The sequence below is a fragment of the Pinus tabuliformis genome, chromosome 9 (assembly GCF_031772625.1).
Source record: "Pinus tabuliformis cultivar Carrire ecotype Pingquan chromosome 9, CPIR1, whole genome shotgun sequence".
In the NCBI taxonomy this organism is placed as follows: Eukaryota; Viridiplantae; Streptophyta; class Pinopsida; order Pinales; family Pinaceae; genus Pinus; species Pinus tabuliformis.
The window spans coordinates 1576515441-1576659619 of record NC_142307.1 but is presented as its reverse complement, the minus strand read 5'-3'; the positions used below and the strand labels follow the sequence as shown (position 1 = coordinate 1576659619).

At 40.1% G+C, this 144179-nt stretch overlaps 1 protein-coding gene across 1 annotated transcript; it reads left to right on the top strand.

Moving 5' to 3' along the window:
- The first annotated feature begins 76417 nt into the window (after positions 1-76417).
- LOC149154709 (uncharacterized) lies at positions 76418-77538 on the top strand. Its single transcript, XM_089439871.1, has 3 exons — positions 76418-76623; positions 76725-76807; positions 77169-77538. Exons 2-3 carry the CDS (start codon positions 76733-76735, stop codon positions 77463-77465), a joined length of 372 nt encoding a protein of 123 aa, XP_089295997.1. The 5' UTR covers positions 76418-76623; positions 76725-76732; the 3' UTR covers positions 77466-77538.
- The last annotated feature ends 66641 nt before the right edge of the window (positions 77539-144179 follow it).

Below are 144179 nucleotides of genomic sequence, written 5' to 3'. Positions count from 1 at the left end.
TAGATTACATAATAATTGTTTAATTACTATTATGACATAATATTTATTATTACATTATGATAATAATGTTGAAATATGTATCTAGGTTTGGTCTTCATAATGACATATGTAATCAAGATTTTATGTATTTGATGTAAAGAGAAAATAATTTTATTATTATTATTCTTGAGGCATGGGTTTCATGCTAAAGGAAAATTATTCTTAGGTCAAGCTCCCATTGAGTGCTTCCAAGGCTTGTCATTTAGTTTATAAGTCAATTGAGTGATTGTCATGTATTGAAGAACATTTTGGGCATGTTACATACTGTAAGGAAAATTTATTTGAGTCAAAAATAGAGTTAAAGACCCTCCAAGACCTTGTCAAACAAGAAGAAACAAGTCGGTCTACATGAAGGGAAAAGTCGCCCTAAAGATAGAAATTTGTATTCCTCAAAAGCCTATATATAAGAAGGAACTCGATCTCATTTGGACACACTCTCAAGCAAGTTCGATTTCCTTAAGATAGAAGTTGGAAAAGGAAAAAAAATAAGAAGAAGAGGAAGATCGAAGTTTTTGGGCCTCTCTCTCTCTTGTGTTAGGGTTTTGTTGTTGCTACTACAACACCCTCCAATTTTTTTTCCTACACCCAATCAGAGCCTACCTTGATCTTGTATAATGTCATTGCAAACATGAACACTTATTGCATGTCTTTTCTCTAAGTGTTTTGGCCAATTTGCAAGAAAGTCAAAGTGTCGTCTTTTCGTATGTTAAGTGTAGCATGATACATACACAAGATTGTTTTGGTGGTTTCAAGGGGTAATATTTGTGTAAATGAGTTGGTCTTACCATTTAAAAATGTGTCACACTCATTTACAAAGTTTTAAGCACTGTCGCACAAGTGTTGTCACAATCGTTGTAAAGTGTATCTTTCGTGTCACACTTGTTGTCGCAAATTTGTCGCACTGAGGGAAGTTTGTTGTTCATGTGTTCTGGATGATATATGTCGTGTTGTCAAGTGTTTTAAGTGTGTGATCAGAATCAATTCTTGTCACTGTCACATCAATCTCATGACTCCTACACTTAGTAAAATTCAAAGAACTTTCCAACCAAGCAGCTTAGTCTCATCCGACACTCCTGAACTGCGCATTGCACAGTATCATCCCTTAAGCAACAACCCTGCCTCTTGGAACTGTGCAATGCATAGTTCCTTCCTCCTAGGAATGTGCACTATGCAGTCTCAGTGCTCAAGCCCGACCCTGAGCACTAAAACTACACAATCCTTCCCTCTAGCTAGGCCTAAAATGCGCATTGCGCAGTCTCAGTCGTTAAGCCTAGCCCTTGAGCTCCTGAACTATGCAATCATCTAGCCTCCTTGTCCTTCCAGCAATGTGTAGTGGGAAAATTTAGTCATAAAGCCCTCAACCTAGCTCCTTGATCTCCCCAACTGTGCAATCATCATGCTCAGTCCATCTTGAACTGCGTATTGCACAATCTCAAGGCTCAAGCCTAACCCATTATTTCCTAAGCTGTGTAATTGTGGAGTTATTGAGCCTCTCCCTCAACCTGCCACCTCTCTCCGGCTTAGTCAGTGAATCATCGTGAAACATCTTAGACTAGGGGTTTATCGAACTCATGTAGTCTTTTCAAGAGTAAATTGCAGATGCATGAAATCTATCATGCTATGACATGATGATGAAGAAGGAGATGGAAAATGAGAACATGCTAGAATACACCTCTGTAGTTGGAGATGCAAGTTGATCAATTAAGAGAATGCAAAGGGACATCATTTTGTGACTGCAACTCAAGACATGATAGCACTACAGACTTCTCATGCCTAAGCCATTTGGAGGTGGATGGAAGATCATTCTCAAGAAGACATATAGCAAGAAGCAACAAGAATGACTTCACATTTCCATGTCATCATGCAGTCCATGTAATCAATGTCATGTCATGTCATGTAATGAGTCATCATATACCACATCTTTTTTGTGGATTATGTCAATTCTTATTCAAAAATCTATTGTAAAGTGGAAGTCCAAAGGACATGTACAAAATATGAAGAGTCATAGGGAAATCAAACAATCATAAGGGTAGTTAAAGAGTCATAAGGGAGGTGAAGGATCACCTCATTGGTTATATATACACCCTCATTGTACACGTGTCGGCTTGTATGGGCCTAACCCAGGTTCAAAGGTGATTTAGCCAAGAAAATCCTGGTACTACTGGCCCTTTTGGCAACAGTTCATGGAGCGCGGACTAAGGTATCACACGAAGTAGTATGGGAGGGTGCTAGAACTAGGTTTCCGCACCCTTGGGATGTCTGATGGGCTTCTGGAGGTCCGTGGTCTAACCCGTCGCTATGCGCACTTGCGATCCCTTCGCAACCTGCGGTGCTGCTTCTGCGCAGCCCTAGTCGGGGCGCAACCCGTATAATACCCAAGTTCCTTGCTATTTAATCTGTGATTATCTGATTACTTAACTTGTTCATGTAAGACTAATGATTATTACAACATATTCATCAATCATATCAGTGTGCATGATAAATAAACCAATATAAACGTAAAGAAGGCAAGGTACAACAAATACACAGAAATAAGAATCAACTTCTCTTTATTAATCTTCAATCCCGATTACAGACTCGACACCGCCCTGTGCACTCAGTTGTAGGGGTCCACGCACTCATTTGTGGACTCTACTAGGCCTCTGTGCACTCAGCTGCAGAGCCTCTTCCTACCACTATGATCCAAGACACTTAGAATCCTACTCTAAGCTCGAACCATTCACATTCTTCTCTCTTAGCTACTTCTCCCTTTACAACTTGGAGCCTCGCTTTATTTATACAATCCCATGGTCCGCAGACCACGGGTAGGCCGACATGACTTTACATTACATTACATTACTTTAGGGTGGACATCCTTATGACTTGACCTCTACTTCGCGCTCCGCGCCCGCAATTCGCGGAGTCTTACAAAACCTTTGACCAAGAATTGGGCTTTGAGCCCCAAAACATGCTGTGGGGGGATTCCATGCCCAACAGGCCCCCAACATAATCGTCGTGACTCGTCCCGAGTCACTCTGATGGTGCAGCGATCTTGGCACGAAGCCCCTCCAACTGTTCCCGTACTGCCTGGAGGTTTGTGGCGCATTGTTCTATGGTTTTCTGGACTTGTTGCATGCTTGATTTTGAATCATTCGTGTCTAAATTGTGTCCTTTATTTGGTACCGGCTTCTGGTGCATGTGTTTATAGTCCTGCGCGCTTGTCCGGCTCCTAGGGTTGTGAAGACTGTGCTGCGGCCAATTAGTCAGAGAGTCGACCCACCCATGTCGAGTTTCAAGCGGTTGTCGTTTACTTTGCCTGGGAAGGGTTCTCCATTGAGTTTGACTAGCTGGACCACGCCTCCGTCTGTAACCTCCTTTACCGCATATGGTCCCAGCTAGTGCATTCTGAATTTTCCTGGAAATTTTTCAAACTTGCTGTCGTACAGTAGCACTAAGTCATTTACCTTGAATTTTCCCAGAAATTTTTCAAACTTGCTGTCATACAGTAGAACTAAGTCTGTCTTCCAGAGCTTCGCGGTCCATCATGCCTGTGAGCGCTGCTATTCACAGACTAGGTATGATATATTCCATCGGCATGACTGCTTCCATACCATAGACCAATCGGAAGGGTGTTTGTCCCGTCAATTTCTTGCACGTTGTCCTGTACGCCCATAACAAAGCAGGTACGCATAGGTACCAGTTGTTCCACTGCACGTTACATACTTTGGTCAATGCAGTTTCCAGTATTTTATTGAATGCCTTTACTATTCCATTGGCCTGTGGGCGGTACGGTGTACTTTTCTAATGCTACACCTAGAACTCTTCTGTGAGCACGTTGATGGTTTCATTCAAGAAATGTGTTTCACAATCGCTCATTAAGATTTCCGGACAACCAAATCGTGTCAACGCGTTTTTGAACAAAAACTTTGTAGCTGTAGCGGCCATGCAGTCCTTGACTGGCTACACTTCCACTCATCGTGTCAGGGACTCCGTCCCGGTGATGATGTAGCATGCACCTGTCTTTCCCTGAGGTTTGATCGGGCCCACAAAGTCGATCACCCATTTCTCAAATGGTTGCAGTGTCATTTGGGGATTTAATGGCATCTCATCCGTTCGTGATGGTATTCCCGTTCTTTGACATATATCACAAACCTTACAGTGCACTTTCGAATCCTGGTGCAGGGTCGGCCACCATAACCCTGCGCGAAGAATCTTCTGTGCAGTCGCATGTCCTGCATAGTGTCCTCCTGTAGTGCCCCCATGTGCTTCTGCGAGGATCTGACCTCGTTCAAATTCAAGTACGTATCTTCGCAATATCTCATCATTGCCCATCTTGTAGAGGTGCCCCGCGATGACATAAAAGTTTGCCGTGCGCACCACTAATTCCTTCTTCTATTGGATTGAGTACTCCTTCGGTGCAATCCATGTTGTTAGAAAATGGATTATATCTTTTAAGTGTTCGTCCGCGACACGTACTGCAAAGAGTTGTGCATCAAGTTATCCCTCCTCCAAATTTGTTGGTTCCTCGCCCGTCTCAATTCGTGACAAGTGGTCTGGTCCTATGTTTAAGCGTCCTAGTTTGACTATAACCTCAAAATCATATTCTTGAAATTGTAAAATCGATCTGCATATTCACCCCCCCAACACAGGCTTGTTCACTAGGTATTTCAATGCGGAATAGTCGGTATACATCTTGAAATGTCCTCCAAGTAAATAGTGTCAGTATTTTTAGAGCGCATACACCATTGCTAACCCCTCACGCTCGGTGGTAGAGTAGTTCTTTTCTGCTTTGGACAATCTTCGACTTGCAAACGCGATCGGGTGATCTACACCCTTCGTGCCTTCCTATGTGAGTACAGCTCCCAATGCGATACACGACACATCAACATGTACATGAAATTCCACATCTCATTTCGGGAATACCAAGATTGGCGCGAAGGACAGTTTCCCTTTCAGGACATCCAAACTCCTCATGTAATCACCATTACAGCAATATGTAACATCTTTTTTCAATAACTTTTCCATCGGCGCGGTTTTTCGGGCATAACTTTTGATGAACTTCCTATAGTATCCAGTGTTTCCCAAGGTAGCGCGCAGTTGTTTAACACTTCGTGGTGCTTCCAAATTAAGGATAACGACAATCTTCGCAGGGTCCACCATCAATCCTTGTTTGCAGACCACATGTCCCAGCAAGTTTCCAAAGGGAACGAGGAATGTGCACTTCTTTAAGTTCAACACAATCTGGTGTCGGCGGCAAGTATCCAACATCAAACGTAAGCTCGCTACGTGGTGCTTAACTAATCCAAAAACAGTCCAATCATCGAGATATACCTCCAAAAACTTGTGGATGTATTCTTTGAATGCGAATACCACGATGCGCGAAAATATAGTTGGTGTGTTCTTCAGTCTAAATAACATTACGGTGTATTGAAAGCATCCCCATTTTGTTGCAATGGTCATCTTGCTCCTATCTTCTGGCATGATCTTGATCTGATGGTATCTTGAGAAACCATCCGTGAATGAGTATGCTTCCTGACCGCCAACATTCTCTAGTACTTCATCTGTGAATGGTGTTGGGAATGGATCATGTACACATGCATTGTTTAGCTTCGTGAGGTCTACGCATATTCTTATTTCACCCTTATGTTTTCTCTTGTACTACCATAGGACTCACCTAATCGGATTCTTCCACTGGTTCAATAATTCCAGCTGTGAGAATTTTGTGTAATTCGTCGCGGATCTTTTCTTTATACTTTGGATTCAAGCGGTAAGGCCGCTGCTTAACTGGCTTCACGTCGGGTTTCAGGGTGATCTTCATCATCCCTAAATCGCCAACGATCCCTTTTAAGTCCATAATTTTGGTCGGGAACAAGTCTTGGTATTCACAGAGTAACTCAACGACCTTATCGACTGTGGGACCGTCCCAATAGTCCCCAAGTGTTGCGTACTTTGGTTCTGCCTCCGTTCCAATGTTGACCTGCTTCGTCTTTAGTAGCGCGATGATGTTGGGGTCTTCAAGTGATGGTTCGTGAATCTCATGAGAGCCTTCCGTTTACGAAATGTTAATGTTCCATGGGTCCTCATCATACTCCTCAACATTCATGTTATAACACTCCAGTGCGCTGCTTAACTGTGTCGCCTATTCTCGCTGAAGTACGCCCATTAGATACTGTGGTATTTTGAAGATAATGACTTTTACTACTTGTAGCACATTGTCAACAATATTTGACCAATGATCTTCAAATGTGAACGTTAACAAGAATCCCTCATGCAAGAAATCCCATTCGCTTGTACCATGGTGGAGCTCCGTCTCCGTACCAATTCATGGGTATGACATCCAGGGTATGGTAGAATAAATGTACCCATTCAGGCTCTGGCTCTTCCCCATAGATCTTGGTCCATTTTGCAAGGTGCGTGCGTGGATCATCTCATCTGTCATATTTGTCTACTAGTTGTATTTGTGGTTTTCCAAAATGTAGGCGCATCATCCTTCTGCATCGTGCCAATCCTCAAAATTTCCTTGATGCGTACCCCACCATTGTGCGGGTGTTGCGTGCAGTGCCCACTTCAGTGCATCGAACCGCTGCTGTTCTGGTACTGCGCTTTCAAATTTGCTCAGAAATTCATCTACCACTGACAATCCATCATATGTTGGTAGCTCCCTTGCCTCTATTGTCACGCAACAAAATGACCCGATCATCATGTTGCAGTTCAGCGTTGTTACTTCGTGCAGCCAATTCTACCATCGCTCTATCTCTTCATCTGAATCCGAAGTGCAGGATCTTTCGCGCTCCCACGAAATCCTTCCATCTGCAGTTGGATTCACCCAATCCCCTCCCCGCGTAGCTATCTTGTAGACACAATCGAGATCATCATCACTATCATCACCGTGCAACGGTTTAGTGTATCGCGCTCCTTCAGCTAGATCTAGTGGTACTACCACGCGTAGTGACTTTTTCTCAAATATCATTTTGCGCTTTTTCAGATTTATGACTCCATTCATATTGGTGGCCTAGTCTATTCCTAGTAGCATGGGATAGGGATTACTATCATCGACAATCTCTATCACTTCAAAATCCGCCTGTGCGCTCGCACCTTCAATGTCAACTGTTACCCCTTGCAATCTTCCCATGGGCAGAATCTTCTGTTGGTTCACCATTTGTAACTGAATAGGGGACCATTGTAATGCAGGTCTGCCCATGTTTTCCCATGTTTGCTTTGGTAGTATGTTCGCGTCCGAACCTAGATATAGGATTACATGATCCATTTCATACTCACCTATTTGCGCAGTCAACCTCATTTCCCTCCTTGTGTGCAATGCATGCTTCCCAAGTTTCCAGACCACGTGCAGTTATCCTGACCTTGTGAATCTAGTGATAAGTTCCTGTAGTCCTTTGACTACCTTGCTGTCACGCAGTAGTTTCATGCATGTCTCTAGAAAGGTAGTGAGCATTGAAGGATCCATCCTTGGTTCTAGTTGATCCTTACTACCTGAAGTGGAGGCCTCTGTGAAGCTCTTCTTAGCTTCCATGAATGTCTCCTTCGTGTGCTCTAAATCAAACTCAAGTTCCTTTGTAGGAGCCTTGCTAACCCACGCACTTTCTTCTGGTTGCTTTCCTTCATCATCTCTCGTGGCCATACCACTCCTGAGCATCATGTTTACATTTGGGTCTTCTTCGCGTGGTTCATACCTCATCATTTGTAAATTCTGAGTCGGAGGGGGTTGGATACCCACTTTTCATGCATCCTCACTATCAGCAAACGGAAATATTCTGGCTTATGATAAAACTGAGTATAGTACCGACATGATATTCTTGTCGGGTTTGCACAATCATGGGCATAGTGCCCTGGCCCTTCGCAATTGTAACAAATTATTTGTCTGTGACCCCTTCCTGGTCCCATTCCACCTCGACCTCAACTACGCCCCTGAAACCCAGCTTGCGCCATCCCCGCATTTGGGTCGAGGGCTCGTGTTTCGGTTTGCACCCTGTAGGCAGGAGTATGATCCATCATTAGTTCATAGCTTCAACAGGTGCATTCATCATGGCCTACCGACCTGTAGAAATTACAAAACAACTGCTGGGACATATGTGTATACTTCTGCAACAGATGACAAGTGTCTGTAGTGCGTTTTCCTCCTATTTGGCAGATCGCACAGCATAATGCAGACATCATGCTCGGCCTTGCCTGCGCCTTTGGTCTTAGCAACATTGGCTCTCCTCCTGCCAAGTAATTCACGAATATTGGACAGTGGTCCTTGTCATGTCCTTGGCCTTTGCATTTTATGCACCATACTTCCTCACGCACCTCCGACCGAGTTGTTCTGTCCTGTTTCAGACTTTGCATTTCTAGACACAAATTTTGCAGTTGCACGTGGATTTGTTGGACTCCCAACCCAAGGTCTTGTATAGGGGTCTCATGCAATCTCATTTCCATCTCCAATGCTTCGGCCTGGGTGGAAAGTTTTTGCTGTGATAGCACCATCCTTAAGTGTGGCGTAAATGAGGCCACAAATCATGCACGATGTTGTGCATCTGTCAATGTCATATTGGCTTCGCAGATTGTGCACTTTAGCCTTTGGTCCAGATCCCAGGGGGTCTTGCCTGGGAGCATCGCGATCTCCTTAAACCCGATGATTGATTGTGTTTCTGATTTTGGCCTGCTAAATTCCCTGTTCAGCGTGGCTTGGATCTATGCGATTCCTACATTCGGGTGGTCATTAGAATGCTTGATATACCATGTTAAGGCGTGATCCCGCAACGCGCTCACCAACGTAGCCTTTTTAATATTATCATCCACGACGCCCTGTGTGTTAGGCCCCTATACTACTAGTGTAACCCCTTATTGTTATTAGTACAACCCCCTTATTATATTGTTGTACCCATGTAGTCCCCATATTGTTACTATTGTGCCCCATAGAAGACCACGATTGTTATTATTATGTCCTTACATTATTATTGTTATGTCGGCTCTGATTATATTATGACCCCTTAGACTCCTATATATAGAAAGGAGGTATTTTCATTTGTATCATCCAAAAATTGTTCTTTTGTGTAATGTAAAGGAGGTTTCCCCCTCGAAGAGGCTGAATTCTAAGGCGTTCAACTATCTTTTCTATCTTTTTGTGAGCTGGTTTCATAACACTGTGCTTTCCACACTACTCTGACCACGAACCATAATTGGTCCGGATCTTCATTCCCTACTCCTCTGAACACTGGTAGTTTGATCGCACTCGCCATACTGAACTGTGGTGGTGGCGGAGGTGGAGTGGGTGGAGACAGAGGTGAGGGGGGTGAAGCGGGTGGCGGTGTGGGTGGAGGTGGTAAACGCGGAATTCATTGTCTTATCAAATTGATAGCGCTTCTTGGAGAAACCTTCGTGAGATCTTCCTCACTCTCCCGCAAGGGTGAAATTAAGGGACTGGTTTCTAGCTCTTCGCTACTTCTGCTTCTATAGATCTTCCCACTTCGTGTAGTCCCAAACATTAATTTATTTGCAAAACCCGCTTTTCACACAATAGCATCTTAATCCAAGTGTTCAAGGATTTAATATACTTACCTCGCAGTCCCTTGAGAAAACGTCGCTCCGACTCACTGTAGCTGATAGTTGTTTCTACCGCGAACTCAGTGATGAATCCTCCTATTATCCGGTCCAGCCAAAGGTCCACAACTCACACTATCTTATCTTCTGATGCTTCTAGTTTGCACACTAATTCCGGAGTCCACACTATTGGTTTGTCAAGCCTACACCTTCCCAGGTTGTTCGCTAACTTCGCGATCCACTCATACAACTCAGAAGGAAAGGATGCAAAGAAAATTTCGTGGATTTCTGTATACAAGTAGTGCTCCAACCACTGTTCCTTAGATACTCACGGATTTCTATTCTCCTATGTCGCGAACTTGTGAATCTTCTTGTCCAACGACTCTTCAATTTCTTTCTTTGTTGGATTCTAGTGGCACGACATTAGGCATCCTTTATGCAGATCCCGGTCCTGGCAACGGAACCATTTGTTGGCTTGTATGGGCCTGACCCAGGATCAGAGGTGATTTAGCCAAGCAAATCCTAGTACTACTGGCCCTTTTGACAACAGTATGCGGAGTGTGGATTGAGGTCTCACTTGAAGTAGTATGGGAGGGTGCTATAACCAAGTTTCCATACCCTTGGGATGTTTGATGGGCTTCTGGAGGTCCGCGGTTTGACCCGTCGCTATGCGCACTTTCGATCCCTTCGCAACCTGTGGTGCTGCTTCTACGCAACCCTAGTTGGGGCGCAACCCGTAAAATACCCAAGTTCCTTGCAATTTTAATCTGTGATTATCTGATTACTTAACTTTTTCCTTTATGACTAATGATTATTACAACATATTCATCAATCATATCAGTGCTTGCGGTAAATAAACCAATATAAAAGTAAAGAAGGCAAGGTAAAACAAATACACAGAAATAAGAATCAACTTCTCTTTATTAATCTTCAATCCTGATTACAGACTCGGCACCACCCTGCGCACTCAGCTACAGGGGTCCGTGCACTCAACTATGGACTCTACTAGGCCTCTGCGCACTCAGTTGCAGAGCCTCTTCCTACCACTACGACCCAAGACACTTAGAATCCTACTCTAAGCTTGAACCATTCACATTCTTCTCTCTTAGCTACTTTTCCCTTTACAACTTAGAGCCTCGCTCTATTTATACAATCCCATGGTCCACAGACCATGGGTAGGCCGACATGACTTTACATTACATTACTTTAGGGCAGACAACCCGATGACTTGACCTCTACTTCGCACACTGTGCTCGCAATTCGTGGAGTCTTACAAAACCTTTGACCAAAACTTGGGCTTTGAGCCCCAAAACATGCTGTGGGGGGATTCCATGCCCAACAACAAGCGAATGAATTTTCACCTTGGCTCCTCCCATAAGGAATTAGATAGACAAGCTAGTTCTTTGGGAGCAAGTAGTGGCTCCAAGGCTCCACTATTGGAGCTAGTGGTGTTTGTTGTATAGATGTGCCTTGGGATGTCTATTTAATATATGAATCTTGATGGCCAACATGTTCTTCATGTATGTATTATTAATATTTGTAAGGATGTTATGTGAATGTTTATTATTCATGTTTGTTTCACTTCTACTAAAGTAGTTGAACTATTTCAGTTATTTTAGTGCTTACCATATTGAGGATGTTCTATAACGGTTGCAATGACTGTCACATCTTTGTGGACTATTTTTTTGGTTTTTAGACAGGTCTCTCTTGTGTGTGTGTTTCTACCAGAGTGGTACTACTACCTCTCTCTTAAAGGCTCACCTTCTTTTCTCCTATACAATAGAAGAACCTCGATACACCTACAACTGAACACTCATTGGGCACACTCACTTGCTTTTCGATGGCACATATGCATTCATCTCTATTTTTGATGGTTGGGGCCAAGTAAAACGTTGTGAGGTCTAATTGGGACCATATATTGGGGATACCCCCTTGAATGTTCTCACCACCCTTGAAGAGTTAGAAGCGACTACAGAGAACACAAAAAAATCATAGCAACCTCCATCTTCTAACACTGGTGATGGAGACGACATTGTACTCTTAGATGACACTTTTGGTAGGTGAGGCGGTTACGAAGAAGAGGAGGAAAATCCCTCATATTCTAAAGAAGCGGACGAGCACATAGATGAAGACATAGCAGACCAAGTTCTGGATTTAATGACTTAGGGTTCACTTTCTATACCAGGTTTTTTACATAAGATGTTGAGGCACCTAGAGAACCTTCTAACAAAGTATGCCCCTTGTTAGCGCTTGAAATTTCACCTCAGGCTGAGAAAGGTAAACATCAAGGCTACATCAAACCATTTAGCCTCGTAGCTAGCCCTACGGAGCAGGAGAAGGCTCTCTCCGGTCAATCTCGGCAGATCTTCAATGGGATGAGATGACCAACAAGGTAACACTGATATTAGGCTAGTAAACTGATTAAAAAGTTGATTTGGGGTTTTTTGGGTTTTTGGTGGCAAATTGAGGAGATGGCAATTTTGGGTGCGGGGATTGGACACAGTTTCTACAGGGGGTTCCTTGGGGCGAGGTAGGAGACAGTGTTGATGCCTTTAACTGAGGTGGATGGTCAGGAAAGAAAGATGAAGAGCTAAAGAGAGCAAACAATCACTTTGAATTCTCTTTAGACAGTAGAAAACATTGAAATTAAACAAACTTAAAAGCAGAGCATGGCAGGCATGAATTCTTACTTTAACACTTCATTTGTTTAATGTGTAGAAGTAAAAGAAAGGAAATGAATCACATAACAAGCTTACAAGTACATTGAGAAGCACACCATCAACACATGAGTCCACAAGAATCCCAAAGAGGATGCAAAACCCTGGTCTTCCTTAGCCAAAAATTGCAGAGATACAATGAATAATACAATGATAGCTTCTCCCTCAAGAGTCCAACCTTTCAACCCTTGAAAATGATTAAGAAAATACATAATATAGGCAAGCCAACCTCTTCCCTTGCCTCTAGGGGTCGAGCTCATCCTTCTAGGAGCTGTTTCAACTAATTCTAAACTGAGCACTAAAATCTAGGTAGTCAAAACAACTTGCCTCTATAAGCTAGGAAACCAATTCATTCATTTAATATTTACCCTTTTCATGAATGAATCTTCTAGAAGTGTTAAACAAGAGTAAAAGTGTCTTAGAGTTACAAAAATTATATCAAAGATAATCATCTTCAACCCCAAAAATTCAAACTGAGTCAAATCTGCATTTTCTGGGCTGTACAGTGCAATCTGGCAAAAAACTGCCTGATAGGTCGTGCCCCCTTGCCTGACGGGTCACGCCCCTTTGGAGCTCTGTTTGAGGCACTTGCAGGTGGCCAAATTGATCAAGAGTGGGCTTGTTGGAAAGTTCTGTGAGTCTACTTTCCAACCCAACTGGAATTTTTGAATTTGGAGTTCATTTGCCCTGTCAAAAACCAATTCTCCCAAGACAGCTTTCTGCAGTTCAAAAAAGTGGCAGAAAGTCAAATTTTTCATGTATTTTGACCTTCTGGAGGCCCAAAACTCCATAAAAACTCAAGTCCATCCATAGGCATATGTAATTTTGCATGAAAAATCTAGAAATGCTGAGTTTTTTCAAAAAGGAGTTGCCATGACAAAGGGTCTCACCGGGGGTGAGACCCGTTGAGGAGCCAAAACCTGTAAATTTCCAAAAATTGCCAAAATTACCCAAAATTTTCAGAATTTTTTGGGATTTGGGCTGTGGCTAGGCTAATGAGTGCCATGATCCTTGAGTGAAGCCTCAGCCAAGATACGGAGGGGATTTGGCTTCTTTCTCCGTTTTTGAGCCTCGGTCAACCTCCTTTGAAACACTTTCATTTTGGCTTTGCATACATGCATTCTTGCCCAGTAATGGTTTTTCATGTTCCTCAGCAACTTTTTATCTTGGTTGGCCTTAGCCAACAGCCTCTCCAAGTGTGCGTTCTCCTGAATGAGCATAGACTCTCGGTTAGCAGGCAATGGGTCACCGGGTCTTCTACGGTTCAAGGTTCAGTCACTACGAATCCTCCATAACTCATCAAGTGCTTTCTCCTCCTCCAACTGTTTGTTGTGCTGCTCAAGGTAGGTGATGGTCCATTGTGCACCCTCTAGTCTCCTCTGTACCTCAACCTCTGACACTGATGCTTGGTCATCACTCTGCTCATATGTTTTGGTTTCTGACATGTTTGAGGAGCAGAGTGGACAAAATGTACTGCTGTTTCTGCTTGTAAAAGTGCTCAACTCTATGCTGTTTCAAGGGGACAATGACATGAGGGAAATGTTAGGGGAGGGACCTCTTGCACAAGGAATTGGGAATATATGAATAATAGGGAATTTATGGAATACATTTCAAACAAATATTTGCATATATACAGGCATACATGTACATAACAAGGATATAGGGAATCATTTACAAAATCACTGCATATAGGAATACATGTATAAACAATGAACATAAGGGAATACATGTATGTAACAAGGGGACATTTGGAAACTTATTTACAAAACCTTTCACATATTCGCCAAGAAATTTTTATGTTTATAACATGCATATGGTGAAGCAAGAGTAGGGTTTGAGTTTTTGATGCTTTAGGAGTGGGAAAGGGTTTGCAATTATTTACAACATAGCATGGGGAAAATAGATATGAATGCAAATATGAGTAAAAAGGGAAGGAGGGAAACAATTTACCAAGGGGAATACCTTGAAACAACACAAAACCTAGCACATTTACACATTAACAATGCAACCATATAGTGTCTTTTCACTTGCATGATTTGAGGTTAAAACACAAGCATGAGGGCTTACATTCATAACCAACCACCAAAATGATGTGTAAAGAGCCTACCTTGAACAAATTTAACAACTTGTGGTTCCTTGGCAGCTCACTGGCAAAGTTCTGTGGAGAAATCCCCAACGGGTTGTGCGCCCCTGACGGGTCGCGCGCCTTTCAGGAGGCTTTTGGAGGCCTTCCTAGTGTCAGAATCTAGTGAAGGATAGCTCGTTGGAAAGGTCATTGAGTCTACTTTCCAACCCAACTGGAATTTTTGAATTTGGAGTTGATTTGACCTGTCAAAAATCAAATCTCCCAAGACTGGTCAAAAAGTGCCAAATCTGCCAAGACTGGTCAACTTTTGAATGCCTTCCTCAACCCCAAATTGAGCTCATGATAGCTCATTGGAAAGCTATTTGTGTCTAGTTATCATTTTACCCATCAAGAAAATCATTTGACCAACCAAGCTAGGAGAAATCTTGATTTTCCCAAGGTCACTTCAGAGGTGTCTTTGATTCTCCTGAGGCAACGATATTCTTGACATTTCTCTCAAACCATGACACCTGTGTAAAAAGTGAAGGAGGTTTTTCTTCCTTGGCATGTTTTGAGAAAAAACCTATCTCATTTTTGAAAAATTCATCTTTGATTGCTCTGAAACATTGTTTGAGTGAAACTTATCCCGATGTGTGGAACAAGGGATTTTGTCGAAATGGAGCGAAATGAAGGGGATAGGGGGCTTCTAAATTCTTGGGGAAATTTTTGGAAGTAGGGAGGGATGTTAGGAAGTAGGGGAAAGTGGAATCTCAAAGATTGAGTGAGGGGAAGGGGTCCAAAAGGGAAAAACACAGGCCCAACCTAGAAAATTGCCAGGTTGTAGCTAGAAACTAGGGTTTGTGCAAAAATGAGGAATTTAGCGGATCTAAGGGATGGGGAGTGTTTTATAAGGTACTTTAAGGATAGGGGAAGGTGTATGAACATCAGGAAACAAGTTTTGCCGATGATTTGACCGTCCAAGAGAAATTGGCTTCAAAACCCTAGGAGAGGGAAATGACCTTGCCTAGGCACAACTGAAGCATGAACAAGATGTAAAATGACTCATTAGACACTGACATGATAATGACAACCCTATGAATGATGATAGACTCAGCTGAATGATGACATGGACTGACATTTGGGCAAACCCTAGATCTAATGCCTAGTGACCAAATTTTGCTTGAAGACTCACTGAAATGACAAAATTTGACCTTGACACTCTGAGAACACTTTGTAAGAGCATATTTGATCACTGTAGGAAATCTGGAAAGACTGACACTAACACCCCTGACAAAGCAGTCAAAGCGAAGGACCATTTGGACAAATTCTACCTACAACTGCAAATTCTTGAGGTACGTTACGATGATGTTGCTTGTATACTTTTCCCTTGTACCTTAGATGGTAGAGAAGTTGTATGGTAGCATAGTCTCCCTCTGAAATCAATCCAAAATTGGAAGGGTTTAAAAATTTGTTCCTTGAAAATTTCTCTGATGACAAAACCCTAGCCATGTTATTAAAAGAACTCAAAAATATGAAGATGGAGTAGAAAGAGAAAGTTAAATATTTTAATTAGAGGTTCGATCGCATATTGAACTGATTTCCTATGGATATGAAACCTCATGACTCCATCACTATTTATTATTACACTTCTGCCTTCTCGAAAAGCATAGCGTAATTCGTTAAGAGAATCGTGAAAGGAACTTTGGTCGAAAATTAGGAAGAGGCCATTGCAGTTGAAAAGGACTTGTGCACAATTGGAGTCATCGTTGATGATGAACTATAAAAAGAATCCAAGGACATGGGTAAAGGGTCTCATGCATCCTCAAGTAAGGCCAAGAATAAATAAGTTATTGATCTTGAGAGCTTGACCCGAACCATCAAGTCTCTATCCAACAAGTTGGCAGAGTTAAAACAGAGGTCAAGCGATACCACCGTCAGCAACAAGCCCCTAAAATTAAACTTCTTGAGAAGGGCTGCCAACTCCAATAGTAGTAGTAATCAACCAACCAATTTTTCACAAATATCGAATGTCGTGTTGAATGTTGAAAGCCTGGGCATGGACCAATATTGTTATTTTCATCAATAATATCATTAAGAAAAGACATGCCTGTAATGGAATCACAAGATGAATGATCTGGCTGTGCATATCATTGCCACTGTACATTCAGATGAGCAGAATAAGCCAACAAAATAGAAGGAATAATTTGATGTGACTGAAGGAACTATGAGTGTTGGAGACAGAGTGAATGCTTTCAATTGTGTATTCGCAGTTGAAAAGAAAAATGTCGAAGAACTGCCACTGAGTGAGGACCCAACTCAAAATCAAAATAGTCGATATAAGTTGAGAAGTCAAGGGTTGGTTTCTGAACAAGAGTTGACAAGGAAAAAATTGAAAGAGCACTTGTTAAGGAAGATCACACCGCTTGTCAACTCAACACAGAAAACTCAGAACAAGTATGGAAATACTAATACAATGAAAAATATTTTTGCCAATGGTAAAAGCAAGTCCATCATGCCAGAGGTATAAGATAGAGTCACTCCTCCAAACACTTCGACAATGTCCATTGCACTTGATTATAACATAGTCGAAGACATGAAGAAATCTCACGCTAATATCTCACTCTTCACACTTACCAAGATCACAAGCTAGCAGGAACTGCTTGTTCGAGCTCTTGAACAATATTCCTCAGGTAATAATGCTTCTTCGCAGAAGGGATATGGTAAGTCTTCTCGTCCCCTGGAGTTTGTTCTTAATCAATTAACACTAGAAGAAAATACACTCTTCCCTTATTGATATTTAAAATTCCTAAATACAATGTACACAGTTTCTTAGTTGATTCTGATGCATCTGTAAATGTAATGCCATTATCCGTAGTTAAGAAAATCAATGCGAAATGGGATAAGACAGATGCACAAATCTTTCAACTGGAAAAGACTCTTGTCTATTCTATTGGTTAAATTAGAAATGTGCTTATTCGCCTATTATTTGATCAACGAGTTCACCAGTGTATAAACATAGTAATTGTGGACATCTCGGAAGCATACAATGTATTACTGAGTAGGGACTGGTCCAACAAATTACAAGGGTATTTTGCTACCGACTGGTCACATCTATGGCTTCCATATAAGGGCAGGAATAACCAAATCTAGGTAGACTCAAAACCTTACATGAAGCACACTCTCAAACACGTCGAGGGAAATAATGAACTAGTTGATTTCACATATATGATATTTGGTAATTGCTTCTTGGAGACTGAACTAGTGTGCTATCATGCTCAACCTTCCCTAGTCCCACCAGACAAACTGTTGGAACTCCTTCCTAGTCCAACTAGCTTAAATGACCTATGTACAGTAAATAGTAGTAGTGTTAGTGTAAGACATAGTTCTTGTACATATGATGTTTGGATTTTTTTTGAAACTTTCAAGACATAGGAGGGATCTGGAGTTGGTTGTGTTTGAGTAGACCCACAATAGAGGAAACACTTGATCTAAAGTTGCATGGAATTTGAGTGTAATAACAACAACACGGAATATGAAGCACTCATCCTAGGCTTATTTAAGGCCATTGAACTCAATGTTGGAGTTCTTAAAGCAGTAGGTGACTCTAAGATCATCGTACGACATGTATGAAATACTATACACTGTGTGTCACCAAATTTGAAAAGTTATCAACAAGAGGTATGGTGTTTAATTTCTCAATTCCAAGCTTCTTACATTGCATATGTTCCTAGAATGTGTAGCGCAATTGCAGATGCATTAAGAAATGATGCTCCTAAGCTGCCACTGCTTACAGATGATTTTTTTATTAAAATTATTTATAAACCATTCGCCCATGATAATATCACTAATTTACATGTTTTTATGATGACCAACAAATACTGAATTTTATGGTGAAAGCTAATGTATTCAAAGATGCAACTATTGACAGAGGCAATCGTGATCAAGAGTTGCAAGATGCATCTTAGGAAAGCAAGGAGAATCCCATGGCGAAGGGCATGGTATCATTAGAAAATATGTATGAGTTGCATAATCACTTTAGAGGACTAGTCAATGCCAAAACCCACAGTTCAACGTTGTCGCAGGAGCATATCAATCTTGGAATAGAAAATGATCCGAAGTTTATTAATCTTGGTACTCGCTGCACACCACAAGAGCAATAAGATTTCATCCGCTTATTCAAGCAGTACTGAGATGTTTTTGCGTGGACATATGATGAGATCAAAACTTATGACACATGAATAATCCAACATGTTATCCTAATAAAGGAAGAGGCCAAGCCTTTTCAGTAGAAGTTGCAAAAGGTACATCCAACACTTGAGCCCATGATTTATAAGGAGTTGAGGAAGATGCTGGATGATCGGATCATCTACAAAGTGTAACATTCAACATGGGTGTCAAATATGGTCCCGGTAAGGAGGAAGTATGGGGAAATACACTTGTGCGTGGATTTCCAAGATCTTAACCACACCTTAGACATGGAAAATTACCCTATGCCATCAATGGATCAGATATTACATACAATATTGGAGTCGGAAATGTTTTCTTTGCTTGATGGATATTTTGGATACAACTAGGTTTTGGTCTCAGAGCCTGACAGACTTAAGACTACCCTTTGTATGAAGTGGGGCACATTTGCATTTAGAGAATTCCATTTAAGCTAGTTAATGTTGATGCGACATTTCAATGTGCAATGGACATCACATTTTGTGGACTAATCAGTCAAAGCATAGTGGTGTATCTTGACAATGTCACAATTTATTCAAAGAAGAGGTCCGACCACTTATGCCACTTCAAGAAAATCTTCGAGTGGTGTCAAAAATACAAGATATCTCTTAATCCCAAGAAGATAATTTTTGTATTGTCCGAGGGAAACCTCTTAGGACATATCATAGAGATGAGTGGGATTAAATTGGACCTTGAAAGGGTTAGATCTAATATGCAGGTTCCCTTCCTAGTGAAAAAGAAAGCTATGCAGTCCTTCTTGGGGAATATAAACTTTCTCCGCAAATTCATCTCTGATTACACTCAAATTGTGAAACCTATGTAGGAGATGGTACAAAAGGATGCAATTAACAAGTGGGAAAAAAGGGAAAAGGATTCATTTTCTCATATTAAGCAAGCTATTGCAGAAGCACCAACCTTATAAAACCCAAATTTCAACAAAGATTTTCTACTCTACACCTTTGCTTCTGATACTTCTCTTGTAATTGTGCTTACATAAAAGGATGACAAGAAAAATGAGTGATCGATATCTTTAATGAGTGTTAGACTACAAGGACCTGAACTTAACTATCTCACCATTGATAAATAGGCATACACAATCTATAAGGGGGTAAAGCACTTCAGGCCCTATCTTGTGAAAAGTCATTGTATTATTTTTTTCCGCACCTAGCAGTCAAATCATTGTTTGTACAACAAGAGTTGGGAGAGAGAAGAGTGAATTGGATGACTGGCTTGCAAGAGTATGATTTAGAATTCAAGATAGTTCATTCTATTAAGGGATATGGTAATTTTTTTATGTAGTAGAAGCGGTGAACGCAAAAGAAGATGATCCATCTGGGTGGGAGTAGGAAACCGACATGTACAATGTTGAGCAAGCTACGCCCACTATGTTGGGTCCCTATAATACTAGTAACTACCCGATTGCTATTGTAGTTCATCCCTTATTAATATTGTTGTGACCCTATTATCCCCATATTGTTATTACTGTGCCCCATAGAATCCCTCTATTGTTATTTTTGTGGCTTTATATTATTATTGTTAGGTCGACTGGGTTATATTGTGACTCCTTAGACTCCTATATATAGAACATAGGTTTTGTCATTTGAATCATCCAAGAATTGTTCATTTATGTAATGTAAAGGAGGTTGCCCCCTCAAAGAGGCTAAATTCTAAGGCCTTGATCAATCTTTTCTATCTTTTCTTGAGCTGGTTTCATAACATTTGGTATCAAAGCTTTGGATTCTAGGGTTTCGTTGCTCCAAACAGGTCATCGTGGAATTTTCGCTCTAACGTTTTTTCTGCGACGTTTCAGAAGTTGCAAAAAAAACCCATTTGAGAAGAAATCACGTTGAACCTGCGATCCAAATTTCAGATCTTTTCGTGCTATATTTGCGGAGATATGATCTGAGGAGGTTGGTATTTTTGCAGACTCCTGAATTAAATTCCAAACAGGTGACCTGGGGAAAATCGTCATAAGTTTCTCTTTGGGGATCAGATTGAAATTTCGTAAGAAGGTACAGAAAGAGGACGGACTGTAGTTTCTTGTATGCATTTTCAGATCCAAAGGTAGAAACAGTGACGCGTGGCACGTCGTGCAAGTTCGCTCTACTGAACTAGTCTATAATCAAGTCACTGTGGGAGATTTCGCATAACTCTTCATTGGAGAATCCAATTTGGGTCAGAATTGTGGCATTGGAAAGAGGACACAGAGGGCTACTGCAGGTCACAAATTTAGAACTAGATGATCGGAAAGTACAGAGATACATCAGAGACAATATCGAGCTCCTACAAAGTGAAAAAAGGTGTGTAGATTTTCTTAAATTTTTGCTTAAGCTTGGTTTGAAAATTTATTTTGAAGGAATTCAAAGGGCATAGTGGAGCATTATTATTGGTAACTAATGCCCTGAGGAAAGAAAATGCAAACACCTAGTAAGGAACCTGAAAGCTCTAGCATGACTCATGAAGAAGAGGAAGAAATGCTACATGATATATCAAAAGTACAAGAACAAGTGCAACAAATGTCACTGTCACAAAAGCTAACAGAAGCTAAGATAAATGGTGTGGAAGCTAAGATGAATGGCATGGAAGCTAAGATGGACAACTTGAAGATAGATTTGTGCAAAAATTTGAAGACAGACATGGCAGATTTGAAGACAGATTTGACAAATTTTCTACAAGAAATACTTACCAATGGTGAAAAGGTAGTAAATGAAACCCATGATGTGAACAAAAGAAATGTTAATCATGATTTCTTAGACTCTAATGTGGGATCGAAAACCCACCATATTCCAAAAATCGATATGAGGAAGTTTGATGGCAAGGATCTCGCAACATGGATATTACAAATGGAGCAATTGTTCGATCTCAATAATGTGCAAAATACACAAAAGGTACGTATTGCAACTTTATATTTGGAACCAAATCAGTTTGTATGGTATCAATGGCTTTGCTCTTGTAAACAAATTATCACTTGGGCAATTTTTACGGAAGAATTGATAGCACATTATGAGGATACAAAAAGCAACACTTTTTTTAGCCAATTGATAAGTCTCAAACAAAAGGGTTCAATAATGGAGCAGATTGAGGAGTTCCAAAAATTGAACATAAGGGCAAAAGATATTCCAGAGGAGCATAGGATTGATGTCTTCATAGGAACTTTAAAAGATAATATCCAACATGATGTTCGCCTTTGGGAACTTGATTCATTAGAGAAGGCATTCAGGTTAGCAAGAAAAATGGAAAGCAAAATTATGGCAACCAGGAAGCATACCACTCACAACTATAAAGATGGAAGTGTGGTTGCTCCTAGTCTTCCACAACCTGTAAGGTTGACACCACAACAATTGGAAGAAAAAAGAGAAAAAGGGCTTTGTTACAGTTGTGATAGAAAATACACTAAAGGTCATAAGTGTGTTGAGAAGAAATTATTCTACATAGATTGTGAAGAGGAAGAAGAAAAGGAGCAAGAAAGGTCAAAAGAAGAGGATATACTCCAGGAACAAAGCCTAGATAAAGAAGAAATGAATCCGACCATATGTTGTAATGCATTGGCGGGAATTACCACTCCTCAAACCATCAAGATAGAAGGGAAAATCAAGACGAAAAAGGTACTAGTGTTGATTGATTCAGGAAGTACCCACAATTTTATTCATTGTAAGGTAGCAAAAGAATTGAATTGCTTCTTATACCCAGCACCAGAGTGTCAAGTGATGGTTGCAAATGGAGGAACAATAAATTGCTCTGGAAAGTGCCATAATATCAAGTTATCGATGGGAGAATATGTATTGACTAGCCCAATGCTTTCCATTCCAATGGGAGGTGCTGATGTTGTACTAGGAGTACAATGGCTACAATCCCTGGGTACAATAGCTTTCAATTTTCAAGAACTCTTCATGAAATTTTCCGTGGAAGGAAAGGAATTTGAATTAAGGGGTATTGCGGGGAAACTAGGAAAGATAATTAGCTCTAATGATATGGCAAAGCTTCTAAAAAAGGAACAAAGGGGTGTAATTGCACAATTATGTTCGCTAGATGTTTCCACATTGCAATCATCTATTTCTCCAGATCTTCAAAAAGTCTTGGACAATCATTCCAAGGTATTTGAGACTCCCAAAGGTCTCCCACCTATTAGCGATCATGATCATGCTATTCATTTGATTCCAGGAAGTGTTCCTCCAAACATCAGGCCGTACAGATATCTCTATGCCCAAAAGACTGAAATTGAACTTATGGTTGCAGAAATGCTAGAGGTTGGTATAATTCAACCGAGTCAAAGTTCTTTCTCTACTTCAGTAGTATTAGTAGATGGATCATGGCACATGTGTTCGGATTATAGGGAGCTCAACAAGCTCACTATTAAAGATAAGTTTCCCATTCCCGTCATTGATGAATTACTGGATGAATTGCATGGATCAATTTACTTCACCAAGTTGGATCTTCATTCAGGATATCATCAAATCAGAATGAAGACTGAAGACATTCCGAAAACAACATTTAGAACTCATGAGGGTCATTATGAATTTTTGGTCATGCCTTTTGGCCTTACCAATGCACCTTCAACATTTCAAGGTTTGATGAATTCCATTTTCAAACCATTCCTTAGAAAATTTGTGTTAGTATTTTTTGATGATATACTAATCTACAACAAGTCTTGGAAGGATCATGTTGAACATGTTGATAGGGTGCTACAAATATTGGAGGAGAAACAATTATATGCAAAAAGATCCAAATGTTTCTTTGGAGTACAAGAGGTGGAATATCTGGGTCATATTGTATCTCATGAAGGAGTTGAGGTAGACCCTAGCAAAATTGAAGCCATTAAGGAATGGAAAATCCCCACATCCATACAGCATCTGTAAGGATTTCTCGGGTTGACAAGGAATTATCGCAAGTTTGTTAAGAATTATGGGAGAATAGCAACACCTCTAACAACATTATTGAAGAAAGATGCATTTTCATCGACTCCAGAAGCAACAAAGGCCTTCGAACATCTTAAGGAGGCAATGTGCCAAGCATCGGTCTTAGCTACACCGGACTTCACAAAAACCATTGTGGAATGCGATGCTTCAGGAAATGGAATTGGTGCTATTTTAATGCAAGATGAAAGACCAATTTCTTTTGAAAGTTGTCCAATCAAGGGAAAGTTTTTATACAAAGCTATTTATGAGAAGGAAATGTTGGCAATACTCCATGCACTTAAGAAATGGCGACCCTACCTAATGGGAAGACACTTCAAGGTAAAAACGGATCATGATAGCCTTAAATACTTTTTAGAACAAAGATTATCCTCTGAAGAGCAACAAAATTGGGTCACAAAGATGTTGGGTTATGACTTTGAAATCATCTACAAAAAAGGGAAGCAAAATGTGGTGGCAGATGCACTCTCAAGAAAGGATGAGGATGTGGAAGCATTGTTGTGCGCCATTTCTATTATCCAACCAGATTGGATAAACGAAGCAAGGGAGGAATGGAAGAATGACGAAGAAGTATGGGCACTTATTCGAAAGTTACAACAAGATTCCAGTACGTCTGATACATTTAGCTGGGAAAATGATTCTTTATGGTACAAAGATTGCTTATACCTCTGTAAGAATTCCCAACTAAAACAAAAGATTCTTATGGAATTGCACACTTCTCCCTGAGGAGGGCACTCTGGATTTTTAAAAACTTACCACAGGGTTAAGAAGGAATTTTTTTGGTATGGCCTTAAATCGGATATTAAAAAATTTGTGGCAAAATTTTTGGTTTTCCAACAAAATAAAGTTGAAACAATTAAGACACCGGGTCTATTACAACCTTTATCCATTCCAAGCCAACTTTGGGAGGAGGTTTCAATGGATTTTATCACAGGTTTACCCAAGTCTGAGGGAAAGAGTGTCATCATGGTGGTAATTGACAGACTTACCAAGTATGCACACTTTTGTGCATTATCACATCCATTTAAAGCTAGTATGGTTTCTATTGCATTTATGGAAACAATTCAAAAGCTACATGGAAACCCAAATATTATTGTAAGTGACAGAGATCCCATTTTCACTCGAAATTTTTGGACATAATTATTTTCTTGTCTTGGTACTCAGTTAGCTCATAGCTCATCTTATCATCCTCAATCTGATGGGCGAACTGAGATAGTAAACAAATGTTTGGAAGGATATCTTCGTTGCTTTGTATCTGATAAACAGACACAATGGGTCAAATGGTTGCCTCTGGCTGAATGGTGGTATAACACTTCCTTCCATACAACAACAAAAATGACCCCATTTATGGCACTTTATGGATATCAGACACCATCCATCACATCATATTTAAGAGAAAATTCTAAGGTTCAAGCAGTGGAACATCACATCAAACATCAACAACAAGTCCTCCAACTCTTAAAGGATAACCTCGTGTTGGCACAGAATAGAATGGAACAACAGGCAGATCAACATCGCAACGAAATAAGTTTAGATGTAGGTGATTGGGTATTCCTACGACTACAACCATATAAGCAAATGTCCCTCAAGCAAGCTAAGAAGGATAATAAATTATCACCAAAGTATTATGGTCCGTACAAGGTGTTGCAAAAGATTGGTACTATGGCATACAAATTGGAGCTTCCTGCAGCTTCTCGATTGCACCAGTTTTCCATGTTTCATGTTTAAAGAAGGTTATAGGCGACAAGCTCCCAGTTCAAACAATATTGCCAGAACTTGACGAGGAAAGAAAAATTATATTGGAACCGGAAGCAGTCACAGAAACAAGAACTCGACAGCTACGAAATCGATCAGTTTCAGAGTATCTTATCAAGTGGAAGAACTTATCCGCTGAAGATTCCACATGGGAGGATGAGAATTTTATACAGAAGCATCCATAACTACTCAAGTGTTGAGGACAACACTTTTTTTGAAGGAGAGGGGCATGTTGGGTCCCTATAATACTAGTAATTACCCCATTACTATTATAGTTGCATCCCTTATTAATATTGGTGTGCCCCTATTATCCCCATATTGTTATTACTGTGCCCCATAGAATCCCTCTATTGTTATTTTTGTGGATTTATATTATTATTGTTAGGTCGGCTGGGTTATATTGTGACTCCTTAGACTCCTATATATAGAAAGGAGGTTTTGTCATTTGAATCATCCAAGAATTGTTCATTTATGTAATGTAAAGGAGGTCGCCCCCTCGAAGAGGCTAAATTCTAAGGCATTGATCTATCTTTTCTTGAGCTGGTTTCATAACACACTACTATCTCAAACTCTTGGTACACAGACATGTGCCAGTATCTTGAGCATGGAAATTTTCCCTCTCACTTATCCGCACGACAAAAGAGGGCAGTTAGATTGAAAGAATTATCTTACCAGTTAGTGCATTGGGTGCTTTTTATAAATCACCATAATGGAGTATTAGTCAAGTTCTTGGAAGCACATGATTAAGATAAAGTGCTGCATGATCTCCATGATGGACCAGCCAGAGGACACTTTGCGGGAGACACTAAAATGCACAAATTTACGTGGGTCGGTTTTTATTGGCCCACATTATTCAAATATGCCCATGCATATGCCTGCAAGTGCCCAGTCTGTCAGAAGTGTGTTGGTCGAGGAAAGTATTCAGCTGCCTTGTTACAACCTATCGTTGTTAAATAACCATTTCAACTATGGGGCCTGGATGTCATCAGTGAGATTTTTCCACACTCATCGAAGCAACACCGCTATATCCTCACTGCCACAAATTACTTTACGCGGTGGATAGAAGTAGTTCCACTCAAGCAAGTGAATGATTAGGAAGTCATCAACTTCCTCAAACGTAATATCATTTCTAGGTTTGGCAATCCGACTTCACTTTTTGTTGACATTGCAATGTACTTTTTATTGTTAATATTATATGATTTTTCATTGGAAAATGGTATTGTATTGAAACATTATGCTAATTACTATCTGCAGGGAAATGGTCTTGCTAAGTCTGCCAATAAGAACTTTTTTCTGCATCATTGAGAAGATTGTTTTCTATGAACAGAGGAACTGGCACTCCGCTTTGGTGAATGCCCTATGGGCTGACCAAGTCACACTCTGAATACGTCTCCCTACTTCATTGTGTATGGAAGAGAAGCCATCCTACCCCTAAACATCCATTTTCCTGCCCTTAAACTTTCACAAGAGTCCCAGGGTAAGCCATTCTTATTGGTTCAGAGTAGGATAGACACCCTTTGCAAGCTGTAGGAAGAAAGAAAAAAAGATTTTTTTTTTTTTTTTCTCTCTTCATCAGAATCGTATCAAGAGGTGGTTTGACAAGAAGTTTGCAAGGAAAAATGAATTCAATGTGGGTGACCTAGTCTTGAAGTGGGACAAAGCCCATGAGGACAAAGGAAAACATACTAAGTTCCAATCCCTGTGGATCATACCGTTCACTGTGCATGAGAAGTTTGGCCAACACACATATCATCTTCAATATTTAGATAAGAAGATTGACTCTCTTCCTATTAATGGCCAAGAATCAATATTTTCAATTATGGTCTAGGGTTGTGCCCTTCCCTATATACATAGTTGTTTTATTGTTTCTTTGTTTGTTTGGTGTTGCGTTTTGTTTTAATTCATGTCAATAAGTGCCATGTGAATGTCATTTATAGCTTCTTTGCGTGTGGCTGAGTTGAAGAGATTATTGTGACACTACAACATTTGGCTAACCTCCGATCCTCCTTTGTTTTGGTTACGTATTTTGGTTGATGATGTTTCGACGGAAAATACGATCCTTCCGCAAGAAGAGTTTTATGTTGAACCATGATACCTATGTCTATTATGGAACCCTTATGATCGTACTCAATTATTTATGTTTTAATTTTTTCACACTTATCTAATCAAGTAGAAGAGGAAAAGGGAAAAATTTAAACGAGAAAGCCTAAATCAAAGGTCTTTATATGCTTCTATGAAGGAACAAACTCTCCTACTCTCAATAAGTTGGGATCCCTCTTCCACCCATGAAATGAATAAGTGCCTATGCACAGTCCTATATAAATATATAAATAAAGGTGAAAGAAGAGAAAGGATTCCTACGTAGAGAGGTGAAGCAAGCAGCTCCATCGGGGTACTATCCAAGCTCGTTGGTAGCGGAGAAATGTTTGTGTTCCTATAGTGACTCTGCCGAGGTACTGTCCAGGCCTATTGGCATCAGAGCAACAATAGAGATGAAAAACCATACTCTGAAAATCTAAATCTCGCAAACTATACTACCCTTTCCTGATTCGAAACATTGCGATATTGTTGATATTATGTCTATGTTCAACCGAGAAGGGATAGAAGGGACTATGTTTATTTGTGGGGTAAGTGGGGAAACCTAAGTGATAGGCATGATGAATCAATACTCCCTGAGGAACTAGACCCTACATAAAGTATTCAACTTAGACAGAGAAGCTGAAATTATACTAGTGTGTCGCCAAGTGTTTTCGCTGCTATAAAAACCTCCAAAATTTTGGCCTACACCCAAATATCGAAGCTTAGCTTGATCTTGTATATTGTCATCACAAACATTAAGAATTATCGCATTTATTTTCTCTAAGTGTTTTGGTCCCATTTGCAAGAAATGTTGGGTGTGTGTTATATTATTTCCACGATTATCCCCAGGCGCAAAGCCAGGGGGTTAGAGGGGGGAAGACCAACCCCCCCCCCCCCTTCGTTGAGTCAGACACACCAGGGGGGGTCACAGGAGGGGTTTGACAGGGGGGTTTGCAGGGGTGTGGTAGCCCCCTACACGGGGTCCAGGGCAGTGCTCCGAGAACTTTTATTTGGACCTTATATTAGGTGGGCAGTCCTACCTATGGTTTTGTGCATGGATTTCGCACATGGTTTTGGGCATGATGGTTTTCTGCCCATGGTATTTTGTAGATCCGGTCAAGGGAACTATAGTTATGTTCTAATCTAGGGTTAATGGATTGGGGCTTATGGATTTTTCCCCATGTATATATATGTATTGTAACAGTGAAAGGAATGTGATGAAAAATCAATCTGGTAGTCGCAGTTTTGGTATCCAGGGGAAAATATTTGTGTCTATCTGTTTTATATTTTATGCTCTCGCCATTGTTTATTTTCTGTTTTTGAGAATTCATTTGCTGGTAATTTATGTACATGGTTAAGACCTACATTTGGTATCAGAGTTGTTTCGTCTTCAAGGGGACACCTTTACTGCTGAGGGGTTTTGCTTGGGCATGTGGTAGACCCTGTTCAGTGGGAGATATACATGATCGATTCTTGCGGTGAAATAATATGTCTAGTAGTGGAAAGATAGAGATCGAGAAATTTAATGCTTAGAGTCTTGAGTTGTGGAAACTCAAGATGGAGGATCTGCAAGTGGATAATGATCAGTGGATCACGATAGATCTATGTACTAAACCAACATAAATGTATGATTAAGACTAGAAGAAGTTGGATCAGAAAGAAAAGAGAATAATACAGTCATGTATCTCAGATTCATTATTGTTGAATGTATCAGAGGAAGCTTCAATGAAGGCTTTGTGGGACAAGTTAGGGACTTTGTATCAATATAAGTCTCTGGTGAATAAATTGTTCCTACAGAAAAAAAATGTATAACTTCAGGATGAAGGATGGGGACTCGGTGATAGGGAATATGGACGCCTTTAATACCGTGATAAGATATTTGTTATCTGTTGATATTAAAATTTCAAATGAAGATAAGTGCATCAGTTTGTTGTGTTCTCTACCAGATTTGTGGGATAGTCTGGTTGTTGCAATATGCAGTAATACAACTACCTTGCAGTTTGATGAAATAGTCTCATCCTTGCTGTCGGAGGAGATGGGATGAAGAAATATGGAGGGACAGAATGGTGATGCCTTGTATGTACAAGGACAGTCGCAAAACATAAACAATAATAAGTTCTCAAGTGGGAGATTTAAATCTCCAGGAAAACTTGTAAAGGTGTGTTAGAAATGTGGAGAGGAAGGGAACTTCAAAAAGGATTGTAGATCTAAAGCTCCTGAGAAAGGAAAGGGATCTGATAATGCTCCTTCTGTAGAGGTGAAAACCACCTCAGATGAAGGTGGGGATGTGTACTTGGCTTCTTCTTCAAGTACACATGTCGATCATGAGGCATGGTTGTTTGACTTAGGTGCATCCTTTCACTTCACTCCCCATAGGGAGTGGTTCTACGAGTATGAGAAATATGGTGGTGTTGATGTCTTCTTAGGGGATGACAGGAAGGATAGAATCGTCGAATGCGGAAAAGTCAATCTGAAGTTTCAAGGTGGAAGGATTAGAACACTTCCAGTTGTTCTGCATATTCCTACATTAGCCAGAAATCTGATTTCTGTAAGCAAGCTAGATGATGCAGGTGTAAAAACAGTGTTCGAGAAAGATACAAGCAAGATGGTTCGGGGAGAAATGGTATTGATGTGGGGAGTTCAAATTGGAACTCTGTAAAAGCTTCAAGATAGCACTGTTATTGATGGGTGCAACAGTTCTGTGGTTCCTAAAAGTGGAGCAGAAAATCTAGTGGTCTAGGGAGAAAATACCTTGCTATGGCATCAAAGGCTTGGACATATTGGAGAGAAGGTCCTTCGAATACTTCATGGTAAAGGTATGACTAATAGCTCTCTATGTTTTGAATTATATGAAAATTGTGTATATGGGAAGCAGAATAGAGTGAGTTTCCCCTCTGGTGGTAAGAGGGTGAAATAAATATTAGAGCTCGTGCACAATGATTTGTTTGGACCTGTGAAGGTTCCATCACTGGGTAAGTATGTGTACTGTGTATCATTTATAGACAACTTATCCAGGAATACATGGATATATTTCCTCAGGAAGAAACCTAAAGTCTTTAACAAGTTTAAAGAATTTAAGGCTTTGGTGGAAAACCAGACAGAGAAGAAGATAAAGGTGCTGAGGACAAATAATGGTGGAGAGTTCTACAAGAAGGAATTTGAAGAGTTATGTAAAAAGTGTGGTATAGTAGGACAAAAGACTACTCCATATACACCTCAGAAAAATGAAGTTGTAGAAAGAATGAACAATATGTTGAAGGAAAAGGCAAGAAGCATGCTTAGTGGTGTTGGGCAGGGAAAATTTTAAGAAACCCCCCTAAATTTATAAATATAATAAATGGGTGAATCTCCATGGTATATAGGAAAAATGGAAGGCGATTTTATCAATAATATAATATGTATATATAATTTTTTGGCAAATCTCTCAACAGGCATGGCGAATATTTTACTCAATTATAAAATCTTGTAAGATCTTGGCCAGTCTTTCACTAAATAATAAAACTTTGTAAAGTCCTAGTGAATCTTAGCATAGGCTACATGCTGGTTTAATTCCCCCATTTAAATAGGCTACATTCCAGGTGAATACCATGGGTCAATACCATGTGCCATTTTGGTGAATACCATGGGTCGATACCATGTGCCATTTTTATTTTTATTAATTCTAATATTAGGGTTAATAATGGTTTTTTGCGTGGTATTAATAACAATCTAGTCCATGGTATTTGTCCCATAGTATTTTGGCCATAGGTTTCACCTAAATATAACCCATTTTTGAGTGTTCGTAAATATAAGGTGACTTATGGAGTAAATATAAAAAAATGTTTTATTTGTTTACCATACCTCCCGTTTATTTATATTTTTATTAATTTACCATACCTCTTTTACAAATATGGTATTTGGCCCATAGGATTCACTTAAATAAAACCTCTTTCTTGAGCCTTCATAAATAGAAGGAGGGTTATGGACTAAATATAAAAAGAGGTTTTATTTATTTACGATAAGTCTAGTTTATTTATATTTTTATTTATTTACCATACCTTTTGAGTAAGTATAAAAAGACATTTTATTTATTTACCATACCTCCACTTTACCTATATTTTTATTTGTTTACACCCTTACATGTATATAAAATGACTTATGGAGTAAATATAAAAAATGTTTTATTTATTTACCATACCTCTCATTTATTTATATTTTTATTAATTTACCATACCTTTTTTATAAATATGGTATTTGGCCCATAGGATTCACTTAAATAAAACCTATTCTTGAAAATGGGCGAATGGATTCACTTAAATAAAACCTATTCTTGAAAATGGGCGAATGGAAGGTTGTAAGTCCTAATTTCAAGGGTTAAATTTACCTTTTTTACCCTCTCCCTTAAAATAAGGTGTGCTATTTGAGGTGATTTTTAAAAATGTACTATGATACAAAATATTCGCCCACTAAAAATTAAAACCCCTTAATTTCGCCAAAGGGCGAACATTCGCCCCTAAAATTATCCTTGGTGTTGGGTTAGGTCATGAATTCTAGGCAGAAGTGGTCGAGACTGCATGTTACTTGGTCAATAGATTACCTTCATTAGCATTGGAGATAAGTCTTCACAATAGGTACGGAATGGTAAGAAACCCCCTCTTTCACATCTGAGGTTATTTGGTTATGATGCATATGTACATGTTCCAAAGGATAAAAGAACCAAGTTGGAAAGTAAATATGAAAGGTGCATCTTTATTGGGTATAAGGATGGTTTGAAAGGTTATAAGCTTTGGAACCAAGAAACAAGGAAGGTTGTGTGGTGTTTAGAGAGGTGAAAGATGTTATTAAACAAGAATTCCTACCAAATGAACTTGAGAAGATAGAATTTTAGCTAAAGGAGGAAGAAGCAGACTTTATAACAGAAGAGGAATCAAAAGATGAAGAGCCAAAATATCCAGCTGTGAGAAGATTAGTTTGAGAAAGAAGGTAGCCAAAAAGGTATAGTCCATCTTCTTTTTGTTCAAATTTTTCTTTATCTATTACTGATGATGATCTGAAAACTGTGATGGAGGCAGTAGATTCAGAGGATGAAAAATATGGAAAGAGGCCATGGTTGATGAAATGGCATCTTTGGACAAAAATGAGGCTCGGGATCTGGTGGAGTTTCTGGCTAGAAGGAAACCCATTGGAAGAAAATGGGTGTTTAAGAAGAGATGAATGCATAAGACAAGGTGGAGAAATACAAATCTCGATTGGTAGAAAACAATTATTCCCACGTGTCGGGAATTGGTTTTGGTGATATTTTTTCTCGAGTATCCAAGGTAGCTTCTATTAGATTACTTTTATCTATTCTTGTTTCTTTTGATTTTGAGGTGGAACAGATGGATGTGAAGACAAAATTTCTTCATGGGGATCTGGAAGAAGAGATCTACATGAAGCAAGCTGAAGGCTTTGCGGCGAAGGGTAAGAAAAAACTGGTATGCATGTTAAAAAGGTCTCTGTATGGGTTAAAACAGTCACCAAGAATGTGGTATCAAAAATTTGATACATTTATACGGGGACTTGGCTTCACCAGAAGAAAAGCATATCACTGTGTGTATTTTAAATTAATTGGTGGTCATGTTATTTATTTGGTCTTGTATGTGGATGATATGTTGCTGATTGGAAATAACAAAAAAATTATCTAGGATTTGAAGACCGAATTGTCCTCAAAATTCGACATGAAAAATCCTGGTGCTGCAAACTATATTTTGGGAATGGAAATTAAATGAGATCGGGCAAAGAGGAAGCTCTGGTTAAACCATAGGAAGTATGTTGAGACAATATTGTAGAGGTTTAATATGCAAGATAGTAAACCGATGAAGGTTCCTATTCTTGTAGGTGTAAAGTTATATGTTGAACAATGTCCTAAGACACAAGAAGAGGAAGAGGACATGTCTCGTGTTCCATACACAAGTGCAGTCGGTAGCCTGATGTATGCCATGGTCTGTTCTAGACCAGACATTGTACATGCAGTGGGAGTATTGAGCATGTTTATGTCAAAACTAGGGAAGGATCATTGGACAACAGTGAAGCAGGTCTTTAGGTATTTGAGTGGCACTAGTGATTATGGTCTGTGCTACCAAGGAAGACCAGGATTGGATAGAGTTTTGAACATCCATGGCTTTGTTGATGCAGACTGGGCTGGAGATCTGGATTAGAGAAGATCTACAAGTGGTTATGTGTTTAACCTATTTGGAGGTGCAATCAGTTGGATTAGTAAGAGACAGTTTATAGTGGCACTTTCAACTACAAAGGCAGAATACATAGTAGCCACTCATTCAAGAAAGGAAGAAATTTGGTTCATTAGAGGAAATTTCAACCTAAAAGTGTCTTCCTAAGGAAAAATAATAAAATAATAGCTAAAATAATAAAATAAGAGTTATGAATTTTGAAGGGAAAGGAAGAAAACTACTCTTTTTACTTGTATATTTGACTTATCTCCTTATACGTTTACTCAAATTTCAAGTGTAGACACTCATTGGATGCATAATTTAAATTCCACATCCAACAAGTACACATTATGCATACTTTTGAGAATACCCACATTGATAAAAAGTGAAGATACATTAAAAAAGCGTGTTGAGCACACTTTTTTAATGTATATTCAATTTTTGTCAATGCGCGCCTTCTAAAAAGTATGCATAATAGGTACTCATTAGATGTTTAATTTAATTTCACATCCAACAAGTTTCTACACTTGAAATTTGAGTAAACCTATAAGAAGATAAGCCAAAAATACAATTAAAAAAAAGTAGTGTTTCTTCTTTTCCTTCCAAATTATTTATGTGTACCTCTTTTTAGATTTAAAGGATTTTGATTGGCTTACATATTATGAGATAGAAATTACGTGAAAATTTCATGTTCACTTTTAGGCTGAAATTTCCTCTAATGGTAGAGATTGTGTTCAAGTATGGGGTTAGTACAACGAGCTATAATGATAGACCATAACCACCAAAGTGCAATTTTCTTGGCAAAGAACCCTGCCTATCATTAAAATACAAAGCATATTGATGTTTAGTATCAATTTGTAAGGGATATGGTTGAGGACAAAAAGGTGTTGCTCGTAAAGGTTGACACTTTGAAGAATACTGTAGATGCATTGACAAAGTCTGTGAGCACTTAGAAGTTCTCTCGGTGTAGAAAAACAATGGGCATTGCAGGGCTCGACCAATGACTAAAATCTCACGTGGAAAGAAAACAACAAGTTGGACAATGTTTTCCGCCCCCCCTCGTTGCGTCGGGCACAATTGGTGGGTCACAGGGGGGTGACAATGCCTTGGGAAATGTTTTTTGGACCCTATATTAGGTGGGAAAACCTACCTATGGTTTTGTGCATGGATTTCACACATGGTTTTGGGCATGATGGTTTTCTACTGATGGTATTTTGTAGATCTAGTCAAGGGAACTATGGTTATATTCTAATCCAGGGTTAATGGATTGAGGTTTATGGATGCTTCTGCATGTATATATATGTATTGTAACATTGAAAGGAATATAATGAAAAATTAACCTGATGGTCCCAGTTTTGGGATCTAGGGAAAAATCTCTGTGTATATCTATTTTATGTTTTATTCTCTCACCATTGCTTATTTTATGTTTTTAAGAATTCGTTTGCAGGTAATTTTTGTACAGGGTTAAAACCTACAAGAAAATCAAAGTGTCGTCTTTTCGCATGTTAAGTGTAGCACAATGTACAAAAGCTTGTTTTGGTGGTTTCAAGGGGTAATCTTTATGTAAATGAGTTGGTCTTACCATGTAAACATGTGTCACACACATTTCCAAATTTTTAAGCATTGTCACATAAGTGTCGTCATGGTCATCAAAAAGTGTATCTTTGGCGTCACACTCGTCGTCACAAATTTGTCGCACTGAGGGAAGTTTGTTGTTCATGTGTTCTATATGATATTTGTTGTGTCATCAAGTGTTCTAAGTGTGTGATCACAATCAAGTTTTGTCACTATCACATCAGCCTTAGGACTCCCACACTTAGTCAAATTCAGAAAAATTCTCAACCAAGCAACTTAGCCTCATCCAACCCTCCTTAACTATGCATTGTTCAGTCTCAGCCCTCAAGCAACTACCCTACCTCTTGGAACTATGAAATGCATAGTTCCTTCTTCCCATAACTATGCACTGTGCAACCTCAGTGCTCAAGCCCTACCCTTGAGCTCCAAAACAGCACAATATTTCCTTCCAGTCAGGCCTAAACTGGGCATTGCATAGTCTTAGTCCTCGAGCCCAGTCCATGAGCTCCTGAATGATGCAATTGCAAAATCACCTGGCCTCCTTGTCCTCCCAGCACTGTGCAATGGGAAACTTCAGTCATTAAGCACTCATCTTGTCTCCTTGAGCTCCCTAATTGCACAATCATCATGCTCAGTCCATCCCGAATTGTTCAATTCATAGTCTCAAGGCTCAAGCCTGACCCCTGACTACTTGAGGTTCGCAATTGCACAATTATTGAGCCTCTCCCTCAACCTGCCACCTGGTTCCAGCTCAGTTAGTGGATCATAATGCAACATCTTAGACTAGGGATTTATCAGATTGATGTCGAATTGTCATGAGTGAATTGCAGATGCAGGAACTATATCATGATATGACACGATGATGTAGAAGGATATGGCGAAGGAGAACATGCTAGAAGACACCTTTCTAGCTGGGGATGAAAGTTGATCAATTAGGAGAATAATAAGGGATATTAGTTTGCGACCGCAACTCAAGACCTAATAACACTAAAGACTCCTCATCCCTAAGCCATTTGGAGGTGGATATAATATCATGCTCAAGAAGACACATAGCAAGAAGTAACAAGAATGACTTGAAATTGCCATGTCAGCAGTGTCATGTCATGAGTCATCATATACCACATTATTTTTGTGGATTATGTAAATTCTTATTTGAAAATGTATTGTAAAGTATAATTCCAAAGGACATGTACAAAATATGAACAGTCATAGGGAAGTCAAACAATCATGAGGGTAGTCAAAGAGTCACAAGGGAGGTGAAGGATCTCTGTAACAACCCCAGGTTAAAAGTTTATGTAATAAAGTTAATAAAGGAAAAATAAGACCACGGTTAAGGGACACTTATTCCAAGTTTAATGTTGGGAAAATATCCTAGTGGGCATCACTTGATGTGTTTATGGCTAAGGGGAAATTGTAAAAGGAAATGGCTAAGGATTTAAAAAGGCCAAAAGGTATTTTTAGCATTTTATTTAGGAAAACACCAACATGCACATACCATGCATGTCGAAACTAGCTAGGAAATCATACATGCAACTTGTTACCTGCAAGAATTCCTACTGAAGCTGCTTGATCCAACTTTTCCTTTGATTTCCTTGTCCTTCTTTTGATTTTCTTGTACTTCATTTTCTTACTTTCTTTCCTTCTCCTCTTGGCGCTCTTATCCTCTCTGAGACTAATTCCAAAACTGATTCCATTATTTTCCTTCATTTTCCTCCTCACATGAAACCTGTGTGATCTAGATTTAATCAGGAATGCATCAAATTACAGATATAACCATAAATACAGAGAGGCAGCAAAAATAACACTTCATTTCATTAATATCAAATATTGAAACATGCTTACAAACAGAATGGAAATAAGACTAGCTTGGGCAATGGCAGCTTATCTTTAAGAAGAGATGTGGCGACTACATGCCTCTGAATTGAGTTGCAATGAGGCTCAAGGACCTTTTTATTATTGAACAATAAGATAAAACCCTAAACAACTAAAACCCTAACTCGAGGAGATGTAGCACCAAGAGTTTATGGGCCCGTTGGGGTTAGTTGGGTAGCCAACTTCCTGAGGTCATAACTTGGTCATATTATCTCCGTTTGATGCATATGATACCTCATTGGAAAGATCTCTCTGAGGAATACAACTACTAACATGATTTCCATAGAAATATCCAAATATTTCTATGGAAATTGTGTCAGAAAATTTAGTCCTCAGAGATATCTTTCCAACGAGGTATCATATGCGTCAAATGAAGATAATATGACCAAGTTACGACCCTGAAAAGTTGGCTTCCCAACTATCCCCAGCGGGGCCCATAAAGTATTGGTGTTACATATCCTTGGGTTAGGGTTTTGGTTGTTTAGGGCTTTCTCATATTTTTCAATAATAAAAAGGCCCTTGAGCCTCATTGTAACTCAATTATGGTTATATCTATAATTCGTTCTTTTCCTGTTTAAATTTGGATCAGTGGTATCAGAGTGGTATGCTATTTCTCTGTTTTTCTTTGCATGTCCCCAACGAGGTCGGGATATAAGGAGTTATGCCTCGATCTGGTTGAACCTTTGCAACATTAGCCTCAGAAATCCTGATGATGTCCATGGGGGAAGAAAAGAAAGATGAGGGAGTAGTAGATCCTATCAAAATATTACTCGAGGAGGCCCTCGAGAAACAAAGGAACGCGATGATGGATAACTTTTCCCAGATCCTTCAACGGCTGCCCACCGACGGTGCATCCACATCCAGCAACCACTCTGGAGGCTCCACACCTTTTAAGGTGCAAGTAAACTTTGACATTCCCATATTTGATGGCCAAATAGATGCAGACACCATAGGTAAATGGTTAAATCTACTAGAAGGATATTTTTCTATTCATGATTTTTCCAGCCAGGAAAAGCTTACTTTTTCTCTTCTCAAAGCCGCCCCCCACTTCAAGGACTGGTGGGAAACCTACTGTGATTATAAGGATGAAAATATGACCTCATTGTTTTCAGTCGCTCCCACTTGGAATTTGTTTCGAGATGCCAATAAGGAGTAGTTTTACCATGTCGGGAACTATGAGGACAAATACATAAAGTGGACCACGCTGCACTAAGGAAGGGACCAAGATGTGTTGGAGTTTACCAATGTTTTTGATAGCCTTCACATGAAGTTGGGTAACAAGGATTATGAGAAACATTTGGTACTCAAGCACCGCAACTTCCTACACAGATACATCCAGGACGAGATGGAGTTCCTGGACATCTCCTTGCTCGGCACGGCGTACCGATAAACCATCAAGATCGAGCAAAAGTTTAAACAGAAGAAGTGAGACTTCGGATCTGTGAATCCGAAAGTAAGGGAAAGGTGCCCCCAAATTGTAGAACAAAGGACAAAGCCAAGGTGGGATGGCCCAGGACAACTCGCCAAAGCCACAAGGAAAGGACAACACTACATAGCAGAAGAAGACATGGGAAAGTGGCGTGAGTTCCACAAGAGCTCCACTCACAACACAAGTGAGTGTTAGGCTAAGCATTCACTAGCGGCCGAGCCAAAGGCTTCAGAATCAGATGCATGTTCTGACTCTGAGTCAGAACACAAAAAGGGGAATGAAAAAGGGAACCTGATTATTGATGCGGAGCCCAACACCACTGCTGCCACCACAAAGATACAGAAGGAAGAACCTGAAGATCCAGAGGAGGAGGAGTGTCTCTTCCACTCCCAAATGTGAGTAAAGCGTTCCCCGCTATAATTCGTTGTCGACAACAGGATCCAAAAGAACCTCATTGTAGCAGAGGTCATAAAGCAGCTGGGCTTACCGACCAAAACACACCCACAACCATACACCATCAGGTGGCTTCACCAAGGACGAGATCTTCGCGTGAGCCAATAGTTTCGCCTTCCATATAACATCAAGTCCTTCACAGATGAGATATGTGACGTTTCTCCTCTTGATGTTTGTGATGTATTATTAGGCCAACCATATTTATGGAAACGACATGCTGTGTATGAGTCAAGGCCTCACGTTGTTATTGTTACCTTGGGAAATAAGTTTTACAGGATACTTGAGGTAGCACCGCCTACCGCCACCTCTCTGTTTACTGCAAAACAATATAATAAGCTCATTTCCAAAACTAGGAATCTTTTTTCTTTATGATATGCCCTAAAGGAATGAAGAAGATGGTGGCCACAACCTCCAGACAGGGCCCATTCACATGAAAAAAACATATGGACAAGGTCGTGGAGGAGTACAAGGAAACCTTCACCTCCCCCGCAGGGGTGCTTCTACACTGTCAAGTCAAGCACTCCATCGATATGACCCCAGGTGCGTCATTGCCCAATGGACCAATATGTCAGCGCTCCGTTTCAGTGAATGATGAAATCAAGAGGCAAATTCAGGAGCTACCACAGAAAGGTCACATCTGGCCGAGTTCATCACCCTGTGGGAGCACTCTCGTGTTGGTATAGAAGAAGGATGGGAATTGGAGACTTTATATTAACTATCGGGCACTGAAAAAGATCACTGTCCAAAATAGGTACTCGATCCCATGGATTGATGACCTTCTGGACCAAATCAAGGGGGAAAAATATTTCAGAAAGATCGACTTGAAGTCCAAATATCACCAGGTACCAATCGAACCCTCCAATGTGTGGAAGACTGCCTTCAAAGCCAAGGAGGGCCTTTTCAAATGGTTGGTTATGCCTTTCGAGTTGACGAATGCTCCTGCAACCTTCATGAGGATGATGGGTGACATATTGTGGCCATTTACCAACTCATTTGTAGTGGTATACTTGGATGACATCCTGATCTTCAGCTAGAGTTGGGAAAAGCACCTCCACCACATCCGACAGGTTCTCCAAACACTGCAGCAACACAAGTTGTGTGCCAATTTGGAGAAATGAACTTTTGGCATGACTTAGGTTCAATATTTGGGATACATTATTGATGAATGGGGGTGCATGTGGATCAAACCAAGATCCAAGTCATTTGGGATTGGCCAACGCAAACCACTCTGACAGAGCTCCACAACTTTTTGGGTCTTGCCAATTTCTACTGCAAGTTCATGTTGGTGTTCTATCATATCACTTCGCCCTTGAGTCAAGTCACCAGGGGAGGAGCGAAAGAAAAATTCTTTTGGTCTAAATCTCAACAAAAGGCATTCAACAATGTAAACTATGAAACGGGAACTGATACTGTTACCCGTTTCGTAGAGATAGCTAAAAAGTGACCTGATTTTGAAAATGGGTGATGCAGAACGCACATGTTTTTTCTAGAGCATAGTTTTTGGCACTTTAGTTTTTTTTATGTACATCACGTTTTAGAATGGTAGTGATTTTCATGCTGATTTTAAAAAGTGAGCATTCTGCATCACACTCCTTTCTTAAAAGCCCTGTTTTTTGGCTTTAAATTTTTTAATGTATAAAATGTAAATAATTATTTAGTAAATTTGATAATTTTTGAAGTGGTCGTTTTCTTCACATTTCCTTGTTTTTTATTATAATTTAAATTTTTTTTTTCGTGAGGTTTTTACTGTTTTGCATTTTTAAATTAGAAGGTCGATATTTAGACTTTTCGATATTCTACATATTTATACATCCTTAATTAATTTTTCAATCGACATGAAATAATTGTTTCTAAAAAACAATATTTTTTAACAATGGACATAAAAATAACCATTTTTAACATAAATATAACTAAAAAACTACACGTTTTGATAATTTTTTGTTAGAATTGACATGTCAAAATCACAATTTTTATACGATAATTTTAACTAAAAATGGTTAAATAATAGTTTTTTCTATGAATTTCATGTCAAAAAAATAATAAAAATCACTTTTTTTTTTCAAAAAATAATGATTAACTTAAAAATCAATGCAAAAATCACATATTACCAATATTGAACGTATAACAACCATAATTGAGTGTTTATTCTTCTCATAAAATGTCAAAGTCAAAACATTGCAAAGCTTGATTTACAAGCATAACTTAAATTTAATCAACAATGTCACGTAATCCAAACTCTTCGTCCTCTAGAGTTTCATCATTGTCCTCTTCCACAATATTTTCTGTTTCATTTTGCTCATTTTGCTCTTCTAATGGGTCTTTGATGTCTGCGAAACTCCCAATGTATGTCTTTCCAAACATTCCATGTAATGGTGGTTGGGGTTCCTTTGCCTTTTTTGCCACACATGATTCACAAGGCGGGGGCGCGGGCTACCCGGGTGGCGCGGCCGAGGCAGGCGCCACCCGGGCGGCCCGCGCCCCCGCTCGACAGGCAGCAGGGCGATTACCAGAATCGCCTTGCCGCTTGTCAAGCCGGGGCGGGGGCCGCCCGGGTGGCGCGGAAGAGGCAGGGTGGGTGAGGGCGCCCCGGGGGGGGGGAGGGTGGGTCAGGGCGCCCGGGCAGGGGGGCGGGCGGGTCAGGGCACCGAGCGGGTGAGGTGGGTGAGGCCGCCGGGCGAGCGGGCAGCCGGGTGAGGGCGCCGGGGCGGGCGGGCGGGGGCGCCCGGGCGGGTGAGGCGGGTGAGGGCGTCGGGCGGGGCGGGTGAGGCGGGTGAGGGCGTCGGGCGGGCGAGCGAGGGCGCTTGGGCAGGTGAGGGCGCGGGGCGGGCAGGTGAGGCGGGTGAGGGTGCCGGGCGGGCGGGGGCGCCCGGGAGGGTGAGGCGGGTGAGGGTGTCGGGCGTGCAAGGGCGCCGGACGGGCGGGCAGACGAGGGCGCCTGGGGGGGCAAGGCGGGTGAGGGTGCCAGGCGGGCGGGCGGGTGAGGGCTACCCGGGCGATTGCCGGAATCGCCTTGCCGCCTGCCGGGGAGGGGGGTGCGGCCGAGGCAGGGTGGGTGAGGGTGGCCAGGGGGGCCGGCGGGTCAGGGCGCCCGAGCGGGGGGGCGGGCGGGTCAGGGCACCTGGCGGGCAAGCGGGTGAGGGCGCCGGGCGGGCGGGTAAGGGCGTCGGGGCGGGCGGGCGAGGCTGGTGAGGGCGCCGGGCGGGCGGGTGTGGCGAGTAACGACGGCGGGCGGGCGAGGGTGGGTGAGGGCGGGCGGGCGAGGGCGCCGGGCAGGCGAGGGCGGGCGGGCGGGCGAGGGCACACGGGCGGGTGAGGGTGCCGGGCGGGCGGGCGAGGGCAGGTGAGGAGGGTGAGGGCGCCGAGCGGGCGGGCGGGCGAGGGCGCCTGGGCGAGTGAGGTGGGTGAGGGTGCCGGGCGGGCAGGCGGGTGAGGGCGCCCGGGCGATTCCCGGAATCGCCCAGGCGCCCTCACCCGCCCGCCCGCCCGTGCCCTCGCCCCCCCGGCGCCCTCACCCACCTCACCCGCCCGTGCCCTCGCCTGCCCGGCGGGTGCGGCGGGTGAGGGCGCCGGGCGGGCGGGCGGGTGAGGGCGCCGGGCGGGCGGGCGGGGGAGGGCGCCCTCACCTCCCCCGCCCGCCCGCCCTCCCCCGCCCGCCCGCCCGGCGCCCTCACCCGCCCGCCCGCCCGGCGCCCTCGCCCGCCCGGCGCCCTCACCCGCCTCACCCGCCGGGCGTGCGAGGGCACGGGCGGGCGCCCTCACCCGCCCGCCCGCCCATGCCCTTGTCCGCCCGGCGCCCTCACTTGCCTCACCCGCCGGGAATCGCCCGGGCGCCCTCACCCGCCCACACGCCCGTGCCCTCGTCCGCCCGGCGCCCTCACCCGCCTCACCCGCCCGGCGGGCGGGTAGGTGAGGCGCCGGGCGGGCGAGGGCGCCGGGCGGGCGGGCGGGCGAGGGCGCTCGGGCGATTCTGGGAATCGCCCTACGGCCCGAGCGATTCCCGGAATCGCCCGGGCGCCCTCACCCGCCCGCCCGCCCGTGCCCTCGTCCGCCCGGCGCCCTCACCCGCCTCACCCGCCCGGCGGGCGGGCGGGTGAGGGCGCCAGGCGGGCGAGGGCGCCGGGCCGGCGGGCGGGTGAGGGCGCCAGGCGGGCGAGGGCGCCGGGCCGGCGGGCGGGTGAGGGCGCCCGAGCGATTCCCGGAATCGCTCGGGCGCCCTCACTCGCCCGCCTGCCTGCGCCCTCGCCCCCCCTGGCGCCCTCACACGCCTCACCCGCCCGTGCCCTCGCCCGCCCGGCGGGTGAGGCGGGTGAGGGCGCCGGGCGGGCGAGGGCGCCGGGCGGGCGGGCGGGTGAGGGTGACGGGCGGGCGAGGGCGCCGGGCGGGCGGGCGGGTAAGGGCGCCCGGGCGATTCTCGGAATCGCCCGGGCGCCCTCACCTGCCCGTCCGCCCGGCGCCCTCACCCGCCTCACCCGCCGGGCGGGCGAGGGCACGGGCAGGTGAGGCGGGCGAGGGCGCCGGGCGGGCGAGGGCACGGGCGGGCGGGCGGGTGAGGGCGTCGGGCGGGCGAGGGCGCCGGGCGGGTGAGGGCGCCCGGGCGATTCCCGGAATCGCCCTGGCGCCCTCACCGGCCCGTCTACGCGGCGTCCTCACCCGCCTCACCCGCCGGGCGAGCGAGGGCACAGGTGGGTGAGGCGGGTGAGGGCGCCGGGCGGGCGAGGGCACGGGCGGGCGGGCGGGTGAGGGCGACCGGGCGATTCCCCGGAATCGCCCGGTCGCCCTCACCCCCCCGCCCGCTGGGCGGGTGAGGCGGGTGAGGGCGCCAGGCGGACGAGGGCACGGGCGGGCGGGCGGGTGAGGGCGCCCGGGCGATTCCCGGAATCACCCGAGCGCCTTCACCCACCCGCCTGCCCGTGCCCTCGTCCGTCCGGCGCCCTCACCAGCCCGGCGGGCGGTCGGGCGAGGGCGGCGGGCGGGCGGGCGAGGGCGGCGGGCGGGCGAGGGCGGCGGGCGGGCGGGCGGGTGAGGGCGCCCGCGCGACTCCCGGAATCGCCCGGGCGCCCTCACCGGCCCGCCCGCCCGCCGCCCTCACCTGCCTCACCCGCCGGGCGGGCGAGGGCACGGGAGGGCGGGCGGGTGAGGGCGCCCGGGCGATTCCGGGAATCGCCCGGGTGGCAAGGCGATTCCAGGAATCGCTTGGGCGCCCTCACCCGCCCGCACGCCGGGCGGGCGCCCGGGCGATTCCCGCCTCACCCGCCCGCCCGTGAGGGCGCCGGTCGGGCGGGCGGGTGAGGACGCCCGGGCGATTCCAGGAATCGCCTTGCCCCCTGGGCGATTCCGGGAATCGCCTGGGCGGCAGGGCGATTCCGGGAATCGCCCGGGCGCCGTCACCCGCCTGCCCTCCCGGCGCCCTCGCCCGCCCGGCGGGTGAGGGCGCCGGGCGGGCGGGCGGGTGAGGTGGGTGAGGGTGCCGGGCGGGCGGGCGAGGGCGCCCGGGCGGGTGAGGCGGGTGAGGGCGCCGGGCGGATGAGGTGGGTGAGGGTGCCGGGCGGGCGGGCGAGGGCGCCCGGGCGGGTGAGGCGAGTGAGGGCGCCGTGCGGGCGGGCGGGTGAGGGTGCCGGGCGGGCGAGGGCGCCGGGCGAGCGGGCGGGTGAGGGCGCCCGGGCGATTCCCGGAATCGCCCTCACCCGCCCGCCCGCCCCTACCCTCGCCCGCCCGGCGCCCTCACCCGCCTCACCAGCCCGGCGGGCGGGCGGGTGAGGGCGCCGGGCGGGCGGGCGGGTGAGTGCGCCCGGGCGATTCCCGGAATCGCCCTCAACCGCCCGGGTGCCCTCACCCGCCCGCCCGACGCCCTCACCCGCCTCACCCGCCCGGGCGCCTTCACCCGCCCGCCCTCCCGACGCCCTCGCCCGCCCGCCCGACACCCTCACCCGGCTCACCCACCTGGGCGCCTTTGCCCGCCCGGCGCAGGGCGATTCCGGGAATCGCTCGGGTGCCCTCACCCGCCCGCCTGGCCGCGCCCTCGCCCGTCCGGCACCCTCACCCGCCTCACTCGCCCGGGCGCCCTCGCCCGCCCAACGCCCTCGCCTGCCCGCCCGGCTCCCTCGCCCGCCCGACCGCCCTCTCCCGCTCGCCTGCCCGGCGCCCTCACCCACATCACCCGCCCTGGCACGCTCGCCCGCCCACCCGCCCGGCGCGCTCGCCCACCCGCCCAGGCGCCCTCACCCGCTCGCCCGGGCGATTCCCGGAATCGCCCTGTCGCCTGCCGGGAGGGGCCGCGGGCTGCTCTGGTGGCGCGACCGAGGCAAGCGCCACCCGGGCAGCCCGCGCCCGACAGTCAGCAGGGCGATTCCCGGAATCGCCCTGCCGCCTGCCTGGCGGGGGCGCAGGTCGCCCGGGTCGCACCGCTGCACGGCGGAGCCAAGCATCACCCGGGCAGCCCGCGCCCCCACCCGGAAGGCGGCAGGGCGATTCCCGGAATCGCCCTGCCGCCTGCCGGGCGGCTCGCTCCGCCCCCCGACAGGCGACAGGGCGATTCCAGGAATCGCCTTGCCGCTTGCCAGGCGGGTGCGCGACCGAGGCAGGGTGGGTCAGGGCGCCCAGGCTGGTAGGCGGGTGAGGGCACGCGGGGGGGGGGAGGGCGGGTGAGGGTACCCGGGCCTGGCGGGCGGGTGAGGGTGCCCGGGCCGGGCGGGCAGGCGGGTGAAGGTGGGTGAGGGCGCCGGGGCCAGGTGGGGGGCGGTTGTGGGCGCCCGGGCTGGTGGGAGGGGGGGTTGAGAGGGTTGGGGCGCGGGCGGTTGTGTGGGCGCCCGGGCGGGGGGGGGGTTGGCAGGGTGCCCGGGCCGGGTGGGTCGGCGGGTGAGGGTGGGTGAGGGCACTAGGGCCGGGGGGTGGGTGAGGGCACCGGGGCCGGGTGGGGGGTCAGTTCTGGGGGCGGGTGAGGGCGCCCGGGCCAGGGGAGGGGGGCGTTGAGAGGGTTTGGGCACGGGGGGTTGTGTGGGCGCCCGGGCGGGGAGGGTTGCAAGGCGCCCCAGCCGGCGGGGGGGGGTTGGGAGGGTTGGGGGGGCGGGGGTTGAGAGGGCGCCCGGGCCGGGCAGGGGGAAAGGTGAGGGCGCTCGGGCAGGCGTTGGGTTGGGTTTGTAGGGATTAAAGGGGCCAGGGGTGTGGGTTGTGGGTGAAGGTAGTAAGGGTGTCGAGAGGGGGGTTAGAGGTAGGGGACGAGTCGCGCTGTGGCGCCCACCCTAGCATGTTATGGTTGAAAACATGTTAAATTTATACTTAGGAAAGAAAAATGATATTCTACCAAAAACATTAATGTGTTTTTTTTCCTCATAAACAACTTTGTTTGACACATAAAAATTTGGTTTTATTAGCATTTTTTAAAAATGTTGAAAATTGACCCTAAAAAAAATAAATCATTATTCCAGTATCATCACTTTCATTTTGAAGCTATATTTTGCACGAAAATTTCATAGTAAAGTTCTTAATTACTGCCATTTTTAAAACATGTTCAAAATTAACGCCTAAAAAATAAAAAACATCGTTCTAGTATACACACTTTTCGTTTTTAGCACTGTTTTTGATGTTTTTTTGGGGTTTTTTGGCTAGAGTTCCCGTTTTGAGTTTATAGTTCCCGTTTCATAGTTTACATTGTTATTCTCAGAGTTGAAACATCACCTCTTCTCTGCACCAGTGTTCACATTACCAGACTTGCAACAACCATTTGAGATCGAGGCATATGCCTTTGACTATGCTATTGGGGTAATCCTTACTCAAAAAGGGAATCCAGTGGCATATCACAGTGAGACACTTTCAGACACAGTCCGGAATTATCCTACTTATGACAAAGAGATGTATTCAATTGTGCAGGCCTGCTGGAAATGGAAGCATTACATTTTGGGGAAGGAAATGGTCATCCACACAGACCACCAACCCCTTCAGTTCATATAGACGTAAGGGAAGTTACATAATGATCGCCATCAGAAGTGGTCCACATACCTGCAACTGTTCCATCTGAATATCAAGTACAAGTAGGGCATCACCAATAATGTTGCAGACTGCCTCAACTGACCACCGATCATGGTGTTAAGCACCGCACTCAACTCTTGTGGGCACGAGACTTCTGATTGGCCACTTCTCTAAAAAAGCGACCCAAAATTCGGCCACATATACCCTATGCTCTTGGAGGGTCAGCAAGTTCCTGCTCTTGGAGGGTTAGCAAGTTCCAGATTTTCACCTCCATGATGCTTTGTTATGCCACCTGGGACACCTTTGTGTTCCTTCAAGAGAGTGTGCCAAGATGATTTGACAAGCACACTACAGTCGGACCGCTGAGCATTTCGGAGTAAAAAAATTGGTGGAAGTACTACAGAAGTACTTCTATCGGTCGAATCTTCAACAGGATATCAGGAAGTACATCAGATCCTACACTACCTGGACCATTGCCAAATGTCCATCAAGAAGCAAGGCCTCTATACTACATTGCCTACCCCTAGTTGACCTTGGGAATCCATCTCCATGGATCATATGTCAGGCCTTCCTTCTACTAAGCATGGCAACGACTGTGTTTTTGTGGTCTCCGACAAATTCTTAAAGATGGACATTATGGCGACCTGAAAGAAGAATATCACAGAAAAAGCCACCGCTATACTCTTCTTTGAACGAGTGTGGGTACAATTTGGGATCCCACAGTCTATCACCTCAGATTGGGATAGTAGGTTCCTCAGTACATTTTGGTCCAGTCTCTGGTCGATGCTAGACACCAATCTCACTAAGTCCATAACTTTCCATCCCCAAACTAGTGGCTAGACTGAGGTCGTCAATAGGATGATCATACACATTCTACACATGTACAACTCAAAGCATTAACACACATGGGATGAGATCCTCCCCTATGTCTAACACATCTATAACTGAGCTCTCCATAGCTCAACTGGCCACAACCCTTTTCAAGTGGGCTTGGGATTCCAACCACTATGTTCCATTGATGTGGCCATACCATTTGCAATGGCTCATGTAGATTTAGCACATGTCCAGTCCGAAGACGAGAAGGAAAATAACTTCATTGAGCACATTCAACACATCTGGAATCAGGTCCATGACATATTCGACAAATCCAATGCTAAGTACAAGTAGCAAAATCATCAACATAGGGTGCCACAAAAGTTCTAGGCGGGCGACAAAGCTTGGTTACATTTGCAGAAGAAGCGCCTCGCTGGGCCCCGCCGCAAGATTCGATCGCTTCGATATGGACTATACACCATCACCAAGGATGTGGGAGATAATTATTTTGAGGTCAACATTCCCCCATTCCTTGGCCTGCACCCAGTGTTCAATGTGGATCGCCTTTGGCCATACTTTCCATCATTACTGGACACATCCAACATTGCAAAACAACTCACACCAACAGAGTTAAATCTAGACTGCATGGAACAAGCTGCAACTAATTGGCTCATGGACACGTAGATCAAGAACACTCGCCAATAGAAGATCTAGTTGTATCGAGTTTTCAAAGCTGGCCAACTCCTGCACCAAGGCAAATGGCTCACCAGGGACCAAGTTCAGAAAAAGTTTCCTCATCTCATGGAGGAACTCAACGCAATGGAGACCATTGCTTCCTAAGGGGGGAGGACTGATCTAGGTGGATATTGGTGGCCACCCGCCTATTCCACTTGGACCCTCACCATTGTTCTTTCAGTTTCCTTAATTGTAGCACAATTTATTAATTTGGCAGCTTTTTGGGTCCCGAACTTCTAGAGCTGTTTCGAGGCCCTAAATGATGTTTGTTTGGAAAAATGCCTATTGAAACTGCCAGAGGAATATTTCCAAAAAAACTTCGTCTAGGGCCTCAAAATGGCTTTGGAAGTTCATGACCCGAAAAAATACCAAAAATAGTAAATTGTGCTACAATTAAGGAAACTGAAAAAAAACTGAAGGAACAATGGTGAGTGTCCAAGTGGAATAAGCGGGTGGCCACCAATATCCACCTGGATCACTGTGATATTTCACCTTCCTTCTCTCCTAATTTCTATTATTTTCATAAATAAAATGCCAATTAATGCCTCATGTCTCTCCAAAGCCTTTGCCATTTCTTTTGCCAATTTCCATAGCCATTAATTAATCACAAGTGATCCCCATCATTATGTTTTTTCCAAACATTATGCTTGGAATACATGTCTCATGACCCTGGTGATTATTTTGCCTTTATTAACTTTAATGGAGTTTTTCACTAGGGCTGTTACACCTTGCCATTTCTGGATAGGCATGGTGTGATGGGACTTTTCTTGGTTTGAGCTTTGGATTTTCAGAAGATTTTGGATCTGGGTGATGTGGTCTTAGGAAAATTCCCAAAGGCCTAGGAATCCCTTGACCGGTAATGGAGGGATACACAGTAAATCCAGAGGGTGGAGACGGGAAAATTTCTCAAGGTATTGGAGAAGAAACTCTGAGGCATCCAAGATCGGTTTGGTTTTGTGATCTCAACACCAGTTTAGGTGAGGTCATGGTATGGTGAGGGTGTAGGTAGTTTAACCTCTGGATTCCCTTGATTTTTCATGAATCAGTTTATCCAATGAGATCCCACATTCATGCTTGGAATATCGCACATGGGTGATTGGCCGAAAGAAATATTTGGTTCAACCAATCTATGGTCGGGTGGTACGTGGAAGTCCCGAATTGGGTTGGATTTTGCCTATGTCTAGTAAGAGCTAAGTTTCTCTTGCTTTTGATGAGTAAATCTACTTGTTATTATGTGGCTTAATGGTTGTTTTCTCATTGTTATTAAATATCTCGTTATATGCTAGTTATAAGCATGGTTATATGATAGTTCTTAGACATGGCTCTTTCCATGTTTTTACTTGTAATTGAATTAATAATTAATTCAAGATCTAATTGATGTTAGGACAACTAATGTGAGAAGGCAATGACCCTTATTGTTAAAATTCAGATAAAGTTTTAGTCCCTTACGTTCAGACTTGCATTCATGACCTGCAGGTTGCATATTTACCAATTGTTTGACAGAATGCCAGCCATGATTAGACCAAGGTAGGTCGAGCCTTTGATCAAGTTTGTTTTCAAAAACATTGTCTTCATGTCTGTTATGAGTTCTGATTTTTTCATAGAAATTTGGGCAGAGGCTAAGCCCCAGCCTTGGAAAATCGCCTTAAATCTTGTAGTCGCTAGAATAGCACTAGCAGAAAAATTTTATGGTCGCACTTAGGAAGGCTCATGAGAGCGACTAGATGTTCTCATTCGCTCGGAGGCCTTTGAAAGGGAGTGACTCGGGCTCCAAGTCAAGAAAAAGGAGAGTTATCTCAGGGGTTGGACACTTTGAGAGGTTGGGTTGTTCTTGGAGGTCATGTAGCACCTGAGAGATGTAGTAAGGTCTTAAGTTATTGACTTCATTTCCTTAAGGTCATATAGGAGGTTGAGTCTTATCATAGTAGCTCCTCAACTCATTTTAGACGGGAAAGCCAGTGAAAGTGGGTAAATATGAGAGGAAGTGTGTTACAATTGCCTCATTGGTTATATATACCCCCTCATTGTACAAACAACATACCTTTCACCTTGGATCCTTCGACAAGGCATCAAAGAGATAAGCTAGTTCTTTTGGGGAGAAAGTAGTGGCTCCAACGCTCCACTATTTGAGCTAGTGGTGTTCGTTGTATACATGTGTCTTGGGACTTTTACTTAATATATGAAGCCTGATGGCCAACACTTTATTCATGCATGGATTATGAATGTAGAAATTTCTCTATAGATCAACTAGCTCTGATACGATGTAGAGATTCTGCACATTCTCTACAACTCTTGCTCTGAGACCATATAGAAAATCTGACTATAGATTAACCTGATAATGCAATATACTAAAGCAAAATACTATAACCTACTTCTACTATCAATTTGCAGAAGCTTAACATTGAGCAAGATCGAGCTGAACACATATAACCAGAAGAATAAGAATCAATGCACATGAAACACAAAAAATACTCAGGGGAAAGCCTTAGCTAAAAACCCCACTATTTGTATTATCATCCAAGGTGGAAATACATCAGAATTATACAAAGCCTTAGCTCTCACAGCTAGCTAGCTCTTAGTACAATCCTCCTGGATGCTCACAGGCAATCAAAGCTTCTCAAAAGCCTTCTCCTTTGCCCTCCAAGCTCCTATTTCCTTGCGCAGTTACCTCTGGGATGATCACCTTCACCCAGTGTAACACTGCTCTCACACACTGTCAGAACTGCACAATCCTCAAGGAACCTTATTCCTTCTGCATGCATGAGTTTCCTTTATAGGAGAAAACATGCAACTGATAGTACACTATCCTTGACATTTAGCTCAACTGGGTCTTTCTCGGAATAGACATGCATGAGTTTCTGATGAGGGAATCTTTAGTTAGCTGGAGTACACTGGTTGAGTGCATGCATGCATCAACTGACTGATAACTCACAATTAGTTCCTCAAACATTTTGGAACTAATTTAACTGGAATTAACTCAGTATACTGAGCTAACTAATTACAACTCAAATATAACTCAATCTTATCTCCTTAGTTTAAGGCTTATCTCCTTAATTTAAGGGATAACTGTTGCATGACTTCAGAAAGACTTCTAACTTGAATTTCTCCAACTAATTAATCCATAATAAATTAATTAATTATTTCCAAGCAGCTGGTGAGACTAAATTCGAATTTAATTCAAAATTTTAATTCAAGGACAAATTAAAATTGGAATTTCTCGATTCTATTTTTATCATTTCTTGTTGCTATTTTCAACAAAGAATATTTGTAAGACTATTTTTTGAATGTTTATGATTCATGTTTATTTCACATGTACTAAATTAGTTGAAATATTTCAATTATTTTAGTGCTTATCATATTGAGAATGTGTTGTAACAATTGCATTGACCATCACATCTTTGTGGAATATTCTGTTGGATGTTAGACAAATCTCTCTTGTATATGTGTGTTTCTACCAGAGTGGTACTACTATATCTCTCTTATAGGCTCACCTTCTTTCCTCTCCGCAATAGAAGAACCTCAACACACCTACAACCGAACACTCACCAGGCACACACACTTGCTTTTTGAAGGCACATATGTATTCGTGTCTCTTGTTGGCAGTTAGAGCCAATTAAAACCTTTAAGAAAATGGTAACTGGGTCGTACTATGGATGGGGATCCTATCCAAAATGGTGTGAGGTCTAACTGGGACCACATATCGGGGATACCACCTTGAATGTTGACAAGTCCAACATTGTCAACAAGTTTCTATAGTTGCTCGGAAATTCAAAGTGCTAGATGGTTAATGGGGTGGAAGTTGTAGAAGAATCTACCTGGTCATAGTTCCAAAAGAAACTATTGGGTTGAAGTCCCAGAAGAAACCGCTGGGTTTAATTTCCATAAGAAACTATTAAGTTGAAATTGAAAAATAATCTGTTGGGTCGAAGTTGCAGAAGAAATTGCTGGGTCAAAGTTGCAGAAGAAACTACTGGGGTCAAAGTTGTTGAAGAAGTTACAGGGGTCAAAGTTGATGGAAGGAGAAATCATCAAAGAGGAAAGGTATGACTTGGTCTTGGAGAGGTCTTGGTCGAGGGTCATAGGCCTTGGAATTCGTTAATTGAAGTTCTATAAGAAGAGAAAAATTATTTTGGGTTTTCCTCTTAGTTGGAGACATTTTGACCCTTGATGATCACCTATATCTTGTGTCTTTTTGTCTTATATTTATTTATGGTTTGGTAGTTGTTTGATGAAAAGAATACTAAACATAATCAATAAAAAGAATAAGCTAATTAAGTTAAGAAAAACTACATCACAAGTAGTTATCAAAGTAAGAGAAATCACCTAACTTGTTTCCCCTAGATTTCTCAACATGGTATCAAAGCTAAGGTGACTACATCAAGGAAATGAAGCTTAAAGAAGGATACTCAAGGGCCAAAGCACAAGAAGATCACCCAGGAAACATCAAGATCATCAATCATCAATCATCAAGAAGGACTAGCCCTCTCATAATCTTGAAGAAAGTAATTAAGAGCATCAAAGAAGCCCTTAAAATCATAGCTCATTCAAAGAAGGTTTATTCAATTGAAGAATTCTTGGAAAGTTTACAATCTTCATCATAAAGGAAATAAGACCTCAAGGACTCAAAATCCATAGAAAGACCCTACATTTTAAGTACCTTAGGAATTCCATCACATTCTACACTATCATCTGAAGAAGCAAGAAGAGGTGTTGTCGTCATCATCAAGGAATCAAGGTGATCTCCCTTTCTTTGAGCCAAGGATCACTTTTGAAGGAAGTCATCTTCATCAAGAAGACATATTTTATTATCAAAATCAATAAGGAATCAAGTTGAAGATATTTTCATCAAGGAGTATCTTCACAAGTAAGTATCTTTATATATTTGTTTGAATCGATTAAAATGACTTCATTTTGGAGGGAGAGCAACTATTTGGTTGGGTCATCAAACTTCCTTGCATGGAGGAAGAGGAAATATTTTATCCTCATAGAAAATGAATTCATTGGACATGTTAAAGGTTCAACCAACAAAATTCCAAGGGAAGAAGCTCAAGCTCTATACAAGTATATGAAAGGGGAGATCAGGGCTCAAAGGATCCTTATAGATTCCATCAAGGATCACCTCATACCTTATGTCGCAAAGTTGGAGACATCAAAAGAAATCTACAATAAGTTAGCAGAATTGTTGTCCGTAAGCATCGCTGGAGAAGTCATATCTTTAAGAACTGAGCTATACAAGATGAAGATATCAAAGGAAAAAGGAATAACCTAACACTTTATGAGGATATCAGAAATACGAGACCAACTAAAAGAGTTGGGGGAAATAATGTTTGATAAAGAGATGACCACAATTGTGCTCAATGCACTACCTAATTAAAGGGGAAACTTCATATCAAGCATCTATGGAAAGAAGGAAGCAAACCCATTCAATGAACTCTGATCATTATGTAAGATTGAAGAAACTAGGTTAAAAGCAAAGAGCGATGTGGGACTAGGTGAACAATTTCAAGCATTTGCTGCCATGGCTAAGAGAAAAGGAAGGTTTGTGAAATCTGGTTCTAAGAAAAAGAAGAAGGATATGTCGAAGATCCAATGCCATGACTATTAGCAATATGGGCATTACAAAAGAGATTGTTTGAAATACAATAAGGAAAACAATAGGAAAGAAAGAAATGAAGCTCATATCACCGAAGAAGTGGAAGAACCTAATGAGAAGAGGTCCAAAGGGATAGATATTCACTATTAGGGTTTATCCAATGCATAACAAAGAGAAATAGGAGGTGAAGGGACCTCCACCATGGAAGTCAATATGAGAATAATTATGACTAGATGCATCTTAGTAAAATATGACATCATATTAGAAGCATATAGTTGAAGCGAGACTCATGACATCTTTAGAGAAACTTGAAAGAATAGTTGAAGTAGAGTCTACATGGATGTAGCAGCCATCATACAGAGGAAGTAGCTCTTGGTAACATCATTGAAAACATATATAGTGCATATGGTTCAAAGAAAGTAATCTATCATGATAGAATTAATTCATCATACATCATCATCATGAGAAAGGAGCTTATGTCGAATCTAGATCCTCCTTTGGAATCTTCATTCAAAGGTTCACCTCTACTTGGAAGAAGCAAGTGTCTCGCTGATCATTCCACGTTGTGTGGGGAACATTTTTTAGAAGGATGATGGTATGTTGGAAGGAAAGTGCAGCAGATCAAGATAATTGAAGTACTTTCAATCAAGGAAAGGTAGCTGTCGAAGAAATTCTAGATGACCAAAAGAAGAAAAGAGGTATGTATGCGTGTATTTTATAGAAAGCATTAAGTCATGTCATCATATAGTTATAGAAATCATGATTGAATATGAGCATGATGGAAAAAAAAGAATCTCTTCTTGATACATAAACGTATACACCTTAAACTAGTTCACATATTGATAAGATGAAGTCAACATAATATGTCCTCATATGGAATATGAGGTGGTTGACAAGATGAAGGAACTATGTTCCTGGGGTACAATATGTGAGGAAACGAAGAAGGATTCTTGGAATAGCTACAACTATGGTCACATAAGATAAGAAATCAACATTCGATGACTAGAGGAATCTGGTATGACATTTCCATGAAGAAGGTATGAAGACCTTGATAAAGTCTAAAAAGGAAGAAGACCCTTGACATTGGAAATATTGGAGAAATGTTTATGAAAGAGCAAGATGTTGATGTTTCATGGAGCAAATGTCAAGATGAAAGGTCATCATAAAAGGAAACATGACTTGGAAGAGGCAATTGCATGAAGAAAAGCCAGATGTGGACTGTAAGATCACTTTCTGATGAAGAGAAGGATGACATGACTGATATGGTTCATGAAGGAAAGTGATGTATGTCTGATTCCCTGTGAAATATGAAGGCTCCATAATGAAGAAAATGAAATTCATGACATCAAAATAAGGATTCCCACAAGAAACTGATAGTACCATGACATCAACCAAAGTGCATAAAGTTACTGGAAGCAAGTACCTATGTTAAGAGGGAGCTTGGATCAACTTTCCTATTATAGGAATGGGTATATCTTCCCTAGTTGAGAGGAGAGATAGACACATCATTCTGGTATTCACTTCACGATGAAAGAATGGAGGATTGGTAAGAATCTGGTATTTGATACTCTTTGAGGATGTGGTAGGGAATTCAAGATAAGAGTAGTTGAAGAGGATTGATATTATTTGAGGATTGGGAATCTAAGATAAGAATAGTCCTGCAAGGACATACATTGTGAACACCCAGGTGGGTTATATGCCTTGAGAGACAATTATGATGTGTCTATGAGTCATTAGTCTCGCCAACATTGTTCTCTAATATTGTGGAGAGATATAGCTATTAGTCAAGGCCTTTCTATGTGAAAATGCTGGTTGGAATGATGCAAAGAGATGACTTACCGATCTAAATCTTCTTATGACAATTATTCAGATTGAGAATGTCCAAGTACCTTGTATGGATTATGAATACCTCCCTAGTTAAGAGGGAGTGTTGAAATATGTCACTAGGTTTGGTCTTCATAATGACATATGTAATCATGATTTTATGTATTTGATGTAAAGAGAAAATAAATTTATTATTATTATTCTTCAGGCATGGCTTTCATGCTCAAGGGAAATTTATTTTTAGGTCAAGCACCCATTGAGTGCTTCTAGGGATTGCTATTTAATGTACAAGTCAATTGAGTCATTGTTGTTTATTAAAGACCCTTTTGGGCATGTTACATATTGTTAATAAAATTTATTTGAGTCAAAAATAGAGTCAAAGACCCTCTAAGACCTCGTCAAACAAGTAGCAACAAGTCGACCGACATGAAGGAACAAGTTAGCCTAAAATAGTAATTCATACCCCTCAAAATCCTATCTATACGAAGGAATTCAACCTCATTCAGACACATTCTCAAGCAGGTTCAATTTCCTTAAGATAAAAGCTGGAAAAGGACAAAAAATAAGAAGAAGAGGAAGATCGAAGTTTTTGGGCCTCTCTCTCTCTCTCTCTCTCTCTCTCTCTCTGTTAGGGTTTCTATAGTTGTTGGGAAAGTCAAAGTGATGGATGGTTACTGCTTTTGAAGTTGCAGAAGAATATGTTGGGTTAAATTTCCAGAAGAAACTACTGGGTCGAAGTCCTAAAAGAAACCACTAGGTCGAAGTTCTAGAAGAAACTGTTGGGTCGAAATTGCAAAAGAATGTGCTGGGTCGAAGTTCCAAAAGAAACTGCTGGGTCAATGTTCTAGAATAAACTACTGGGTTGAAGTTCCAGAAGAAACTGTTGGGGTCGAAGTTGATGGAAGGAACACTCATCAAAGAGGAAAGGTTTGACTTGGTTTGGAGGGGTATTGGTCAAGGGTCATAGGTATTGGAATTCATCAACTGAATTTCTATAAGAAGAGAATAATTCTTGTGGGTTTTCCTCTCAGTTGGAGAGGTTTTGGCCTTGGATAATCGCCTATAGCTCGTGTCCTCTTGTATTATTGTTCTTTATGGTTTGGTAACTGTTTGATGAAAATGACAATAACATAATCAAGAAAAGTAGAAGTTAACTAAGTTAAGAAAAACTACATCACAAGCAGTTATCAAAGTAAGAGAAATCACCTAACTTGTTGCCCCTAGATTTCTCAACAAATAAATCCAATATGCCTTTTATAAGTCTCCTCTACTTAAAAATGATTTGTCCTCAAAGCATAGGTAAAGAAAACTTCTTCCAATAAATGAACCATCTACGTCTAACTTTCACTTAGTTGATAAGATTAGGGACACTAGGTGATATGATGTTGTAAGTCTTGAACAATGTTAGTGCATTGAAAAATTATCAATCCATCCAAGGTCGATTCTTTATAGAACTCTTTGATGATAATGTTTTAGATTTAATTTTATTTTTTGTTGACTTGAAGGCACATAGATGTTCGAATGGTTTGATATGTATGTACAATTTTGATGTTGATACATTGATTGTTGTGTGAGTATCTTTTCTATAATTATGGTACCAATGTTGTAGCCTAATAAGTTTTTATTTTATTTATTCCTAGAGAAAAAAACCATAAATTTTTATTAACGTAATATAAAAATTACATTTTGTAGACACATAGTGTGTATGCATATAGGTCTAGACATAACATGGCAAAACAAAAAGTGAGCCGACAATAACATAAAGGTCCATATAATTTCAAAGAACCATAAAGGAGAAAATGGCAAATAAGGATAATAAGGTTATGACTGACAAGAGCTAATATTTTCTTCTTTGTTTTTCAATTTTTTGTACTTGTTGCCAACTAGTTGGATTTGTTTCAACTAGGACCAAAGCCAATCCTTGTCCCACATGAGGGACTTCTTTGTCAGAATTGGATCTATCGAAGACATGAGCTCTTTTTGAGCCCCCGGTTCCATCTAGTGTCAGAGAGTCCACAAGATCTTGTTCTTTCTGTTGGACAAAGCCAAAGTTTGGTTGCACCTTAACGACCCCATCTTGAATGACTCCTTGATGAGATATGTCATTCATTTGTTCTTGTTCAAGAAGACTTTCTTTTTTGTCATCTCCTTCATCCTCATATGGATATTTCTCTATGAACTGCCAACTTTTTGGTCTATTTGACTGCCTCTTCTTCTTCTTGGGATTCCTCTTTTCCCGAGGGCATGCTTACTGTAAATGTCTTGTCTGAAAACATACATGACATATAAATGCCATGTTCTCATATTCTATAACTTGATACCAATGTAAGTTTTGTTTTTTTATATTTATATGATATGAAATACATTTGTTGAGATCAATCTCCACACCTATTCTAGTGAAAGTGAAAATACCATTTTTTATTCTTTCCAAATCCAATTTTTAAAATTTACCTAGAATGCTTCCTTTATCTTCAAGGACTTTGTGGTGCTAAAATGTTAGGGGGGTATTTGGGAGCCTCACCCAAACATGCATGGTAGTGACCACCATAGTGTTGGTATCGAACTCATGGAACCAAGGCATGATGAATAGCCTGACTCTACCCGAAAACCTAGGCCATGCATTAAGAGCATAATCCAGATCCTTTTGTGTTTCAAACTGAACTATACAAAATCCCTTTGAGTGTATAAATATTTCAAAGTTCGGAGTCCAAGAGGAAACAATCCATTGAATTAACACTTTTGGTTTAGGCCATAAGCTATTAAATTTGCAAATCACTGCTTTAGATTGTAAACAGAGAAGAGGGAATTTACCTCAGGGAGGTTTACTTCCATGGAAGGAGCTTTTTCCATTTGTTCAGCAATATAAGGTCCCATAATATTTTGGACATGTTTTGCTGAATCTTTGAACATGTTTTTCTAAATCAGAAAAATTCTTTTGGACCGCATCCTTAAAAGTGACAGGAATCCCATTAATTTTTTTTTTTCTCCAAGAGCACCTCCATAGAGTCTTTTGTTCAGAATGATGGTTGAATATTTAGAATTATTAAAGTCTTGGAGTTGGAAGGAGTATGGTAAAAACTTCCCTTCAAACTGTAGGCCTTGAAAACGATAAGATATGCCCCACTTAGCTTCAATGGTCTGATTAGGTGAGCATATAGTGGTAGAACGTTTTACCTGGAAGATATTTATTTCCCCTCTGATATTCCTAATTAAAATTTGAAATGTGTATCTATGTTCCTTCACTGGCAGAATGGGAGGAAGGGCGCCACCAGAGGCCTATGGTTCATATTTGGCCAAGGGAAAGACTAATTGAAACCCAAAAAACATTAGGAAGGAGGGGATATAGTGTAAACCAAGAAGACGTAAAAACTGGAGTGAAATGTAGACTTGTGTAAAGGAAGAGGAAAAATACTATAGCTATTTAGCTTCAACAACACTGCTAACAAGATGAGGCCTCTAGAAGAGTCGACTACAGATCCCTGGAAGAATCTTTTGCAGTCATAACCAAATATGGAGTGGATTTGCTAAGAAGGGTCATCCACTAAAAGAAGCCCACCATATTCTCTAACTTCCTTAAGGATTTTGAGGTGAAATGTGCACTGTTTCTCCCCACAAAAGAGTCAAAAATGAAAAATTCCTTCACTGATAATTGAAGGGGATTCAATTAGGCTTGGACCAAAATTGTTGTAGGCTCCATAACTGCTAACTTGCTTGGCAACGACATCTAGCACTAGACAATGTTGTGATGAAACCCTAAGCACATGCACCATCTCTCCCCCAATCACCTATCAACTTTATTGTTAATGTCTTGATTCTCAAATTTCTTATCTTTTAACTTTCCGTTGTAGCCTAATAAGTTGATCCTTATTAATCTTTAAATTAAACTATTTATGATATAATTGAATTACTTGGTACATATTTGATATTTTTGTATTTGTTGGCATGTCAAAGACTTTGTTAGTGGTGATTGATGGGATTTCAACCATAAAAAAACTATGGATGTTAACTTGTCATCATATTGCTTTTTGAATTCAATTTTTGGATGTTCTTCTATTAATAAAATTTCATGAAAATTGACATTCATATTTTAGTTTTGATCCTTTTTATTGAGGTCACTTTATCTTTAACTTCAATTTCTAAAAACTTTCTTGATATGGATGTCCCTTTGTCTACTATTAGGATTTATATATCTTTAAGTTTTCTTTTTTTCACTTTCTTAACCAAGGTTTGACTATAGTTCTTCAAATGATCAATTTCCTTGTCTTTATCTAACAAGAGTTTCTTGTTTTTTCTCTTTACATATTGCTTCCCTCAAGACTCTTCATCCCACTGAATTATGACCTCTTGTGAAATCAATACTTGATTCTTTCATTGTAAGTCATATTTTTCTTTCTCTAATGATTGTAGTTTTTTTTGAGGTCTCTAGTCATGTTGACATGATTGACAAATTATATATTATTTGGATTTTCCTCTTTTAATCATTTGATTTGTTTAAAAAACATATGATTAAGTTTCCTTAGGTAAAAATTTTCTTCATCATCTTTTAATAACTTCTTTTTGAGATCATGGTTCTTCTGTTCTAGTTTATAATTTTGTATGACTTTGTATCTTTTGACTTCTTGATTTGTGCATATATACATTTTTTTAATTTGTAAGCCTGGCATGACTACATCTTCATCATGTCCAATATATCACCCTGATCATGGTGGGGAATTGAACTAGTGACTTCACATAGAGGAGTTCCTTAAGAAAGCAACTGACCACAGTCTATCCAAGACCCCGTCGATGATTTGTGCATATAATTTTTTACTATGATATTTTAGGCAATATATTTCTTCATCTTTTTCTAATAAGTTATTGTTGAATTTTATTTTACGAACTTGAGCTGCTGATTGATTGCATTGTTTCTCATATTTTAATTCCTTGAATTCTTCCTTTAACTCTCAATTACGATTTTTTGGTAAGAATTATCTTTTTTTATTAAACCATTAAAATATTTTTCCATATCAATTGAGAATTGTGGTTTTTTATTGTTATATTCACATTTCATTACTTTATCCACTAATTTTTTTATTCGTAAATTTGCAATTTCATGTATTTTGTGTAACATTTGACAGTTACGACATCCTTGCTCTTAATATATTTATTATAAACTATTAAAATCTCTAAATTGCTTTGTGTTTGTTGTTATTATTATTTTTTTATCAAGTAAGAGTAGTACCTTATATTAAACTTAACCAAATGTACATATTTTACAAAGGGCCACACCCGGTTTGTGAGAATTTAATAGTCTGCAAGGCAGGCCAATCCAAACCCAACACCCAAAACCAAGAATAACCCGGGAAGAACTTCCTAGCAGTCATTTAGCAGACTGTCAGAGCTGCTGCACAAAAAAACCTAAACAAACTTGGATGGCAAGTCCTAGAATCGTCATAGGACCCTAAGCCAAACAAAACCAATCTAATCAGACCCGAAGGAGTTAAAAGCAAAATAATCCGAAATAATTTTCGGATCCGCCAAAAGTGCACAAACAATCCCCACTGTAGATCCAAAAACTGAGATCCAACGGTCATCAAGAATATCGGAAGGACAAGAAGCACGAGAGTTAGCCACCCAATAAGGGCAGTTTTCTCTCTCCTCGCCCCGCGACGTGTCACTTAAAGAATGGAATCAGAGCCAAACACGGAAAAACCGGAAACCATGCGACCTCCATCCGATATACCGCCAGTGGTTTCAGAGTGTTAGACGTGCGGGAAAACCTACATTCCTTTTTGCCACGTGTAGTCCCATGATTTCTTGCCGTGGTCAGTCCTGGAGCCAATCCCGTTGCAACACTAGTCGAACAAAAAACTAATAAACGAACCCGAAAGAAATTAAAAGCTTTTTCTGGGTCCAGACAAAACAAACCAACAATCACCACCATTGATCCAAAACCTAAGATCCAACAGTCATCAGGAATATTGCAAGGACGAGAAGCGTGAGAGCTAACCGCCCGATGAGGGCGGTTTTCTCTTTCTTCGCCCTGTGACAGAGTGGAATCGAAGATCACCAAGGAAAAACTGTAAACCGTTCAGACCCCGCCCGATATACCGCTTGTGGTTTTGGTGCGTTTGACTCGCGGGAAGACCGACACTTCCTTTCACCATGTTTCGTTCCTTGATTCCATCCAATAGGCTTTCCATGAGCCAATCCCACTCCCCTGGAATCTTCTTCAGCCACCACCTTCGCCGAATGAAACTGGTTACTCCATCCTGTGAAGCTGTCCGAGTCACGCCTTGCGTCATTAAATCATGAGGAGCCCGGACTGTAGAATCCATCACCCTCCCTCTGGTCTTCATGATCTCTATGTTCCAGCCTGTTGTTCCATAGGTCCATATCCTGGATAGCTTGACAGAGACAGTCTCCCCGCAGTTTACCTGGGGGAAGTGAATCCCTAGCATATCTAGAATCCTTGTCCCTGTTTGTGACTCCCTCATTCGCCAGAAGATACGTTAACATGTTAGCCTTCCTTTTCACATGAACAAAACTGATGGTTTTAAGGTTTCACAGGTGAGGTTGGATATGGTAAAAAACTTGCAGGAGCTTCCAATGTTTCGACACTTTATCTGGAGAGGTTCCATTGCTGATTTTATTAGTCGCTCTAATAATTAATTCCGAATCCACTTCAATTATGACATTGTGTGAGCTTGAAAGCACCAGGAGTTCCAAGCATTACTCGAGTGCCATGAGCTCCGCCATGTTGTTTGTGGGCTTCCCCAAGTGACCATGGAAGATCATCTGAATTTGACCCTATTCGTCTCTTATGGTACCCCCAAAGCCCGCTAATCCTGGGTTACCCTTGGTTGCTCCATCAATATTCACTTTTAAGAAGCCATTGGGAGGAGGTTTCGATATGGAGGCACACTTATTTGTGAGGCTTCCTGTCTTCATATTTCCTAAAGGAACGATACTCTAGAGACCCAAGTGAAGTAAAATTCTCATCTCATGAGGCAGGGGAGGATCTTTAGGGAGAGATTTCAACAAGCCTCTTACTGTGTCTTTGATCTGCCTTAGAATTTTCTCCATTATATGTTGAGGCATGCTTGTTTTGTTTTTGAAGATACGATTGTTTCGTTCTTTCCACACATTCCAGATGACAAAACCTGGAACCAGAATCCAAGCTTTGTTCACGATCTCATTCCCTGAGAAATTCTTTCTCCAGTTCTTTAGCGTGTTGGATATGCTTAGCCTGTCCCTATCGGTTTGTCTAAAAATAGCAGCCACCCAGTCCCACACTATTGAAGTGAAAGGACATAGGTTGAGAAGGTGTTCACTCATCTCCTCATGAGCACCACAAAGGTAACACCTGGAAGGGCCAATGAAGCCTTTCTTGAGGAGATTCTCCCAAGTTAAGATCTTCTTTTGATGCACTAGCCAAATGAAGAGCTTTATTTTCATCCAATGTTGACTTTGCCAAAGTTTCTTCCAGATCTGATCATTGTTCACAAAGTTAAATCTTGTGACTTCCTGTTTGGCCTATTTGAGGTTAAAGTTGCCTTCAATATTCTTTCCCCATCTTAATTGATCCGGTGAGGATGAGACAAGAATCCTTCTGTGCTCGAGCTCCTAGATGAGGGCTTCTGCTTTGGTTTTTAGCTGTTTTTCGTCACTATATCCTAGCTCCTTCCATTCCCTCCATTTTCCATTACTCCTTCCCTGATTCCAGAAGTCCTTTACCAGAACCATACCCTTGCTGTCAATGTCATTTTTGAGATCTGAAAATTCATCCTTGTATAGATTGGGTTCCTGTTGCCATTTTTCCTCCCAAAAACAAGCAAGATCCCCTACCCAAATTTCCCAAAAACAATGTTGCTATACAATGTTTTTATTCTTCCAGGCAAGGTTCCAAATATGGGATCCCATGATATGCCCTAACATTCTAATATGATCCTTTTCCTGCCAGTGCTTGGCATATTTTTTCTTCCAAAGCTTAGCCCAGGGGGAATTCGGTTCCTTGATCTATCTCACCAAAGCTTGGCTCCCGAGACTTTGCTGAGGGTCTCAGGATCATGAAGCCCAAAACGACCATGGTTTTTGGGTTTACAAATTTTGTCCCAGGTGACTAAAGCCCACTTCTTTTTCTCTTCCCCTCTGCCCCACAAAAAATCCCTTTGAATGTTTCTTATTATTTGCTTAATACCTTGAGGAGCAGGAAGAGCTGAAAACATAAAAATGGGAATGGCCTACAGGACCGCCTATGTGAGCACAAGGCGTCTTGCCAGATTTAGTGATCTGCATGTCCATTTTTTGATCTTGTCTTGAAGTTTATTTAAAATGGGCTCCCACACTCTCTTGCTTAGCGGTTTGTCAGTAAGAGGAATGCCAAGACATCTGGAAGGTAGATGTTCTCTTTGAAATCCAAGAATTTTGGTAATATTTCTCTGAATAGCAATATGAGTATTAAAGAAAATAACTTTGGACTTGTTAAGGCTTACCTCAGTGCCTGTTGCCATAGCAAAGTTGTTTAGGATATTTTTGATTGCTCTGGCCTCCCTGACAGTGGGTATGCCCTGCAACATAGTATCATCTACAAATTGTTGATGAGTGTTGGCCTCTCCATCTGCAGTAAGTTTGATACCCTGAATTCTCCCTTCAGCCTTTGCCCTCTTAATTTCTCTACCTAGCCCTTCCATCACGAGGATGAAGAGGAATGGTGAAAGCGGATCTCCTTGTCTGAGCCTCTGGAGGGAGTGAAGGTCCTTGAGGGAGCTCCATTAAGCAGTATGGAAAAACTGGTTGAGGTAACTGATGCCATGACCCATCTTATCCAGTTCTGATCAAAACCATAGGCTTTTAGAATTGCTCTTATGTAAGCCCAACTCAATTTTTCATAGGATTTCGCGAGGTCCAACTGAATGATCATGCCAACATGTTTGTTATTTTTGAGAGAGTGTACCACCTCATGAGCTTGGATGATATTGTTGAGGATTTGCCTTCCCTCCACATAGCCTGTTTGCTCCTCTGAAATGAGAGAGGGAAGAAGTGGTTTGAGTCGATTGGCTATTACTTTGGAGATAATTTTGTACACCACATTACATAAGGTTATGGGTCTAAAACCATCCGACGTCATGGCATTTTCCTGCTATGGAATCAGAGCTATGAAGGATGCATTCAGAGCCTTTAGTACCTTTTTGGATCTTCTTGAGTCTTCCACCACTTCGAGGATATCATTTTTTACAGTATCCCAACAGGCCTTGAAGAAGTCTACATTGAATCCATTAGGGCCTGGTGCTTTTCCACTCTGCATTTCATTAATCACTTCACTGACCTCCTCTTCCGAAACTGGCCTGTTGAGATTGTGGTTGTCCTCTCTGGTAACCAGCTGAGGGATATATTGAGTGAAATGTTTAATGAACCTAGATCTGTCCTCCGGAGGCTCCTTTGAAATATTGCAGAAGTGCTGAACAAGGACCGATTCTATATCACTGTGAGGCTCAATGCCTTGAGAATCCTTGATCTTCGTGATTCTGTTGTGTGCCCTGAGAGCTATGGTGGTTTTGTGAAAGAATTTTGTGTTTCTTTCTCCCTCTTTGATCCATTGTATTCTTGATTTCTGCCTCCAGAAAATTTCTTCTTGTAAGCATTGATTCTCCCATTCTTCCCGCAGAGAGTTAGTTAATTTTTGCCTCTCTTTGGTGAAGCCCTCTGTGATGATGATTTGATTAATCTCTTGGAGCTTCAGTTCAATTTCTCTCTTGGCTTTGAAGATATCTCCAAATTCATTTTTGTTCCAAACTTTAAGACGAGATTTTATATGTTTAAGTTTCTGTTGGAGCATGTACATTTTTGAACCTTGAATATTCAACTCCTCTCTCCACCATGTCTCAACGTTATTAGTGAAATTAGGATGTGAGAGCCAGGCATTTTCAAACCTGAAAGGTTTGTTTCTCGGAGTACCCATAAAGGTGGCTTCTAGCTATACAAGCTAATGATCAGATCCTCCAAAGGGAAGAATGGAGGTTGTCATGGCAAGTCCTGAGAGAAAGAGGTCCTCTGAAATCATGAATCTGTCAAGTTTTAAAGCAACTTGATGGGCCCCTCCCCTTTTGTTGTTCCAGGTGAATGTTCCATTTATTGTTTTAGTATCCACCAACCTCATGTTCCTAATGAAGTTCTGGAAGGCCATAGAGTCTTTGCCTAGCTATCTAGTGCCTCCTTTTTTTTTTTTCCGAAAGAGATCTTATCATATTGAAATCCCCTGCAACAATCCAAGGCAGAGTGGAATGTCTCTCTCTAAGTTCCTCCAGGGAAGTGAGAAGCTTGAGCTTATCTGCTAGCTTTTGAGGTCCATAAACATTCGTAATCATGTATATCTCCTTGTCCCCTACAGGTTGACATATCAGGGAGAGGTAGTTCTTGGTTGCTTCAGCATCCAGAATTCTCAATTTTTGTGGGTCCCACAAAGTGAGAATCCTCCCCGCCGAGTGATCTACCTTGACCTCTAAATACTCATATTTGCATAACCACTTATTATGAATATCTATTATCTTTTCCATCGAACATTTTGTCTCTTGAATAAAAACCATGTTTGGTTTTTCTTATTCCATTCTGTTACTAGGATTTCTTTGTTTCCTCCTATGACCTATTCCTCTAATATTCCAAGTTGTGAAATTCATTAAGAAAGATTAGTAAAGGAATAGCTGGTGAGGTCTTTCATCTTACCTGATTTGATCAACAGTTTTCCACATTCGTTCAACAGTTCATTCTACCTCTTTCTTCCTCTTTTCCTACTTGAGCTCTTTGGAGATTGTGCCTAAGGATTCTCCATCATCTTGACCCCACTTGGCTCCTGGCTTTCATGATTTCTTTTGACTCCTGCTCCCTGCGCTTGTGACCTCCAGAGAAAGAGCTGTTGTACTCTATCATAGTCCTCTTTTGGTAGGGAGTCCACCCCTATTATTTTGCCTTGTTCCAGAAATTTCTCTAGATCTAGATTTTCCCTATCCAGAATCTCTCGTAATTCATGGTCCTTTGTTCCTGATTCACTTGGAGTCATCTCCTAGTCCCTATTGATATCCATTAGGCTTGGTGGATCATCCTTTTGCTGGTTGTTTACCACGATATCCTCCATATCAACTACTCTATCCTGTTCTTTTGTTACATTCTCCATGTTCTAGATTGTCTCCGTGTTCCCCTCTTCCTCCTCCAAGATCTTGAAGCTATTTTGTCTTATGTGTTTGTCCTCATTTGCCTTCTTGTGTGGACACTTTCCTCCTTTTCCTTTACTCCCAACCTCGGTGAAACCCTCGTGGTCTCTCTCGCTAGTGGGTTTTTGATTATCTTCCCTGTTGATAGTAGGGCAGTCTCTAAATAGATGCCCATGTTCATGGCATTTGCGGCATTTGAATGGTATGTGCTCATAGTCCACTGTCTGCACCCATTCTTCATCATATACTTCTAAAATGGTTGCTTCCGAAAGGGCTCCAGATAGATGCATTTCCACACATATTCGGGTAAAGGAGGTGTATCTCCCTCTTAGAGTTGCCTCTGAGATTTTCATAAAATGTCTCAGCTTGTTACCTATGGTTTTCAAAGATTCTGACAACCAGTAATCTAGAGGAAGGGAGTACAGTCTGATCCAAACCAGTACTGAAGTGAATGTTTCACGTTCCAGGACAAAGTTCATCATCCATGGCCACATGTAGAGTCTTGCCACAACATAGAAATATGGCCCCCCTTCAAACACTTTGTCTTTGTCTTCGAGGCTTGCAAACACTACAGTGAAAAAACCCTTAGAACCCAGAGTATTCCCACCTTTAGCTTCCAGTGGCCCCTTATCCAGACATGTAAAGCCCTTTCTGTCGGCCATAGCCCCATGAACTTGCATATGATTGCATGCTCCGTCATATGATCTCTATGAGCTTGCATCGTTGGGTCGCTCAATACGACTCGAGGAATAATGCCTGACTTGGGCTTGCAGACTCCCGAAGTTTTCTTGGAAGCCGGTGTTTCACTACTGCCTCCACTCTCTTTTTCTTTTCTCGTTTCCTATTGATCCCCTTCCTGATCCCGATCTCCGCTTCTCCCAGATGTCTCTTGACCTCTGGTTTCTGAAATCTTGTCCATTGGTTTTTGTGAAATGTTTCTTTCCCACGTTTTGACTTCCTCCTATGACTGCCTAGCTGTAGGAGGGAGTAGCACTCCCCCCTGCCCTCCCCGCCATGATACCCTGAATCCAAAACCCTACCTTCAACTCCAACCCTAGCTTCTCCAAGACTCAGTCTCCCCAGCCTTGATAAATTGTCACCCCAGGTCTATCAGAAAACTTCGCATAGACATGCAACCATTATTATTATTATTATTTTCAATTTATTTTGAGTCCCTCATAAAAATATCCTAAATGTTAAATGTTAAATATTCTTTATAATAATGATTATATAAAACATTATAATCCCACAATTAACATGTTTCAATTATTTTATTTTTCATTTTTAATATCAAATCTTAAATGTTCTTCATAATTATGAATATATAAGACATTATGTTTCAATGATTTTTCAATTTTAAAAATTATAATGTTTTATAACTCTTTAATAATCACCTTCAACATTACCTTTTTTAATCTATATTTTAATATCTACTTTTATAACCTTTTAATATTTCCATCTTTTATTAACATTTTTACATTATTCATTTTTATATAATTATTTATAATACTTATTCTTCATGCTCTTACTTATATATATCTCCTATACATTTACTTATATATATATAAATAAATGCCTTTTATATCTATCTATATATATATATATAAATAAATGCCTAAATTATAAATTACCGAAATCATAAATTTTGATTTTTCCATCTCCTTAATTTTGAGTTTTTTCTTTTTCTTTACCATAACTTTCCTTTAATCATTGACAACTTGGAAATTTTATCTTTTAAATTATGTTTTATTACGTGTAAATGGTAATTAATTTTACTTATAAAAACTATAGTTTGTTTTTTTATTGGTATACTTTAAAAGATATCTGAATTTTATTTATTTATTTAAATTATATTTTCTTACCATCTATGTGACAATTAACTTTATATATATATAAAATCTTTGTTTGAGTTAAGTTACATTTCTTCATATGCACTTTAAACTAAATACTTCGAACTTTTTTTATTTTTCTGATTTTTTTTCTTAGATCAAAGATTTTTATCATCTACTAAAAAGTAAATATTTATAAAAGTTTAGTTTTGCTTTTTTTTTTACAAATTAATAAAACTAAAAAAATATACTTTATCATAGACAAAATACAAAAACTTATCTAACACTAATTAAAGTGAACCTCTTGGTCACTTCACTTGAATATCTATTATAACAGGGATGAATCTATATATTTTTAAATAATTAATAATAATAATAATTATTAATTATTAATTGTCATATTCTTGAGATACAATGAGTGTGCATATAAGTATAATTAGGGGATAATATGTCATGTGCAAAGGAACTTTTTATCATTACTATTATTACATTTTGAGTAGATCTAATAGTTAAAAACATGTATTTCCTACTATAAAGTCAGTTCAAATCATATCTAAAAATAGATAAACTTTCATAGTCTTTCACAAATAAATTATTACTTGGAAGTGTTTGACTTAGCAGTGACCTCTTAAAATTAGATTTTACATATCCAGAATAGTTCTAGTTCTATTCTGAAACTATGGCTTATCTTGCTTGCTAATCTACACTGAGTTCTACCAAAAACTGTTTAAACTTTGCAGAAACACCTAGATACACTTAGATATTTCTCGTATTTAGAGTACAGGGGTAGAATTAGATTTTACATATCTAGGATAGTTCTAGTTCTATTCTGAATATATGGCTTATCGTGCTTGCTAACCTACACGGAATTCTACCAAGAACGTTGCAGAAAATACCTAGATATTTCTCATATTTACAGTACAGGGGCAGAATTTTAAAAATATTTACAATTATTTTGATGTTGAAGGCCCTACCCCCTAATTATCCTCGTTCTATCTTGCTACTCTGTCCTTTGGCTTCAACTCTTGAGCTAGAGCTTCTTCAAGTTTCTTCATTGGAGGTTCCTTGTTAGAGTCCAATTGCTCCTGTTGGAAGTTTGACAACAAATTATGTAAATATGAGTAATAATTGTATTAGTTACTACTAGTTAGTTTTATACCGAAACAACATTAATGTAACGGAGGAGGCTTGTATAAAACTAGTGAATGCCCGAGAAATGTAAGTGTGGAGAATCATTATTGAATTAATAGAGATTCCAATCCCTTGCCCCGTGGATGTTTCCTTAACACTTTGTCAAGGTTTTACCACGTAAATCCTGTGTGTTTGGTTTCAGTTTTCAAGTCAGTTATGAATCTTTCTTGGTCTATGTGTAACTAAATCTTTGTTTCTTTCCTCATTTCCCCAATTATCACAACAATTGGTATCGGAGCGTTAGTTGAGTTTTTTGAAGAGCTGAGAGTTGTGAACGACGGGGTTGTAAGTGCTCTGCGTGATGAGGAGGAGTCTAGAATGGGAGACTAGTGTACACCTGCGTGAGTAGAGCGTCCATCTGCGTGCATGAAGGAGGCCCTGTATTGTTGTTGCCTGTTACGTGCTGCCAGAGCAGCCTGCCGCAATTGTGAAGGCTCTGTGTGTGTGAAGGAGAGCAGTTGCCAAACCCGCTGTGAAGGTATTGCTGTCTCTCGCAGAGTAAGGAGGACCGCCAGAATGCTACGTGTATTGTTGTCCATCTGCGTGAGGAGGTCAGCGTCCATACGCTGTTGTGCAACCAGTTGGAAAGGGTTTCGGCCTGCGTGAAGGAGCAGGAGATGCTTGGTATATGCTGTCCAAGGCGTGAAGATCTGCGTGAGATATTCTCTGCTTGAGACCCTGTATTGTCCGGCTGCGTGAAGAGGCAGAGACCTCTGCGATTTGTGTGAAGCCTTTGCTGCGTGATGCGGGCTGTCCATTCTGCGTGAAGCCTCTATAGAGCTGCGTGGGCTGCGCGTGCAGGAGTGACCTATTTGTGTGCAGAGCCAGAGCCACGTGAAGAGGGTGTTGGGGGTGTTGGATTTGTTGCTGCCTGAACCCCATCAAGCTGCTGTTGCCTGTTGAACCTGGGTATTTATCAAAGTTTCCAGAACTTTTTTATTTTCAGTAGAAATCTTTTTTGAAACAAAAACAGCAGATTGAAATCAAAATCAAGTTTTTTTTTAAGGGGTGGATTTTATACAAATATTGGAGGAAAGAACTTCAAGAAAATAAAATAAGAAAATATTGGAGGAAAGAACTTCAAGAAAATAAAATCTTTGTTTGTTTTCACAAAAACAAAGGGTTTGAAATAAAAGAAAGGGTTTCTTTGTTTGTTTTCACAAATTAAAAACAAAGGGGTTTGCAAGAAAGAAAGGGTTTGGGGTTTACAAAAAAAATAATTGCTGGAAGATTATTTTTTGGAAAAAAAAATATAAACCTTAGTTGAAAGACTGAAACCCTAGGAGAAGAACAAAATGGCCAAGATGTCGAATGCAAAATTCGAGGTGGAGAAATTCACCAGAAAGAGCAATTTTGCTCTTTGGAAACTGAAGGTTAGGGACCTGTTTGTGCAACAAGGGTTGCACAAGGCATTGGATGGGGCAACTAAGAAACCTGCAACCATGACTGATTCGGACTGGGAGGACTTGGATGCCTGATCTCTCAGTACCATCAGGTTATGCCTGGTTTTTCCCATAACCATCAGGTTATGGGAAAAACTGGAAAAACTCTATATGACAAAGTTGTTAACCAATAGAATTTATCTGAAAAGACAGTTGTACAATCTTCGAATGAGAGATGGTTCAAAAGTTGCAAAACATTTGAATGTTTTTTAATACACTTATATGTCAATTAACAGATATGGAAGTTAAAATTCAGGAAGAAGATAAAGCCATAACCTTGTTGTGTTCTCTACCTAAATCATGGGATCACTTCGTAACTTCAATCAACTTGAACACTGCTGATTCTTTGAAGTTTGAATCAGTCATGGGAGCTCTCTTGTCTGAAGAAGTATGAAGGAAATCCAGTACTGAAACAGTTGCATCAGAAGCCATGGTAGCTAGAGGACACTCAAAGGAAAGAGGAGAAAAACCAAGGGGGTCTTCCAGATCTAAATCGAAGGGAAAGAAGTGTAAGGAAAAATGTTGGAACTGCAATAAAATTGGACACTTGAAGAAAGACTGTTGGAAACGAAAAGAATCCGATAACCTGAAGAAGGAAGCAAATCAGGGCGATTCATGTATGCTAGACGAAGTTTTATCTGCGGAAAAATTATGTATGATAGATGAAACTTCACCTGAATGTAATGTCTCTCAGGGTTTAGAAAGCTGGCTGTTAGACTCTGGTGCTTCTCATCACATGTATCCACACAGAAATTGGTTTACTTCGTATGAAAATATAAATGGTAGTTCTCTGTTTATGGGTAATAATGTGTCATGTGAGACTGTTGGGATGGGGAATATCATGATTAAGATGTATGATAACACAGTGAGAACATTAACTAGTGTTAGACATGTACCTGATTTGAAAAAAACTTGATCTCTTTGGGAGTGTTGGATTCAGATGGTTATAAGTTTATAGGTCAGGATGGCGTCTTGAAAGTCTTTAAAGGAGCCCTAGTGTTATGAAAGCAGAAAAGGTTAGAAATCTTTACAAGTTAAAAGGAAGTGCTCAAGTCAGTGAAGCAGTGGTTGCGTCAGAAAAGGAAAAAGCAGGTACTCGACTATGGCATCATCGATTAGGTCATATGAGCGAGAAAGGTCTTCAGATACTGATGAAACGTAAATCTCTTCCTGATCTGAAATCCTTGAAGTTAGATTTTTGTAAACATTGTGTGCATGGAAAATAGTGTAAACAGAGATTTAAAGTTGGAAATCATAATAGTAAAGATATTTTAGACTATATTCATTCTAATTTGTGGGGACCATCCCTTGTTGTATCATATGGAGGTGCTCTATATTTTTTTAAATTTTATTGATGATTTCTCCTGTAAAGTTTGGATCTATATGCTAAAAAGGAAAGCTGATGTATTCAATGTCTTTAAACAATTTAAAGCAGTGGTAGAGAAAAGAACAGGCAAATCAATTAAATGTTTAAGAACTGACAATGGTAGTGAATTCACTTCAATAGAATTTGAACAATACTGTAAGGATGAGGGAATTATTAGACACAAAACTGTTGTTTATACTCTTCAGCAAAATAGTGTTGTTGAACGTATGAATTGGACTCTTATGGAAAGAGCCAGAAGCATGATCAGCAATGCTAACTTGCAAAAGGAGTTGTGGGCAAAAGCAATATCTACTGCTTGTTATTTAGTTAACAGATCACCTTCAGTAGCAATAAATTGTAAAATTCCTAAAGAAGTTTGGACAGGCCAGTCTTGTGATTATTCACATTTGAGGATATTTGGTTGTGATGCTTATTCTCTTATTCCTAAAAATCAGCATTCAAAATTAGATCCAAAATCGAAATGTTATGTCTTTGTTGGGTATGACTATGCAGTGAAAGGATACAGGTTGTGGGATCCTACATTGTGAAAGATTGTCATTAGTAGAGATGTAACATTTGATGAACCTTCTCTTTTAAAATCAAATGTTGAAAGAATTGAACAGGAATAGGTATCGCCAAATCAACAAGTTCAGTTGGAGGCTAGACCTTTCGGTGACAGTCAAAAGGAAGGAGAAACTTCTGGAGAAAAATGTGTTGAAGATACAAATGAAGCTGTTGAAGTTTCAGAACCAGTTCAAGTTTCTGAACCAGTTCAGCAACCAGTCACTCTAAGAAGGTTTACAAGGGAAAGAAAAACTCCCAAAAGTTATGAAGATTATGCTTCATCTTTTGCTTTGATTACTGAAGATGGGGAACCTTCTTGTTATTAGGAAGTAGTAGATGATACAGATAGCGAAAAATGGAAAACAACTATGAAAGAAGAAATGGATTCCTTAGCCAAGAACAATACCTGGGATCTTGTAGAGCTTCCTGAAGGGAGAAGTGTTGTTGGATGCAAGTGGGTCTTCAAACTGAAACGGAAAGTTGATGGAAGTATCGAAAGGTATAAGGTGAGACTGGTAGCAAAAGGGTATTCTCAGGTTGAAGGTATAGACTTTCATGAGATTTTTTCTCCAGTTGTAAAACTTGTTTCTATTCGTACTGTGTTGGCACTAACTGCGTTACTTAATCTTGAGTTAGAACAATTACATGTTAAAACAACTTTTCTACATGGTGATTTGAATGAAGAGATATATATGGAACAACCAGAAGGTTTTGTACAAGGTCGCAACAGAAGATTAGTTTGCAAGCTCAGGAAATCATTGTATGGTCTGAGGCAGTCTCCTAGACAATGGTACAAGAAGTTTGATTCCTTCATGGTGAGCCAAAACTTTATAAGAAGTGAGTTTGATTCCTTCAATGGCATATTCATTATCTTAGCTTTGTATGTTGACGATATGCTTATTGCAAGCAAAAGCATGGAAGAGATCAATAGGTTAAAGGCTCAGCTCTCTAGGACGTTTGATATGAAGGATCTTGGAGTAGCAAAACATATCTTTGGCATGGAGATACACAGAGACAGGAAAAATGGTAAGCTTTGGTTATCACAACAAAAGTATGTGGAGAAAGTACTTGAAAAGTTCTCTATGAACAATGTGAAACCTGTTAATGTTCCACTAGCTTCGCATTTTAAGCTTTCTTCGGTTTTGAGTCCTAGAACTGATGAAGAAAAGCAGTGTATGTCTCATGTACCATATGTAAATGCTGTAGGCAACTTAATGTATGCGATGGTATCTACAAGACCTGACATTTCACATGCAGTTGGAGTTGTCAATAGGTTCATGGCAAATCCAGGTGAAGAACATTGGCGAGCGGTGAAATGGGTGCTTCGATATCTAAGAGGCACAAGTGACCATTGCATCATCTTTAGTGGTAGTGAAGGATCAGTCTGCGGATATGTAGATGTTGATTATGCAGGTGATTTGGACAAAAGAAGATCTACTACAGGTTATGTCTTTACTCTTGCAGGTGGAGCAATTAGTTGGATGTCAAAGCTTCAAGAAACAGTTGCATTGTCCACTACTGAAGCAGAATATATAGCTGCTTCAGATGCCAGTAAAGAAGCAATCTGGTTAAATGGTTTGCTTGATGAGATTGGAAGAACACAGGAGAAAGTGAATGTACTTTGTGATAGTCTAAGTGCTATTCACTTGGCTACAAACCCTGCTTATCACAGTAGAACCAAGCACATTGATGTATGGTATCATTTTCTGAGACATGTGGTCGATGACGGAAAAGTAGCTCTTCAAAAGGTCCATACGCGAGAGAATTGTGCAGACATATTCACAAAACCAGTTACAATAGAGAAGCTGCGATGATGTTTAGCTTCTCTTGGCTTACAGAAAAGATGATGAATGTGCATGGGCAAGGGATTAGGAAAATTGTTGTCAAGGTGGAGTTTGTTGGAAGTTTGACAACGAATTATGTAAATATGAGTAATAATTGTATTAGTTACTACTAGTTAGTTTTATACCGAAACAACAGTTATGTAACGGAGGAGGCTTGTATAAAACTAGTGAATGCCCGAGAAATGTAAGTGTGGAGAATCATTGTTGAATTAATAGAGATTCCAATCCCTTGCCCCGTGGATGTTTCCTTGACACATTGTCAAAGTTTTACCACGTAGATCCTGTGTTTTTTATTTGTGTGTTTGGTTTCAATTTTCAAGTCAGTTATGAATCTTTCTTGGTCTATGTGTAACTAAATCTTTGTTTCTTTTCTCATTTCCCCAATTATCACAACTTTCCTTTGGCGTTTCTGTGTATTTCATCCTTAAGCTTGTTTAATCTTATTGTCATGACAACCATCTATGCTTCAATGATTGCTTGTCTTTGGTCTATCTTAAGCTGCAACGGATCATATTTCTTATCGAACAATTCCCGGTGGGCCATCATTTCCTTGTCAACCAGGCCAACCCTTTCTTGCATGACCTGCAACATATTTTCCACTGCCTAGGAGAGCGTATCCAACAACTAATTCATAAGTTTTCCTGCGGTTGATCGCGCTGGCTTGAATCACTAGTTGCCATTGCCACACCTTGATTCCACATAACTCTTCGTGGGGGTCTTTGATCTTTTGCTTCCCCGCTTCTCTAAAATAGATACGCTGCAAGCGTTCAATGTCCTCCCATTTATAGAAATCCTGCTAGAATGAAAGCCAATGTCCTCCAATTTATAGAAAACCCGGTAGAATGAAAGCCATGGAAAAAATTAGCCCCGTGGACAATAGACAAGGAGATTTGTTGCAAAGTCCTCTCAGATCATTTTGGTTGTGTAGCAGATCATATTCATTAATTCAAAAGGATTTCGATTTGTGTAGAAGGAATCAACCATTAAATGAAACCGATGTTGAGAGGCGAAAATCTTCAATGTACACAACATGCACTCCTACATGGCAATTCCTATTTCATCGACTATAGAATAGTTAATGCCGCCTAACATGCAGGCATTTAACTATCCCCTTTCAGTGAAAGCACGCTCATCGAGATAGCATCATCGACTGAAAAAAAAAATAGTTAAATGCCTACATATCAGGCGGCATTAACTATTCTATAGTCGATGAAATAGGAATCGCCCTCCTTACATCCACCACGCCATGTCTCAGGAGCGGACATTCCGGAGCCACTTGCAATACCAAACTCTATCAAGCATCAAGGGCATCTAAATGACTTCGGCATTTGGGCCCACGGCCCCCAATCTCCGAAAATTGGAGAATTGGTAGTGTCACCAAAGCTTTCTCCACTTTGGAAGACAACTGCACACCATTGGATATATTTTGTTCTAACATTTTCTGTAAGAACCCCGATCTTTATTCCATCTATTTTTTTCTAAAGCGTGGCCTCCTATATGTTGTAATTTGATGGCAGGATTATTGTTTTGACTGTTCATGGCAGGAGTGCGAATGTTATTGCTTCTTGCACTTGCAAGGCTCCTTGATCCATCGAGGCACCACTATCAAAATAAGCTTAGCAACCAGGTAAGCATGCTGTCAAGCGATTTCATATAAGTGCATTTAGGGTTTATTAAATAGGACATAATCATAATCTCAGTAAGCATGAGTTGGGCTTTGGAAAACGGATCAGGATATAGTCAGAAATACAGAGTCGTCTTGAGAATTCTCCAGAGCTACAGAGAGTTCCCCTGAACCGTTAAATATAGATCTTAAAGAGATGTTAATCCATCTTGAAAATCCTGTATACTTCCTTGGCTCCTTTGGTCATGCCGCAAGCCCCAAAATTTCATACTTTCTTCATTTTGACAGTGTCCTTGCAATGGGATTAAATATTAGTTGCATTCCCTGAGAATATGTTTCCTATTGGGTGATTTGTAAACTGCAGGGTTTTGAGGTGGTTTTGCCTGACCATGCAACCATGGAGCACATAGTTGTGCCAGCTATTGGGGCACTGCAAAGTAAAGACATTGAAGGAGCCAGGATTCTGTTGAGAATTGCATTACAGATTCTTTTGGTTAGGGCTGTGAGTATGGTGGTCCTTGCATCCTATGATGTGCGCTACCTTTTAGCTCCAGATTATCCACTTCTTAAAAAATGTATTGACCCCATTGATACTCTTGCAAGGGCCACTATAAAATGGTCTCATTCTGTAACGAACATACTCTTGCAAGGGCCACTGTAAAATGGTCTCATTCTGTAAGGAACATTATATAATTATCTACACCTAAAATGGTCACCTGAGTTAATTTGATTTATTCGTCTCTTCTATTCCACAGTTGACCTGCGTTTTCCGATTGAATGGTTATGAATTAAGCACACTCCGCTTTCGGATCTGGATAGATCCAACAGAATCTTTACTCATGTAACAAATTTTGGCTATGAATTAATACTCTCTGCTTTCAAATCACCCAATATGAGACTAAGGAATCTTTACAGACGTGACGAATTTTGGCTATGAATTAAACTATCCACTTTCAAATCCGGACCCGTCCAAAATAAATCTGTACTCGTACACAATTTTTTGGATATGAATTAATTCTCTCCGCTTACAAATCCGGACCGATCAGAGGAGCATGAAACATGGAAACAAACCAGTGTCCTTGTAATAGTAAGACATAACATTCACAAGCCAACCAAACCAAAGAGACCATACCTACTAATCTATGCAGTAAAGTATCCTAAATAATGTGGAGAGAGACTCGGAAATAATCAGGTATGAATAATTGAGCACTGATTGATGAAACTCTGGAATTATATGGGCATCTCAGAGATCAGTATCGGTATCGGAGCCTGAATTCTGGGGCGTGTTGCATTGTGATGTTCTGGGCCGTTCTCTTCCTTTTCTGCATATTGGTGACTGCGTGGCAATAAGTATCGAACCAAGATTCTTGACACACTCAACGAGCACTGCAAGAACTGAGAATTGACACGCAGTACTCTATCGACACGAATATGGCTGAGTACTTAGGACAGATGCTTCTCTTGCTTCGTTGTCTTTTTTTCTGGTTAAAATCTCTGGTCAAAACTGAGCTGAAATTTTAATTTAGCTGTATCAAGTTCAATTCAGTTGCCTCTGACACTAATATGATGCATGTTCACTCAGAGGAGATTCAAAGACTGTGTTTGTACAAATTAGTCCCTATGAAAATGAAAATGAAATGACATGGGAGAAACTCTGTGCTCGCTGAATTTTGCCAGTATAGTTTGAGTTTTTAAGTATAAGTTTTGTGTTTGTTTATTTTAATTTGAAAAACTTTGTCAGTCTACCACAACACCATTGGATAGAATAATTACCAGATAAATAATGATTGAAATGTCAAAATGTTGTGCATCCTGCAAAATGATCTATCGAACCACATTAAGCATTTAAAAAAATTGGCCTACATATATCATATGCACAAGCCTTCCCATGGGAGAAATGGAAATAGATTTCAGTGTTTGTTTTTAGGGAGGATATTTACAGGGAATGGAGGGGTTGTTTAATTGGGTAGTAATGTTTGAAGATATGCTGCTTTACTTTATAAGTCATCAGTGTATTTAAGAGATTAGAGATTATACTGATACAAGGAAATCACTCTGATTTAGTTTATGGTGGGCAAAATATGGATGACTACAATGCTTTGCTTAAATGGCTGGAAGATTGTCAAAAGGGTTCTGGATCTATGTTTGATCCTAAATTTTATGTTCAGTTAACATCTCTTAGAGATGCTTAATTGAATTTTGATTTTGCAAGTAGCATTCCTAGCATTCCAAATATCCCAATACCTGGTATGGATCGAACCTTTTTTTACCTTCTTTCAAAATATTTTGAATCACTCGGTGCTGTTAACACAGGAATCAATTGACAATATAGTTCTTACTCTGGAAGACGTTGCTGGAGAATTTTCCAAGTTCTTGCACATGTAACATTTTTTCCAGTATTATATCCAAAGCAGGATCTTGTAACCCTTCCTCCTGCCCAGCATGAGATAGGGACTAGGTGATTAGATGATGGAAACATAGAAGGGGAATAGGGTAGTTAATGATGCAAACTAATTGAAACCTATTTGCTGCCCAATGCTGCCCCTGCCAACTGTTTTTAAAAATTGAATGGCAGCAGTTGTTGGAGCCATTCACCAAGAGAAAGTAAACTTCAAATTCGTGGATTCCATTGAGTCATGTTAATGAGTTATGTACTCATTTGGTTAATAGTATGATGTTTTTGGACTCTTGAGTCTAGAGGCCATTTAGAAGCTCAATTGTTTATGTATTTTCACTCAGAAGTTCAACTATATGTAATCCCAAAACTTATATCATGATTCCATTTTAATATTTTCACCTTTTACCATGCACAAGCAAACTTTGAACATTTAGTGTCTAATGGTTTAGATTTACATTGTTACATGAATCTATTTTTTTAATTTAAATTTGAGTATTTTAGGTATTATTTTGTGGACCAGTTCTTCAACCCAGTTTCTTGCCCAGTTCTGGCTCACTTTGTGATTTTGGGAATCCAGTTCCAGTTCAGTTGCAGTTCTGACTACTATGTTCAATGCTCAGATGTAAATATCAAGGAAAATAATTCTAGCAGTTAGAAATGTCAGTCACTTATCACGAATCTGCGATATAGCTTCCCATTTATAAATGGTTGGCACCACCAAATGGTGAAACAACAGATTTAGTCAAGTGACACATATAGGTGACTGAATTCATTAGAAGGGAGCATATTGACTTTTCATTTTTCATGGAACAGAGAGTTGTCATGGACAATGGATATTAACATTGTTTCTCGCTCAATTAAATTATCCAACTTGGCACCTTCATTTCAAATCCTCCCGGTGCTTGTAATATGCAAAATATCCATTATTAAACTGCCCAACATACTCTACTACATAGGACCACCCGATGCATATCTGTCTTCCAATCAGAATTCTGAATATATAATTTCATGGGTAGTTAAAAAATTTGATGGATCTGTTGTGGGAAGCATGACAGCCTATAAAAATGTATACTAATATTTGCCACCCAAAAGGTCATAAGACTTTCTTCCCCATTTGACCCCAGTGCACAACATCCTCACTATTACTCCAGAGCATCCCATTTCCTATAATCATCATATTATCACAGTTATAAAATATTTTATCTATTCCGAAGAATTCCCATTTAACCAAGAACATAGTGAAATTTACAACAGTTTGAACTTTGTACTGAGCCCTCTCACTTCTGTTAACGAGAAATTGTGCGAGATAACTATATATATTATCAGAATTACAGTACTATTTATCTCACCGGAGACCTGTAAAATATGAGAATTTAACAACATTCTAGACAAAGGGAGAGTAGGGTGCAGTACTGAGTATACTGAAAGTTTACAATTGAAGAAACCACGAAGCAGTTAGAAGCATCTAACAGTCTGGCATCTCAGGTGTCTGTCAACTCAAATGCTTTGCTTTTTAGAGTTGAGGAAGGTGATAACTGTTATCAATATTCAAGCCTTAGGAAGCAACTGATGAGGTCACATTGCAACTGGTTGAGACCCTCATGAAAGATCCCGAAGGTTACGAGTGGTCAAGTCAGATGCTTTCCTCTCTTATATTGCCAAAGCTTCTATCATTGAAAAAACCACATCCCGCATTTTGGTAAATGCTGTACTACAGACAGGTAAAGTGCATCAAAGGGCAACTGTGGATGCACTTTTGTTCCCACTGATAGAATTATTAAAGAATGCTTACATGCATATCACGCGTCTTCTTTCTTCCAAAAATTGCCATTTGAAGATCACCAGCAGTGTTCTGTTGTATGTTTTCCCTGTCATCAATGCCAAATATCCCAGTACCTGGTATGGACCGAACCTGTTTTTACCTTCTTTCAGAATATTTTGAATCACCAGGTGCTGTTAACACAAGAAGCAATTGACAATATAGTTCTTGCTCTGGAGGACGTTGCCAGAGAATTTTTCAAGTTCTTGCCTATATAACAATTTTTCCAGTATTATATCCAAAGCAGGATCTTGTAACCGTTCCTCCTGCCCACCTTGAGATAGGGATTAGGTGATTCGAAGATGGAAACATAGAAGGGGAATAGGGTAGTTAATGATGCCAATTAATTGAAAGCTATATGCTGCCCAATGCTGCCCCTGCCAACTGTTTTTAGAAATTGAATGACAACAGCTGTTGGAGCTATTCACCAAGTAAACTTCAAATTCGTGGATTCCATTGAGTCATGTTAATGAGTTATGTACTCATTTGGTTAATAGTATGATGTTTTTGGACTCTTGAGTCTAGAGGCCATTTAGAAGCTGAATTGTTTATGTATTTTAATCCCAAAACTTATATCATGATTCCATTTTAATATATTCACCTCTTACCATGCATAAGCAAACTTTGAACATTTAGTGTCTAATGGTTTAGATTTACATTGTTACATGAATTTATTTTTTAAATTTAAATTTGAGTATTTTAGGTATTATTTTGTGGACCAGTTCTTCAACTTAGTTTTTTCCCAGATCTAGCCCACTTTTTGATTTTGGGAATCCAGTCCCAGTTCTGACTACTATGTTCAGTGCTCAGATGTACATATCAAGGAAAATAATTCTAGCAGTTAGAAAAAATGTCAGTTACTTATCACGAATCTGCAATATAGCTTCCCATTTATAAATGGTTGGCACCACCACATTGTGAAACAACAGATTTAGTCAAGTGACACATATAAGTGACTGAATTCATTAGAAGGGAGCATACTGACTTTTCATTTTTCATGGAACAGAGAGTTGTCATCGACAATGGATCTTAACATTGTTTCTCGCTCAGTTGAATTATCCAACTTGGCACCTTCATTTCAAATCCTCCCGGTGCTTGTAATATGCAAAATATCCATTATAAACTGCCTAACATACTCCACTGCATAGGACCACCCGATGCATGTCTGTCTTCCAATCAGAATTCTGAATATTTAATTTTATGGTTAGTTGAAAAATTTGATGGCTCTTTTGTGGGAAGCATGACAACCTATAAAAATGTATATTAATATTTTCCACCCAAAAAGTCATAAGACTTTCTTCACCATTTGAACCCAGTGCACATCATCCTCACTATTACTCCAGAGCATCCCATTTCTTATAGTCATCATATTATCACAATTATAAAATATCTTATCCATTCCGAAGAATTCCCATTTAACCAAGAACATAGTGAAATATGCAACAATTTGAACTTTGCACTGAGCCCTCTCACTTCTGTTAACGAGAAATTGTGCGAGATAATTATATACCTATCATACTCTACTAAATAGGACCACCCGATGCATATCTATCTTCCAATCAGAACTTTGAATATATAATTTTATGGTTAGTTAAAAAATTTGATGGCTCTTTTGTGGGAAGCATGACAGCCTATAAAAAAGTATACTAATATTTTCCACCCAAAAGGTCATAAGACTTTCTTCACCATTTGACCCCGCTGTACATCATCCTCACTATTACTCCAGAGCATCCCATTTCTTATAATCATCATATTATCACAATTAAAAAATATCTTATCCATTTCAAAGAATTTCCATTTAACCAGGAACATAGTGAAATGTACAACGGTTTAACTTTGTACCGAGCCCTCTCACTTCTGTTAACGACTTCTGTTAACAAGAAATTGTGCGTGATATCTATATATATATATATCATACTCTACTACATAGGACCACCCAATGCATATCTGTCTTCCCATCAGAGTTCTGAATATATAATTTTATGGTTAGTTAAAAAATTTGATGGCTCTTTTGTGAGAAGCATGACACGCTATAAAAATGTATCCTAATATTTTCCACCCAAAATGATCCAGGTGGATCTCCAGGCACCAGGGCATAAAAAAGGCTCAAAATTCAAAGTGGCAGAAAGTCGATTAACTTGACATCAGATTGAAGTGCTCATTGCCCTGATTCCAACAATGTGAACGACACTCCAATCCGAGTCTGTATGAAGAAGATAGAAGCAGTGAAAGTTTGGGGTTGACTTACCCATGTGGCAGGCTTAAGGAGGGCGCAATTTTGCAAGAATCCGGCCAGTTTTCCGGGCGAAATTGTGGGTCCGTTAATTTGTCTAATATCCTTAAGGTTCTAGAAAATTTCTAAGTTTGGTGGAACCGATATATATATATATATATATATATATATATATATATATATATATATTTATATGGGGTGGGCAGCGATGACCCCACCACCCCTGGAACCACCATACAACAAATTGTGTTTAAATAGTGGGGTAGGCGGCCATGACCCCGCCGCCTTTGGTACCCACCGGAACCAACACATGTATTTATGGTGGGGGCTTGGGCTGTCAACCCCGCCGCCCCTCCACCTCACCTTTGATATGGAGCTGCTGATGGAAATGGGGGCGCGGGCCACTAAAACAGCAGACCCGCCACCCAGAATTAAAAACCAACAAAAATGTTATGTTAAAGTTGCAGGGGCGGGATTTAATCCCTCGACCCCTCCTCAACTATTTGACGTGTTTAGCCAATGTGCCCAACGACCTACCTTGTTTTATCCACCCACCAAACCTTATATCAACCATTTTTGCACAATGCGTCGGAGAGGAGAGCGTGCACGTATTTCGAGGCAGATGAATTGCAGGTGGCGGCACTGTGAGCAGTGCTATGACAGGGGGTGGAACCTTGCCTGAGCACATTTCTCAGGGGGTCATTTTTGGTCCATTGTTAGAATTGGGCAAGTTTTATATCGATTTTTCACTTCTTGGCGACAGGACCTCAATGGTGATGCCGGTTTCTGCAACAAAACTCTCCATTTTTCATCCATTTTCCAGATTGGAGGTATAAGACTCCTTTTTGTAAATGTTGATTGTACTCTTATTTCTCATGCCACTTAATGAATGAAGACCTCCCCATTGATTAAGCAGGGCTCGGAGAAGTGTCCAAATTGGAGGAACTTCGTTATCAAGTCTTTTGTCGTCTTTCATGCTTTTATGTTTTTTTCCTCTTCTCTCATGTGCACATTAAATTTCTGTGGTTAAGTTGCAATTTATTCATGTAATTCTTTAGTACATCTAGAAGCAAAATATCTTAGATCAAGTGGTATTGGAGCAGGACTTTGTAGATGTGAATTGCATGTTTGTATGCTAACAAGAAACAAGCTCTAAAGAGGCAAAGGGAAGCTAAAGTCTTTCGATCTCGAAGCGGGGCGTGCACATCAAAGGAGAAACATGGTAGATGAAGAGGCTTGTTATGAAGAGGAGCAACTATTGCAAAACCTTCTATACAATGGCATAAAAGGTCGATCAATTGCTTTCAATGCTGGAGAAAGCAGAAGAGAGAAATCCAGAAGAACAAGGTTCAGTGCATGGAAATGGTGGAGAAGAACCCCCTCCTTCTCCTTCCACGAGTGAAAGTTATTATTCCTCTCATCACCATCATCATAGAAATTCAGAGGATGCATCTAAGAAACCTTTCTTTAAATTAGATGTCAAATTTGATCTTCCCATGTATAACGGTGAAAGTAATGCATAAAAGCTTAATAACTAGATTAGGCAGATTGAAATCTATTGCAAGATTTAGCAGATCGAAGAGGACGAGGCAAAGATTCAACTCGCCTCTCTTCGGCTGAGTGGCACCGCTCTCATTTGGTGGGAGAGCAAATTGCGAAGCAGTAAGAGTGTGGGTAATCTTCTTTCCTCATGGCCCAATTTTATTTCTGCACTAAAGGAACAATTTTATCCTTCGGGTTATAAGCAAAAAGCCTTAATGGACTGGCAATACTTAAGGCAAGGCAGAGGTTAGGATGTTCAAAACTTTAACGAGGAGTTTAGAAAACAAGCACTTAATTTGGGCATTGCACTTGACTCACTTGAAGTAGTAACTAAGTGTATTGGATCATTACATAGTTACATTAGACATTCATTATTATTGTTTGAACCAACTACTATTGACTCGGCCAGTGTAAAGGCCATTCATCTTGAGAACAGGGGCAAAAATGAAAGAGATGATCATTCCAAGAAACCACCTTTCAAAGCTCCAAATGGCAAACCCAAAGTGAAAGGAAAGGAAAAGGAGAAGAGGACGAAATTAACCAAGAAAGACGAAGGAGAGAGGCCTTATTGCACTCACTGCAAAAAGAAAGGTCATGACGATGATTGTTGGAAATTATACTCGGAAAAGAGACCAAAGAAGTATGGAGGAAAAGGCAAGCAGAAGACAGTGGCAACTGTGCAGCAAGACCTTTGATCCGATTCTGGAGATGAAGCATTGATCACGACAACAGGAATAAAAGGTACTCTTACACCTCATGTTAATTTTGAATCACATGAAGGCACTAGTTCAATAGATGAGTCTCTTCCTAATGAATGAAAGAGAATTGAGTTATTTCATATTAGAGTTGTCATAAGTCATACAAAAGTGGAAACTCTATTTGATACCGGATCCCAAGCAAATTTAATTTCAGAGTCCTTGGTGAAGAAGCTAGGCTTAGAAACCAAACCACGTCCAAAACCTTACCTGCTTGGATGGATACATGATAAAGGAAAATTGAACGTAACAAAGTAGTGCAAGGTTAAATTTGTGATCGCTTCTAAGTTAGTGGATGAGGTAGAACTTGATGTGATACCATTGGATATCTGTGGCATGGTGTTAGGGAGTCCATATTTATATGATAGAAAAGCAGTGTTCTTCCATCATGAAAACAAATAGCAAATCACAAAAGATGGGGTAGAATATATTGTAAGAGCTCATCAAACTAAAATCAATGCCAGCCTTGTAAGTGCAGGGCAAATGAAGAGGTTGGTGAATTCCAGTAAGGGTTGCGTGCTTATGGTTGTAAGGGGGAAAGACACAGAATTATCCAATGCTTTCCATGGTTGTGATCATGTGCATAAAAAGGAATTAAGTGAATTAATTTCTAATTATGATGAGATGTTTCAGGAACCAAGGGGATTACCTCCGAAGAGGGAAATCCAACATGAGATCCATTTGCAGCATGACGCTCCTTTACCAAATATTGGCATGTACAAGATGTCGACTATTGAGATGGAGGAGATCAAAAAGCAGGTGCAAGAACTATTGAACCAAGGGGTCATCAGACCGAGCACTTCTCCGTGCGGCTCACCGATTGTCTTAGTGTCAAAGAAAGATGGCACATGGAGGATGTGCGTGGATTACCGAGCACTAAACAAAATCACAGTGAAAAATTGTTACCCTCTCCCGCGCATTGATGATTTACTAGATCAATTAAAGAATGCTATCTATTTCACCAAATTGGATTTGTGTAGTGGTTATCACTAGGTCCGAATTACAGAGCAAGATGTGTGGAAAACTGCCTTCAAGACCAAACAGGGGTTGTTCGAATGGATGGTGATGCCATTCAGACTTTGCAACGCTCCAACCACTTTCATGAGGGTCATGAGTGCTCTCTTTAGGCCTTTCATTGATGAATTTTTTCTTGTATATCTAGATGATATTCTTGTCTTTAGTAAAAATTGGAATGAACATGTATGCCATGTAAAGAAAGTGCTTGATGTATTGAAAAAAGAAAAAACTTTATGTAAAATTGTCAAAGTGTGAGTTTGGGAAAACCTCTTTGGTTTACCTAGGTCATATTGTTGGTCATGGTTAATTAAAAATTGATCCTTCTAAAGTTGAAGCAATTGTAAATTGGCCTAAGCTTACTAGTGTAATCGAGGTTCGTGGCTTTTTTAGGTGCAATACAGGATTGGAGGAGATTTATTGCCAATTTCTCTATTATTGCAACACCTCTACACACACTGACAAGTGTAAAGCAAGTCTTTCAATGGGGAGGAAAGCAGCAGAAGTCCTTCGAAGCATTGAAAGAAAAGATCAGCACCGCACCGGTCTTGGCCTTACCAGATCTCCAACAACCATTTGAGATCGAGACAGACGCCAGCGGATATGCCATGGGAGTTGTACTGATGCAACAAAAGAAGTCGATATGTTACCATTCAGAGAAATTCTCTCAGGCTGTGATAAACTATCCCACTTATGACAAAGAGTTATATGCCTTGGTCCAGAGTGTGAAAAAGTGGAAACACTACCTGATCGGCAAGGAGACCATCATCCATATGGATCATCAACCCTTGCAATATCTTCAGTCACAAACCAAGTTGCAGCAAGCTTGTCATTTCAGGTGGATGGCTTTTCTTCAGCAATTTCATCTAGTAATAAAGTATAAGAAGGGCACTAGCAACAAAGTGGCCGATATGCTATCTCGCCCTCTTATTTCTGCTTCTATTATTTTGCATAATGCTTCGTTATCTTTTGAAAGTTATGCTGAACAATATGCTAACGATGATGACTATAAGGAGATTTATGCAAAACTAACCCATGGTTCACAGGTGGACAATTATCACTTGCAGGGGAAACTGTTGTATCACCTGGGTAGATTGTGCATACCCACAGGGGAAAGGGTACATGTAATCCGGGCGGCCCACACCTCCCTTGTGTCTGGTCATTTTGGTGTCGTAAAAACCTTGTGTCATGCACAAAGATTTTGCTTTTGGCCTCATATGAAGAACATTGTGACTCGCTATGTAAAGGGATGTGTGATGTGTTCTGTTTCAAAGCCCTCTAATAGAAAACTAGGGCTCTACACACCACTCCTTATTTCGAGTCATCCATGGGAAAGTGTGTTGATGGATTTTGTAGGAGGTTTTCCTTTGTCTAGAAAAGGTCACAACTATTTGTATGTCGTCATTGACCGTTTTAGTAAGATGTGTATTTTAATGCCTTGTAAAAAGCAGATCACTGCAGAGTAGACTGCTTATCTTTTGTTTCATCATGTTTGGGCCCATTTTGGGTTGCCCACATCAATTGTGTCAGATTGGGACTCTTGCTTTCTCAGAGAGTTTTGGACCAGCATGTGGAAGATGATGGGCATCAAGTTGAAAAGAAGCACGACATTTCATCCATAGGCTGATGGACAGACAGAGGTTGTCAACAACACCGTGGTATACTTGTTGCGAGGCTATTGTGAAAAACATTCTAAGTTGTGGGATGATCATCTTCCATATGTGCAACATTCTTACAATCGAGAAGTGCACTCATCTACGCATCATTCACCATTTGGGACATGTTTTGGTTACCTTCACAAAGATCCTTTTGATATATTTTTTGGAAGGGAAGATGACTCCAGTGGACGTGATGACAGGGACAAAGCGTAGCGGTTCATTCAACGGATCCAGTTGATTCACCAAGCAGTAATGAGCAGTTGGAGAAAAGTCAAGCCTGGTACAAAGCTCGACATGACAAACATCGAGTCGACCATCAATTTCAAGTGGGCAACAAAGTGTGGTTCCATATCAGCAAGGACAGAATGAAGGGAGAAGGGAAGAAGTTGCAACCAATATGATATGGTCCATTTACCATCTTGGAGAAGATTGGAGACAACGCATTTCGTCTCGATTTGTCGACATATATGCAAATGTACTCCATAGTGAATGTGGAAAACTTAAAGCTTTATGAGCCACCATTGATTATGGACATCGAAGAGGTGGGATCAGTTCCTACAGTTGATGAATTTGCACGAGAGTACCTCGATGAGTTGCAGATATCATCCTTGACAAAAGGACCAGGACTTCACAACGGGGAGATGTGGAATACCTTTGAGTTGGTTTCAAAGGGATGCACCCTAGCAAGGCAAAATGGTTGGAAAAAGAAAGGGTGAGGGAACAATTCCCTCACTTTCCAATTGACTGATAAAGCTTTTGGCAGTCCAAAAGCTCCTCAATGGGGAGGATTGATCTAGAGGGATCTCTAGACACCAGGGCATGAAAAAAGATCAAAATTCAAAGTGACAGTAAATTGATTAACTTGACATTAGATCGAAGTGCTCGTTGCCCTGATTCCAACAGTGTGAACGAAACTCCAATCCGAGTCCGTATGAAGAAGATAGAAGCAGTCAAAGTTTGGGGTTGACTTACCCATGTGGCAGGCTTAAGGAGGGTGCAATTTGGCAAGAATCTGACACCAAAATCCGGCCAGTTTTGCAGGCGAAATTGTGGGTCGCTTAATTTGTGTAATATCCCTAAGGTCCTAGAAAATTTCTAAGTTTGGTGGAATCGTTATATATATATAAATATGGGGCAGGAGACCATGACCCCACCGCCCCCAAAACCACCATACAACAAATTGCGTTTAAATAGGGGCGGGCGGTCATGACCCCGCCGCCCCTGGTACCCACCAAAACCAACACATGTATTTATGGTGGGGGCGCGGGTTGTCAACCCTGTCGCCCCTCCACCTCACCTTTGATACGGAGCTGCCGACGAAAATGGGGGCGTGGGCCACCAAAATAGCGGACCCACTGCCCAGAATTAAAAACCAACAAAAATGTTATGTAAAAATTGGAGGGGCAGGATTTGATCCCCGGGCCCCTCCTCAACTATTTGACGTGTTTAGCCAATGCACCCAACGACCTTCCTTGTTTTATCTGCCCACCAAACCTTATATCAAGCATTTTTTCACAATGCGCCGAAGAGGAGAGCGTGCACGTATTTCGATGCAGATGAATTGCAGGTAGCGGAACTGTGACAGGGGGCAGAACCTTTGCCTGAGCACATTTTCCAGGGGGTCATTTTTGGTCCAGTGTCAGAATTGGGCAAGTCTTATATTGATTTTGCACCTCTCGGCGACAGGAACTCATTGGTGATGCCAATTTTTGCAATAGAGCTCTCCATTTTTCGGCCATTTTCCAGATTGGAGGTATAAGACTCCTTTTTGTAAATGTTGATTGTACTCTTATTTCTCATGCCACTTAATGAATGAAGGGCTCCCCATTGATTGAGCAGGGCCCGGAGGCGTGTCCAAATTGGATGAACTCCGTTATCAAGTCTCTTGTCTTCTTTCATGCTTTTATGTGTTTCTCCTCTTCTCTCATGTGCAAATTAAATTTCTATGGTTAAGCTGCAATTTATTCATGTAATTCTTTAATACATCTAGAAGCAAAAGATCTTGGATCACAAAAGGTCATAAGACTTTCTTCACCATTTGACCTCAGTGCACATCATCTTCACTATTCCTCCATAGCGTCCCATTTATTATAATCATCATATTATCACAATTATAAAATATCTTATCCATTCCGAAGAATTCCCATTTAACCAAGAACATAGTGAAATATACAACAATTTGAACTTTGTATCGAACCCTCTCACTTCTGTTAACGAGAAATTGTGTGATATATATATATATATATATATATATATATATATATATATTATCAGAATTACAGTACTATTTATCTCAATGGAGGCCTGTAAAATATGAGAATCTAACAACATTCTAGACAAAGGGAGAGTAGGGTGCAATACTGAGTATACTGAAAGTTTACAATTGAAGGAACCACGAAGGAGTTAGAAGCATGTAATAGTGTGACATCTCAGGTGTTTGTTAACTCAAATGCTTTTCTTTCGAGGAATATATCCCATCAGTGATCTAACACACCCTTTTGTATATTTAGTAGCTCACCATCTCCTTGTCATAGATAGTTAAAAGAAAACCATACAAAACCATCACTTGCACAAAACAATGTGGGGTAGACATGATACTAAGGGACTAATATGGATCACTGAGGTGACCTTGCCCACTGCATCTTTATTTAGAATCACTTTCTCTTGGATGAATAGGCTGGATTTAACCATTTCCTGGCAAGATGCTGGTCAAGGTTTCAGGTATAAGTTCTATGTTTTGTTTACTTTAATTTGCAAAACCTTGTTAGTCCACCACAATACCTACCATTGGAGAGAATAATCAACACATGAATTATGATTGAAAATTCAAAATGTTGTGCATCTTGGAAAATTCTCTTGAACCACATTAAGCATTAACATCTTAGCTTCAAGATCTTTCAAAAGGATTGGTGCCTCTAATGAGCTGGTTAGGAATATATTCCATTTTCTTTAGTTGCATTGAAATTGCTAGTGTCAACTTTTGCAATCAAACTATGAACAACTTGCTTGATTTTCAGAATCAAGCATGCAAGGCCATTGACCCAACCTAGACCTGACTCAGTAAGCATTGCAAAAATTTACAATCCTTTTTGTGTATGTAAATGCTTTTGACAAACATGTTTCCAGTCTACTAGTGTGTCAGAAATTCCAAAATTGTACTGTTACCCTTCCCTTGTCCCTGTAGGTCGTTCAAATTCAGAAAAAACTGTAGCTTAATCAAATTCAGAAACAATTGTTAAATTGGAATATTTTTCCCCATGCTATTGATTGAAGGACAAGTGTTGATAATTCTTGCAGCTCAACAGATTTGTTTTAGGAGCCAGACGAGGACCAAAACTAAATCTCTTTGTATCGAAAAGAAGAGAAATTTGCATGGCAATTGTTGCTTCAGGTTGTAAGTAGCCTCATTCATTTTGGATCCCTGTTTTAGTACAACTAACACAACCAAATCATTCAACAACTGCGCTTTGGCTGATCTAGCCCCAATTCATGAGTGAGTTTCGTGAAGAGTCTATGTCATCACTTGTAATGTACTTAATATCTATAGGGAAATTTCTGTCCATCACATAATAAATGTTACAAACCCAAAGATAATCTGATAATGTATGTTCATGTGTTACAAATATTGCGATATGTAGTGAGTTTCTCAATATCACTTTGCATGTTGTGACATGTAGTGAGTTTCTCAATATGATTTCCTTGTATGGCCACATTTGCTTCCAACTTTTAATTCTTGACTAAATGAGCTTCAAGTTGTGAACATATTATATTATTAAGATTGGAGATTAATACCTGTAAATCTTGGAGTTGGCATGAAATCCTTCAGTAGGTTTGGAAAATATCTACAATTTTACAAGGAGCACAATAGTTGGTGCTACAATGACCCTTAATGCTTGAGGAATTATCAAAACCGAAGTCAACACCAATCAAAGGCTACCCACTAAACTAGGAGTAATCTAAGCCACTAACCACTACATAGAGTAAATTAGACCCAAAACTACATGTTCCATTGAAGTTGGAAGGCAAATTGAAAGAAGTTATTGCAAGGATAATAGAGAAATGATTCCAAAGGAAGACAAAAAGAACCATAAAAATCCCACCCATGCTAGGTGAATCCATGCCATCAATATGCAATACTTTCCTCCTTACAAGCTAGGTGGTATGAGTAAAGGGTATGGACAGAGAGGATGTAATTAAAGACTATCTTATTTGGATTAATGTGTTGTATCGCTTGTCATTTATTTAAAAATCCATGCTATTTCTAATGTTTGGATTGAAAAAAAATGGGAGATAGACGAGGGAAGTGTCCTCCCCACTAAACCACTGATTTTTACTCAACACACCTTAATTGAATAATATTCCTTTTTTTTCTATGGAGTTTGTTGAATTAGTTAAATATCTAAGGACCTAGAAGAGCTCAATGGAGTTGAAAATCCTTAGAATCCCTTGAAATTTAATGATCAATTTGGAGAAACTTGAGTTTTGAAAAGAGGACATATTTCTCACATGCAGAATTACGATTCAAGAAATATTATAAGGTTTCAAATCTCTGTTGATATGCAAATGTTCAATCCTTGATATAAGGACAACGCTTCTAATTGGTTGTTAGTGGATTCACCTAAAACCTAATCATAGGTTAATTCCATTTTCCCTCAAGGCCGTAAACAACACCTCCACCACCCTCACTTACCACCCTATTGTGGAAGCGTGATTGCATAGATACCAATATTTATTTATTAGTTAATGGGATCACAAGGGACATAAAGTGGAGGGTGGGCTACTACATGTAAGTGGCATTCAATGCTTATGTTTGAAGGTGGTAAGCACAAAAAGATGTTATTCTCTCTTCATAGTTTTTTACTTCAAGCCAAAACTAAAATATATCCTTTTTATTAATACTTTATTATTTTTTTAAATTCTACACATTAGCTCCACATTGAGCACAAAATTACACTTGTAGAAAGCACATTCTAGCTTAAAAAGAACAAACTAATTTTGTAAAGTAGCTAGACTAGTTAAAGTGAAAGTCAATGCAATATTCAATGGTTCTTTTCCTATGTGGTGTCTAAGTCATACTATGTTAAAGCAAATGAATTGAAATTGAAAATGTTCCTTTCTAATTGAATCCCCAAACAAGTAACAATAAGAGAAGAACAAATATGTTTATCTATTTTTTATGTGACTTAAGACTTGGTTGAAGAAATGGATACTTGATTTCTTTGAACTTAATTGATTCACAATTTGAGTTGGTGTAGATTTTCTAGATATTTCAGTTTAAGAGATTGAAAAGAAAATCTAAAATAAGCATAAACATACTACAAGTAGCTAGTGAGTAATAATCAAAAGAGGAGGTTTGTACGCAAGTTTAATCTTCACTTTGTCTACCTACAAAGAAAAACAAAGCTTCCTCTATCAAACGATGTTAAAATGAAACTAATCCAATAAGGAAACAAAGGAGCATAACGTTTAGAAATCCAACAAACAACAAATATATCCCAATGTTATTGGTAGTAATGAGAGATCTCCTACATTGGCAATTGTTGGTAATCTCTTGTTAGGTAAATTGAATGACGATTTTTGTTGGGCTAGCACAACAACAAGGTAGATTGCTAACGATTGCACTGCCCATTTTGATGGATATGTTGAGATACTTAAAGATGATGACAAATCATGATCTAGATTTTAAGGGGGAAATTAGCATTTTGCATTAATAACATAAGGAGTGGTCTATTTATCTATGGGTTTTTGAATAAAACTTCTAGCTTTCAAGCACAAGAATAAATGTAAAGGCTTTGGCTTGCTTTGTAGTTATTGGTATCAATATTTTTGTTGTTGTTAGTATTATCAATTGATTAAGTTAGTGGCCATTAGTTTAGAGCTTGTCAGTTGTCAGGGTTTCGATGGGTATTGTTGATATTGTTTAGAGTTGCAATTTGAGTTCTGTAAGATGTTATGTTGTAATCATGAGATATATAGTGACTGATATTAATATAATCACAGTCCTATTTTATTTTTTATGGTGTATTATGTGTATGGAGATGCCTTCATTTATTTATGATACATTTTATATGTTCCATATGGTTTGATGCTTAGAGTTTAGTTGCAAATGATTTGCTCTGAATGAGTAGATTTCTTTATATTTGTTAGAATTGACATAGAATGAAAACTATGTTAAGTAGATGGTGAGCAGTATGAATGGAACATGTCAATATTGCCTTATCATATTTCTTGATCGCTAAATCCCCCTTATATTATGGAAAACATTTGGTTAGATATTCCTTGTAACATGGGTTGGAACATGGCACAGTAGACTACAACAATCCTTTTATTGGACACCTTTGCAAAGTTTGCTTTCAAATCAAGCAAACAAATAATTATATTGTTAACACTTTATCACAATGAGTGTGAGATCTAGACAACATGGTGACTATAGTGACAAAAAAATATGTGGAAGATGGGTGGTTTAAGCAAATTTATCTATTTGTAGGCCAACAACTATAGATTAACTAAGAAAAGTTACTACATGTTAATCATGATACTTATGAAGCATTCTCAAACACTTTTCTGGTAGATTTATATGAATGGATGCATAGATTAGGAGAACATCTATGGTAAATTTTGAAATAGATGAAGGGATTTAAGTAGAATACTAAGAATTGAATCACTGTACAAAGGTTAGATCATGAAGTTATGAAAGTTGTAGAGTTTTGGTTGAAAAACACACTTGAAAACATTTTATAGTTCATGGCTAAACTCTCCGAGTCATTCTTAAGTGATGAACAAAAGTTTTTGAGAGGACTTTGTGGAAACTAGTCAAGGAGATTCTAGTTTTATTGAATATATTTATGTTGGAGGAATATTATATCCCTTTTACCTCACTTGTGAATGTAGTTTAAAAACCCACTTGGGGGAAAATTAAGATGATTATAGCAATGAAGGCATTACTAAATATTGTAGGTACCATGGAGGACATGTAAGCTAATATAAGAAAGGGGATAACTCTAAAAAGAGAATTTGTGACTCATCAATGATTGTTAGCGATGAAGAAATACATTGAGGAAATAATGACAGTGGTCCAAAGAGAGATCAATGAAAGAGGATGTATCTAGGAAAGGTTGTGTGAGTTAGCAAAGGAAGTGTGGAGATGAATTAGTTGGTGGATAGGGGATTTTGGTTTGTTAAGGAGAGAGAAACATAATAAGAAGGAATTGTGGAGGAGAGACATCTTAGGAGTGGAATGAAAAAATGAGAACCAAGGTGTGAAAGGTAGAAACATGAATTCAAATGGATGATTGAAGAGTAGTGATTCAAAGAGCAATAATGGAAGACAATTCTAAAAAAAAATAGAGGGAGGTGTAGAGAAAGAGAGTTGTGGACTGAGGATGCACTTGAAGATATCTCTCATCCATTCAAGATGGAAGAAGATATTCGAGAATATATGGTGCAAATAGAACAAGAAATGACTAAATTGGACTACCCACCAACCCTCATATAAATGCAACTAGTAAGGGTAAACCCCATATTAAAATCTAATTAAGTTTATACAAATAATGGTTTAAAGAATATTATCAATAGTCTAAGTTAGTTTATACAAATAATGGTTTAAATAATAGTATCAAGAGTTAAGTATTCCTTATATGGAGTAGTAATCAATTAGTTGTGGGAGGAAATCTAGTTCCAATACAATTGTGAATTCCAATATACTTCATAATAGTTTAGGAAAATGGATAAGTTGACTAGGAGCTAAGTGTTTTAGTTTGAATGTTAATCATCAAGGTAATCCTATATTACTATCTAAGACCCCAGGTAAGGGTGAGTATGATGCAAAATAACTCGGGATCATGTTGAACTTAATATGGAAAGCTAAGGACATAACGAGCAATGATGATATGTTGATATAATTTCAAATCATCTTGAGAAGAAGATTCCTTTAGTGGTACATGAACTTTGTTTAAGTTCTAAATAGGAGCACAACAAAAAAAATGGTAGAGATATAAAATAGATTCATCATATATTTCTAGAAGAATATGTAGAGTGTGCTAAATATACAAATAATACAAGAGAAATAATGATAATAATCAAATACACAACACTGTAATTTTCAGTTATAACGCAGTGTATTGTCTATTTATTTTTCTAAGTGGACAATATTGTGCCATTTTCTCTTGTAGGTATTCGAGGTTGAATAAAATCTTAGGTAGCATTCACTACAACATCTCTGCCTCATTTTTGAATTCTCCTTGTAAGACGCTGAGACCTATGGCTCTTCTAATCGATGTAATTTTCATCTCTTTGACACCTTGCTAGATCCTTATTTAATACAAAAATATTTGTTTCTATTAAAAAAAATCAATTACATAATAATAAAAATAAACCATGTACATCATGATTTACCATGGAAAATCCGAATTTGGGAAAAACCAATCAACGATAGATCTATTATTATCTTCTGGATTAAACACAACCATGCTTTGCTTTAAAACCAAGCAAGCTGACCAACATCCTGGCTCAACCAAGTGAGTCCTTTGCTCAACTTAGGCACATTAGAATGGAGAATATCCAAGCCTTTAAAAACCTTCAGCACATATAATCCATGGGCTCTAATACCATGGACCACCATAACCATGTGCCCGAAACCACTAGTATAGACCTAACAACTTTGACTCTTTTATCGAGTCAAGTTTAACTTAAAATTTCCCACTTTAAACTTGATTGGGGAAATTCACATGCTTTTCTGCCATATCACCTAAGTCTAGTCTAAGACTTTATTGGCAAGGGTACACATGTCTAACCAGGTCTTATAACCATATGCCCATATATGTAATTTACAAATTTAATCTCTAAAGTAATTTATTTTTTTGGTTATTTCTATCCAAAACTTTTGCGACCATTCTCTTTCTTTTGCACACCTACTCACACCAGGTACTCTCCTCCCTAGGTATCACTTTTGTGGTTGTATCTCATAGCGTTGGAACTTTCTTTATTTTCAACCAAACTTCACATATGCAACCGTCACCTCTTTTTATAGGCCATTGTTATACGCAATCTATGACTGCGGACAAAAGTGTCTTCCCTAGGCTTGGTTGATTGATCTAAAACAACAAAAATCAAAGGGAGCATCGTCTTCCTAAAAGTAATTGAATGATGGGTGGAAGCCTACCTATAATCTATCGTAATCTTCACTCCTTCCTTGATTTGTATGATCCAATCCTAGCTACGATAGCTATAATTAGAACCTGCACAATCAAAAAAGACAAGGCAAATATCTACGACCTCTATGTAAAGTAATCCAATCACTTCATTTAATAGATCAACATGGTATTGAAATAAATGAAATCATAACATCATATATAGGAAAATAATCTACTCTTTGTACTAATAGAAATGGAGAGAGTTATAACAAAAAATAGGAGTTGATCTTGTAGAAGAGATCCCCAAGTTGACTTTTCCTTTCCTTGCCACAAAGTATGCCTCTATGTCACCCTAATGCATGGAATAATGACTCTCAAAGCAACAACATGAGGGTAGAATCAATCTCCAAAATCCAACCCCTTGCCCATGGATGGTTGTAAATATATAGATGAGGGAGGTAGTTCATGAATTCTTATCCATTTACCAATCTAGGCTTGAGATCCACTTGAGATGGGAGGATGAGCTCAAGGGATAAGAGGTGAAAAATTCAAGGTAGGATAGGATATAATTCAAGACACTTATCTAAGGTAAATGGTTGCAACGATCTCAGAAAGCTTTTGGAAGAGGAAGCTTCATGATTCTTTTTGTTTTTCCCAAATTTCTATAATTAACGCACCCCCAAGATTGAGCAACCTGCTAGTGATCAACACAAGTGCAGAGAAGTTCAACCTGGTTGTCAACTATGGTACTTAAAGGGCCAAGGTGCGTTGGGCCTTAAAATCTTGGAAACTTAGTAGTCAAGAGAAGAAACTCAGGGATTCAACAGAGTCATGCTTAGGGATTTGTGTAGGGATGATGACAATATGTTGAAGGATGTGAATTGATTCGTTTAAAGGCCTATTGACTAGGTGCAACACAATGGCCTATGACATATTTCCCCTTAAAGCGCAAAGTCATAAATAACAATGGATGACTGAAGTGCTTTACCTTGTGGCAAGTCAGGATCAAGAACAACTGACGAGAGTATCATCTGTTACAATACATTTATATCATGATAAATTTGTTGAGGGTGGCATACCCATGCTCAAAACATAAGCTAAAATTACATCTACAATGACCAAAACACATGTCCATAGATTACTGATGGTGGACCCATGACTGGATGAATGTCCATATGATCATAGCCATTATACATTGTGATCTTGTATTACTCCTAAAATCACAACCTAGATGGATGAAACTATATTTGGGGTCTTCTATCTCATTCACATGAAAAACCAATGTATGAGTCTAATCATGTGAATTAATGAGCTGAAGTCGAACATGCTAGACACCATCTGATCACTGACCAATGATGTAAGCCGTTAACATACACAAGAGAAACCATCAATGATTTTAATGCCTCTTAGGGTACTCTAGTACAATCTGTATGGTGTGAATGAATGAGTTGATGTCGAACACCACATAGAATCTTTCAGTCGAAGGCCAATGATGTAAACATGTCACTGAGAGTGGGGAAACTTTCCATTGATGTATGCAAGCACCAAGGTATCAAAGGGGTGTTTCTAAGTCAACTTCCTGGATAATGAACTAATGTCGACAAGAAGCGACCCGTTGCAAGAGGGCCTTGTTGTATCCCCCATCAAAAACACGAAACATGTATGATTATTTGAGACATAATGACCAAAATGATGTTGATTCAGAATTGGATTAGGAGCGATAGATGTGGAATGAAGGTTTAAGAGTATTGTAGTAGATATTGACTGAATGTCTTCTCTTGAACACGATGATGAAACTGAAATGGAGTTGGTAGCATTGACCCAAAACCAAAACGGAAGCTTTGAAAAGGTATGATAAACCAAAAGACAAGCAGATTTCCCAAGCCAACAACCACGGAGATGAAGCGAAAGAGTGTCATGTTCAAGAGTGACTTGTTGCCATTAAAAAGTGGAGTATCCTGTTTTCCCAATTTCCCCAACCATTATTGGTCAGTACCTCTTTATTTTTAACAAGCTTGAGGATACCATATGCTTCATTTGTAAGTTCATCCTTCGAATGAATTCATCTGAGAATATTTAATGAGCTCAAAGGAGTGGTTTGGTCCCGTCATGTTCGATGATTCCCTCGTTGTTTTATGTTTTAACGAGTCCAACAAAGGTGAAAACTCAACATATTTTTCATGTTAAGAGAGTTTGAAAAAGAGGTGAAAAAGAAAACTCCAAAGGTTCCTTTTCGTAGATAGTCTCTTGAGCCCAAAAACGCAGAAAAATTACTTAGGAGAACTTTTTAGCCATGTTCGACTAAGGTATTAGTTTTTCGTAAGTAGTCTATCTCAGTTCGGAAAAGGGTTAAACTTATATTGAATAAACATCTTTTCATTTTCTTTAACGAGTTCGAAAAGAGAAGTGCTCGACAATATTTTCATATTTTCGAAGTCTGAAAAGAGCTGAAAGATAACTCCAAGGATGTTCATTTTTCGTAATTTTACAGAGATTGAAAAAATGATAAAATTTTACTCTTGGTCAAAATGATCTTATTCCATTCAAAAATGAAAAAATTTGTTAAACAACTATCGACCTGCTCAAAACACCATCAAATGGATTAAAAATACCTGTTTCATGATAAAATTGAACTGTAACTAGGTCAAAACATTAAATACGAATAAAATAATGGAGAAATGACCATAAATATCTAAAATGACAATTCATTTTTACCATTTCACATTCCCCATTTGACATTGGAGCTCTGGGTACTTTTTACCCTTGATTTTCTACAACTGATTATGTTCAATCCTGAGGATCATTTTAGGTGCCGTCACTTCTAGGTAGGTGCTAAGACCTTTCTCTTATTTTTATGATGGCATTTTGTAGTTTCGTGCACATTTTTTGGATTTTTGGAGGCCCCAGGGCACAAATATTGCACCTCTGGATCAACACACCTCTAGAAGATCGAAAGGTGTGTTGATACTAGAGACTTAATGCTGGAGGGGGCGCTGCAACACACTGTCCTCCGTCAGGGAGGTGTGTTGGGCGCAAAACCCAAAATTTTCCCACTAGTTTCTCTCAAAATTTGTCAAGTTTTTCTGCATGAAATTGATCCTAATGAGCCTCTTTGTGATGTTTCAGGAATTCATTGCTACAAAATGTATCTAATATGGAGGGAAAGAGAACATGAAGAACAAGATATGAATGCATCAAATGATCCTGCTACCATCCAAGCACTAAGAAATTGTGGATTGCTAAAATTCTTTTGGCTTCCTAGAATGAGGCAAAAAATGGAATTACTTGAATATATTGTATGTGCATGGGATGTTAAAGCGCATGCATATAGGCCAGGAGCACATCTACTCTAGATAAAGATAGAAGACATATATTTCTTGACAGGTCTGTTAAAAATAACAACAAGAAATTCCAATTTAATTTGTCGTTGAATTAGATTGTGAATTAAAATTGAATTCTATTCTCATAGCAACTTGTAAATAGTTAATAAAGTTTGACTTAATTGGCTTAGGAATTTCGAGTTGGAAGTATATTTGGAGTCATAAGTGTGATCCCTCAATTTTAGGGGTCCAGGTTGAGTTCTTTGGAGTTGTAATTAAATAACTTAGTTCAACTGAGTTATAGTCAATTAAACTAGTTCTAATTGTTGGAGGAACTAGTAGAGGTTTAGTAGTGAGTTAGTGCACCAGTGCATCCTCAGTGCCACACCAGTTAACTGAATATTCACTCACAAATAATTCATGCATGTCAGTTCAGAGGAAGACCCAGTTGAGACTAGAGTGCAGGGACAATGTACTATTAGTTGTATGATTTTCCGATTTGTACAGATCACACATACAATCAGTTGCAGACCTAAGTTTGGATTGCCCAGTTTTGGAAGAAGGATTTCCCAATTAAATATGGGATGATCCTATTAGGAATTGCGCAAGGAAATAGTGACGTGGTAGGCAACAGAATTGGCTAAGTGTTGGCTAGAGCGGGCTTGTGAGGCAGAGAGTTTTTTTTTTCGAAAGAAAAATCGTAATTTTATTAATGAAAACAAAATTACATGTTGTAGATGCGAGACACATTCATTAGCAAGTTAAAGACTGCTGATCAGATGTTCAGAGAAAGCAAAAAATATTGTACAGATGGGGAGAAAGGTCATGCTTTTCTCCCTTTTTTCTTCTCAACCTTTCGCCACTCCCCTTGAGTCGGCATCAAAGATACAAGTGCAAGCGAAGTGGCAGCCACAGGTTGAAGGTTGTCCTTATCAGAATCAGAATTGTCTAATGTATGTAGTCTCTTTGAGTCACTGGTATCCATTGTATCTGATATTTTTGTTGGTTGTGATTCCATCGGATCTTGTGGATTTGTTACCTGTACTTCTGGGTCTTTTTCCATCTGATTGTTTTCATTGGATATGGATGTTCCACATCAGCTTCCTCCTCCTCATCTGACAATTGTGGGGGAAATTTCCATCCCTTGAATTGCTTCCCTATTTTTTTCTTTCTTCGGGTATCTTTTTTGGCTTTGGGGCACGTATTTTGTAGGTGTCCTGTTTGCCGGCAGATTCTGCATCTAAATGCTATATTTTCATAATCTAGTATCTGTGTCTAGCACCTCTATTTGTGTTTCAATTGTATGTAGTCAGGTAGCCCTTTGCTGAGATCTATCTCCACACAGATTCGTGCGAAAGTGAAAAATCTTTCCTTAATTCTTTGTGAGTCTGTTTTAATGTATCTCCTAATGGTGTTTCCAATACCTGCAAGGACTTGTTGGTTCCAAAGATTGTTGGGTGTGGAGCATGATTATCTTCTGTATTCAAAGGTTTCAGCCATATGGATACCCCAGGAAGACTATACACCCCTCGACGTGGGGGGGATTTGTCCCCCTCATGGGGGCTAATCCCTCTCGGCTGGGGGGTCCGGGGGCCAGTGGTCCCCTAGCGGGGGTTCAGGGGCAACGCCCCCAAAGCTAAAAATAGATATAAAATTGCCTTGTAAAAGTATAGTAATTTCTAGTAAATCTAGGCCATTCATTAGGTGGATGATCTAACGGTAGAAATTATATTTAATTTAGGGTTTTTTACCCTAGAAGGCAACCCCTCGCTATATATGAGGGAATTGTATTGCGTCTATGTATATCTATATTCGGAGTGAGGAAAAGGGAGGAGATTGAGAGCGAAGAGGGAGTTACAGCGGATCTGCTGTAGGTTGTATCTCTTCAGTTTGCTGGATAATATAATAAAAGAAGGACTGGTTGTTTCTTTGTGGACGTAGCCCAAACTGGGTGAACCACGTATATCCGTGTCTCTCTTGTTTTATGCGTTTTCTGTGTTTATATTTATGCAATATTTTATGTGTTCCATTGCTCTATAATATATAATTTTCTAACAACTGGTATCAGAGCCAAAGGCCTCTTTGGCTGATAAAATCGCAGGAGAGAAGGGTTCTTGGTTCGAGTGGGAGCAATGGCAGAAGATGGTAGGTTTAGGGTCGAAAAATTCAATGGCCAAAACTACTAGCTGTGGAAGATGCAGATGGAAGATTATCTGTATCAGAGAGATTTGTACCTACCATTGAGCGAAAAGACAAAGAAGCCGATGAGTATGACAGACACATAATGGGATATTCTCGACAAAAAGGCACTTGGAACAATACGGCTGTGCCTAGCGGTGTCGGTAGCGTTTAATATTTCAAAGGAAATGACAACAGAGGGTTTAATGTTGGCATTGGCCAAACTATATGAAAAACCCTCGGCCTCAAATAAAGTATTTATTATGAAGCGTTTATTTAATGTGAAGATGTCAGAAGGTGGATTTGTTGCAGACCATTTAAATGATTTTAATACAGTTACAAGTCAGTTAAGTTCTTGAGGGGTAAATTTTGATGATGAAATTAGGGCTCTGTTATTTCTGTGCTCATTGCCAGAAAGTTGGAATGGCTTAGTTATGGCCATTAGTAACTCTGTCTTTGGATCTAGTACTTTAAAGTTTGATTATGTTGTCGGTGCAATCCTTAGTGAGGAAATGCGATGAAAAAGTTCCGGTGAGACATCAGGTAATGCTTTGACTGCAGAGACTATGGGAAGAAAAATGGAAAGAGGAAAGAGCCCAGGATATCGCAGTAAGTCAAGAAAAGATAGATCCAAGTCTAGATTGGGGATAGTGTGCTGGAAATGCGGGAAGAAAGGATACCTGAAGAAATATTACAAGTCTCGGAAGGGAAAAGAAGGAGACACGCAACAAGCAACTAATCATGAAGCAAATGTAACAGGTGATGTGTTGCAAGATGCTTTGTTTTTTTCATTAGAAAATATTATTGATGCCTGGGTGGTAGATTCAGGGGCCTCATTCCATGCCACACCTGATAAGAAACATTTTCGTGATTATGTTCAAGGAGATTTTGGACAAGTTCGATTGGGTGGTGATAAACCCTGTAAAATCGTTGGAATGGGTACAGTTTTCATAAAACAACAAAATGGAAATCAATGGCTATTGAAGGAGGTAAGGCATGTTCCAGATCTGAAGAAAAATCTAATTTCAATAGGGCAGTTAGGAGGTGAAGGTTGTGTAAGTAATTTCACAGATAAAACCTGGAAGGTCACTAAAGGATCCTTGGTAATAGCGAAAGGAGGAAAGGTTGGTACATTGTATTTATGCAATGGTATTTCTAATTCTGTTAATGCTTTAACCTCTACAAGAGAAGATACGACATTGTGGCATCATAGGCTCAGGCACATGAGTGAGAAGGGGATGCAAATTCTTCACTCAAGAAATTTGTTACTAGGTTTGAAGCATGTTGATTTAAAATTCTGTGAAAATCGTGTTTATGGAAAACAGAAGAGAGTCAGATTCCTTAGAGTTGGGAAAGAAAAGTAGAGCGAAAAATTAGAGCTTGTGCATACAGATGTATGGGGACCTGCTCAGGTATCATCTCTTGGTGGCTCTCGTTATTATGTTACTTTTATTGATGATGCAACCAGAAAAACCCGGATTTATTGTATTTGAAATAAATTTGATGTATTTGATACTTTCAAGAAATGGAAAGCTTTGGTTGAAAATGAGACAGGGAAAAGGTTGAAGTGTCTCAGATTAGATAATGGAGGTGAATATTGCAGCAAAGAGTTTGATAGGTACTGTTCAGAGAATGGAATTCGCAGAGAGAAGACAGTTCCAAGAACACCACAAGAAAATGGTGTGTCAGAAAGGATGAACAAGACAATCATGGAGCATGCAAGGTGCATGAGATTGCATGCATGATTGCCTTTACAATTTTGGGCAGATGCTGTAGACGCTGTTGTTTATCTAATAAACAGAGGGCCTTCAAGTTCCTTGGATGGTGGTATTCCAGAGGAGGCATGGACAAGTAAAAAGGTAAACTACTCATTTTTAATGACTTTTGGTTGTGAAGCCTTTGTCCACATTAATAAAGAAAATAGAACAAAGCTTGAAGCAAAATCAAAGAAATGTACCTTTATTGGATATGGTGTTAATGATTTTGGTTATCGCTTATATGATTATGAAAATCACAAAATCATTAGGAGCAGAGATGTAATATTCAATGAAAAGGTCTTGTATAAGAATCAGTTGCTGGAAAAGAAACAGGAAAAAGAAAACAGAGAATACACAGTGCTTGACGATATCACAGGAAAAGTGATGTTTCCTGAAAATCATAATGATCAATAGCTAGAACAACAACCACAACAACGACAAGCACCTCAAACACCTGAAAGTGGTGTTAGAATATCTACCAGGATAAATAGACCCCTTGAACGATACTCTCTTTCATTATATTATGTATTGTTGATTGATTCTGGTGAACCAGAATGTTATGAAGAAGCAGTGTAGGTAGAAACTAGGAAGAAGTGGGAGCAAGCCATGAAAGAAGAGATGGATTCCTTAGCACATAACCATACTTGGGACTTAGTCAGGTTGCCTGCAGGTAAAAAAACATTGCAGAATAAATGGGTTTACAAGTTGAATGAAGAAGATGGAGGTAGAAAAAGGTATAAAGCTAGACTTGTGGTGAAAGGGTTTGCATAGAAAAAGGGTATAGACTTTGATGAGATATTTTCTCCTGTTGTGAAAATGACTTCAATCAGAACTATTCTAAGTCTAGTAGCTGCTGAAGATTTACATCTTGAGCAGTTAGATGTAAAGACAACCTTTCTCCATGGGGATTTGGAGGAAGAGATATATATGAAGCAGCCACAAGGATATGAGGTAAAAGGGAAGGAGAAATAGTGTGCAGGTTGAAGAAGAGCTTGTATGGTTTAAAACAGGCTCCAATGTAGTAGTATCTAAAATTTGACATGTTTATGTCTGAACAAGGTTATACTAGATGTCACTTTGACCATTTTGTTTATCTCAAAAGGCAAAATGATGGCAGCGATATTATATTGTTATTGTGTGTAGATGACATGCTTGTTGCAGGTTCTAACATGCAGGAAATAAATGTGCTCAAAAGGAAATTGGAAAACTCATTTGCAATGAAGGATTTGGGTGCTGCAAAACAAATCCTTGGTATGAGAATAACTAGAGACAGGAAGAATCGCAAATTAACATTGTCTAAAAGTGAGTACATAGAAAAGGTGTTAAAAAGGTTTAATATGCAAAATGCAAAACCAATTGGTATACCTTTGGCTAGCCATTTCAAGTTAAGTAAGGACTCAGGAAGAAATGGATCATATGTCTAAACTTCCATATGTATCAGTAGTTGGAAGCTTAATGTATGCAATGGTCTGCACAAGGCCTGATATTGCACATGGGAGTTGTAAGCAGGTACATGAATAATCCAGGAAAAGAACATTGGATGGCGGTGAAGTGGATTCTCAGGTATTTGAGAGGTACCACAAATCAAGCATTATGCTTTGGTGGTTCAAACATTGCTCTATAGGGATATGTTGATGCAGATATTTCAGGTGACAGAGATAACAGGAGGAGCACTACAAGATATGTATTTACTGTAGGTGGAACAACTACCAGTTGGGTTTCAAAAATCCAAAGTGTTGTTGCACTTTCAACAATAGAAGCAGAGTATGTCGCTGCTACAGAGGCTAGTAAAGAAATGATTTGGTTACAAAGGTTTCTGGATGAATTGGGTAAAAATCTGGAGTTGGGAAGGTTATATAGTGATAGATAAAGTGCCATACATCTCGCAAAGAACTACATTTCATTCCAAGACTAAACATATACAACTCAAGTACCATTTCATACGGTCAGCATTGGAAGATGGACAGTTGAAGCTGGAAAAGATACACACTAGCCAGAATCCTGCAGATATGTTAACAAAAGTTGTAACTAGGGAGAAACTGAGAATCTTCTCAGTTTCAATTGGTCTTCATGTATGATGAAGAAGATGAGAAACAACTAGGTTGAAAGTGGAGTCATTGTCTAGCAAATGAAGCAGCGGTGGAGTTGCTATAATCAGTCTCCAAGTGGGAGATTGTTGGGTGTGGAGCCTGATTATCTTCTGTATTCAAAAGTTTCAGCCGGATGTATACCCTAGGAAGACTGTACACCCCTCCACGTGGGGGGGAATTGTCCCCCCACGGGGGTCCGGGGGGGCTAATCCCCCCCGGCTGGGGGGTCTGGGGGCTAGTGGTCCCTTGGCAGGAATTCGTGGGCAGCGCCCTCGAAGCTAAAAATAGATGTAAAATTGCCTTGTAAAAGTATAGTAATTTCTAGTCAATCTGGGTCGTTCATTAGGCAGATGATCTGACGGTAGAAGTTATGTTTAATTTAGGGTTTTTTGCCCTAGAAGGCAACCCCTCACTATATATGAGGGAATTGTATTGTGTCTATGTATATCTGTATTCGGAGTGAGGAAAAGGGAGGAGATTGAGAGCGAAGAGGGAGTTACAGTGGATCTACTGTAGGTTGTATCTCTTCAGTTTGCTGGATAATATAATAAAAGGACTGGCTGTTTCTCCATGGACGTAGCCCAAACTGGGTGAACCACGTATATCTGTGTCTCTCTTGTTTTATGCATTTTCTGTGTTTATATTTCTGCAATATTTTATGTGTTCCATTGCTCTGTTATATATAGTTTTCTAACAAAGATGTAATGGGAGATTGTGTAAATGGACCCATAAAGGCATCCTGGATACAACCATAGTATTTGCTTCAAATTCTAGAAATCATGGTGTGATGAAGAGGCCCATGGATCCCTAGAACCATGGTCCTTCCTATAATATAATGTTGGGTCCCTATAATACTAGTGATTCCCCCATTACTATTGTAGTTGTATCCCTTATTAATATTGTTGTGCTGCTATTGTCTCCATAGATTCCCTCTATTGTTATTTTTGTGCCTTTATATTATTATTGTTAGGTCGGCTTGGTTATATTGTGACCCCTTAGACTCCTATATATAGAAAGGAGGTTTTTTCATTTGAAGCATCCAAGAATCATTCATTTGTAATGTAAAGGAGGTTTCCCCCTCGAAGAGGCTGAATTCTAAGGCGTTGATCTATCTTTTCTATCTTTTTGTGAGCTGGTTTCATAACATTTGGTATTAGAGCTTTGGATTCTAGGGTTTCACTGCTCCAAACAAGTCATCGTGGAATTTGTGCTATTATTTTTTTTATTTTTATTTTTTAATTTATTTTAATTAATTAATTAATTTATTTTTTCCTGCGACATTTCAGATGCTAAAAAACAAACCTATTTGGGCTGAAATCATTCTAAACCTCGGGTCCGAATTTCAGAGCTTTTTTCACTATATTTTCGGAGATATGATATGAGGAAGTTGGCCTTTTTGCAGACTCCCGAATTACATTCCAAACAGGTGACCTGGGGAAAATTTTCATAACTTTTGTTTTGAGCATCGGATTGAAATTTCATAAGAAGTTACACAAAGAGGACAAATTGTAGTTTCTATGTATATGTTTTAGATCCGAAGGTCAAAACAGTGACACGTGGAACTTCATACAAGTTCGCTCTTCTGAAAAGGTATATAATCCGGTCATCTTGGGAGATTGTGCATAACTCTTTCTTGGAGAATCTAAATTTGATCAGACTCATGGCATTGGACATAGGACACAGAGGGCTACTACAGGTCGCAATTTCAGAACTGGATGATTCGAAATTACAGAGATATATCAGATTCAATATCGAGGTCCTAAAAAGTGAAAAAAGGTGTGTAATTTTTTAAATTTTGCATAAGATTGGTTTGAAAAATTAGTTTGAAGGAATTCAAAGGGAATAGTGAAGAATTATTAGCATTAATTAATGCCCTGAAGAAAGAAAATGGAAACACCTAGTAAGCAACCTGAAATCTCTAGCATGACTCGTGAAGAAGAGGAAGAAATGCAACATGATATATCAAAATTACAAGACCAAGTACAACAAATTCCACTCTCATTAAAGGTAAATGAAGCCAAGATGAATGGTGTGGAAGTTAAGATGAATGGGATGGATGCTAAAATGGAAGCTAAGATGAATGACATGGACAATAAGATGGAAGAATTGAAGATAAATTTGAAGAAGTTGCTACAAGAAATGGTCACTAATGGTGAAATGGTAGTAAAGGAAACTCATGATGAGAACGAAAGAAATGTTAATAATGATTTTATAGACTCTAATGTTGGATTGAAGACCCACCATATTCCAAAAATCAAGGAGGAAGTTTGATAGCAAGGATCCTGCAACATGGATACTACAGATGGAACAATTTTTCGATCTCCATAATGTGGAAAACACACAAAAGGTACATATTGCAACTTTATATTTGGAACCAAATCAATTTGTATGGTATCGATGGATTTGCTCTCGTAAACAAATTGTCACTAGGGCAATTTTTACGGAAGAAATGACATCACATTATGAGGATACAAAAAGTAACACCTTTTTTAGCCAATTGATAAGTCTCAAACAAAAGGGTTCAATAATGGAGCCCATTGAGGACTTCCAAAAATTGAACATAAGGGTAAAAGATATTCCAGAGGAGCATAGGATTGATGTGTTCATAGGGAATTTAAAGGATAATATCCAACATGAAGTTCACCTTTGGGAACCTGATTAATTGGCGAAGGCATTCAGGTTAGCAAATAAAATGGAAAGGAAAATTATGGCAACCAGGAAGCCTACCACTCACAACTATAAAGATGGAAGTGTTGTTGCCCCTAGCCTTCCACAACCTATAAGTTTGACACAACAACAATTGGAAGAAAAAAGAGCAAAAGGGCTTTGTTACAGTTGTGATAGAAAATACACTAAAGGTCATAAGAGTGTTGAGAATAAATTATTCTAAAAGTCATAAGAGTGCTGAGAAGAAGACTGAAGACATTCCGAGAACAACATTTAAAACTCATGAGGGTCATTATGAATTTTTGGTCATACCTTTTGGCCTTACCAATGCACCTTCTACATTTCAAGGTTTGATGAATTCCATTTTCAAACCCTTCCTTAGAAAATTTGTGTTCTTATTTTTTGATGATATACTAATCTACAGCAAGTCTTGGAAGGATCATGTTGAACATGTTGACAGGGTGCTACAACTATTGGAGGAGAAACAATTATATGCAAAGAGCTCCAATTGTTTCTTTCTAGTACAAGAGGTGGAATATCTGGGTCATATTGTATCTCATGAAGGTGTTAAGGTAGACCCTAGCAAAATTAAAGCCATTAAGGAATGGAAAATCCCCACATCCATAAGGAATCTACAAGGATTTCTTGGGTTGACATGGTATTATCCCAAGTTTTTTAAGAATTATGGGAGAATAGCAACACCTCTAACAACATTATTGAAGAAAGATGCATTTTCATGGACTCCAGAAGCAACAAAGGCCTTCGAACATCTTAAAGAGGTAATGTGCCAAGCACTGGTCTTAGCTACACCGGACTTCACAAAAACCTTTATTGTGGAATGTGATGCTTTAGGAAATGGAATTGGTGGTGTTTTAATGCAAGATGAAAGACCCATTGCTTTCGAAAGTCGTCCAATCAAGGGAAAGTATTCACACAAAGCTATTTACGAGAAGTAAATGTTGGCAATACTACATGCACTTAAGAAATGGCGACCCTACCTAATGGGACGACACTTCAAGGTAAAAATGGATCATGATAGAACAAAGATTATCCTCTAAAGAGAAACAAAAATGGGTCACAAAGATGTTGGGTTATGACTTTGAAATAATCTACAAAAAAGGGAAGCAAAATGTTGTGGCAGATGCGCTCTCAAGAAAGGATGAGGATGTGGAAGCATTGTTATGCGTTATTTCTATTATCCAACCAGATTGGATAAACGAAGCAAGGTATGAATGGAAGAATGACAAAGAAGTGTGGGAACTTATTCGAAAGTTACAACAAGATTCCAATACATTTGACACATTTAGCTGGAAAAATGATTTGTTATGGTACAAAGATTGCTTATACCTCTGTAAGAATTCCCAACTCAAACAAAATATTATTATGGAATTGCACACTTCTCTCTTAGGAGGGCACTCAGGATTTTTAAAAACTTACCACAGGGTTAAGAAGGAATTTTTTTGGGATGACCTTAAATCGAATATTTAAAAGTTTGTGGTAGAATATTTGGTTTGCCACCAAAATAAAGTTGAAACAATTAAGATCCCAGGTCTATTACAACCTTTATCCATTCCAAGCCAACATTGGGACGAGGTTTCAATGGATTTTATCATAGGTTTACCCAAGTCTGAAGGAAAAAGTGTCATCATGGTAGTAGTTGACAGACTTACCAAGTATGCACACTTTTTTGCATTATCACATCCATTTAAAGCCAATACAGTTTCTATTGCGTTTATGTAAACAACTTAAAAGCTACATGGAAACCCAAAGATTATTGTAAGTGACAGAGATCCCATTTTCACTAGAAATTTTTGGACATAATTATTTTCTTCTCTTGGTACTCAGTTAGCTCATAGATCATCTTATCATTCTCAATCTGATGGGCAAACTGAGATAGTAAACAAATGTTTGGAAGGATATATTTGTTGCTTTGTATCTGATAAATAGACACAATGGGTCAAATGGTTGCCTCTAGTTGAATGGTGGTATAACACTTCCTTCCATACTGCAGCAAAAATGACCCCATTTATGGCACTTTATGGATATCAGCCACCATCCATCACATCATATTTAAGAGAAAATTCTAAGGTTCAAGCAGTGGAACATCACATCGAGCATCAACAACAAGTTCTCCAACTGTTAAAGGATAACCTCGTGTTGGCGCAGAATAAAATGAAACAACAGGCAGATCAACATCGCACCGAAATAAGTTTTGATGTAGGTGACTGGGTATTCCTACGGCTACAACCATATAAACAAATGTCCCTCAAGCAAGCTAAGAAGGATAATAAATTATCCCCAAAGTATTATGGTTCGTACAAGGTGTTGCAAAAGATTGGTACTATGGCATACAAATTGGAGCTTCCTGCAGCTTCTTGAGTACACCCAGTTTTCCATGTTTCATGTTTAAAGAAGGTTATAGGCGACAAGCTCCCAATTCAAACAATATTGCCAGAACTTGACGAGGAAGGAAAAATTATATTGGAACCGGAAGAAATCACAGAAACAAGAACTCGATAGCTACTAAATTGATGAATTTTGGAGTATCTCATCAAGTGGAAGAACTTATCCGCTGAAGGTTTCACATAGGAGGATGAGAATTTTATACAGAAACATCTAGAACTACTCAAGCGTTGAGGACAACACTTTTTTGAAGGAGAGGGGCATGTTAGGTCCCTATAAATTTAGTGATTCCCCCATTACTATTGTAGTTGTATCACTTATTAATATTGTTGTGCCCCTATTGTCCCTATATAGTTATTACTATGCCAATAGAATCCCTCTATTGTTTTTTTTTCTAGGTTAAGACTAAACTAAGTACCCACGGGGAATTGAACCAGTGACCTATCGCAAGGAGTGCCTTAACAGCGCACCCATTCACCGTCAATCCAAAGCCCCGTGGGCAGAATCCCTCTATTGTTATTTTTGTGCCTTTATATTATTACTTTTAGGTCGGCTTGGTTATATTGTGACCCCTTAGACTCCTATATATAGAAATGAGGTTTTTTCATTTGAAGCATCCAAGAATTGTTCATTTGTAATGTAAAGGAGGTTTCCCCCTCGAAGAGGCTAAATTCTAAGGTGTTGATCTATCTTCTCTATCTTTTTGTGAGCTGGTTTCATATATAATGTCTTTGGTCTCTATTGAAGGGAAATTTACAATGAAGAAACCCTTGGAACAGAGATGAATTTCACAGTGTGTAGTCCAGTTTGTGAAAATCCAATGGAAGAGCTCGACAGGTTTTGGCCAAAAACAGTTGAATCTACAAATATTAACTTGTTTTTAAAAATATTACAATGTTCATCTGTTTCTTGTATATCTATGTTTAATTCTGGGGTGTAATTCAATTGCTCCACAATATATGGGTTAGATTCAGCTCCAGCTTGCTTTGGTGTCACTGTAGGAGTATTTTTCCCTTGGAGGATGTTCTTGAAGGAAAGCCCTGCATTTTTGTGCTTCTGTTGTGTTTCTATATTTTTTGTTGAACTGCTCTCTATGCTGCCTCCTGTTTGTTTTGATTTACTATAGTCTGCTGCTGTGCCACCTCTCAGTCTCATATTGAGTATTATTATAGATGCAGATATAATATTATAGTCCATGAGAGGTCTGGTGTCCTGGAGAGCTCTGCTCCCATATATCAGATGTTGAGATCCGACAGGATATCCAATATGGTGGAAAATGCTATTCTTCAAATGTAAAACAGAGTCTGTTGCAAGAACCCAAACCAAGATAGATATCCCCAAAGGGGTTTTAATAAAAAATTGATATCGCTGAGGGCTTACCAGGGGTTCTACTTCCCTCTGGAGGTTTCTAGACCGTGCTCTAGGTGTCTCCACAGATAGTCCATATAGTGAGACTCGTCGTTGCTTGTCCATCCACTTGTTCATGAATCGCTGGACTATTGAGCAATGTTGGTAGCCGATGGTTGCAGAGGGTTCAGGGAAATAATCGTCGGATGTGCTTCCTTGGCTGCCAGATGTTGAGGGTGCAGAGGGGTATGAGGCAGCACCGTTGGGCCTGAATGAAGATCTAGCCTGTGTTGTCAGGAACATCACCCAAAAATCCATGGCGACAGACAAAACACATATTGTGTTGAGCTAGCTAGGGAAGTATGCAATATGATTGGTAAATGTGCTTGCAGGGCATCTCCTTGGCTTTGTCATTGACCTCGAACTGATCCTTGCAGACAAGGCAATGCGAATTGTTAACTAGATGCCGAGTATTGATCTTGATTGTGGGCATTGCATCCATGGCTGCACTTGGGGTAGGAGGAGGGCCACATCTATCATTATGAGACAACTGTTCTAATCTAGAGCCCATGAAATAATTCCCAAAGTTTGCAGGCAAGGCCCTGGGTTCTTTTCCTATATCGCCACCCAAATTTAACTCCATGTGGCCCTTAGCTCCCATCAGGCCCAGTCTGAGAATCAGAAGGGGACTGTATAACATTTGGTCATGGACATGGTCATGGCCTTCATTGATTCCTCGGTTGTTCAGCTGGCTGAGCAAGGCAGCCATGAGGTTATCCCCAGAAGGCGTCTCTCTATCCTCCATTAAGAAGCCCTCAAAGGGGTTTGTTCGAGAGATCAAAACACCTCACTTGCTTCCTGTATAAACCCTCTGCCATAGGTGGGACAAAGGGTAGGATCTCTAGCCGATAATCTTGACATACAATTGCATGCATGGTACTAGTAGGGAGAACTACTTATAGAACCCATCTTGATAAACCTTGAAAATTCAGAGAGGCGACCTCACACCTGCCTCGGCTCATTCTGTTTCTTCCATCCTGGGGGTGCTGGAAGCTCGACAGAAACAACTTCAACGGAGTTTGGCTGTGCTTCCATCTTAGTTTCCTTCTCAGTATGCTGCTTCTCCTTCTCGGCTGGGCTTGTCATGTTGCGAGCACAGATCACAGAAGCTCCCAAAACCCTTCGTTTCTTTTCGCTCCTTTATTCACTGACCACCGTGAGGTAGAGAGTTGATCATACTTGTGTAGGGATTATTCTAGTGAGAACAAGCATTGCATTTTCTTCTCAGGTTTTTGATTAATGCAATACAGATAGTAGGGGTTTTGAGCAGTTGCTTTCCCAAGAGAAATATTGTGTTATGTGTGATTGATATTCTTCCTCTTGCTGATTATTGTTTTCATCGATCATTATTGGTTTCCGTTGTTGAAAGTAGAGTAGATTCTTGTCTTGTGTTTTATAAAATTACATGAGCTGTTGAATCTACAGAAAAATCTACAAGGTCTATCTAGAAGAGATGCCCACACTCTTTCACAAGTATGAGGAAGGGAGGATAAACAATCAAGAACTATGTCGCTACTCATTGCAGGCCTCGAGCCCAATTGACCAAAGATGGGAAAATTAACATAAAATATGTGGTCCAACTGCTCTAAAGCAAAGGAGACCAAGATTGCTCCATAGCCAAAATTATTTAGTTTCCCACATTTTATACATTCTAGAGTGATGGAGTGTTGGTCAACATGAAAGAACAGTTAACTAAAGAAAAATGTGGGAAACTAAATAATTTTGGCTATGGAGCAATCTTGGTCTCCTTTGCTTTAGAGAGGATTCCATTACTATGGCCTCAACATATCTCACTCGAGCCCATTGATGCAAGAGTTCCATGGATGAGGAGGTGGATAGATCTCATGTCCCGCCATGCAGGTCCATCATCCATGAGATTCACATCGGTTTTCTTCAGATGGTTGCACATGCATTTTATTCTGGTAGATGTTTATCCATATGCAAGGGTGGATTTCCACAGAGACCCAGAGCTCATGCTTCCTGAGGGAGAGAAATGGGGTTCTATAGGTAAGATATTTTGACCATTTTTTATTTTGAGTTTTACACTTTTTTTGTGTTTTTGATGTTTTCGAGACTAAACTGTCGATTTGTACACGCAAATATTAGACTTGTTCAACCCGTGGGTGACTCATATCTTCAACGAGTGGGATACCCACAACTGACACCAACACCAGTACATGTTGCTGCAATAGGATGAGAATTACTACAAGATATCAACATAATAGATACCCTCACAGAGATAGATCGTCATATGGAGGGGTTGACACATGGCATAGCTGAGACCACGATCGACCAACTTCCTATACAATTACGACATATTGTTGGAGTGTTAGGGTGTATCGATCAACTACTGCACAAGATAACTCGTGCAGTGGCATGTTATCATGAGAATTATGATTAGTCTTCTAGGAGGCATATCTATATTTGCATGTATCTTTTTGGATATGATAGACCATGTAGGCATGTGTGTCTCAGGCACAAATTTTGTAAAACCAAAGATTTATATATAACTATCTTCAGTGTTTCCTATGTTTCTATTATTTCTTTCAACTAATGTGATGTGTATTGAAATTATTTACATGTGTCGCAAATGTCTATCTAAAACATGATTAGCCAATGCATCTGTCAATGTATTTAGATTTCTAGAAATGTGTTGATATTGGATGTAATGAAAGTGTCTTTCTAGAAGGAGAACCCTTAATAACATGCGAAGAATAGTTGAAATTATAGCTGAGTAGATATTAGTCAATTGTAGTACTACAAGATGTGAGCCTAATCTGATGACTATATGATGGATACCATGTGAAATAACATCAGATTCTAGTTCGAACATTGCGCTATACTCAACAATGTTATTGGTAGAGCGATTGAGACAAATACCTTGTAAACTCACTAACTTGCCATTTAGAGTGAATATGGCCCACGCTGCAGAAGATAGGTTCTAAGTACTATGACTGGCACCATCAACATAACCAACAAACGGTTCCAAGGATGTCGACATATGCAAACCATTTTTAAACGAGATTAACGAAAATCGAAGGAAATTCTGAAGGAATACATTGCAAACACACTAAACACAACTATATACAACATGTACACAATGTACTACACAAAATCAAGCATAGAAAATTTTGAGGTACAACCCATTTCTAGGTTGTGCCAGTGGAACTCCATCAAAATCTACTAGCTCATAGGTCCATTTTGTAAGAAAACATTCAGAAATATATGGACTTAGCCACATTGGCTCAAACTTTTCTGATCCTACTTTATCAGACTCTTGATTGTAAATAAGAACAAGGTCTCCTTCTAAGAAGACGCGAGGCTTGACACTCTTTTCATACTGCGCCTTGATACGTCTCTTATGAGCTTCATTAGTTAAAGTGACATCACATTGCGTCTCATCTAAGCACGTGAGATGTAAAAGGCGCCCTCTTTTGCAGAAGTGGCAGGAAGAAGTTCTATAGCTAGTTTCAATGATGAAATCTCACATTTTATCGGAAGGATAGCTTCCAGACCATAAACTGATTGAAATGATGCAAATCTTGTAGTAGTACTAACAGAGGTTTGGTACGTCCACAAGGCAGCAAAAATAAGAAAATTCTAGTCCGATTTATGGACCTATATCATACGTTAAAGCATAGTTTTAAGAACCTTATTGATAGCCTCAACTTGTCCATTCACCTATGGATAGTAGGGAGTGGAAATTTCATGGGAAAGTCCCAACTTGGTAGTCAATTTGGTCATCATATGATTCCAGAAATTCTTTCTGTGATCCATAACTATGGCTTGTGGAACACCAAACCATGCGATGACATGGTTGAAAAAGAAATATGTAGCTATTTCACTGGTATTGTTAAATGTAGGCATTGCTTTGGTCCATTTGGTAAAGTAACCAACCACTACAATGATATAGCCATGCCCGCCAGCTGAGTGAGGGTTGCATGTCATGAAATCGATACCCATTTTGCAAAAGGACCTACAATGATAACATGATGCATAGGTGCGGGTGGAGCATGGGTCTTATGATAAAAAATCTAGCATGAATGACACTTTTAGATAATGAGAATACAATAGCGAAAAATAGTAGGCAAAAAGTAACCAGCACGTAGGATCTTTTGTGCAGTAGCATAACCATATAAATGAACGCCACATGGCCTCGAGTGGAATTCATTAAGGACTTTCTCGACCTCCTCATGAGTGAGGCACCTCTTGAAAACCGTATCGATACCATAGCGATAGAGGGTGTCGCCAATGATTATATAATCTTTGGCTTGATATCAAATACATCACTGCTCGGAGTGAGAGGCATTAGACCAGAAAGTTTGGGTTTGGAGATATACAAGGATGTATCCATACCAAGGGTCATATGATGAAATCAGAAACAATGATTCATCTGGGATTGAATTTTCAGACATGGATTCAAAACCACCAGCGGGAAGGTCACATTTAAGCTGAATGAAAACTAAGGATTTATTTGACTTGGATTTGATGAATTCCATGTCAACATCCTACAGGATGACGATCCAATGGAGTACTTTCCCCCTAGCAATTGAAGTGACAAAATGTATGTCATAGGTTTGCAATACGAAATGACCATAGTTTTTTAGAGCAATATAAAATGGCACAATATTTGGATACCTTGAACAATTGCCAAAGTTAACTTCTCAACATGAGTGTACTTAACTTTGGTATCATTGAGATTCCAGCTCAAGTAGTAAATGGGATCTTCAATCCCTACATCATCCTTTTGGACCAATACCATTGCGATGGTAGTAACTGCAATGATGAGATACAAGAAATAATCGTACTAGTAATCTAGGGGATATAATAGAGATGCCTGGATTAGTAAATCTTTCAAGGCATCAAACGCCATTTGAGGAGCATTGTGCCAATGGAAGGGAACCCCTTTCCTTAATAGGTGAGTGAATCCTTTGGTCAAGTCAGCATAGTTAGGGCCAAACCTCCATAGAAAGTTAGCCTTCGCATGGAGTAGTTGGAGTTGAAGAAGGGAAGAAGGCACAGGCAGATCTATGGTCGGCTGAAATTTCAAAGGATTGATATGAATTCTGTGTTTTGAAGTCATAAAACCGAGAAGTCGGCCAGAGATAATTCAAAACACACATTTTGTAACAACCCTGGCAAAAATTCCATGTAATAAAAGTAAATAAAGGAAAAAATAATAACCACGGTTGATGGGACACTTATTCCAAGATGAATGCTAGGCAAGAAATCCTAGGGGGTGTTCATTTGGTTTATTATGGCTAAAGAAATTAGCAAAGGCAATGGCTAAGGCATTAAAAGGAAAAAAGTCATTTTTGGCACATTTATTTACGAAAATAAAGGAAAATTGGAGAAAAAGAAGGTGAAAGGTCATAGGTTGCATGTGAGAAGGAAAATAATGGAAAATGAAGAAAATAGAGGCCTCATTCATAAAAAGTCTTATGAGGATCCGTTGGTAACCTTTTGTCAGTTTAGTTTGTTGGAAAACACTAAGGGGGGAGGGGTGAATCAGTATTCCTTAGCAATTAGCACTTTTAAATCTTTTCAGAGCATTAGTTAATCTTCAATTATTATTAATGTTTATGCAGTAATAACAGTAAATAAAAGAACCCAGGAGGCACAAAGATTTTAGGTGGAAAACCCCCTCCAGGTCAAAAACCACCAAATGCTTTTCTAATAAATTCTTTAATCTTCAGCCCCAACTGAAATGAAAGCAACAAATTCCTAGAATTCTAGAAAAGCATTCTTCTCCAGCTCCCACTGGATGGACGCTCCAATGCTTGAGATTCTTCAGTAGTCAACTGAACGGATGCCCCAACACCCAATGAGCTACAACTCACCCTAGCACCACCCTACCACCCTATAGAAGAATAAAAGAAGAATGGACTCCCATACTAGGGAAAATGGTCCACTTTACAATGATATAGAATGATGTAGAAGAAGATGACACAATAGACCATAACCCCAACTATGACACTACCACCTAAAGATGATCCTATACCTCCCGACACTGCCTCTTCAACTCTTGGTAGATAGACACTTGTACAACTTTTACAAATATGCTTTTACAATGACTATGTACAATGATACTTTTACAATGTTTGTATGCAATGCTGCCCACTTGAAGACTTCATGTGGTGAACTTCTTGCTGCTATTATGCACCTTGATTGCTGCTCTTGTCATGCTACCCTTTCTCATTCTTCAGAACATTAGATCATGCATTGAGTCTTCTCTTGATGAATATATAATACTTGCAAAAAGTCTTCAAGGAAATACCCATGACATGATAATAGCAAAACTTACCTCATCCTACGGAGCATGTGTCAGTGCTAAACAAAAACAACAAATTAGAATACAAAGAACCTAATGCAATTAAGAGAAGAGCATGCATATGCGGGAGATACTTACCTGTAGCTTACCTCTGCTGCATCATTATGTTGCACCTTGCTCTTTGCTGCCCTAGAAAGTCTGGTCCTTTGTACCCCTTGACAACACTTGATCTAGTTTTTCTTGGCTTCTAGGAGCTTGATATTTAATCTGATGTATCTCTTTGGTTTGAGATACCCAACATGTGACTTCGGTCCTGTAGAAGCCCTCTGAGTCTTATTTCCAATGCCACATGTCTGACCCGATTTGGACTCTTCAAGGAAAAGTTATGCCCAATCTCTCACAATGACCTAATTATGGATTAGTTTAGTAGAGAGAATTTGTACGACGTGCCACCTGTCACTGTTTCCTCCTTCGGCTCTGAAATTGATGCACATAAAACTACATTCCGTGCACTATCTATCACTTTTTACAGAATTCCAATCCTCTTTTGAGAGAGAGAGTTATGACGATTTTCCCAAGGTCGCTTCTTTGAGATGAAATTCGGCAGCTTGCAAAAACCCTAACTTCCACAGATCATATCTCTGAAAATATAGTGAACCAAGATCTAAAATTCGATCACAACGTTCATCAGAATTGTGAATTAAATTGGTTTTTATTTTAGAATCTAAGACCTCGCAGAAATGAAGTTATAACAAAATGCCACGATCACTTCATCTTGAGGATATATGAGATTTCTTTTTATAGAGTTGAGAGGGGATTCTATAGAGAATATTGGAGGGATTTTAGGAGCTTAATAAATTATTAATTAATGACTAATCAATGAACAAAACCAATTATGAGTGCCATGCCACAACCCCATAGGGTTTTAGCTCACTAACTGGGGTTACTAACTTCAAACATGAAAATCTCTCAAACCGTGAAGAATTACTGGGCGTGCCATATATCAACAGAAACATCTCGACGAGTAGAATCTATCTAGAATATCCTTGGCTCAAAATTGAGTAATTTGTCAAGTCAAAATTCCCTTGCAATATCAAGGTAGCCCCTGGTGCTGCTTGGGTTGACATCATTGACAACCTCAGATCATCTTTAGATCAACACAATTTTGGAGCTCTCTCATTATTCTCTCTTTCTCCCACTCTTGAACACTTAGAGTTTTATTGGAGCATTTTTGCATTAGATCAAGAAAGGAAAAGACGGTAAGAGGAAGCAAAGATCAAGCAGGAAAAGGTAGGATCAAATAGCTACAACAATATTCATTGTAGGTATCAATTTGTATGTGTATTTTCCTTACTAGATTTAGCATGCATGGTATTGCATGTGGTTCTTTGATGTTGTGGCATGGGTTTTTCTAGGTGTAACAGTGTTTTCAGCCTAGCCTTGCCATTTCTGGATGGCCATGGGGTGATGGGGTTCTCATGATTTGGTTGAGCTGGATTGTTGGATGGATTCGAAACTGAGTGAGGTGGATCTCCGAAATGATAGAACACATGGCCTAGTAACCCCTGAACTAGATTGTGGGTTGCGGTAAAGTCAATTTTTGTGTTGCCTCAGATGGACTAGGAATATTTCCCGGTGAATGGGAGGATATGCGGTGAAACCAAGAGGTGGTTTTCTCTCCATCAGTCCTAGTACTTCCGAGTTTTGGATATGCGGTAAATCCAGAAGAGTGGGTCTCGGTTTAGGGCCTGGTGATCTAGGTTTGGATTGTGGTAAAGCTTGAGAGAATAGTAGATAGGGAACTTCCTCACGGTGTAGGTGGAGAAATTTGGTGGCATCCATGCTTGTTTGGCCTAGTGATCAGGTGAATATCATGGTTAAGCATGTTATGACATGTTCATTATGTTGGCCTAGTGATTCGAAATCGATTACGGTAAAACATGGTTTCTATTGATGAGGGTGAGGTGGTTTAGCGTTGGTATGCCTTGGATATTTCTTTTGGTTTGAGTCCCACATTCATGCTTGGAATATGGCACGGGGGTGAATGGACGAAGAGAGATTTGGCTCAATCATTCTATGGTTGGGTGGAACGTAGAAGTTTTATCCCGGGTTGGGTTTTTGCATCATTAATGAAATGTTATTTCTCCTTGTATTTCTTTGAGCATTTTGATGGATTATATGTGGTATATATGGCTATACTTTCATGAGTATTTATGTTGTTATTATGTTGGTTATATGTGTGTTTTATGATAACATCTATGTGTGGCTCTCAACATGTTTTTGCTTGTAAATTAATGGATAATATATCTATGGCCTAATAAATGGTAATGCAACAAATGGAACGAGGGAACAATGGTTCTTAGCGATTCTCATATAAGTAAAAGATCCCTATGTTTAATTTTGTTGGTTACACCTGTAGATTACATGTTTGCGACATGTTTGACCAAATGCCTGTCATGGCTAGTAGGGATCTGATTAAGGTCTTGTTTAACTTATTGATTTTGCATTATTGTTTCCCTGTTATTTTATTGTTCCTGAGTTATCATTCCATTTTGGGCAGTGAATTGGGCTCTGGGCTTGGGAAAATGGCTCAAATCCCGAGGATGCTAGCATAGCATTGGTAAATTGGGTCTTTGGACACTGGCAGGCAAGCCTGTAAGAGCGACTTTGGGTCTATGGATGCTCTCTTGCCTATAGCATGAGAGTGACTGAGGCTTAAGATGTCCAGAACATTAGTGGGACCTAGGGACAGGATGTCTGAGTGGTTGACATGTCTCCTGAGAGTTCTGTTGATGATTTGGATATGTTGGTTGATGTGTTTCATCGATTCCACTTCCTTAAGGTCACATAGGAGGTAGAATCTAATCATAGTAGCCTCTTGTCACATTTTTACCCTGGTTGGTTGATTACTTGGGTAGATGTGTGAGGAGGGTTTTACAGAGCGGTATTAGAGCATGGTTCACCCTTCAAACTAGATGGGCGATGTGTGTTGGTCGTGCATGCATGTCAATTGCGTGTGTGTCCCTTACACTTGCATTCCATGTGCTTATTGCATTTGCTTAGTGATTAATTATGGTTAAAGTAAGGTTCTCATGGAGAATTCGATAATTGAGTTTGTGGAATGCATCATCATGAGTATGCGACTAGTTGCATATGGTTATATGTCACTTACATGTTGATTATATGGCACCTGACTACATCCTTGTATATTGGGTGCATTCTTGTAGGTTTGATTACATGTATCCATCTTGTAGTTTGATTACAAGAATTGATTTTTTATGCTCGACTACATGCGTCTAATGTGTATGTGTAGTTGATTAGGCATTGCTTATGCATGTTGATGGTTGCATGTGATAATGTGTATAATGGAGTAATGGTTGTTTTAATTCCTGAGGTCATAACATGCATTGTTGATATGGCTTTGCATTGATGATTGCACCCTAGCTAGAATGATGTTTATGCGTTGATGCACTTACTTGTTATATGTCTATATGCTATTATGTTTATGTTATACATGTATCACATTGATTTGTTGATCTTGCAGACAAGGTATCCTCCCCAAGTTATGCTAAGGTATGTTGATTTATTGTGATTTGGTTTATTTGACATATTGTGCATTGCATGAAAGAGACCAAATGGATAGCAAGGTGGTAGACTACATATAATTTCCCTATTAATCAGATGGGAAATGTGGGGTGGGGCACTCTTTTGATTTGGTGGACACATTGAGAAGCTTGAAGGAAGAAATAAGGAGTTGTAAGGATGACAATGACATGATCATTCAGGCATAAGAGAAACAAGCAGAGGTTAATGCTATACTTCTTCAGAGTTTGTTAGACTTGCAGGGACAAGGGCCACTTCAAATCAACCATGGACATGAGGATAGAATTAATGGGGCATATGGCAATAGGTCTCCTGGTAGACACAGGTCAGATAGATATGATATGGTGAGAGATGGCATTTTTTTGGATAGTATGCATAGAAGAGGCAATGGATACAGGTACTATTCTAGTCCTAGTTCTGATAGACATCATGATCATCATCACTATCATCCGTACAGGATGAATGATAGGGGTACTTACCAGATGAGTTTAAGAAAGTGTAGCCACTTACTTTTGATGGAGATATGAAGAAGCCGGAAGATGCAAAGGCTTGGATACTTGGGATGAAAACATTCTTTGAGTTGCATAATTACAAAGATAACACGCCAGAGTAGAAATCTTCAGCTTGAAAGGTAAAGAAAACAATTGGTGGGAAGATGTGAAATGGGTCAGGGCAGATGATTTGAGTTGGCATGAGTTCAAGATGATTTTTAGGAAGAAGTACTTGTCAAAGAGGTACTACGATAGGAAATCCAAAGAGTTCTATGAGCTAAAGATGAGATCAATGACAGATGAAGAGTACATGACCAAGTTTCTAGAGCTATTGAGGTGTGCACCATATCTTACTGATGAGAAGGCTAAAGTTAAAAAAAAATTCAGTGGTTTTCCATTATCGTTTAAAGATCAGATTGAGTATGATGAGCCTCAGTCACTTAAGGAAGTTATTGGGAAACTAAAGCATTTTTATGAACAATCAAAGTGTAAGAATGAATCTCAGCAAGGATGGAAGGGAAAATACAAAGGTAAAGATAAATGGCAGTCTAAGAGAACAAGGCCTTAAAATGCATATGAGAAAGAAAATGTGGCACTGCAAAAGAGGTTTAATGTAGCTAGACAAGGACATGACTCACATCAACATCATAAAGGTGTTGGTATTGGTCGATTGGAGTGTTAGACATGTGGTAAGGAGCACCTTAAGAGAGATTGTTCACAGAATTAGGGTAGAAGGCCTTAGATATATAGTGTGCACGAGGCACAATCTATTGGGGATGTTGGTCAGAGCGTTCCTTGTATCTATGCAACAGTGGAAAACAGGCAGGAAAAACATCAAGAATCTATCATAGAGATGGAGGAGTCTTGGTTAGTGAAGTTGGCTATAGGTACAAAGAAGCGAGTTCATAATTGGGTAAGAGCTTGTGCATTTGATTTGAATGGTATGCCTACCACAACACATCTAAATTTATTATTGTTGGGATCATACAATATGTTGTTGGACATGGATTGGTTGTATATTCATAGAACCAAGGTAGACTACTATGACAAATCCATTGAGTGTGTTGATGACAATGGAGAACCAAGAGTCTTGCAGGGTAAGAAGAAAGCCACATCAGTTAGGATGGTGACAACTATGCAAGCAAAGCATAGTCACAGGAAAGAGTGTATGTTATTTGCAGTACAAATTTATAGTGATAAGGGTAAGGAGGTTGAGGACACATATGTGTTGAGAAGGTACCCAGTTTTGCAGTAGTTTCAGGATGTATTTCCTGATGACATTACAAAGTTTCCACCACACAAGAAGTTAGAATTTTCTATTGAGTTAGTGCTAGGGGCAGCTCCAACATCAAAAGCAACTTACAGGATGAGCACACCTGAGTTGGTTGAGTTAAAGCTATAGTTGAAGGAAATGTTGGACAAGGGGTACATTATGACAAGTGTATCATCATGGGGCGCACCAATATTGTTTGTGAAGAGAAATATGTAATTCTCAAATTATTCTTTGACTACAAGAATTTGAACAAAGTAACCATCAAGAGCATATATCCATTACCAAGGATTGATGACTTGTTCAATCAGCTGAAGGGAGCAACAATGTTCTCGAAGATTGATCTGAGATCTGGATACCATAAGGTACACATCAAAGAGGAGGACATTTACAAGACAACTTTCTGGACCAGGTATGGGGATTATGAATTTGTTGTGCTTCCATTTAGCTTAACTAATGCTCCAATTACATTTATGTGCTTGATGAATAGTATGTTGCATCCATATTTGGATAATTTTGTCATTGTGTTCATTGATGATATATTGGTATATTCTAAAAATGAGGAAGAGCATGCTGATAATTTAGCAACAATGTTGAGGTTGTTGAGACAGAATTAGTTGTATGCTAAGCTCAACAAGTGTAGTTTATTTCAGACTTAGGTACATTACTTGGGGCATGTTGTCTCCAAGGAGGGAATTACAGTAGATCCAGAAAAGATAAGAGCCATCATGGAATGGGTAGCTCCTAAGAGTGTGGATGAGGTGAGATATTTCATGGGGTTGGAAGGCTACTATAAGAGGTTCATCAGGAAATTCTCGCAGATTTGTTTTCCTATCACATCATTGCAGAGGGAAGGTAAGAAGTTCAAATGGATAGAGGAGAGCGAGGCTATTTTTGTGCAAATTAAGAAGTTGTTGACACATGTATCAGTGCTACGTATTACACATCTGGACAAAGAGTTTGTAGTATTCACAAATTCTTTCAAGGGAGGACTTATTGGAGTCCTTATGCAGGATAGATAGGTGGTATGCTATGAGTTGTGAAATCTGAATGAGCACAAGTAGAACTACCTGACACGTGATCTTGAGTTAGCAACGATCATACATGCATTCAAGATGTGGAGACACTATCTTCTTGGCATGAGGTTTGTATTGATGAGTGATAATATTGGGTTGAGGTATTTGTTTGACTAGCCGAATCTGAATGCCAGACAATCTAGATGGTTGGCCATGATCAGTGAGTTTCATTTTGAGATCAAATACATCAAAGCTAAAGAGAACAAGGTGGAAGATGCTCTTAGTAGGAGGGTATAGGTAAACCACTTAGTAGCCGTTTGGTAATTTAATTAACCTTAAATTACTTGCATAAATTATCGTCTAAGGCTAGTAAGATGATGAAGTGTAAGTGTACTGTATATACTAGAAGTCTTTGGTTATTCACACCAATTCTAAATTAAGTTGAGTTATCGAAATATAAATTCTAAATTAAGTTATTGAAATGCACATGAGCAAAGAAATTATTCCTAGAAAATAAAATGATCACACTCTTTTACTGAAGACTACTTATGGAAAATCTCACACTCTGTTTCAAAAGAAAATCTCACAACTCTACATATAAGTAAATCAATCCCACACTTGTAAAATGAAATTCAATTCATAAAACACACTCACTCTGTTATATATCTAAAATATGCTTTGTAAGAATCAACTCATCTATCAATATAACACACTTTTGCATGAAAAACCAAAATAAATTAAATATATGCTTAAATGTGTTCACACTTGCTCATTACTTATAAATCACTCATGCTTGAAATGAAACATCTAATTCTGCAAATAAATCCTTTGTTCTATAAGGAAAATAAAGTTCTATCTAAGTATAAATCATATCGTTGTTATCATTGTTGTTAAGCTTAATTCATGTGCATCTATAAACAAAAGAGATGATTAGAAAAACAATCATAATTTGAATCTAAAAGAAATTAAAAACACATCTACTCAGAAAGCTTATGACATTATACAAAAATTATATCTACGTAAAACGAATAAAAATCCTTACTGCTCGAGGGGGCCCTCCACGAGAAGAAGGTAATTACACTATTAATCAAATAGTCAACTACACATGGAAATGAAAAGGTTCTTCATAAAATAAATATTAAAAATAGAGTTTCAAGTCTTCACTATCGCATATATAAAATCATTGTGTTTGTGTCTGTTGCGAGGTATTTTTATAAAGTCTGTATCATTAAATGTTCAGATCTCTATGCCTGACCTTGCTAATAGAATGTTAAAATTAACTATGAAAAGATAAAATAACAAAATTCACTAACGATTTTCTATTAATGAAGTAAATCGTGAGGCATATATCTCATTCCTCGCTCACCTGTTATAGCTGACAGAGTTGACTTTATCCTTGACCATGTAACTGGAAGTTTCTTTTATCAATTTGGTTCATGAAGGTAGGAGGGAATCATTGAGTGCATTGATCACCAACTTTTCATATATTTCTCTCTCCTGCTGGCACCTTGGAACCTATCAAACCATGGACTTAGCTACAGAATCAGACATTAGCTGCATAATCATCCTAATTCGGTAGCTAAAGCAAATATTAGACCAATAATAAAGAACAATATCAACTTATGAAATACAAGACAATTATATACCTACCATGCCACAAATATTGTCATTTGATTCCCATTGAGTGGTTATGATGGTCAAAGAAGAATAAAATAGGTGAAAAAGGGTGTCAAAAACAAGCAATTATGAGGCTCAATAACAACTATGAGCTCCTATGGGACAGACTTACAGGATAGGATCTTGCCGGCAGGTCAATAGTATGTCAGGTATATGGATATTGTGCACAGGTTGTAGTAGGGTGCTGGTACAGATACAGGTGATATTACAGGTGTAGGTACATGTACATGTAGTGGTATAAGTACAGGTGGTAGTACATGTACATGCAGATGTACATGTACATGTAGTGGTATAGGTACATGTGGTAGTATAGGTACATGAATAGGTACAGGTGGTAGTACATGTACATGCAGAGGTACATGTACATGTAGTGGTACAGGTACATGTGTTAGTACAGGTACATGAATAGGTACAGGTGTAGGTGCACAGGGTATGGACTATTACCTTATAGCGGATGGATTGGTCAGATTCAGAGGCAAGATATACGTGACGGATAGCAGTGAGCTCAAGAAGGTGATCTTGATAGAGTTTCATGTGAAAACTTATTCATGTCACCCAGGTTATCAAAAGACATTAACATCAGTGAAGATATTTTACTATTGGCCGAATCTAAAGAGGGATGTAGCAGATTTTGTGGCTAGGTGTTTTCATTTTTAGCGTGTGAAGGTAGAGTGTAAATATCTAGGTGGACTGCTACAATTGATCGTGCTTTCAGAGTGGAAATGTGAAGTCATTTCCATTGACTTCATCATAGGGTTTCCGAAGACAATGAGACATCATGATTCCATCATGTTGTTGTGGACATATTAACAAAGGTTGCACATTTCATTCCGGTGAAGTCTAGATTCTCAGCTAGTGATGTAGCACAAATATTCATCCGGGATGTGGTCAGATTTCATGGTGTTCCAAAGAAGATTGTATTGGATAGGGATGCAAAGTTAACTTCCAAGTTTTTGAAGGAGTTATTTGCAGGTTTGGGCAAAGAGTTGGCCTTCAACACAACTTATCATTCGTAGACAGATGGACAGACAGAGAGGGTCAACAGGATATTGGAGGACATGTTGCTGATGTATGTGATGCATCAACAACGAAAGTGGGAAGAGTACCTTCCCTTGGTTGAGTTCACATACAACAATAGTTATCAGGATTCGTTGAGGATGATTCTTTTTTAGGCATTATATGGGCGGAATTGCAACACTCCCATTAGTTGGAGTGATACGGTTAACAGAATGTTGATTGGATTAGACATGTTGGCAGACATGGAACAAGAAATGAAGGTGATCAAGAAATATCTAAAGGCAGCAAAGGATAGGCATAAAAGCTATGTAGATCAGAACAGGTTGTTTAAGGAGTTCTAGGTTGGGGAACAGGTGTATTTGCACATCACACCGAAGAAGAGCTCCTTACAGATTGGATCATGTGCCAAGATGGGACCATAGTTTTGTGGACCCTTCAACATCGTTAAGAGGATTGGGCTAGTAGGCTATCAACTTGCACTACCTCTGACAGTGAAATTCCATGATGTTTTCCACGTATCATTGCTTAACAAGTATGTTAAAGACGTTTATCATGTATTGAATAGTTTGTATTACAAGTGGAACCAAATGGAGAATTCCAGTCGGAGCCTTAGTGTATATTGCAGAAAAAGGTGCTCATGCTCTGGAATCGAGCAATCTAGCAAGTTAAAGTGCAGTGGAAGCACTTTGGGCCCAATGAAGCTACATGGGAGATGGCGGATCAGATGTGGGCTATGTATCCTTCCTTGTTTTCTAGTTGAGGCAAAGCAGTTTTGACTTGGTGTTTTATTGTGATTTTGGTATATGTTCTGGTATATGTTTTGATGATGTTTGGTATATATACATATGTATATGGATGTAAATAGTGCCATGAACTATGTGATAAAGCTCCAATAAGCGGTATGGGTGACATGTCATTATTTTTTCATGTTGTTATGATGCTGGTTTGCTTTTCAACAGGGTGATCATTGTAAATACTGCATCGAGCTATGTTATAAAGCTCCATGGGTAGTATGTTTGCTTTTCAATGGTTTTGTTGAGGTCTTGGTGTGGTTTAACACTGAGGATGGTGTTCCCAAGGGGGGGGGTTCGCTAATAGCCATGGTGAAAATTCCATGTAATAAAAGTAAATAAAGACAAAAATAATAACCACAGTTGATGGGACACTTATTCCAAGCTGAATGTTGGGCAAGACATCCTAGGGGGTGTTCATTTGGTTTATTATGGCCAAGGAAATTGGCAAAGACAATGGCTAAGGCATTAAAAGGCAAAAATGCATTTTTGGCACATTTATAATGAAAATAAAGGAGAATAGGAGAAAAGGAAGGCGAGAGGTCACAGGTTGCACGTGAGAAGGAAAATAATGGAAAAGGAAGAAAATAGAGTCCTCATTCATAAAAAGGCTTCTGAGGATCATTTGGTAACATTTTATTAGTTCGTTTTTGGATCTCTCTCATTATTGTCTCTCTCTCTCTCTCACTCTTGGAAACTTAGAGTTTTATTGGAGCATTTTTGCATTGGATCAAGAAAGGCAAAGAAGGAAAAATGAAGCAAAGATCAAGCAGGGAAAGGCAGGATCAAGCAGCTACAGCAGGATTCATTGTAGGTATTGATTTGAATGTGTATTTTCCTTGCTATATTTGGCATGAATGGTATTGCATGTGGTTCTTTTCTATTGTGGCATGGGTTTTTCCAGGTGTAACAGTGTTTTCAACCTAGCCTTGCCATTTCTGGATAGCCATGGTGTGATGGAGTTCTCATGATTTGGTTGAGCTAGATTGCCAGATGGATTCGAAGCTCAGTGAGGTGGATCTACGAAATGATAGAACACATGGCCTAGTAACCCTTGAACTGGGCTGTGGGTTGCAGTAAAGACGGATTTTTTGTTGCCTCAGATGGCCTAGGAACCTTTGTCGGTGAATGATAGGATACACGATGAATCTAAGAGGTGGTTTTATTTCCGTTGGCCTAGAAATACTGAGTTTGGGATATGCGGTAAAGCCTAAAGAGTGGGTCTCAGTTTAGGGCCTAGTGATCTGGGTTTGGATTGTGGTAAAGCCTGAGAGACTAGGAGACAAGAAAATTCCTAACGGTGTAGGTGGAGATATCCAATGGCATCCATGCTTGTTTGTCCCAGTGATAGGATGGAGATCGTGGTAAAGCCTATTATGACATGTTCATTGTGTTGGCCTAGTGATTTGGGATGGATTACGGTAAAGCTTGGTTTCTATTGATGAGGGTGAGGTAGTTTAGCCTCGGTATGCCCTGGTTAGTTCTTTTGGTTTGAGTCCCACATTCATGCTTGGAATATGGCATGGGAGTGAATGTGATCCAGGTGGATATTGGTGGCCACCCACCTATTCCACTTGGACTCTCACCATTTTTCTTTCAGTTTTTTTTTTTCTCAGTTTCCTTAATTATAGCACATTTTACTATTTTTGTTATTTTTTTCGAGTCCTAAACTTCTGGAGCCGTTTTGAGGCCCTAAAAAATGCCTCTTGCAATTCCTAAATAAATCACAATTTCAGTTGTATTCCTCGTAGATATCTTTCCAACGAGGTATCATACGCATCAAACAGATATAATATGACCAAGTTACGACCCCGAGAAGTTGGCTACCCAACTAACCCCAACGGGGCCCATAAACTCTTGGTGTTACATCTCCTCGGGTTAGGGTTTTGGTTGTTTAAGGTTTTCTCTTATTGTTCAATAATAAAAAGCCCCTAGAGTCTCATTATAACTCAGTTCAGAGGCATGTAGCTACCACTTCTCTTCTCAGAGATAAGCTACCATCGCCCGAGCTAGTCTTATTTCCATTCTGTTTGTAATCATATTTCAGTATTTGATATTAATGAAATGAAGTGTTATTTCCATTGCATCTATGCATTTATGGTTATATCTGTAATTTGTTGCATTCCTGTTTAAATCTGGATCAATGGTATCAGAGCGGTCCGCTCTTTCCCTTTTTTTCTTGGAATTTCCCAATGAGGTTGGGATATAAGGAGTTAGGGCTCGATCTGGTTGAACCTTTGCAAGACCAGCCTCACAAACCCTGACGGCGACACATGGGGGAAGAAAATAAAGATGAGGGAGCAGGAGATCCTATCAAAATATTGCTCGAGGAGGCTCTGGAGAAACAAAGGAACACGATGATGGATAACTTTTCCCAGATCCTTCAACGGTTGCCCACCGGCGGTGCATCCATATCCAGCAACCACTCTGGAGGCTCCACGTATTTTAAGGTACAAGTAAGCTTTTAAATTCCCATATTTGAGTGCCAAATAGATGCAGACGTTGCAGATAAATGGTTAAATATGCTAGAAGGTTTTTTTTTTCTTTTCTGTTCATGATTTTTCTAGCCGGGAAAAGATTACTTTTGCTCTTCTCAAAGATGCCCCCCACGTCAAGGATTGGTGGGAAACGTACTGTGAGTATAAGGATGACAGTACGACCTCATTGTTTTTAGCCACTCCCACTTGGAATTCATTCGAGGACACCATCAAGGAGCAGTACTACCCTATTGGGAGCTATGAGGACAAATACATAAAGTGGACCACGCTATGGCAGGGAAGGGACCAAGATGTGTCGAAGTTTATCAATGTTTTTCATACCCTTTGCACGAATTTGGGTATCAAGGATTCTAAGAAAAATTTGGTACTCAAGTACCGCGAGTTCCTACACAGATACATCCAGGACGAGATAGAGTTCCTGGACATCTCCTCACTCGGCATGGCGTACTGATATGCCATCAAGATTAAGCAGAAGTTTAAACAGAAGAAGCGAGACTTTGGATCTGCGAATCTAAAGCAAGAGAAAGGTTCCCCCAAACTACAAAACAAAGGACAAAGCCAAGGTGGGATAGCCCACGACAACCCGCCAAAGCCACAAGCAAAGGACAACACTGCGAAGCCGAAGAAGGACACGGGAAAGTGGTGGGACTTCCATAAGATCTCCACTCACAACACAAGTGAGTGTCAGGCCAAGCAATCATTAGTGATCGAGCTGAAGGCTTCAGAATCAAATGCATGTTCTGACTCTGAGTTAGAAACCAATGCCACCATTGCCACCACGAAGACCCAGAAGGAGGAACTCAAAGATCCAGAGGAGGAGGAGCATCTCTTCCACTCCCATATGTGGGTAAAGGGTTCCTCACTATAGTTCATTTTTGACAACAGGAGCCAAAAACCTCATTGCAGTAGAGGTCATGAAGCGGATGGGCTTAGATACCACAACACACCCACAACCATACACCATTAGGTGGCTTCACCAAGGACAAGATCTTCACGTGAGCCAACAATGCCTCCTTCCATACAACATCAAGCCCTTCACGGATGAGGTATTACGTGACGTTTCTCCCCTTGATGTTTGTGATTTATTATTAGGCAAACCATACTTGTGGAAGTGACATGATGTGTATGAGTCAAGACCTCACGTTTTTATAGTTACCTTGGGAAATAAGTTGTACATGATACCGGATTTAGCACCGCCTACTTCCATCTCTCTGGTTACTGCCAAAAAATGTAGTAAGATCATTTCCAAAACCAGGAATTTTTTTTTCCTGAAGATACACCCTCATGGAAAGAAGAAGATGGTAGCCACAACCTCCAGACAGGGCCCCTATGCAAAACAACAACAGATGGACAAGGTCGTGGAGGAGTACGAGGACATCTTCACCTCCACCGCAGGGGTGCCTCTGCACTGTTAGGTCAAGGACTCCACCCATCTTACCCCAGGTGCGTCGTTTCCCAATGGACCAATCTATCAGCACTCCATTCTGGAGAGCGATGAAATCAAGAGGCATATTTAGGAGTTGTTATAGAAAGGTCACATTTGGCCAAGTTCACCACCCTATGGGAGCTCGATCGTGTTGGTATAGAAGAACGATGGGACTTGGAGACTCTGTATTTACTATCGAGCGTTGAACAAGATCATTGTCCGGAATAGGTACCCGATCCCACGAATTGATGACCTTCTGGACCAACTCAAGGGGGGGAAATATTTCAGCAAGATCGTCTTGAAGTCTGGATATCACCAAGTACCAATCGAACCCTCCGATGTGTGGAATTCTGAAGACTAACTTCAAAGCCAAGGAGGGCCTTTTCGAATGGTTGGTTATGCCTTTCGAGTTGACGAATGCTCCTACAACCTTCATGAGGCTGATGGATGACATATTGCGGCCATTCACCAACTCATTTGTAGTGGTATACTTGGATGACATCTTAATCTTTAGCCAGAGTTGGGAAGATCACCTCCACCACATCCGACATGTTCTCCAAACACCGCGGAAACACAAGTTGTGTGCCAATTTGGAGAAATGAACTTTTGGCATGACCTAGGTTCAGTATCTGGGATACATTATTGATGAATGGGGGATGCATATGGATCCAACCAAAATCCAAGTCATTTGGGATTGGCTAACCCCAACCACTCGGACAGAGCTCCGCAACTTTCTGGGACTTTCCAATTTCTATCGCAGGTTCGTGTTGGGGTTCTCTCATATCACATGGCCGTTGAGTCAAGTCACTAACGGAGCAACAAAAGAAAAATTCTTTTGGTCTGAATTTCAACAGAAGGCATTCACAGATTTGAAACATCGCCTTTGCTCTGCACCAGTGCTCACATTACCAAACTTGAAACAACCATTTGATATTGAGATAAATGCCTCTAACTATGCTATTAGGGCAGTCCTTACTCAACACTGGCACCAAGTGGAATATCACAGTGAAACACTTTCAGACACAATCCAGAAGTATCCCACTTATGAAAAAGAGATGTATTCCATTGTGTAGGCTTCCCAACAATGGAAGCATTACATTTTGGGAAAAGATACGGTCATCCACATAGACCACCGACCCCTCTAGTTCATACAGATGCAAGGGAAGTTGCAGAATGATCGCCATTAGAAGTGGTCCACATACCTACAACAGTTCGATTTGAATATCAAGTACAAGAAGGGCAACACCAATAATGTTGCAGACTACCTCAGCCGACCACTGATCATGGTGTTAACCACTGTGATCAACTCTTGTGGGCACAAGACTTCTGATTGGCCACTTCTCTACAAAAGAGACCTAGAATTCGGTCACACATACCATATGCTCTTGGAGGGTCAACAAGTTCCATATTTTCACCTCCAGGATGCTCTGTTATGCAACCTGGGACACCTTTGTGTTCCTTCAAGCGAGCGTGCCAAGATGATTTGGGAAGTGCACTATAGTTGGGCTGTTGGGAATTTCGGGGTCGATAAAATTGTGATAGTACTGCAGAAGTATTTCTATTGGCCAAATATTTGACATGATGTTCAGAAGTACATCAGATCCCGCACTGCCTACGCCATTGCAAAACTGACCATCAAGAAGCAAGACCTCTATATTCCGCTGCCTACCCCTACTTGACCTTGGGAATCCATCTCCATGGATTACATGTCGAGCTTTCCTTCTACTAAGCATGGAAACAACTGTGCTTTTGTGGTCGTCGATAGATTCTCGAAGATGGCCATTATGGCAGCCTGCAAGAAGAATGTTATGACAAAATCCACTGCTAAACTCTTCTTTGAACGAGTGTGGGTAGACTTTGGGATCCCACAATCTATCATCTCAAATTAGGACAACAGGTTCCTCAATACATTTTGGTCCAGCCTCTGGTCGATTCTGGACACCAAACTCACTAGGTCCACAACTTTCCATCCGCAAACTGATGGCCAGATAGAGGTCATCAACATGATGATCGTACACATTCTATGCATGTACAAATCAAAGAATCCATGCACATGGGATGAGAGCCTCCCCTATGTCCAAAAAAACTATAACCGGGCTCTCCACAACTCAACTGGCCACAACCCTTTTCAGGTGGGCTTGGGATTCCAGCCACTATGTCCCATTGATGTGGCCATACCATTTGCAACGACTCAGGTAGATTCAGCTCATGTCCAGTTCAAAGCTAACAAGGCAAATAACTTCATTGAGCACATTCAACACATCCTCCAATAGGTCCATGACATATTGGACAAAGCCAATGCTAAGTACAAGCAGTGACATGATCAACATTGGGTGCCACACAAGTTCCAGGTGGGTGACAAAGTTTGGCTACATTTGCATAGGGAGCGTATCGCGGGGCCCCACTAGAATATTTTTCTGCTTCGATATGGGCCATACACCATCACCAAGGCTATGGGAGATAATGATTTTGAGCTCAACATTCCCCCATTCCTTGGCCTGCACTTAATGTTCAATGTGGATCACCTTTGGCCATACTTTACACCATTACTGGACACATCTGACATTGCAGAACAACTCACACCAACAAAGTTAAATCCAGACAACATGGAACAAGGTGCAACTGATTAAATCATGGACACGTAGATCAAGAACACTTGCCAGCAGAAGATCTAGCTGTATCGAGTTATCAAAGTCGTCCAACTCCTGCACCAAGGCAAATAGCTCACCAGAGACCAAGTTCAGCAGAAGTTCCTCATCTCATGGAGGAACTCAATGCAATGGAGACAATTGCATCCTAAGTGGGCAGGAGTGATCCAGGTGGATATTGGTGGCCAGCCGCCTATTCCACTTGGACCTCACCATTGTTTTTTTAGTTTTTTCAGTTTCCATAATTGTAGCACAATTTACTATTTTTGGCAGTTTTTTGGGTCCTGAACTTCCAGAGCCGTTTTAAGGCCCTAAATGATGTTTTTCTTGGAAAAATTATGTCAACAATTTCCAAAGAAATCACGATTTTAGTTGTAGTCCTCAGAGAGATCTTTCCAACGAGGTATCATATGCGTCAAATGAAGATATTAAATATGACCAAGTTACAACCCCGGGAAGTTGGCTACCCAACTAACCCCAACAGGGCCCATAAACTCTTGGTGGCCCTTGAGCCTCATTGTAACTCAGTTAAGAGGCATGTAGCCACCACATATATTCTCAGAGATAAGCTACCATCGCTCGAGTGTGTCTTATTTCCATTCTATTTGTAAGAATATTTCAATATTTGATATTAATGAAATGAAATGTTATTTCTGCTGCATCTCTTTATTTATGGTTATATCTATAATTTGTTGTGTTCCCGTTTAAATTTGGATCATAATGGATGAAGAGAGATTTGGCTCAACCATTCTATGGTCCAGTGGAACATGGAAGTCCCATCCCAATTTGGTTTTTGCATCATGAATGAAAGGTTATTTCTCCTTGTATTTCTATGAGCATTTTGATGGATTATATGTGGTCTATATGACTGTACTTTCATGAGTATTTCTGTTGTTATTATGCTAGTTATATGTGTGTTTTATGACAACAACTGTGTGGATCTTAGCATGTTTTTTCTTGTAGATGAATGGATACTGTATCTATGGCCTAATAGATGGTAATGCAGCAAATGGCATGAGGGAACAATGGTTCTTAGAGATTCTTAGATAAGTACAAGATTCATATGTTTAATTATGTTGGTTACACCTGTAGATTACATGCCTTCGACATGTTTGACGAAATGCCTATCATGGCTAGTAGGGATCTGATTAAGGTCTTTTTTAACTTATTTCTTTTGCATCATGGTTTCCCTGTTCTTTTACTATTCATGAGTTATCCTTCCATTCTTGGCAGTGACCTGGGCCATGGGCTTGAAAAAGTGGCTCAAATATCGAGGACACTAGCATAGCAATGGTAAATTGGGTCTTTGGATGCTGGAAGGTAAGCCTATGAGAGCGAATTTGGGTTTATGGACAGTCTCTTGCCTATAACATGAGAGCGACTGAGGCTTAAGATTTCCAGAACATTAGTGGGAACCAAGGTCATGATGTTTGAGTGGCTCACGTGTCTTCTGAGGGTTCTATTGCTGATGTGGATAGGTTGGTTGACGTGTTCCATCGATTCCACTTCCTTAAGGTCACATAGGAGGTCAAATCCAATCATAGTAGCCTCTCGTCACATGTTTACCCTGATTGGCTGGTTACTTGGTTAGATGTGTGAGGAGGGTGTTACACATTTGTGAGGATTTAGTTGAATATTGTAATGCCTAAATTATAAGAAAAAGGCTCTAAGATGCATCGAGTGAGCAGGGAGATTGTCCATATAAGGTTGCACGATGTGTTTGATATCATAAAAGGCGTAATTCATCACCCTTTGAAATGTAGCCCCAACATTCTTTAATATGAAAGGGATTTTTCGGTTTGAAAACATGCCCCAAGGACAAATAAATGTAGTTTTAGGTTGATTCGTTGGGAGAATGTTGATCTAATTATAACCAGAAAAATCCATCCATGAATGAATACATTTCACAACCAGCACAGTCATCAACAATTTGTTCGATGAACGGGGTGGGATAATTATCCTTCGGACAAGCATGATTTATGTCCCAATAATCGGCACATACACAAATTGTTCCTTGTTTCTTCACGAAAGGAACAATATTTGACACCCAATTAGTCAAAGGAACTGGATAGATGAAACTGGCGTGTAGAAGTTTTTCAACCTAAGATTTAATCACAACAACCTTCTTGGGATGTACCACAAGAAGGCGTTGCTGGGCTAGCTTAGCATCGGGATACATTTTTATTTTCTGAACCATAATGTTTGGATAAATCCCTGACATTTCTTCATAAGACGAGGAAAAGACATTTTGAAACTCCTTAAATAGATCTTTATAAATATTAATCTCATTCGGAGAGCAAGACGTGCTGATATGTAAATTCTCGACAATGTGAGGTTTAATTGAGATATCGAGAGGGATAGTCTCTTCAATATTCGATAGGTTCTTCTCTGAATCAACTTCATGAATGGAAACAAAATTCATAGAGAGATCAACGATATTGGGTTGATAAAGGTCAAGAGTATTATCCTTGATGGAATCTAACAAGGAGGAACGATGGTGATGATCGTCCCATGACGCATCGTCTGGCATCATGATTTCCATGATGCTCTCATTCGTAGGGAATTCACAAGAGAAAGGATCAGAAGACGTGCCATAATCCAATGAGTGATCGACCCAATTTATCAAAGAGACTAGATTGGAATGAATCTCATAATCTAAATGAATGTATTCATAGTAAAGCTCGATGGGGCTAAGAGGCATACAGTTGCCAAAACTATTGATGTTAGTTTCGTTTGGCACTATCCAAGGATTAGTTGGAAGAGTAGAAGAGGATATCATACTGGTATAGGAAACCGAAGAGGAGCTATCAGAAATCAAAGGAGTAGGAAGCAAAAAGGTTCTCATAAGATAGGAATCCTTAAGAAATCCAACCCCGATGATAATATTGGCATATAGTTTCCCCTACAAGAGGGACACTTCCAATAACTGGAGAATTAGAGATGAAAAATGTGAGCTGATCGATGGCTACTATGCCTCCTTTATGAGGAAAGGCGATCATCTAAAAATAGGATGAAACGACAACAACCATCACGTAAACCCAGGTTCAACCCAATAGAACATTATAATCGAGTGGTCCGTTAATAAATTCAACTTCTATGGATACAGATTTACCTCCCAATTCTACTTGTAAGGAATTCAAAATCCCACAAGGTTTATATGTTCTTCCGTTAAAATATTTCAAGGTGGTGGGTGATTGACTCAATTGAGGAGAACCAATGGCCTTCCAGGAAGATAAGGACATGATGCAGGTTGAGGCTCCCTCATCCACAATAGAATGATGAATGTTCTTACCATGGATGACAACTTGGATCATAAATGCTAATTGAGCTGGAAGTCTAGGTGTATAATTCTCATGATTGAAAATGACTAGGTTGGAATCCAAAGGATCGATGCACCCAATTGTGAAAATCAAAGCCTTTTTCTGGGCAAGACAATAATGCAACACCTCGAGACTAGACATGGCTAATGAAGACTGAGACAAGTCCTCAACTACGCTGTAATTTTGAGTGGATCTCACGCAAGGGTTGAAAGAATATTAATGGATAACGCCCTTTGGAGGCTTAATAGTAGATTCTGTAGGAATTGTAAGAGAAGCAAGATCTGATGGAGATGTAGTTGAATTGGTAGGTTGATCAAAAGCCTAATTGTTCAGGGGATTCACATTACCATAGTCTTTATTATGGGTGTGTACCATAATATCGGTCTTTGATTTGGCGGAAGAAAGCATCAAAACCAAGTTAGAGGAAGTAGGGTCTCGAGCAACCAAATGGATCTCCTAATTTGGAAACGGATCTGCCAACACGTCAGGTGAAGTAGAGGATTTCAGAAACTAGTTCACTTCTTCTCGATGGGGATAGTCATGAGTGAAGTGTTCCTCATTACAAATCAAGCATGTGTAACGAGGTTTTCGTTCTCATCAAAAGATTAATTGTTTTGTTTATCCTGTGGAGGAGAATATTTATTCTTCTTACCTTTTCCTTTCTTCTTACTTCCTGGTTGCTATTGAGATTTACCTTTATCAGAATGAATGACATTGATCTTAGAAGTAGAAGCCGTAGGAGGATTGGATGGAGGGCTTTGGGCAGTACCGGTAAGAGAAGCACCATATGGTTTACTCACTGACTGCAAATTGGTAGAACCGATCATGTCATCAACATCATGAGATTCTTTACCAGGAGATTAAGGAATAATGTTTGAAGGTCGTGGAGCGTTTGGTATCTTATCATAAATCATGCTAGATTAGGTATAAACTAGATCCAAGTACTGGGCATGAGAAATTACTTGCTCTTCGGTTACAACTCCACCCTTAGCCACATCTTCTATTATAGGGGCCAACAGAGACTTAGTAAACTATTCCGCTAACAATTGATCCAAAACATATGTCTTAACCAATTTACAACAACCTCTCCACTTATGAATATGATCAGAGATGTGAGTGGAATCAGAGTGTTTGAAGTTGGTCAAAAGTTTCATTCCAGTTTCGTATTTGATGGGAAGATGGAAATGTGTGAGGAAGTTGTTAGCCAAGGCACTAAAATTGTTAAATGGATCTCTCGGTAATTCAGTATACCATTTAGCTTCCATACCGGTAAGAGTACGCTAGAAAATAATAATTGAATTGAATCATCATTAAGGGAGTTCAATGAACACCATAAATGATAAGTCATGACATGTGTCGATGGGTCTTCTCTAGGATTCCCATTGAATTTTGGGATATCAGAAGGAAATTTCGTAGGAATAATCGACCACCAAGGAAAATGAGTAATAGGATCGTTATTGAGCCGAGCCAAATCAAGAAATTTGATAGTTGCCACAAATGACAACTGCCTGTTAAAATACAGTGGAGGATAACTTGGATAAGAGGGAATAACTTGAGCAACAGGTATTTGTGCTCCATGATAGGGAGGGTTTCTGTTATCACTGAAAATTCTGTTGCCAAAATTGCTCAGACTAGCTTAAGGACAAAGTGTTTTTGCAGCGCATAAATCCTTTAGCAGTTTCGCAGCGCAACCTGTTTTAGTGATTTCGTAGCGAAAAACACCGACTTTGCACTAACTGCGCTACGAAATGGAGAATTCGTGCTGATCCATAGCAGCTGTCATGCAAAATAGCTCTGGGGTGGATGCACTTTACAGGTGGCATGCTCTTAAGTTCCTGCGTGTATGCTTGTCATCAGTTCTGAATCTGAAGGGAAATATTACAGGTTAAAAGAGATAGTTCTGCAAAACATGTAGCATCATCTTCTGCAAATAACGAGGATTTTGGGATCAATACTCGGAAGCAAGAGGGCAGCCGGAGAAGCCATCTTCTACTCATACACAACCTATATTAATGGTTTTGCTGCCATTCTGGAAGAAGGGCACGCTGTCTCTCTATCAAAACACCTGCAGGTATTGTCTGTATTCGTCAACAAAGTCGGCAGTCTGCAGCCAACTCACTCATGGGGACTTCTCGGCCTAGAAAAAGGAGAGTTCGGGAAGAACGTCATCATTGCTCACCTGGATAGAGGAGTATGGCCTGAATCTGCAAGCTTCAGTGACAAAGGTTTCGGTCTGTTCCTACCAGATGGAAAGGGATCTGCCAAAATGGCACAAAATTCATTTCAAGTCAATGCAACAGGAAATTGATTGGAGCTAGATACTTTATCAAGGGATTTGAAGCTTTATATGGGCATCTGAATCTGTCTCTATTAGAGGAATATCGTTCCCCGCGAGACAAAGAAGGGCATGAAACACACACTCTGTCCACAGCGGGTGGGAATTTTGTGAGAAATGCAAGTTTATACGGACTGGCAAAAGGAGGAACTCCCCATGCCAGAGTTGCAACATACAAAGCTTGTTGGCCTGGCTTGTTCGGATATGCTTGCACTGCTGCGGATATGCTTGCAGCATTTGATCAAAGGATAAATGACAGTGTAGATGTTTTCTCTATTTCTGTGGCATTTTTTCCATGACCTAGATTATTTTGAAGATGAAATTCCCATTGGAGCGTTCCATGCAGTCCAGAGAGGAAAAATAGTTGTCTTCGCTGGAGGAAATTTTGGTCCAGAAGGTGTTCCAAACGTGGCACCACGAATCATAACTGTGGCAGCAAGCACTGTCGATAGGGAATTCCTTTCAAGCGCTACTCTTGGAAACAACACGACATATACAGGACAAAGTCCGTCCCAATTCCAGTTACCAAAGAGCAGACTCTACCCTCTTGTATCATCGGTGAATGTCAGAGCTCCAAATACAAATGAAACTGCTGGAAAGAGGATCTTCGTATTTTTCAAGCTGGTGTCCATGTTGTTGTAGGGACACCAGGTAGGGTCTATGATATGCTGCGGCGTCATGCCTTGCGTTCTGATTCAATTAAAATGTTTGTGCTTGATGAAGCGGATGAAATGCTCTCACGTGGATTTAAGGACCAGATATGTGATATCTTTCAATTGCTACCGCCAAATCTTCAAGTTGGTGTTTTCTCGGCCACCATGCCTCCCGAGGCACTGGAGATTACAAGAAAGTTCATGAATAATCCGGTTATAATTCTTGTAAAAAGAGATCGCATACGAGAGCGCTTGAAACCAGCAAAGGCAGACTCCACTAAGGATCCTACTGAAGTTGTTTCAGATTTTCTGAAATTGGTCTCATATGTTGCTGGAGCTTATGACAAGGAGGAGGGTTTTCTTAAACTGAATGAAGAAATTGTGAAATATGAAGAATCAAAGAATGGGGCAGAAGGGCCTTCTAGAAGGTTGTTTTATCTTGCATTGCCTCCATCAGTGTATCGCATTGTATGCAAAATGATCCGGCATCACTGCATGAATCAACGAGGAGGTTGGACGCGGGTTATAGTCGAGAAGCCTTTTGGGAAGGACTTAACATCAGCAGAGGATTTGAGTAAACAGCTAGGGGAGCTTTTCAGTGAAGAGCAGATTTATCGGATTGATCATTGCCTTGGAAAGGAATTAGTGCAGAATCTGTTAGTAGTTCGGTGCGCAAACCGACTCTTTTTGCCCCTTTGGAATCGAGATAACATTGATAACGTTCAGATTGTCTTTAGGGAAGATTTTGGAACAGAAGGTCGAGGTGGATACTTTGATGAATACGGGATTATTCGTGATATCATTCAAAATCATCTACTGCAGATTCTTTGTTTGATATCTATGGAGAAGCCAGTTTCCCTTTACCCTGAGCACATTCGGAATGAGAAAGTCAAGGTCCTTGAATCTGTTCAACCTATAAGAGCTGAAGATGTAGTTCTTGGACAGTATGAGGGCTATACAGAAGATACCAACAGAGGAGGAAATCATCCTTACATAAAAGGCCTTGCAATTGCAACATGTTGCCACCATCTTTGCCAATGGAAATCTTATGTGAATAAACATTTTTCATAAACCTGGGCGTTAAAAGAGAAGAATTTTGTGCTGTAACATGGCTGACCAGCTGGGCACTTGATGGGCAGCATTGCTCTGATCATTCTAATGGCGTTAAAGTCGGAACCAACTTAAATGTTTGCAATACCAATGAAGATGCTGCTAATGTTCATGATGTTGGAAATATTATTAGATGCTTGAAGCCAGCTGAAAAGGCAGTACTAGGTTTGAAATGCAAAGAACTTCTTGATACTGGCAGGCTCATATGGTTGAGAGAGCTGGGATTAAATGCTAAACTAGTAAATTATGTTCCAGCCAAAGTATCTCCAGAAAACAGGTTACTTCTTGCAAGCAATGGTTAAAGAACTTGAATCACTTATGGTTGAGTTGTAAACACCACATATTTGGTGGTTACCTTTGTGGCAAGCAATCTGGAGTTTCTATTTTTCATGCTGTTGTTAACGGTATTGGCCATTTGTTCATTAAATTGGGCTTTATGCACACTCGAATGGTCCATGGGGATACTTCACAATCATTTGAGGTGGATGATTTATTGATCTAATTGAACATCTGTCAAAGTTGTGTTCTTCGCGGTCTGGAATCTATTGAAGTGCTTGTAAGAAAAGGTGCTTTGCAGTGAAAGGTTCCAGGTTAGCAGGGCTTGCAGAGAAATCTAAGCATGCTGTTTGAGTTTTATAGGAAAAGCTATTGACATTGAAGCCTGACAGCTGAACATGATTACTTGCAAGTTGTTATTCATTTGTTGAGGAAAATGTGAAAAATCAGTGGAAAGAGAAATATAGGGGAAATTGAAATTGTTTAAAACAGCTTCGCAGTTTCGCAGCGCGCTACGAAACAGCTGTAGGTGTTATTTTGAAACGCATATAACAGTTTGATGGCAGAATCAAAAACTTGCAAAGGAAACACCTCAGTGACA

Excerpts from the sequence above, each read along its gene's own strand:
- LOC149154709 (XM_089439871.1), top strand. The coding sequence starts at position 76,733 with ATGTTATTGCTTCTTGCACTTGCAAGGCTCCTTGATCCATCGAGGCAC. Across the intron at positions 76,808-77,168 it reads AAAATAAGCTTAGCAACCAG|GGTTTTGAGGTGGTTTTGCC; the intron begins GTAAGCATGCTG and ends TGTAAACTGCAG.